This window comes from Cnephaeus nilssonii (assembly GCF_951640355.1).
Source record: "Cnephaeus nilssonii genome assembly, chromosome: 6".
Lineage (NCBI taxonomy): Eukaryota > Metazoa > Chordata > Mammalia > Chiroptera > Vespertilionidae > Cnephaeus > Cnephaeus nilssonii.
This window is the reverse complement of record NC_137077.1, coordinates 34142773-34286951: the sequence shown is the minus strand read 5'-3', so window position 1 is coordinate 34286951 and position 144179 is coordinate 34142773. Positions and strand designations below refer to the sequence as shown.

The 144179-nt window shown below is 40.4% G+C and overlaps 4 protein-coding genes across 9 annotated transcripts; 2 read left to right on the top strand and 2 right to left on the bottom strand.

Annotated features, from left to right (window-relative positions):
- Positions 1 to 20244: 20244 nt before the first annotated feature.
- On the bottom strand, positions 20245 to 27851 carry MED21 (mediator complex subunit 21). Of its 3 annotated transcripts, none has more exons than XM_079773831.1 (4): positions 27781 to 27851; positions 24941 to 25055; positions 24028 to 24128; positions 20245 to 23223 (listed from the first exon to the last, which is right to left on the bottom strand). In XM_079773831.1, exons 1-4 carry the CDS (start codon positions 27820 to 27822, stop codon positions 23047 to 23049), a joined length of 435 nt encoding a protein of 144 aa, XP_079629957.1. In that variant the 5' UTR covers positions 27823 to 27851; the 3' UTR covers positions 20245 to 23046. The 3 variants fall into 3 exon arrangements, with proteins under 3 accessions (XP_079629957.1, XP_079629958.1, XP_079629959.1); XM_079773832.1 differs by having other exon boundaries at positions 23085 to 23223; positions 24028 to 24144; XM_079773833.1 differs by having other exon boundaries at positions 23117 to 23248; positions 24028 to 24144.
- Positions 27852 to 33580: 5729 nt separating this feature from the next.
- TM7SF3 (transmembrane 7 superfamily member 3) lies at positions 33581 to 61387 on the top strand. The gene is made up of 12 exons (XM_079775882.1): positions 33581 to 33894; positions 40139 to 40293; positions 43371 to 43521; positions 45006 to 45126; positions 45657 to 45828; positions 50236 to 50413; positions 51941 to 52027; positions 53170 to 53250; positions 53903 to 54055; positions 56590 to 56687; positions 57502 to 57664; positions 59235 to 61387. Exons 1-12 carry the CDS (start codon positions 33804 to 33806, stop codon positions 59495 to 59497), a joined length of 1713 nt encoding a protein of 570 aa, XP_079632008.1. The 5' UTR covers positions 33581 to 33803; the 3' UTR covers positions 59498 to 61387.
- A 692-nt stretch (positions 61388 to 62079) lies between these two features.
- Positions 62080 to 83124, bottom strand: FGFR1OP2 (FGFR1 oncogene partner 2). 2 transcript variants are annotated; one of them, XM_079774459.1, is made up of 7 exons: positions 82893 to 83124; positions 76289 to 76437; positions 72426 to 72543; positions 70822 to 70964; positions 67993 to 68106; positions 65377 to 65490; positions 62080 to 64382 (listed from the first exon to the last, which is right to left on the bottom strand). In XM_079774459.1, the coding sequence occupies exons 2-7, from the start codon at positions 76421 to 76423 to the stop codon at positions 64245 to 64247; spliced, it is 762 nt and encodes a 253-aa protein (XP_079630585.1). In that variant the 5' UTR covers positions 76424 to 76437; positions 82893 to 83124; the 3' UTR covers positions 62080 to 64244. The 2 variants fall into 2 exon arrangements, with proteins under 2 accessions (XP_079630585.1, XP_079630586.1); XM_079774460.1 differs by lacking the exon at positions 67993 to 68106.
- INTS13 (integrator complex subunit 13) lies at positions 82130 to 109512 on the top strand. 3 transcript variants are annotated; one of them, XM_079774456.1, is made up of 17 exons: positions 82130 to 82537; positions 84808 to 85043; positions 86504 to 86578; positions 88324 to 88526; positions 88888 to 88968; positions 90733 to 90823; positions 93272 to 93400; positions 94944 to 95028; positions 101376 to 101465; positions 101637 to 101726; positions 103019 to 103197; positions 104111 to 104281; positions 104521 to 104675; positions 104965 to 105195; positions 106692 to 106831; positions 107886 to 108021; positions 108793 to 109512. In XM_079774456.1, the coding sequence occupies exons 1-17, from the start codon at positions 82525 to 82527 to the stop codon at positions 108830 to 108832; spliced, it is 2145 nt and encodes a 714-aa protein (XP_079630582.1). In that variant the 5' UTR covers positions 82130 to 82524; the 3' UTR covers positions 108833 to 109512. The 3 variants fall into 3 exon arrangements, with proteins under 3 accessions (XP_079630582.1, XP_079630584.1, XP_079630583.1); XM_079774458.1 differs by lacking the exon at positions 82130 to 82537 and adding an exon at positions 83317 to 83629; XM_079774457.1 differs by lacking the exon at positions 82130 to 82537 and adding an exon at positions 83317 to 83850 and having other exon boundaries at positions 108793 to 109419.
- The last annotated feature ends 34667 nt before the right edge of the window (positions 109513 to 144179 follow it).

Below are 144179 nucleotides of genomic sequence, written 5' to 3'. Positions count from 1 at the left end.
CAAAAGTAGGTTTATAGTTATGATATAAGTAAATAATACAAGAATAAACTCTGTTTCACATACAACTGCAAACCTATATTTAATAATGTAATAAGGAGATTTAATGAGATTTTTTAATGAGATTTTTTTCATCCCATTACCTTAGATATATCCTAAGGCACTGAAAGTTATTTTGAACAATCTTGTATTTACTAGCTTGGGTATTTTGATCATTTGTTCTCACTTTTACTTTACATTAGTTGTAAATATAACCAGTTTGATGTTGGTTTATTTTGTAGAAACAAACTTTGAAAACTCAACACTAAATTTGAGAACTGAAGTAGATATTCTGTGAATAAAATAAAGTTTCTTCAATCTATTAAACAACAGAAATGAAAAGTATTAAGGCATTATTTATGAGGTAAGATAGATGGCTACTTAATTGAAAACATTCCCAAGAGCCAGAGAGAAAACTTAAATATAACATCTTACCAGTACTATAATTAGCAAGATTTTACTAGATCACTTCTGATTTTGTTCTTCTTCAAGTGTGACTTTGTTTCTCCTCAAGCTCAGTTGTTGTTTTTTTCCAAACTCATCTGCGAGCCTTATGTTACTTTCTTCAATCTCCTTTTAAAATGTTCAATAGATGCCCAGCTGTCATGCTCAGTGGTTGAGCGTTGACCTATGAACCAGGAGGTCATGGTTTGATTCCCAATCAGGGCATATGCTTGGGTTGCAGGCTCCAGCCCCAATGTGTGGGGTGTGCAGGAGGCAGTCAATCGATGATTCTTTCTCATCATTGATATTTCTATCTCTCTCTCTCTTTCCCTTCCTCTCATATATATATGAGAGAGAGAGAAAGAGATTCCTAAGTGAAGTCCTATGAAAATGCCAACGACTAGCATTCCTTCCTTTTTTCAAACCATGAAGGGAATTATCCTTCTCTCTCATACTAAGAACCATAAACTTAAAAGCCACAATGAATCAGTACATTGGGGAACTGATAGATCAATACATTTAAATTTGAGGGAAGTCAGTACATTGTTGTTCTCTCACAAAACTGAGAACCTAATTTGTCTCTCATTGAATCAACTGTTAACCCAGTAATTCACATACTTTTAAAAAAAGTGATGAGAGAGAGAGAGAGAGAGAGAGAGATGGATCAGTCCACGTTTGCCCCAACTGGCGATCAATCCCAAAACCTATTGTATGTGCCCTGACTGGGAATTGAACCTGCCACCCTTTGGTGTACAGGATGATGCTCCAACCAACTGAGCCACACTGGCCAAGGCTCACACACTTTCTTTAACCACTAGAAATGTTTGTTTCAACCTTCCTAACTTGGTGTGACCATTCTCCCTTGCTATCAAACTTCTTTTATCCCTAAGAGGAATTCCCCACTGAACTGCGGAAAACTTTCCACCTTGCTTCCGTTAAAGAGGTTCTCAGGTTTAGGGGGAAGAAAAAAGTTCTGAAAAGAAGATGACCCAGTTTTCCACAGTGAAAAAAATTTTCCTCACCCACAGTGGCAATCTTACAGCATTTTCCCCCACAAAGCTAAAAGATGGTGGGGGAAAGGAGTATATATTTTTTCTCATTTAGTATTGAATAAAAGGCATAAAAGATGTCAAAAATGTTACTTAGAAAATCTACCAATCCAGAATCAGTAGAGAAAGCCCAGAAAACTACAAAGAGGTTTTTTTAAAAAGAAAAAAAAAATTAAGGCAAGGCCTCTTTTTCCTATAATCAAATTTCTCTATTTACTGAAAGGTTCAATGAGGCTTTCTTGTTGCAAATCTTAAGTACAAAGACAGTTTCTTAACCAGTGATACTAAGTTAGGAAAATATTTACTTAAGAAAACAGACAGCCCTTTAATGCCATTTAAAAAGACAATGAGCCCTAACCGGTTTGGCTCAGTGGATAGAGCATTGGCCTGCAGACTGAAAGGTCCCAGGTTCAATTCCGGTCAAGGGCATGTACCTTGGTTGCGGGCACATCCCCAGTAGGAGGTGTGCAGGAGGCAGCTGATCAATGTTTCTCTCTCATCGATGTTTCTAACTCTCTATCCCTCTCCCTTCCTCTCTGTAAAAAATCAATAAAATATATTAAAAAAATAAAAAGACAACGATATTTTAGAAAAACACTCAAATTGAGCTCAGAATAGAAAGTATTAAACTCTTTTTATCTATACAAGGAATTTATGAGATATTTCTGGAAAGCTGAGATTTTCTATTCTTTCTGATATGCTGTTTTCCTTTAACTTATTGGTGTTTTCTCTCCTGCTGCTAAATCTACAAGAAAGATTTTAAAGCTATTCTTTCATAGTACCTAAAAAGTTAACTCCAAATTTTTTCTACTGCCCCCTCCCTCTCACCACTCTTATGAATCTATTCTAATTACTTCCATGTAAAACTTTTCATTCACTATTTATTTATTCAACCAATACTTTGAGTGCTCACTATGTTTTAGTCAGTGGGTTAGGCTCTGGGGATGCTATGGAGAACATACACAGACATAAGCCCTGCATTTTTGGAGCTGATCATCAAAGGGGCATGCAGATATTAATCAAATAATGACACTGGTGGAGGTATAATTATGAACTGAGGTTCACATTCTGAAAAAGCACACAGTCCAAGAGATTGCAAACAACAGGATCCTTCCCTAGACAGAGGGACAGGTAGTACTTCTCTGAGGACAATAAGGACCAAAATTGGCTGCATCTATAGACAAGATTTAATCTCCTTCTACAATAACATTGTGGGTAAGTCAGACAAACAACCTATTTATTAATTCTAAAAGTGAGTAGAACAAAATTGCAACTCGATCCTTTCTCCACCAAAAGTGTTCTTTTTCATCTGATTGGCAATAGTTATTATCGCTCATCTAAACATTATACATTAGAGAGGTGTTTTGTTTTCTTGCTGTTTCCATAAATTATCTGAGTGGAGGGCGGGGGGAAATACCAGCATTTTTTTCACCATTTTGCTTCTCTGTCAAATGAATTATCCTTTGAAAATATTTTCTATATATAAAAGATGTTTCATGAATTCTTTTTGGCAAATGTATTTCATATATATCACTAGTATAGATTTATAACTTATTCTTTTTCTCTCCTTTGGAAATGTGTAACTCTATATAAAATTAATCCTCACTTATGTTTCATTGACTGCAGCACATTAAATTTTATTTCCAATTGGTCTTTATTATTCATTTTGAATCATTGTAAAGAAGGTAGTTTTATATCAAAACTTTCCTAAAACTCCAAATATATTTGTTCACTTTTCATTTGTTTTTATCTGTTGTTTTTATTTTATTTTATTTACTAGATAATTTTTAATTAAAAATTTTTAATGTTGAGATTATTGCAGGTGTCCCACTCTCCCCCCTTTGCCCACTTCCACCCTTGACACCCCCTCCCTTGACTTTCTCCAAACTATTGTTTGTATTGTTTTTATTTTTTGTTTACTTTTACTAAAAATTAAATACATATATAATAGAGAAAATAGGATTTTCCATAATAAAATAAAATGAAAATTTAGCAACCCTGAGCCAGAGATAATCACCATTAATACTTTGTTGTATACCTACATTATTTATATATATAAAAGCCTAATATGCAAAGTGTCCCCTCAGAAGTTAGACCGACTGGAAATTCAATCGCTCGCTATGATGCGCACTAACCACCAGGGGGTGGCGCAGAATGAAGGAAGGCCCCAGCCAGAGGCCAGCAGCTGCTAGGGACCCTACCCATGCATGAATTTCATGCACTGGGCCTCTGGTTCATAAATAATTTTCTGTATTTCCTCAGAATTTTCATAAGGTGGTTGAGTAAACAAAAATGGCAGCACTGTTCCCCTCAGCTATAATTAGTGATCCATTTCCATGATTTTTTTCAAATATTAACTTATGTAAACACTAGAGGCCTGGTGCACAAGATTCATGCACTCGGGGGGTGGGGGAAGTCCCTTAGCCCGGCCTGCACTCTCTTGCAGTCCAGGAGCCCTTGGGGGATGTCCGACTGACACGCAAGGAGCGGGCCTAAGGCAGCAGTCGGACATCCTTAGTGCTGCCCCGGAGGCAGGAGAGGTTCCCGCCACCACCGCTGCACTCACCAGCCATGAGCCCGGCTTCTGGCTGAGCAGCACTCCCCCTGTGGGAGTGCACTGACCACCAGGGGGCAGCTCCTGCATTGAGCGTCTGCCCCCTGGTGGTCAGTGCATGTCATAGCGACCGGTTGTTCCTTCGTTCAGCCTATTTGCATATTACCCTTTTATTATATAGGATTTATTGAGTCACTACTGTGTGCCTATTGCAAAAATAGTATGTTTTAAAGTTGACACATAAGTAACATTGCCACCGAGTTTTTTAAAAAAAAGAGATTTGTCTTCATTTCAGTTACTTTATTCTAATTTTCTCCCACCCTACCTTAAATTTGACCAGGCTTTCTTTTTTATCTCATTCATTTCATCATTTTGCTATCGACACAGCATTTCGGTCTACAGAAATCACTAAGAATCTTAATTTTATAACCTGTCATTTTAGCTAACCCTCCTATTTTTGTGTTATCAGCATATGTGTCATAATTTCTTCTAAGCCTTCATTTAAAACCTTAATAAAAATGTTAAACCATTTTTAGGACACAGTAAAGCTGGCTAAAGAGAAAGGACAAAAGCGAAGACCTGTTCTGGATGCACAGCTGGAAGTCCAGCATAAAAGAAAGGAGGTTACTGAGCCTACATTGCATATCAAAAGCAGTGCCCATGGTGAGAAAAGGTGGGAGAATGGGGAGTCAATTCAAACAAGGCGGCACAAATCTTTGATAGTTTACAAGGGAGAGCTATGTATAACTCAAAAAGTTGCATGCTGATGCCATGTACGTTTGCCTGGAACATTACAATAAAAATAGGTGCTTTTCACCGCTAATTAGAAGACAAAAGGAAGATTTGGTTGCTCATGTCTGAGTTGGTGTCTACTGGTATCTTTGTGCAAATTAGAAAGAGATGACTCTCCCCCTAGGCTGACGTAGCCTTGGCAAGAACAGCACAGGTTGGACTTCAGCTCTCACTCACACTTCAGCAGGTGACCCTGCGCACTGATCCCGTGTGGTTTGCTGGGACTTGACAAGCTACGTTTCAGCTTCTTGTTAGGCTCTGACAATAGGGGGCGCTAGAGGGAGGCTGAAGGGCTGGAGGAGGAAGACACTGGCTACTTCTTTATTTTAAAAAAAAATTTTATTGTTTAAAGTATTATATGAGTGTCCTTTTCCCCCATTGACCTCTCCCCAGCCGCCCCCAACCCCAGCACATGCCCTCACCCCCCTACTGTCTGTGTCCATTGCTTATGCTCAGATGCCTGCAAACAGGGACTGGCTACTACTTGTGAGCTTCGGTTCCGCTGTAGTGCTTGCCAGTGACAGCCCATTAACACTTCTACACCATAACTGCCGTTTGCAGTTTCCCCAGTTCTTGCAGTTTTCCTCAAACAGCACCAGTTCCCAGACCCTTCCTCCGAGGTGGGTCACCGCTCAACGAGGCACCAACTCCAAACTAGGAGACGCCAACTCTATCTGAACAACACGCGGCTCCTCAGACCGCTGAGTTTCAGCTCCGCAGGTCACCTCCTCCAAGGCTCTACCTTTTCATTATTCCAACCTCTTGACTTGGTTCCCTCAACCCTGGAGGTCATTAACAGTTTCCCACAATGGCTATCGCTGTGGTACATTAGATTTCTCTTTTTACCTTTATGGAGGGGGCGGGGGGGTAGAAATTGAGTAAACTGATAAAAATAAAGTTCTACATGTGGTAAGAACCATGGGTCCTTTGTCTTGAGGCTTTTTCTCTTTCAGGAGGGTTTCAGCACAATAGTCATCAGTTTTCTGTGCTCCTTCAGGGTCATAGGGTCAGGGCAGGGGGTCGTTAGTCATTGCAGCTGGTCCTGGTGTTCCCCACCTGGTTTTGCTGCTTTTCTGGGTCTGGAGCTGAAGTATAACTGAGGGCGAGATGTTATCTCTAGGGGGGGGTGACCTATATCTACTGTATATTGCTCTGCCAGCTTATCAGCTATCTGTCTCCGTTTCCCTATTCCACTTGTCCTGGCTTGCTGGCCTGTCTCAGTAGTGGCACAAATTGTAGCAACAGCAGCACAGGACAATTACCAGCTCCAACAATAGCAATCGCAGCAAATCTATCAGTGAAGATGGGATTGTGGCTTTGAGAATCTGGAACCATCACCAGGACTCTGTGCAGCTTCCTGCCAAGTAGCAGCTGCAGTGGTTCCAACAGCACCAGTGACAACAGTGGAGTTCGGAAGTCTCAGCAGCACGCTGGGCTGGGCAACACCCTTTTCCCTTTTGCTCCTCCAGGCTTAGGGGTTGGCAGCTTCCTATAACTACTGATATCTGGGTAGCGTCCTTTCACATCTTTGCCTGTTCAGGCCTTCTAACGCTTTTGCAAACAAGTCTCTGTATTAAAGGCCAAAGATTAGAAATACCTAGAGTTGTTGCTATTGTTCTGACTAGCCACCAGAAGATACAAACATGGCATTACCCTCCTCCCACAGAAAACATAAAATCTTTCATGGCTGCAGTATTCTGCATGAGATAGTTTAGGAAATGCAGACAGCCCAAAACCTATCTACCTTTCTTCTATTTTCTAATTGTTGTTTATTCTTCTAATGGGTACTTGACTAATTATAGTACTTATTAATTAAAATGTAATTATTCCTTACATTTTATTATATATTTTGACCCCTAAGTATTACTTAAAACCTAAGTATTATACCTATCAGATCAAATACAAAGCTAATTTTGTTTACCATCATTCTGTGTACTAATATAGAAATATAACTATCAACCAACTTATTTATTTATTTTGGAGATAACTTACATGTAGTAAAGTGTACAAATCTTAAGCATACAGCTTAATGAACTTTTCATATAAATGTAATATGGTTTACATATGCATGCATTATACCCATTGTATAAGCATCAGCTAAAGATATATAATACTAGAGGCCCAGTGCACCAAATTTGTGCATGGGTAGGGGCCCTAGGCCTGGCTGGCGATGGTGCAACTGGAGGAGCAATTGGGGGCCCCCTCTGGCATATGACTTGGCCAGCCTGGCACCGCCCACTCACCAGCCCCGCCCTCCCCTGGCCGCCACCACCGGTTGCCTCCCTCTGTGGGGCAACTGGCAGAGCGACCAGTGGGGTGATCAGGGGGGACCCCCGCTGGCACCCACCTTGGCTGGCCTGGGGCCTGCGGGCTGGGGGCAGCTCCTGTGTTGATCGTCTGCCCCCTGGTGGTCAGTACATGTCATAGCGACTGGTCGTTCCGCAGGTTGTTCCTCAATTGTGTCCAATCAATTTGCATAGTAGTCTTTTATTATATAGGATTTCCAGCATCCCAGAAAGTTTCCTCATGCCACTCTGCCAATACTCCATTAAAGTTAATGAGTATTTTTCTATGTTTCCTTGAGTAATCTTATTTGACCAAAGATTCAGGTCTTTGATATTCTCAAATGAATTAATTAGGTAGGGATGAGGGTTAATTTTTTTCATATGGGAACTCATTGGACTTGACACCATTTATTGAAACAAGCATCCTTTTTCCTGCTGAACTGCAGTGATCTCTTGTTTGTAAATCATGTGACTATATATACATAGATCTGTTCTAAGCTCAGCATCCTATTTGTCTATTCTTGCACTAATATTTACACTGTCTTAGTTATTGTAGCTTTCAAGTTTAGTTCTGACATATGACAATTTAAATTAGTGCCCAGTTTTTTCCTCTCCATGATTCCCTTCTTTATTCTTGGCCCTTTGCCTTTCCATATATACTTTTTCAAAAAGAGTCTTTAGCCCAATTTAATGTAATTATTGAAATGCTTGGGTTTCTAAGAAAAACTATATGCCAAAAAGCTGGACAACCTGGATGAAATGGATATTTTCCTAGAAATATATAATTTTCCAAAACTGAATCAGAAAATCTGAATAGGCCAATAACAACTGATGAAATTGAAGCAGTAATCAAAACACCCTCAGCAAACAAAAGCCCTGGTCTGATGGCTTCCCAAGGGAGTTTAACCAAACATTCAAAGAAGAACTAACACCTATCCTCCTCAAGCTATTTCAAAAAAAATCCAATAGGAAGGAACACTTCTAAGATATTTTACAAGGCTAGCATTATCCTAATTCCAAAACCAGATAAAGATACTACAAAGAAAATTATAGGCTGATATCACTAATCATCAGAGAGATGCAAATTAAAACGACAATGAGGTACCACCTCACACATGCCAGAATGGCTACCATCAATAAACCAACAAACAAGTGCTGGTGAGGATGTGAAGAAAAAAGAACCACAGTACATTGCTGTTGGGAATGCAGACTAGTGCAGCCAACTGTGGAAAACAGTGTGGAGTCATTTCCTGAAAAAGAAAACCCACACCCTTTAGCCATCACCTTCTAATCCCTCATATCCCCAGCCCTGGGCAACCACTAATCTACTTTCTGTTTCTATAGATTTGCCTATGTTGGACACTTCGTATAAATGTTTGAAAAAATGCACTCGGTATGAGTGTGGTAGTGTGTGTGTGTGTGTGTGTGTGTGTGTAAGAAAGCAAGAAGGAAAAGAGCAAGCTGTGAATAATACATTGAGTTAGAGAAAATGGGAAGAAATTAAAAGTAGAGATAGGATGGGATTTTATATTTTACTAGAGGCCTGGTGCACAAAATTCGTGCATGGGAGGGTGGTGTCCCTCAGCCCAGCCTGCACCCTCTCCAATCTGGGACCCCTCGAGGGATGTCCGACTGCCCGTTTAGACCAGGATCGGGTCTAAACAGGCAGTCGGACATCCCTCTCATGATTCAGGACTGCTGGCTCCCAACTGCTCGCTTGCCTGCCTTCCTGATTGCCCCTAACCGCTTCTGCCTGCCAGCCTGATCACCCCCTAACCACTCTCATGCCAGCCTGATTGATGTCTAACTGCTCCCCTGCCAGCCTGTTTGCCCCCAACTTCCCTCCTCTGCCGGCCTGGTACCTCCCAACTGCCCTCCCTTGCAGGCCTGTTCCCTCCCAACTGCTCTCCCCTGCTGGCCTGATTGCCACAACTGCTCTCCCCTGCAGGCTTGGGCCCCTCCCAACTGCCCTCCCCTGCTGGCCATCTTGTGGTGGCCATCTTGTGTCCACATGGGGGCAGGATCTTTGACCACATGGGGCAGCCATCTTGTGTGTAGGAGTGATGGTCAATCTGCATATTACTCTTTTATTAGATAGGATAGAGGCCTGGTGCATGGGTGGGGGCCAGCTGGTTTGCCCTGAAGGGTGTCCCAGATCAGGGTGGGGGTTCCCATGGGGCGTGGGGTGGCCTGGATGAGGGGCCTATGGTGGTTTTCAGACTGGCCACGCCCGCTGGTGACCCAAGCAGAGGCCCTGGTATCTGGGGTTTATTTATCTTCTACAATTGAAACTTTGTAGCCTGGAGCGGAGCCAAGCCTCCTGCTCGCTCCGTGGCAGCAGCCATTTCTTCTGGGATTTATTTATCTTCTATAATTGAAACTTTGTAGCCTGGAGTGGAGGCCTAGGCTGGCCAGGGCTGCAGAAACTTGGCTTCCTCCATTCCCCGGGGCAACCCTAGCCTCCTGCTCTTCCAGCTCCGTGGCTGCCGCCATTTCTGTTTGGATTTGTTTTCCTTCTATAATTGAAACTTTGTAGCTTTGAGTGGAGGCCTAGGCCGGCAAGGGCAGGCAGAAAGTTTGGCTTCCTCCATTGTCAGGGAAACCCAAGCCTCTCTCCTGCTCTCTGTGGCTGCAGCCATCTTGGTTGGGGTTAATTTGCATACTCGCTCTGATTGGCTGGTAGGTATGGCTGGTGGGCATGGCTTGTGGTGTGGCAGAGTGATGGTTAATTTGCATATTACTCTTTTATTAGATAGGATTGGGCATGGACAATCATGTATGCTTAAAGATCAGATTTACAAATAAGGACACTGAATTCTAGGTCCTCGGTAAAGTTTACTAAGAGAAACTAACATTTCACAGATGAACTAATGCTCCTAAGTATACAAGTTTTAGTTCTCAAATATCTGCTGCAGAAAGATTATGCATATTTTAGTACTGCAAAAAGGGTCAACAAGCTGAAACCAGTTTTTTCCTTCAAAGTACTTCAAAGGAAAGGTGTACCTCAGCCACTCCTATCCTTATTTCTAAAAGGTAAATAAAGGTGACTAATGCAATTGGTGATCCAAAGCTTGTATTTTTCTTAAATGGACAAAAAGGACCTTATGAGAATTTTGAGTTTCATTACTTATAATGAGTCCTTTTTATTCCTATAACATGCCAAGCTTGTTCCCCCCTTGAATTTTTTGAACTTGCTGTTTCCACTGCCTGAGCCTTGGCTCTTGGCTCTGCTGGTTCTCTCCAATGATCAAAGTCTCAGCTCAAATACCACAGACAGGTCTTCCCAGACAACTTACCTGAGATTTCCCGCCTCTCTTCACTGTCTCTCCCCGTCAGTCTGTATCCCACCACTCTTTTGTATTGTCTCCTCAGCTCTCACTTATGCTACCTAAAATTACATTTTTAATGTATTTATTTGTCAATTGCTCATCTCCTTCTCCATAATGTAATCTCTATAAGAGCAAAGACCTGGTCTGGCGTATTCATTGCTGTATCCCAGGGAAGTAAGTGCCTACAGTGGGGATGCAATAAATATTTGCTGGATGAATAAATAAATAAATGAACTCCTATAGTACGCTCAGTTCTTCAGGCCACTGTTAGACTCTCTGCAATGTAAAGCTAGTCTCTGCCCTCTAGAACTTTGGAAACTACCATGTCAAGCGTGAGCCAATGTTCCTAAGTGTAAAAAAAATGTGGTCCATAAATATGATATCTACTGAAGAAAAATATATTTTAATATTATATCAAGGAAATAAAATACAGTCAACAGAAAATTGAATAAACCCAATAATTAAATAATATAAGCTTTGTTCACAGTTCAAAGTTCAAGTTTATATACTTATCTGAACTATATAAATCCTTTGAACTTATTAAATGAGGCCTAAGACTATGTAAGTATGATTCCTATGCTTATAAAAAAATGAATATAATGTATATATTTAGGATGGAGTATTGGGAAATGCCCTGAGTTTGGTATCAAAGGGCCTTCCATAAGATGAACAATTAACTTCTGAGTCTCAGTTTACCCTCAGACCACAGGGATGTTGTGAGGCCCAAGAAGAAAAAGGAAACCAATTGTAGATAACATTTATTGGTCACTTTATATCAGACTAAATACTTTACATTTATTATTCATATCAACCACATAATCCTATTGGTAGGGCATTATTATTATCTTACAGATACAGTATCTGAGACATGGAGTGGTGATGTGACTTAAAGTCACATGGCTTGTAAGGGGGATAGCCAGGGTTCAAACCCAGAGCCTATGCTCTAAATCATTTTGTCATGTCTTTCAAATAGTAAAGAGTTGTTCAAAGTTGATGCATCAATACTCTTTCAACCAAGAAGTGCTTACAGCAATATTCAGGAGACTACATAATGAGTTCTGTGGCTATAGTCAGGAGACTATATACTAAGAGTCTGCCTTTCCTAAACTCAGCTTATGCCTCCTGAGCCTAAAGCCAATGCTCTTGGTATCTTCAGTGGCTGCATCTAATTTCCAGCAAAATCATGGGAGTCACATTCAATGCTGAGTCACCATATAAGTCCTGGATTCTGCCTAGTGTGCTTTAGTTGGCAACTATTCCTTTGTTTTCATTTAACCAAACTGAAAAAAAAAAAAAGGCTGACATTGAATTTGCATCTCAAAAATGAAAAAGCCTTTCTGAATTCCTACGTATCAACCATTGTTAGAAAGAATTAGTACAGATGAAGGGAATTAAGTTTAATCCCTCTGGTAAATAAAGAGAACCTCAGCCAGGGTGAGGGAGAAATCTCTTCCAGCACCTCTCTGCGCTTACAGGATGGGGATTTACTGTACTGCTTTGTGTTCTTTGCTGAAGCATTTAGAATAAGCTGCTGTCCGAGAGAGCATGGTATGCCAGGATGGAACTTAACCCTTTTAATATTACAGTCCATATTCAATCTTTATTGGATTTTTCCCTTTGGAAAAGACTTGTTTTTAATAAGCTATTTCTTTACTGTGAGTTGAGAACAATAATGTCAAGATCATAAATATGACCAGGATGTCTAAGGATTTTCTGAAATTTTAAACTCTGGCAGAAAAATATTTGTAATTTAAGGAAAAAATCTTCCAATAGTAGCCAATCCTGGGTCTGAAAAATAAATATGATCATTGTAAATAGTCTGGATAACTACAAGAAAATGCTTCACTTTAACTGTCAGCAGGGTTATGTGACTTATACGGGTCGTCTATATTGTCAAAATTTTTCTTGCCAAGATAAAATATGAGCCCTGGGCCACATGCTTGCTCAGTGGTTAGAGCATCAGCCTGCGCACCGAGGGTCATGTGCTCAATTCCAGCCAAGGACATGTGCCTGGGTTGCAGGTTCGATCCCTGTCCTGGGTCAGGATGTGTGTGGCAGGCAACCAATCCATGTTTCTCTCTCTTCCTCTCTGTCTCTCCCTCTCTCCTCCTCTTCCCCCACTCTTTTACTCTGTCTAAAAAATTCAATGGAAAAAATAGCCTCATTTCTCAGACGAGGATTGAAAAAAAAAAAAAATGAAACCATAGCTCTGGCCAGGAGGTTTAGTTGGTTGGAGTGTCATCCCATACACCAAAAGGTTGCAGGTTTGATTTACAGTCAGGGCACATACCTGTAGTACACTCAGTTCGGGTTCCATCCCTGGTCAGGGCAATTATGGGAGGCAACCAGCAGCCAGCCAATAGATGTCTGTCTGTCTCTCTCTCTCTCTCTCTCTCTCTCTCTCTCTCTCTCTCTCTCTCAAAATCAATAGACATATATCCTCAGGTGAGGATAGGAAACCATAACAGACCTTAACCACAAGAGGAAAGAATAAAGAGAAAAAATGGAACCACTAATTGTTATATCTGCTCTATCACTGTTTGATATCAACATCTTCTCCTTATACCTATCCCCTAAACAATCTTAGTAGGGTAAAGGTATCATGCTGTCTTATCTTTCTTTTTGAAATAGCAGTTATCAAACATTTTGGTCCCAAGACCCCTTATACTCTTAAAACTTACCAAAGAATTTTGTTCATGTGCATTATATCTATTAAAATCAAGATATTGTTAACACGTTAAGCGCCAAGTCTGCTTTGTCTCCCTTTCCGGAAAGTATAGTGTCAGTCACTGGTGACTGACATGGCTCTTAATGTGTTAAAGTATTAATTTATTTTAAAATAAAACCATTACATATAAGTATAAATAATACAGAATTTATGAAAATTTTGTTTTTCAGAACAAAAAACAGTGAGAACAGAAAGATTTTACAAATGCTGAATTGTCATATCTGCTTCTGTGTGCAATCTTTTTTTTGTGTGTATTTTATTTTTTTACAGAGAGGAAGGGAGAGGGAGAGAGTTAGAAACATCAATGAGAGAGAAACATCAATCAGCTGCCTCCTGCACACCCCCTACTGGGGATATGCCCACAACCAAGGTACATGCCCTTGACCGGAATTGAACCTGGGACCTTTCAGTCCCCTACAAAGTTCTGGGGAGGGGAGAACTCCCAAAGCAGCCTGCATCAGGAAAGCCAATTCTTCAGCAGGAGCACTGAGGAGAAGATTAAAGCTGTTGGGGAGGCCTGTGTCCTGGTAGCTTGAAGCCACATGGAGGGAAGTTCATCAAATGCTCACAAGTGCTTTTCAAAAAAAGAAAGAAGTGTGGATTTAATTGAAGAGTTAGCAGCACACAAAATCAGAGTACTAATTTTTCAGTACATCCACCAATTATTTAAAAATCTTTAAATTTAAGTAGCAAATGTCCTTTTTCCAAAATGTCAACAATTGTTCTTGCATTTTCATATTTTAAACAAATGGGTTCAAAAGTAACTTTTCAAAAGATTTAAAAGTGGGACAGATAGTTTTTAGAATTATAATAAGTGTTTTGATGGAAGATTTTTAAAGCTGACATACATAATTTTTGGCAACAAAATCCCACAAGGATGGAAATACTAGTATGTCCAAACATCTATTGTCAAAATGCCTTAAATTAGAGGTGTTTCTTTCAAAATACAGATACATATTTTCTCAGTCATTGTTAAGTGTTCATTTTCCCTTGAAATGACAGATGTGTTTGTTTTATTTTGTGTCTTATTTCCATACAATCTCTTAGAGAACAGCTTTGCAGATTCTTTAAAAAGTTAAATATACACCTATCATATGACCCAGCCATTCTACTCCTAGATAGTTACTCAAGAGAAATAAAAGTCTATGTTCATATAAACCCTTGTACATAAATGATCCTAGCAGTTTCATTTGTGTTGGACAAATATTTAAAACAACCTAAATATCCATACAATTAATAAGGGGTAGTCCTCAGGCAGGGTAGCACATGAGCCTACGCTATTCATCACTAACTACCCTGCCTGTCCATACAGGGCTGCCCTCCAGCTAGGAAGTAGTGGAGTTCTGTTGTGTGGACTATCCAGCACACACACACACAGACATGTATGAATGTGCACATAAGAGATAACTTACTATCCAGAGAAAGTACTCACTTCCTTGTGGCTTACCCAGTGCTTAACTTCTCTATGATGAACCTAAACATCTTATACCAATGGAGTTTCGTCACTGTGCTTCTGTTGTCAGACGAAAATAAACATTTGATCATCATACTCAAGTTATTGGCCCCAGGACGACACTAGTTCAAATCAGAATCATAATACTAGCTTTAAGTGGACTCCTGGGGAATCTTAACTCGTGGCTGCTGCTACCAAGCTAGCTAATCCCCAGGTACCCTTGCAGTCACAAAACATCCTATCCAACCACTTCTTTAAAAAAAAAAAAAGGAACGCTTCACCAATTTGCGTGTCACCCTTGCGCAGGGGCCATGCTAATCTTCTCTATATTGTTCCAATTTTAGTATACTGCCGAAGCGAGCACCCAACCACGTCTTAAATAGAACCAAAGTTCAGGGTCAAACTGCCCTCTTGTGGTAAAACACTAATATCTGTTTGAACTCAGAAGCCACAACCTGCAGCATCAGTGCCTTAAAGGAGTTTTCCCACCACTATCTGAGGCCTTCATTGGGCAACCAGGGCGGCGGGGGCGAAGATAACCCTAACTAGGCAGGGGCAAGGATGAGGAGCAGGGGCACAGGAGCAAGCAGATCATCTTTTGAAGTTCTAGTTACTGTTGAATTGTTCAGAAGGACTACAAGGGACAGAGTGTGGGTCAGTCCTGTGGAGGAAGATCTTCCAGCAATATCTACAACGGGTACTAGCAAGCCAGTTCTGCTGAATTCAAACAGATAAAACATTATATTATGCTGCTTAAAAATGTGCTGCCTTATAGAAACCATGATTTTAAATAAAGTTTGCATTAAATATTAAGTTTTATTAAATGCCTACCTTGCAGTTCAAGAAAAAGAATATTATTATACTACCTTAAAAGGCCCTCGGCGCTCTTCCTGATGGCATCCCCTTCTCCCCACCAGAGGAAATCACTACCCTGAAATTTGTCTTTGGAATATCCCTGCTTTTCTTGAAGTTATATAAACATGTATTTATAGGCCTGCCCTGAACACATGCAGCCCTGGTCAAGAATATATGGGAGCCCAGGGACCACATAGCCAAATGTATAAAATGTATCAATCAAGCTAGTATGTTAATGCTTTTTTAAAAAGTATGCTTTGTCCTCCTGTCTTTAAAAGTGAGCCTTCCTAAACATGTGGAAGGCCAGTCAAATATTCCTGATTACCAAAGAGGTTGAGCATTTTTGCATATTTATTGGCAATTCCTCTACTGTGGAATGATAAAGTATTTTGTGATTTTTCTTTTATTTTTTAAATTGCATAATTGTTTTTCTTTTTTATTGAGTTTATTAGGGTGCCACTGGTTAAAAAGTTAGTTTTCAGGTGCACAATCCCACAACACTGTACACTGTGTTGTGTGTTCACCACTCCAGTCAAGTCCCATCCATTACCATTTATCCCCACTATATCCTTCACCTCCACCCACCTGCCCCCCTCTCCACCACAATCACCTCACTGTTGTCCATGTCCATGAGTTTTTTTTTTTCTTTTTTGCTCAATCCCTCTGCCCTCTCCCAGCCACCCAACACCTCCCCTCATATGATTTTTCTAATGGATTATCTTTTTCTTATTGATTCATCGGAGGGTTTTACATTTCCAGATAGTAACCCTTTGTCCAATTACAAGTATTGCAAATACCTGCTCCCAGGTTGAGCTTGCATTTCCACTCTTTTGGAGTACTTTGATGAATAGAGATGTAAATTTTTAAAATATATATTTTTATTGATTTCAGAGAGGAAGGGAGAGAAACATCAATGATAAGAGGTAATCATTGATTGGTGGCCTCCTGCACACCCACTATGGGGGATCAAGCCCGAAACCCGAGCATGTGCCCTTGACGGGAATCAAACCCAGAACCCTTCAGTCTGCAGGCTGCCACTCTATCCACTGAGCTAAACCAGCCAGGGCTAAATTTTAATGCAGTTGAGTCTATTAACTTTTTCTAAATTAATATGTGTAAAAGTTTGAAACCATGTCTCACACATATTGTTTATTGTAACGTATTTTCCTTTATGATATGAACTTTTTGCATGTATTTAATGGACAGAGACTTGACTTGGAATAGTGAACACTCAATACAGTGTACAGATGATATGTTGTAGAATTGTGCACCTGAGACCTGTATAATTTTAACAAGTGTCACCCCAACAGATTTTAAAAATACATAAATAAAATTTAAAATTAAAAAATCTTTTCCTACCCCAGTCGTATTTTCCTGTCTTCAAAAACATTTTTGACATTTGCCCTTCACATATAAGTTTTTAATCTACTCGGCATGGATTTGTGTGTGTGTGTGTGTGTGTGTGTGTGTGTGTGTGTAATGGCTTTATTGAGATACAATTCACATACCATAAAATTCATACTTTTAAAGCACACAATTCAGTGTTTTAGTATATTCACAATTGTTCACCCTTATCTAATTCCAGAACATTTTCATCACCCCTCAAAAGAAACCCCACAGGCATTAACTTTAATAATGGCATGTATATAACCAATGTCCCAGCACCAATTCTATTCTATTCCATCCTCAATGATTTGCAACCGCATCTGTCACAAATCAAGTTTTTATATCACTATGATTTCTGTTCTCTTCCATTGGTTTGTTTATTCCTGCACTGATATGTGCTATCGTAATTACTATTAAAGGCAAGCTCTATCATTCTATCTTTCCTCAGGAGTATCTCGGTTTCTATTGAAACTTAGTACTTCTTTATAAATTTTAGAAATAACTTGCCAATTTCCATAGAAATCCTATTTGGAAATTTAGTTAAAATTATGTTAAATCTATGCACCTATTGAGGAAAATTAACACATTTAAAAATATTGACTCTTAACACATTTTAAAATATTGACTCTTCTTTCCATAAAATGGCTTTGCTAATAATTTTTGCATGTTCATGAGATTATAATCTTTATTTTTGCACTGTTAGATTTTGATAGTTTTATCTATTTTGTGTAAAATTGGAATTTTTTCTGAAAGTTTAGTAAAACTACTAAACTGATCTAGGCTTGGCACTTTATTTGGGGAGAAGAATTTTCACTATTGATTGAATTTCTTTAAAGGTTAAAGAAGGATCATGATTTACATATATTCTATTCTTGATCCTATTTGTTATTTCTAGAAATACCTATATCCTTTTGACCAAAATTTTCAAATATTGGCAAAAAGTTTATTTTAAAACCAATGCATATGACATTTTAATTCTTCATATTGTTTATTTATGCCATCTTTCTTTTATGCTTGATCAAGCTTGTCTAAGTGGTCAATTTTATTACTCATTTTGAATCCCCAACTTCGGGCTTTCCTAATTCTCTCACAGTAAGGTTTTCTTCTTAATTTCTTCTGTTAGCTTTATTATTTTCTTCCTTCCTTCTTTCAGTTGAAATTTTAGCTAAATTTTCAGCTTCATTTTTTCTAATATAAACAAGAGAATACTTGCATTTTCTGCTATGCTGTCTTAGCGCAATGCCAGTAGTTTCTATATAGTTTGTTTTCATTAAGTTCTGAATTATATCCATTATGATTTCCCTTTGATCCCTGAGTTGTTTCTAAAGTGTTGGGTTTGTAATATTCACTTTTATTAATTTTATATTGGATGTGCACACAAGATGTTCTGAATCAGAGATCGATTTCCTATTACTTCAAGTAAATTCCTCTGCCCTCTTTGGTCCAGCATTAACCCTGTGGCTATGTGAGGTGTCATGGGATTTTTTTCCTATACAAGTGAGGAAAGTATCAAATGAAAACAAATCCAGATGTAGGTATGAAAAGACTATTAGAGAAACTATTGCAATAGGGAGAAAGGAACTATTGAAATAGGGGCAGGAAGACTATAACAATAGAAAGAATGTTCTGATCATAGGATTTGCAAGCATCTCAAATCTCAATGAGGTGGAAAGAGACTTTTTTTTAAATCCTTACCCGAGGATATGTTTTTCATTAATTCCAGAGAGGGAGGGAGGGAGAGGGAGAACATTGCCAAGAGAGAGAAACATCAATTGGTTGTCTCCCATAAGCTCACCAACTGGAAACCAACCTGTGACCCTTTGGTGCACAAGACAACGCTCTCACCAATGGAACCATACCAGCTAGGGTGGGATATTTTAAATAGGAAGAAGTAAACAAGGCTAGAAAAATCTGGATGTGAAGATGAGCAGATGACATAATGGGACAACTGATCAGAGAATGTCTTTTTATTTGTAGTCAATTTTCAGGAGGGGTCATTGAGGGGTAACTATTCCACATTCCAGTATAAGGGTCTATGGGGAAGAAGCCTAAAGTTTGGTCAAGTTAGAGGACATTTTATCCAGACTGGTCTGTGGGACAGATAAATGATTTATGAGACAAAGAGTGGGACTTGGAGGGTCTGGGTCTGTAAACAAAGGAGTAATGCACAGATATTTTAGTCACAGAGGGAAAGGTAGTTGTTTGCCATACAGTAGGTTGGAGGGTTTGTTAGTTTTCCAGGAATACAGGGTTCAAGTAAGTTGTCAGTGGCCAGGTACTCCATAGGCAATGGACAGGGAGGTGGGTAGGGGATTGTTTTATGTCACACTACTACCTCTCAGCATTACGTTCTGAGTGGGAATGTCCTCGCTGGCATTTGTGTGGGGGAGAATTACAATTGTACAGGAGGTCTATCCCAATAATATAATCACAGAAGCCATGGCCACAGTGCATCAGATAAGCCTCAAGGGCCTGGCCATAATGTTATATTTATCTCCCTCCCTCACTAGTCACTTTGCCCAGATCTCGAGTTGAACTCAGGTGCCCCTTCTCCCCACTGGACCAAGTATAATAGGAACTTAGGTATCTACATCCAACAAAGCCATAAATAAAGGTTTGTACCCCAGTTTTCCCTGAGGGCTCCACAAAGTTCCAACAGGGCACAGGGTCTGTGGTCCTTTGGGAAGACAGAGACGATGGCCCCACCTCTAACATTTTCCTCCCTCAAACCCTTGCAGAACATTTGGTCCTGTCCAAAGGTCCACAGAGACATCTGGTCTACGCCAAAAGTTCTTTGAAATATGGTCGTATCCAAAATGTCCATGGCGATATTTGGTCCATGCCAATCCATCTACCTAATGCCATGTGCCATTACTAGCTCTGAAGCAAGAAAAGTTATTATTGGCAAAGCAGACACAACACAATTATTGGATCAATAAAACAATGGTATTTTTAATATGTCAATCCTGTAAACCAAAAGTACAAGTAACTGTTATGGGCCATTTAAACCCGGGGAACTTTTCTAAGGATGGATGTTTTGGACAGGACCAAATATTAAGGATCATTCAGCACAGACCAAATATGCTCATGGATGTTCTGAACAATACCAAACATCAAGGGACTGTTGGCATGGATCAAATGTCTCTGTGGATCTTTTGAGCAGGACCAAATGTCTATTAATTCTTTTTTTAAATCCTCACCCGAGGATATTTCCTACTGATTTTATTTATCTTTAAATATGTTTTTTAAAAAATATATTTTTATTGATTTCAGAGAGGAAGGGAGGGGAAGAGAGAAACATCAATGATGAGAATCATTGATGGGCTGCCTCCTGCACACCTCCCACTGGGGATCGAGCCCACAAACTGGACACTTGACCCTGCCTGGAATCGAACCTGGGACTCTTCAGTCTGCAGTCCAATGCTCTATCCACTGAGCCAGACAGGCTGGGGTTAAATATGTTTTTATTGATAGAGATAGATACATTGATGAGAAAGGAACATCAACATCAATTGGCTACCTCCCGCACACCCCCCATTGGGGATCAAGCCACAACCCCAGGCACATGCCCTGATTGGGAATCAAACCTGTGACCTCCTGGCACATAGGTCAACCCTCAACCACTGAGCCACACTGTCCAGGCTTTTCTACTGATTTTAGAGAGAAGAGGGAGACAGAGGGAGAAAAACATTGATATGAGAGAGAAACATCGATGGGTTGCCTCCCATGCACACCCCAACTGGGGATCGAACCCACAAACTAGGTATGTGCCCTGACTGGGAATCAAACCCCCAAACTTTTGGTGTATGTGACAACGCTCCAAACAACTGAGCTACCCAGCCTGTCTGCTAATTCTCAAAACAATTTAGATCTGGGTAAAAGGGAAGGGAGAGATAAATCAGGGCATGAAAGATAAGAACATTGTTTTTGGTCTTCCCAAAGCTGTTTCCTAGGCAGAAAGATCATCATTGCCTATACATGTTTTAGCTTTGAGAATCTCCTGATCCAATAAACATGTCCACAGAACTATGGCTACGAGAAGCTGTTGTATATAACCTTTATGGATTTTGTTCTATAATACCTGAAACTGGGGGGACAATCCTATATAATAAAGAGGTATTATGTAAATTGACCATTACTCCAACACACAAGATTGCTGCCCCCATGTGGACACAAGATGGCCACCACAAGATGGCTGACAGGGGAGGGCAGTTGGGAGAGACCAGACCTGCAAGAGAGGGCAGTTGGAGGCGATCAGGCCTGCAGGGGAGGGCAGTTAGGGGCGACCAGGCTGGCAAGGGAGGGCAGTTAGGGGTGATTGGGTCAGCAGGGGAGGGCAGTTGGGGGCAACCAAGCCTGCAGGGGAGGACAGTTAGGGGTGACCAGGCTGGCAGAGGAGGGCAGTTAGGGGCAATCGGGCTGGCAGGGGAGCAGTTAGGCATTGATCAGGCTGGCAGAGGAGGGGTTAAGGGGTGATGAGGCTGGCAGGCAGAAGTGGTTAGGGGCAATCAGGCAGGCGAATGGTTGGGAGCCAGCAGTCCTGGATTGTGAGAGGGATGTCCAACTGCCAGCAGTCAGACATCCCCTGAGGGGTCCCAGATTGGAGAGGATGCAGGCTGGGCTGAGGGACACCCCCCTCCCCCCTGTGCACGAATTTCATGCACTGGGCCTCTAGTATCAAATATAAAAAATTTCTTTCAGGTAGGGGTAATGTTTTAACAGTAGCCAACCTACCAGCTTAAGGCTACAACTTTTCCTGCTTGTCTCTTGGGGCTAATTGTATTGAGTAGGGTTCAGTATTTTGAAGATTACTTTCTTTTGTGGTTCTTTATCATCTAGAAATCTCATGCCAGTGTTTAAAAATAAAACGCATTTTAAGTGATGTCAGAGAGAATAAGCCATACATTTTAAATATTAGTATAGATAACATTTAATATAATTTTAAAAGTTAATGATTCTATAAATTACATTATAGAAAAGTTCCTCTAACCAGTATTTTTCAAGAACTGTGGCAGAGCTTGATTATGATAGGAATAACAGAGAGAATCTCTATTGTTCTTGCTCTTTCTTAAACTCTGGATAAGTAACAAATTATAGAAAATGTAGCTCAGGATATCCTAAAAAATGCAGCCTCAGGAGATAGAAGCTGTTAAATTTTATCTCGAGCTTTCTATGGAGAGAATCAGTAGATTCAAGGAGACCCAAGAGCTGGACGAGTAATCATACTTGATAATGCTGACACAAATGTTAGCAATAACAAACTAAGGTGCAATAGAGAAAGTCATATTGAAGTAACTGATGGAGTGGAAGTATGCTCTGGTTAGATTACAATGCAGCTATAAAGGTTGAGAATTTACCAAGATCAGAAGATAGAACCTTCAGATAAATAAAAAGAATAGGAATGAACCGATGACTCAGGAAACATACTTCACTACTGAAATTAAGGGGAAGAATGAAAAGAAGCAGATGAAAAGTTACAGGAAAAAAGTAGTTCAGAATGAAGAAAAATTTTCACAATAGCACAGGAATTCCATAGAGAAACAAGTACGATCAACTAGAGTGGGTATGAGGTTCTGGAAAAAGAGGAGTTTCCACAAAAGTGACCTAATCTCTTGTCCAGCCACACTAATTCTGTGTTTCTTAAAAGCTACAGGGTTTCACACGTTCCTTGCTCAAACTCCAAATTTCTACAATGTGGCCTCTAAAGGGGCAGGAGGACACGATTCTAAATTGAAGTGTGTCCCATGTTCTGCACTTACCACCTCTCCTTTGGCTTCAGGGATGTTTTTATTTATGAAAAGACTATAGAATGATAAAAATAAAGATAGACATTATGTCACAACAGAATTTGATAGGACAGTTGTTTAATTAAATTATAATCATCAATGCAATAGCTGCCTCAATTTCATTCAGATAATAAAAAATGATGATATGATGGTTTAAAGCTGATTCAATCACAATTTTACAAGCTAATTTATCAAGAGTGAAAATAGAAAACTATTAAAAATAGCGAAAAAGATAAGTTATAGTGCTTAATGTTTCTGTAACTGTTGGTAAGGCTTACATCTAAATCTGATACAGAATTCTTAATGGCACTGAAACAGTTCTTTCTCAGCCACATGGTATATATGGGCACTATGAGTCTGGAAGAGACTGGCTGTGGGTACCACTTCTTGTCTTCAGCTGTGACTGCGCAATGTCAGCAAGTGCACTTTGTATCTTTTCTAGAAGCATGTCCCCTCGATAAACAACATCCTCCAGACATGTAGCAGCCTCATGGTTTTCTTCTTCTAGCTTATACAAGCTTGCAGCCTTTATAAGACACAAATTTAAAAATCTTTTGAGAAATGAAAAAGTCAGAGATTAGTAAGAGCTAAGAAAGAAAGAAACTGCAGAAGTATTTACTTTTAAATCTGAATGACTATGCAGGCATTGTGATGGAGCTTTCAGTGGCAAAAAATCTAAAATCAGGGAACTATTAAAAGTTTTCCTTGTGTGAATTATTTAAAACAATAAATTTTAATTAGAGATCTCTGGATGTCTATATATGACTCCCTTCCACACTGTTTTTGGACACTACTATTCTACTCCACATCCAGAATGCCATCCTCCTCTGATTCTTTGCTAGGTAAAGAGCCAAACTGAGGAAAATAGGAAAAGTCCTTATAACTCAAAATTGGAAAACTATATATACACTAGAGGCCTGGTGCACGAAATTTGTGCACGGGTAGGGTCCCTAGGCCTGGCCAGCAATCAGGGCCCATCTGTGGGACGACTGGCAGGGCAATCAGGGGGGCCCCCGCTGGCACCCACCTTGGCTGGCCTGGGGCCTGCAGGCTTGGGGCTGCTCCTGCATTGAGCATCTGCCCCCCTGGTGGTCAGTGCATGTCATAGCGACAGGTCATTCCGCAGTTCGGTCGATTTGCATATTAGGCTTTTATTTATATAGGCTATTCAGTGCAGTCTTTAACAGACTACACTAATCCACAATGAATGAAACTCCCACTTTAAAATTCAATCTTAAACTTTAAATATTACAACAAACGGTATTAAATCTATCTCCTTTAATTCAAAATTCCTTATTAGCAAAGTACTCAAAGGAAAAGAGATTTTTACCTGTAAAGCAGCTGTAGATTCTTCACTTGGCAAGGAATCTATCAAAACATCAATGTCTTTTGCTGTTCGTGCAATCAGTGCAGCAAAAAGCTGGGCATATTCTAGAGAAAGACACTACTAATTTAGGATATTAGAGAAACGTAAGTTTTCAGAAACAGAAACTAAACATTAAGTTAATGAAACCAGAAAACTTAATATATTAACTTTTCTATACTGGGCTTCTAATGATTAAAGTGTAATTTTAACACATCAGTCCTATTACATGTTTAAGAATCACCCTTAATATTAACTCAAATTGGGAATTAATCGTAATATAGATCCCTTATTAGGGCAATACGGTGGTCACTTGAATAAAGAAATCTGTAAGTGGGATACCTTCCTTACTAAGATCCCAGAAGTGCCCTTGCCAGTTTGGCTCAATGGATAGAGCATCGGCATCCCCCTGGACTGAAGGGTTCAGGGTTCAATTCCGGGCAAGGGCACGTACCTTGGTTGCAAACTCGATCCCCGGCTCTGATTGGGGTGCATACAGGAGCAAACCAATTGATGTGTCTCTCCCCCTCCCTTCTACTCTCTCTAAATTCCTCAGGTGAGGATTAACAAAAATACAAACAAACAAAAATAAAGTTGATTTCTAAAAAATAACACCAAAAAACCCAGAAGTAAAATTCAGTTCAATTCATACAATTTTTCCTCTAAAGGAACAACAATGTTATTTGACATAAACAGAATTATGATGTGTTATGTCAAATTGATTACAACTAACTAATTTCCTTTATGACAAAGCTTACAATATTCTCACACAACAATATTTTTGAAAGCCACAAATAAGCCACATTTCTCAATAAATGTAATTTTAAAAGATTACAGTAATATGAGAATCAAACTAAGAGGAGACAAGAAAACGACTTACCTTCTGTAGGATTCGCAGGCTGATCTTTGTTAATCGCCGTCTGAATATTACTAAAAGAGGCCGGCGGACCACACTGCTGCAACACTCCGATGGCATTACAAAACTGATCTGCAAGCTTGAAGCCAAAGGATACACGTCCAAATTAGGAAGGACTGATCAAATTTAAGGATTTTATTGGTAATGCAACCACAATAAGTTTCTATAGTAATGATCTCCGAGCAAGGGGATAAAACGACAAAAGTAATTTTGGATAAAATTAGCCAGTTATTAACAGCGATTAAATGTTTTGGCCATTCAAAGAAATTACGTTTGGTAGCAATCTACTTGAAACAGTTAAAAAGAAATACAAAATAATTTTTCTTTTCTTCCCAAGGTAATAAAATGATAAAAGAGAAATACATGCCAATACTTGTTGCAAGCACAAGTAACGACTTTTTTGGGGGAGCAGTGGGAAAAAGCAAATTTGACTGGTAATATCTAAGTATAGCTCCAAGGTAAATAAAATAGTATGTGCAACTTGTAGTTCAACCAATTACCTCACATCAGAATTGTTACAATAGCCTTCTTACTGTTTTCTAGTTCACTATGTTATTTTGCCCTGCTTAAGCATTTTGAGCTCACCCAGCATGGGCTTCAAGATAAATCTCCAATTCTTCAGGCTGTTTCAAAGCTTTCAATAATCCAAGTCAACTCTACTTATTCATGTTCTACTGCTCCTTCATATAGACCTGACTAGTGATAAGTTAATTCCTGACTACACTGCTTTTGCTCACATTTTACAAATGTAACAGAGCAGTAGTAAGTGCTCAGAAACTGTACAAACATGGATTCTAATTCTGGTCCTAGTAACTTGGATAGGGTTTTTTTAAATTTTAAAATCTGGAACATTCTCACATTACAGCATTGTTATGAGGAATAGAGGAAACACAAATATTCAACACAGTGGCTATCTGCTCTGTGCTTCAAAAGCTCTCAAGATCTATTTATTCAACAAATGTTACCAAAAATCAATTTTATGACATGTACTGTATATGTATAACATGACCAAGATACAAAGAACTAGACAGTTTCTGCCCTTAAAGAGTTCTTAGAGTGTAAAACAAATGTTATCTTGGTGGGATTATGAATGAATTTTTGAAATAACAAGCTTACCATTTTTATAAAATTATATAGACATATAAAACTATTAAAAAACAAAAATATTTTAATAATTTTACAAATAATTACAATTCATATAAATGCTAAGACGATTCCCTCTATTTTAGGGAATTTACTCTATATTCCAATTTACTTCAGCCCTTACAGCTAAAACACTCCATTCATTATACCTCCCTAACCGAATACTGCTTTTGCATTATTTAAAATGTCTCTTGCGTATATGACATCTTTCTAACCAGACTATAAACCCCTTAAGGAGCATCTCTCTATAAATATGATAAGTGCTTATATATATATTGTAGGCACTCAATACTAGTAAACCTAGAGGTTTCTCTCCAAAATCCAATAACCAGCATGCCAACCCTGGAGTTAAGGCCGTATTAACTTTGTTTTCACTCTCCTTCTGGCTACAAGACAGGTATGAATATGGAACATTTCCCTAAATATCATTTCTATCCAACAGCATCTTTACGACTGGATTTTGTAAAACCTCAAAGGAGTATCTCCCTGAGGGAGGCTGTCTGGCAACCCAGGAAAGTCACCACTAGGAGAATTTATGTTGGTGAATTCATCAACCCTTAGGGGCTGGTCCTCTCCGCCTCAAAAGGTCTTCTTTTATACACACACGGAGTAGATCAGTTTCTCACAAGCAGATGCACAAAAACGGATGCAACAAGAATGTCAACTTTTTAGCAACCTGTGTGAAAACACTGGCAAGGGACCAGGTACTTAGGTTTTCCAATCAACACATTCTCTCTCTTTCCATAGGCATCTTACCTGGGACATCAAATTATAAACAGAATGACAATGAGAAATATAACTGTCAATAGAAAACTATTTAACGATTAATGGTAATAGGTACATGAGTCCCATGGTTTGCATAGATGTTCCACTTGGGCATAACAGGAACAATAATCAGAAGGATGAAAGTAGGAGGAAGGGGGGCAACTTACAAGATAAGATATGCCCTTCCATAGGAGGTAGACTTTTTGGGAGATACTAAAGAAGACTTAAATGAATGGAAATAGACGAGGAGTAGAAAAATTCATTACCATTAAGATGTCACTTTCCCCAAAAACTGTTTTATGCTGGGGAGTGGCCAAGACATGGGGCGAGATCCTTGGTCTAGACAGGTACCAACGAAGATGAGACAAAACTTCTCACCTCACCGTCACTGCCGCCCCAACATGAAAGTTTTGGCAAAGGATGAACTGGGCTAACAGCGATTGATCCAATCACAAAAGCACAGGTTCAAAAAAAAATTAAATTAAATTTAAAAAAGCACAGGTTCTCCTCCGCGGGTTAAAATGCATTAGCCGGGGGAAGAGCTGCGGCCACTGCTCCGCTCCTCCCCAACGAGAAGAGATCCTGTTAGCATCACTGACAAAATCAACTCTTCCCAGAGAACGGGACGGACCGGGAAGTCTGAGAGTCCGGGCACAGAGACCCTCCCTTCCCAGCGGAAAGAGGCCGCGCCGCGCCCTCCGCAGCCCTCCGCCCCGCGGGCAGCCGGCCCCAGCCTCCCCGCCGCGGCGACCGACGCCTTCCGCCTCCCGGCCGCTTTTTGCAGAAGCCGTTTCAGTCCGCCCTCCACTCCCGGGTGTCGGGTCTCGAGCCCCTTTTCCTCCCTCGCTTTACCTAGGAAAGGGGAAGACGGAGACTAATAGAGTGAAAATGCTCACCGAGTTCACGGCGTCCTGCAGCTGCGTGAGCCGGTCGGCCATGTTTCTCTCCTAAGCGAAAAGACGCTACGGCCGCTGCTACGTGATTGGGCAGCGCTAGGATGCGTCATGGCCAATCACAGGGCCGCGTTCTTGGAAGGGGCGGAGTCAAGCACAACTTCACAGGTAGGACTTGGCGGAGGCTGAGTTACATCACTCAGACCAGCTCCACCTGGGAAAGGCCTCCGCGGCGTCTATTTTCAATAACTTGGCGGCTGTCTGGGGCCCCCTGGCTTTGGGAGCTAACATACTGTTCTGTTTTCCAGGCTTCTAGGTAGTAAACACTTTACAGAGATTAAGTTCTGCGGTTTTTAAACGTTAATTTTCCCTACCCTCCCATGTATTCCCTAAAATAAATAAATATATATATATATATATATATATATATATATATATATATATATATATATATATATTATTGATTTCAGAGAGGAAAGGAGATGGAGAGAGAGACAGAAACATCAATGATAAGAGTGAATCATTGATCGGCTGCCTCCCACTGGGGAATGAGACCACAACCCCTGGTTCATAGGTCAGAGCTCAACCACTGAGCCATGCCAGCCCTGCCCATGTATTCCTTTTTAAACATCTACTTGAGTATTTATTTTACGTTGCTTTTGCTTTCCAGATGAGCCACAAAACATACACAGCAAGCAACTCAAGAATACTTGGGAGTCACAATACCGACTTAAACCTCAACAAATACAAATTAAAAACCACCAGAATATCCGGAATGGCTGGGTCAGGATGCCTCCTCCATTGCTTTTGAGAAAGGCCCTTATCCAAGTGGAGACTGGGTGTGTGCTTTAATTCTGAGTGTGTGCTGGGGAAACTGACTGAAACAATTAAGTACAAAGGGAGCTGTATTGCCTGTGTTGGAAGGGTACAGAGAAGGAAGGTCCCCATTCACAAAGGTGAGAAGAGCATTTGGAGTTAGGAGGTAAGATGTGAGTGTAGCAACGAATCCCCATCTCTTGTTTGCGTGATTGAGGGAAATTGGTGTGACGGTTAGTGGAGAGGAGAGTGGAGGTTTGCAGGGTGTTGTCGGAAGAGAGGTTCCTGGAAAATAAGCGACATGCATAGGAAGGGCAGGTTCAATTTTTTAAAAGATGAACTGTGCAATTTAGACTTAGAGTTGGTATCTATTGAGAGTTTACGTGGGAGGAGTGATAGTATAAACTTGTATTAAGGGAAGTTAGCCTGGGGATAGTGGGAAAGAAAATTGCCTGGAATCAGCCAATGACTGGTTTGTGGACTTGAAACAGACTCACTCTCTTTCTCAGGCTATCTCCGATTATCCTCCCGGGATAGGGGGAAAATGAGGGAAACTGTCCATGGAGAATTTAGCTTGTTGGATCTACCCCAAACTAGGAAGCTAACTGGGAAGCTCCACTTCTGCTTCACCTTCTCTCCCATTCCCAAATAATCCTACATAAAAAAGGCTAATATGCAAATAGACCGAACAGCAGAACAACCAGAACAACCGAAAACCTGATTGCTATGACATGCGCTGACCACCAGGGGGCGTGTGCGGAACATGGTGGAGCAGGTGAGTGGGGGCACCAGACCAAGGCTGGGTGCCGGTTGCTGTCATCAGGGTGAGCCTCTGGTGGTTACTGAAAATTCTTTGCTCCTGTGCACCATGGTCCCGCCCAGCACTCGCACCCACTGCCGGCACTGGAGCCTCTGCTTGCACCTGCTGCTGGTGCCCGGCGCCAGTCCCGATCGCTTGGCACCATCAGCAGGTGCGAGTGATGGCTGCTGGCCCTGATCACCCGTGAGGGCTTCTCCACCTCCCCCTGCTCCTGAGGGGCAGTCGGGGCAGCAGCCACCACTCACACCTGCTGATGGCGCCGGCCCCATTCACACCCACTGCTGGTGCGGACCCCAATCGCTCTGTGCCATCAGTGCATGGGAGTGGCGGCAGTGGAAGAGGGGCTGCCGGCAGACAGGGGACTGGGGGCTGCAGAGGGAGGGGCCGGGCGGGGGTGCAGAGGATGGGCTGAGACCTGCCCCTGTGCCTACCACAGCCTCACGGCCCACAGTTCCTTTCAAGGTGCACGAATTCGTGCACTGGGCCCCTAGTATTAATAATATTAGGTCCCTGTTGGGACCTAATTCTGAACCTTTGGTGAGGCACCAGCCCCCATACTGGGATTAATGAGAGATAACTAAAACCCACTAAAGGAGAATACTAAGTTTTGTAACCTGATTGAAAAGGACTGAGGTGCCTCGGGTAGAGCAGCCATTTCAAGACCACTCATGTTCTGACACAGCTTTTGTTCTGCCATTCATTATCTTCCTTGCAGGCTTTCAGTAGCTCCACAGAGACCTCAGGTTCATGTCCAGCCATCTCTGACTGGTTTTCCCGGTTCACTGTCTTCATGGCTGAAATACAAAAATAAGCATATGCTTGGTATTTGCTTATTTACTTAGACTCTTTGCAACCCCTGACTATACCCTACTGTTTCACACTTCTAAGCACACTGTACTAGTATAAGAAACATATAATTCTCTCTTCCTTGTATGAAATGCCCACACTTCCATCCTTACCTCCACTTTGTCCCTTTGTTAATTGGGTCACTCAACTTTCAAACTGTATTTTAAATATCTCCTTCTTTATAAAACTTTCCCTCAAACTCTAGTTAATTGTTCCCAATCTTTATCACAACTGTTCCTTATACATCTACTATTGCACTTAGCATACTGAGGTGTAAGTCATACATTACTCTGATTCACTCAGCACCATGAAATACTTGGGGTCAGGTAACATATTTTAATTGTTTCCATATTTCCAATACCTAGCACCAAACTTGTAGCCTGGCACACAGAAACCACTGAATAGTCTATTTACGGGCTGAATGAATGAACCGCCCAGCATAATGATTTCCATATAACAGTTACGAAATAAACATTTATTGAAATTAATAAAAACAGTCAAATTAATGTAAGTTGCTACCCACAAGAAGAACATGGATTTAAAAATACAGAGCGAATAGAGTGGGATAGGCTAAATGGGCAAGTTTCATAGCGGTCTTTTCCTGCCTTACCCCTGGATCCCTGCTGTCATCTCCTTCCAAGATGTCTTGAGTTCCCACTCCTTCCTTCCTTCCTTCCTTCCTTCCTTCCTTCCTTCCTTCCTTCCTTCCTTCCTTCCTTCCTTCCTTCCTTCCTTCCTTCCTCCCTCCCTCCCTCCCTCCCTCCCTCCCTCCCTCCCTCCCTCCCTCCCTTCCTTCCTCTCTTTTCTAGCCCTTAAGCAGATTTTAAGGCTCTAGTTATCTATATCTTGGATTAGGGAATCTTCTCAGTTTTCGAGTTCCCTTTAAATTCATAGAAATAACAAACTAATCTGCAAAGCTGCTGAGCCCATTTGCTCAGGTCTCCACTGGAACTGAGCAAGGGGCCCCAGCCAATCATCCTCCCAAGATGTCACAGTATTTCAGAGTCAAGATAATGAGACCCTCTTATTATTGTTGATATACATCTGTCTTCAGCTGTCCTCTGCAGGCATGGGGCACTGCAATGCAAAGGAATAGAGGAGAGAGAGTAGGGTTAGTTCAGGGAACTGAAATTAATTCAGTGTGGCCAGCATAGAAGAGTTTGCGTTTAGTTGCAGCAGAACCCGAACAGATAGACAGAGCTATATCGTGAAAGCATTGTGTAATACTCAGGAAAATGGACTGTTATCCTGCATGCTTTTATAAGAAAACTTTTAAAACGATACATATCTTCTCAGAAATAATATTTTCTTATTCAAAAGCAATACATGTTCAAAGTAAATTTTTTTTACAAAGAACAGACATGTTCAAAGAAAATCATCCTTAATCCAATCACCTTTATAATTTTTAACATTTTGACATATTTTTCAACCTTTCTTTAATGAATGTAAGCATGAATGCACATTTAAATGAAAAGTAAGGCTTATAGTATATATATTTATTACTTTGTAACTTGCCTTTTCATAAACACTTCACAATCAGTTGCCTTTAAAACATGATTTTTGAAGGGCTACACAGTATTTTATTATATGCATGTATCACAGGTTATTTAATTAATTCCTTAATGTTGGGCATTTAGGGTGTTCTTGTTTTTTTCTACTATAAATAACATCTTCTTGAACAGTTTTGTACACTAATTTTAAACATCTAATTTTTGGTACGTATTTATAGGCTTAAATCTAAAAGTGGAATTATCATACCAAAGCTATGAATATTTTAAAGATTTTTTATGCAGATTATGCTTTAAAAAGTTGTTTCAAGTTACACTCCTTCTAGTCCTATGGTAGAATGTCTACTTCTCAGCTCTTTCATCCTCACTGAATGTTCTCATTCTTTTAAAATACTTACAGCTTATTTTCTTAATTTTATTTTTTTTTACTAGTGAGTTTGAACTTTTCTCATGTTTTTATTAGCCACTTATATTTCTTTCTTTGTGTGTGAAATTTGCTATTCATGTCCTTTGCTAATTTTTATCTTTTTTCGTCAGCTTGACTTTACATATTGTTTAGGGTTTTTTAAACTTTCATGAAATTTAAGTTTTTGAAAAGCCAGACCTACCAATCATTCTCTTATGGTTTCCTTCGCTATTTTGTTTACAAAGTTCCTCCCCTGAACCCTCCCAGATTCCAAATGATTTTGCTCAAATAAATTCTTAAAGTTAAAAAAAAAAGAGAGAAACCATTCTGAGATCAGTTTTCTTAAAAAAACAAACCACCAAACATATTTCTTGTAGCTGTTACGATTTTATTTATCACTTTGGGATTGAATTTTGACAGTGTGAGAGTTTTAAGCCTCTCTTCCCACTATCAGAACACAGTTTATTGTGTAATCCATCGCTGATTCAAATGCTACCTTTATCATAATAGCTCCGGTCATCTTCCTGGGATTCATCTCCTGACAGGTACAGGAATGAGGGGCATGTGGGAGAGTGAACACAAATATCCTAGGGAATAGACGGTGCTACCAAGGTGTGAAAATTTAGATCAGGCAGACAGAGAACATATGGAGTTTGCTATAGATTTTTAGCTTAGTAGTGGATTAAGTACATACGTATGTAATTTTCAAGATAGTTGCTCATTAAAATATATAAGTGAAATTTTTTAGCGGCAGGAAAAGGACAGCAGGGCCATCTTCCCCAAATAACTTCGTCTGTAAATCCAGTTCCACACGCGAGCCACCTGTCACATGGGCTACTGCCCTTTAGACAGCAACACTCAGGTATGAGACCTGAGAGGGGAAGTTCAGATGAAGGTCTTGAGTCTTCCAGGATATTTTGCTTAGAGAAAACGAAACTTTGTTTTAAAATACGGTGCTCTTCATCAGCGCAGTGACCACTACAGCAGCAGCGTGACCCTCTCATTTTTATACTGACGCTAAGGCGATCTCAAGGGGGGAAGGGGCTGGGCAAGGGGGAATTATTTTTGCGTTTTGAGCACCAGATTCCCCCTTTTTATTTTCTTTTTGCAAAAGACCGTTAAGGTCGGGAACAGGAGCCTAGAAACGTTAGGCCGCAACACAGTTGTTTTTACTGTAACGGTGGTTTTCGTAAATGGGAAAGATAAAAAAGGGAGAAGTGCAGGTTACACCACATAACTTCCTGGGGTCTCCCCTGGCCCCCGGGGCGGAGATCCTGGGAACGCCGGCGGCTGCGAGGCCGCCTCGCGCCACTGGGGGGCGCGCGCCCCCCTGGAAACCTCCCTCCGTCGCCCCCGCCCGGGGCTACGGAGAGGTGACGTAAAGGGGCGGGGCGGAGGCGCGGTGCCCGGCGGCGGAGGCCCAGCGCCTAAAGAGAGAACCGCTGGCTGCGGCGGGGGAGTGCGGCCGTGGTTGCCGGCCAGCCCCGCGGCCCTGGCTGGTGTGCAGCGCGAGCACCTGGCGGGCGATGGCGCCGAGCGCGAGCGCCCCGGGGTAGCGAGGGCGAGGCCCCGGGGCCCCGAGCGCGCCGCTCCCCGACCTTGGCGCTGGCTCCGCCGGGCCCGGGCAGCTATGGGGCTCCTTCGGCTGATGGCGCTGGCGGCGCTGGCATCGCAGCCCGGGGTGGCTGGTGGCGCCGAGACCGTCGGGAACTCCAGCGTGGGTAAGGTCGGGGCGCCTCCCTTCTGCACCCCAAGGGGCTTTTGCATTATTTCTTGCAAGGTCGAGGTCCCCCCCAGGGTCTGTGCGCCCAGCAGCCGAGGCGGCGAGTTCAGAGCCGGCAGGAAGGGGTCAGGGTCCTTCGTGCAGAAGGAAATTCCCTTTGCTAAGGAGGCGTCCTCCTCACTCAGGCTGTGGACCTGGGAAGAGATGCGTGACTCTCTGGTTCACACCCATTCCTGTTGCCCTCGGGGAGCAGCCATGTTTGTGGGTTCGATTTGACACTTGAAAGCATCTCGTGCCTCCCGAGTGGCGTGGCTGAGCCGTGGGGCCGCCAGGCGTGCAGACCCGAGGGCTCTGCGAGCGACGGCCCCGCGGAGCGCGCAGGTTTTTTACTTCGCAGTCGAGATGCTTTTCTCATTGGCGAGCTCGACGGAGTTGGAGAGGAAAAGCGAGCCCAGATCGGGCTTTAGATAGTAGGTCATGTGCTTGGTTGAATGGGTTTTATAAGTAATTCGTGGTTTGTTAACGTATACACTGTGAATAGCACTAATTGTGCCAGGCTGGTAATCACGTGCTTTTCCCGTGAGGTTGGGCACATTCTTAGTTTTGTTTGGGGCGTTAAGAGACTACTTACAGTTCTGAAACATAATATTTCCTGAATAATGTGATTGTGCTTCTAAATACTTATCTCTGAAAAGCTCTTGTGCAAACTGAGTTCTAGAGTCTTTGCCTAGGACTTAAGGCCAAAGATGAAAAGGGCAAGTTCTATTTTTGCAGAAAAAAAAAAAGCCTTTTTTTTATTATGGGGCAATGACATTCACTGTAATGCAGACTGTGCCAGGTGCTTTTCATGGCAGTGTGGGTGTGTTTTTTTAAAATATATTTTTATTGGTTTCAGAGAGGAAGGAAGAGGGAGAGATGGAAACATCAATGACGAGAGAGAATCATTGATCAGCTGCCTCCTGCATGCCCCCTACTGGGGATCAAGCCGGCAACCCCAGCATATGCCCTTGACCGGAAATTGAACCGGGGACCCTTCAGTCCACAGGCCAAAGCTCTATCCACTGAGCCAAATCGGCCAGGGCAGTGTTGTTTTTGTTTGTTTGTTTGTTTTTAATCCTCACCTGAGGATATTTTTCCATGGATTTTTAGAGAGCATGGAAGAGAGAGGGAAAAACAGAGAGAAATATCAATGTGAGAGAAACACAGTTATGGGTCCGAGCACCATGCCCTTGACTGGAATCGGACCCGGGACCCTTCAGTAGGCAGGCGGACGAGGCTCTATCCACTGAGCCAAACCGGCTAGGGCATGGCAGTGTTTTTTAATCCTCACCACCCTGTAATCACAGTCCTCACTTGGCAGAGGAGGGAGCTGAGGCCCAGATGACTGATGATGCCCACCACACAAGCATACAGCTCTAGGGGCACAGGCAGCATCTGGACCCAAGTATGCCTTGGGGCAAATTTCCTCGTCCTTCCACTTCTACACAGCTGCCCCGGATAAGAATATTTTGCTCAGTGTGGTGCTTTGCCCTTAGTTCTTCCGGGAATCCTCATTTCTCAAAATAGCTTTCTGACGCAGGTGGAGGAGATGCTGCTCCATTTCAACAGGTGAAGAATTTGAGAGATTGAGTTTGCAGTTGATCTGGGAGGGCTGCGATCCAGAACGTTTCATTTCTAGTTCTGTGCTTTAGTATTTAATAACATCTAGACATTTTTACACAGAAGGTGAGAAACCTGAGTAATCGAGAGATGACTATTCTTCAGGCGCTATTTCTTGCCTCTTCCGTGACGTCAGCACTGGTATTTCCTCTACCATGATACTCTTTGCCTTGCAGCAGTACTGTTGCTCCGTGCGGTAGGACAACATGTGGGAACTTAACTGCTGAGTGATAATAAAAGCTGATGTGCCCAAGCCGGTTTGGTTCATGGATAGAGCCTCTGCCGATGGACTGAAGGGTCCCGGGTTCGATTCTGGTCAAGGGCGTGTACTAAGGTTGCAGGCTCAATCCCAGGCTCTGGTTGGGGCACCTGTGGGAGGCAGTCGATCAATGTGTCTCTCTTACATTGATGTTTCTCTCTCTGTCTCTCCCCCTCCCTTCCAGGGCTCTCTAAAATTCAATGGAAAAAATATCTATGGGTGAAGATTAACAAAACTAAAACAAGCTGATGTTCTCCACATCTGTCAGATAGAAACTAACAAAGACTTAGTTAAGACTTGCAGTCTCCTCATGTGTTTCTATTTGAGGACTCTGATAACTAGACAAACTGAAGGAATTAAGCAACTGGCTATAATTTAAGAGGACTTACCCATCTTTCCCAGGAAAAGCTAACTTGCACCACATGAGTAGTGGCTCGAAAGCCAAATAAATCTTTGAAGGTGGCAGATGAAGTTTTTAGAATGAGGAAGGTGCTTTCTGTGACTAGCAGGGCACAGGAGGTGGCAGCACACGTTTGAACAGTGTTCCCTTGTCTTGAAGTTCCAGTTCTCTGCTGCCTTTAATGTCTATTGTTATTGTTTGTTTCACATGCATTAACTTACATAGTATTACATAGTAATTGGAGGTGAGCACAATGTCATTTGAACTTCCTAATATTTGTGCTAATGATAATGCCGAAAGTAAGGTAGCAGGCCATTTTTGTAGTTAAGTTGCAAGTGGTCTCTTTCTCTTGAAAGTGTGTGGAAGATGCCCTGGCTGGTGTGGCTCAGTTGGTTAAGCATATCCCATGCATCGAGAGGTCGCAGGGTTGCAGGCTCGATCCCCAGTAGGGTGCATGCAGGAGGCAACCGATCAATGTTCCTCCCTCTCCCTTCCTCTCTTTCTAAAAATATCAGTAAAAACATATTTCTTTAAAAAAGAATGTGAAGAGTAGTATGCACATTTTGTGTTTCCTTTCAGCTTTTAGTGCTAATGAAAATTCATAAGATATACATGAGAAATTGGGCCCAGCCGGCAGGGCTCAGTGGTTGAGCTTTGACCTATATGAACTAGGTAGAGGGGTCCTCAAACTTTTTAAACAGGGGGCCAGTTCACTGTCCCTCAGACCGTTGGAGGGCCGGACTATAGTTAAAAAAAAAACTATGAACAAATTCCTATGCACACTGCACATATCTTTATTTTGAAGTAAAAAAACAAAACGGCAAAAACACCCATATGTGGCCTGCGGGCCGTAGTTTGAGGACGCCTGAACTAGGAGGTCATGGTTTGATTTCCGGTCAGGGTACATGCCTGGGTTGTGGGCTTGATCCCCAGTGTGGGGCATGCAGGAGGCAGCGCATCAATGATTCTTTCTTATCATTGATGTTTCTATCTCCCTCTCCCTCTCTAAAAATCAATAAATATATTTAAAAAATAAAAAAATAAATAAATGAGAAATTGGGAGGGGCTGTTGCATGTTGACCAGTTGAAGTAGCTAAATTAACTGCTTTTGCTTTTAATATTTAATCTGAAGAGAATTATGAAGACAGCTTTCACAAATCTCTCCTAGAATTTGGTTGTTGTATGCAAGCACAAACAATGCTTTCATTTTAGTAAAATAGAGGTCAATTTTAGTAAAATAGTAAAAAGGAAGTGTTGAACAATTTTAAGTTTGCAAGTTTAGGATTGATTGGGTAGCTCTTGGTAGAATAGAATTCTTGGAAAGAAAAAGTGTCTGTGTAGGAATGAGGAGTATGAAAAAAAGAAAAGAGTCCCCTGTTACGGGTCAGATGGCAAAATAAATATTTTTGGCAGAAAAAACAGAGGCACTTCTTTTTAGAGGAGAGCTACAGCATAAGTGCTCTGTCTCCGTGTTGGCTATGTGCTCTGTAATATCATTTGATGTACTGTTTCCCTCCCACGCCCAAAGTCATAAGATCTAATGATGCCTCGTAAAATGTTTCTCACGAATCCCTTTCCAGATGGCTTGGAGGTGAATTAAGTTCCTGTTAACTTCTTCGGGACTTATTTTGGTTATATGCCTTTATTTGCCATGTGTGCTTTTATGAGTAGAAGTTAAATGCAGATTCTGCTAGACTGTACTCTTCACGTTGTCTTGGTTTTCAGTATTTTTCCTTGTCACTTTAAGGAAGTCTCCTTCTCTCCTTGATGTTTTTGATGGGTGTGCCAAGCATTTATACCTGTTAGTCCTCTTCTTCCCACTCATGTATTTGTAGGACCACACTGAATGCCTGACTTAAAAAAATAAACAAGAGGAGCCTCTGAAACACTGGAAAGCTCATGGAAGTTAATCACGACACTTTGTTATTGTTTGTTTCACATCCATTAACTTACATAGAATTACATAGTAATTTGTTGTGTAGTATTGGACTGTTTACAAAAATTTCCCCGTTTATTTGATAATTTCAGCAGCCAAGTGATTTATGTAGCACAGTTTCCTCCATTCTACCATGAGGGAACTGAGGCCCTGAAGAAAGAAATTACTTCCCTGAGGTTACAAATTGAACTGTCATTTACTAAACAGTTACTATGTGCCAACGAGGTGACCAGTACTGTACTAGGCTTTGGCATGTCAAACATGACAAAGCCCTGTATAGCCAGGAGTCATACCATAACTGATTTTGTTCATACGCAATCTTCTGTAAAAATTGTGAAATGGCTATCCGACTGCAGGGGTAACACATCCCAAAGGATTTTCACACAGAAGTTAGGTTAAAGATAAGTAGGAATAGGAAAAATATACTTATCCTTTCCTAACTCATCAAACATTGAGTTAGGCGTTCTTCAAACCTGGCTGACATTAGAAATCAGCTGGAAAACTTTATTTAAAAAGGCATATTGGTGAAGAGTCAACTAGAAATTGAAATTTAAAAGAAAAAGTAAATTAACAAGGGTATCAAGAAACATTAACTATTTAGGTATAATTATAATGGGATATGGGAAGACCACTACAGAGAAAACTATACAACAATCTTTTTTTTTTTAAAGTATGTTTTTATTGATTTTAGGGAGAGAGGAAGGGAGAGGGATAGAGAAATAGAAGCATCATCAATGAGAGAGAAATATCCATTGGCTGCCTCCTGCACAACCTCGACTAGGGATGGAGCCTGCAACCTGAGCATGTGCCCTGACCGGGACTCCTTATGGTGCCCCTGTTTTATAACTTTCAGATGAAGAGTTGAGGTAGAACCTGTGTTTTGAGTGCCATTAAGGTTTCTTTCTGAAAAGAATACCTCACTATCACTGTAGAATTTTATAAACAATGAAATGTGTAAAGAAAAGAGAAATCACTTAAAATGTATTCCCAGGGATACCTATGTTTAATGCCCCTACTTATTTTGTCAGGTTACTAGTTGTTTAATAATGTATTTTAATTTCTTTGGTTCTATCTTTCCTTACTCTCTTTGAAAGCAATGGACATTTCAGTTCTCCAAGTATTTCTTGTGATTTATCTGCACCCTGGTTTACCTATTTAGTGGATTATTTGAGAATTAGCTTGGACAAAGAAAGAACTGGTGTGCGGCTAGGAGAAAGATACACAGAAAACCATGGGTAGAGTGAGTGAGTTAATAAAGACAACCAGAAATGGATGGGAAAGGCCTAGATGAGGTGTTGGGAAACTGTTGTTACAACCTGTCTTTTATGTGGACTCCGAACTTGGTCCTAAACAAAAAGCTCATTTTTCCAGAATACCCGCGGTTCATAATTGTAGATGAAGTATCTGAGGTGGGCGTTCAATTGACATTTTTGCCAGTGTTGATGGCACCTTCTTTTGCAAGCTAGGTAATACAGTCCCATTTGACAGATGAAGAAAATGAGGTTTAAGAGAATTGAGACACTTGCCTAAGATCACAAAGCTAGTACATGGTGGGATAAAATTGTAGCCACCTCGGGTCTCCAGGGTGACTTCAGAGTTCTTAGTTCCTACTGTTCTTTAATACCAGTGCATTCACAGTTGTCAGTAGCTCCTTAGGGTTGTTAAATCTTAAATTCAGGGGCTCTGTTCAGAATAGAATTGTTATGGTTGCTACCAGATGGGGAGTTTTTCTGGGCCCTGGGAGCCAGGCCCCTTGAGCATCCTCAGCCACTTTAAGAATTTTTCTCATCTTTGGAAATACCTTTTCCCCACTTTAGTTCTTAGTTCTGCCTCTCACTAGCCAAGACACCCTGGTGAGCTAGGGGCAGTAATATAACAACCAGTTTTTCTTTCTGAGGATTAAATTAGTGTCTGTGTTTATATATGTGATTTCTACAAACTGATATTAGAGGTTCATATATTACAATGAAACGTTTCTCTTGTTGTAGGTCTTATTGAATTTTCTGTGGGGAAATTTAGATACTTCAAGCTCAACAGACCCTTTCCAGAGGAAGCTATTTTGCGTAATATTTCCAGCAATGCGACTTTTCTTATTTTCCAAATACACTCACAGTATCAGAATACAACCATTTCTTTTTCTAAGGTAAGTACAAAGGATTATTTCTGTAAAAACTGTTTCTGCAGTTTGTGTCCTTATATTTAGCAAAAGCATTAGAATTATTGGATGCCTCTTTATGTTTAGCTTTATGTCTTAAACTTTTTAAAAAATTAAAGTTGGTTTCTGTCAAATAAGTGGTTTAGACCAGCTAAGAGGTGAATATCTCAGGCCTTTCTTGAATGTGGTGACTTCTGACTTAATGAGGAGGTGATACGGTGTTGAGTCTGAGGGAAGGGTGAGCTATGCCATTGTTTGCTGTCTGAATGTAGTTAAAGCTTTCCTCATGATTTCCCACTTTTTTTTTCCTTACTCTCCTGATCCTTAATGATTTTTACCTGTGAATACATTTTAATGGGTTTCCATTTCTGTTTAGCCATTTAGTGTGGTGTTGAAATTGACTAAGATCTATCCTATATAATAAAAGGCTAATATGCAAATCGACCGAATGGCGGAACAACCGGTTGCTATGATGCGCACTGACCACCAGGGGGCAGACGTTCAATGCTGGAGCTGCCCCCTGGTGGTCAGTGCGCTCCCACAGCGGGAGAATCGCTCAGTCAAAAGCCAGACTCACGGCTGGAGAGTACAGTGGCGGTGGTGGGAGCCTCTCTTGCCTCCGCAGCAGCACTAAGGATGTCCGACTGATGGCTTAGGCCTGCTCCCCGTGGGCTCCCAGACTGCGAGAGGGTGCAAGCCGGGCTGCGGGACATCCCCCCCCCCACCCCGCCCGAGTGCACGAATTTCGTGCAACAGGCCTCTAGTATGTTTAATAAGCCCCTATAGGATCAACTTGATTCTTCGATGCCTCTTGGAAACAAAAATATCCTAACACTGAGTTCATCTTCTAGCAGCATTCAGAAATCTTGCAGAAATCATCATTAGACCCCTTAACCTCAGTCTCAGCTTTGGGAAGTTTTTCAAATGCCCTGGCTCAGCCTAAGCTATTAAGGACCTGCCATTATGTTAACCTTTTACAAATCTATTTCTATTTAGACAAATAAATTCCACTATGTATGTTGTGTTTTTTATTTGTTCTAAGCCTATATTCTAATATCCTAGATTTTGTTAAACAAAGCTCTTTTAGTCCGATTCATATATGTTTTGTAGGCATTTGTCATATAATCTCTCAAACTAAGTATTTTATATATTTTTACCCTGATATCCTGCTTCTGTCATGAAGGTTTTGAAGTTACATGCCTGTGTGTGATAGTTTTATCGACTAGAAATGAAAGAGTTTGATCATGGAAAACAAGAAGGAATAAATTGTTAACTGCAAGAGACGACAGTGCCTGTGACCCATTTACGCTGACTTTGCTTTAGTTCATGGCAGCCAGAGAAAAAATCAAATCATGTTAAATTTCCTAACTTTCTTAGAAGGAAGAACATGCCAATTACTCAGAAGAAGCCACATTTTTTTCTGGCACTATATTCAAAAGGAATCTCCCTATGTAGGCCCTTTCATAGGAGACATAGTAAAATGGCATGTGCATAATTTGCTTCTTAATAACATCACAACACAGACAACATTTGAAGGAAGGGAAAGGGCAGAGAAAAAGGCATTTATATTTATTGCATGCCTACTGTGTGCTAGGCTGGTAGTCTTAGCTCCTGGGGCCATAGATTTAGAATCTGCTGAGATTTATGGACTCTCTACCTGGCAGAATGTATAGGTACATATGCGTGATTTCATGGGGACCTCTGGAAACTCTCCGGGCCTCTGGGGCTCCTAGTTAGGAACCCCTGTGCCTGGTTTTCCATATAATTAGTTTAGTTCTCACAACAGCTCAACCAAGTAGTTACAGTGCCTGTTTTTACCTCTGAGGAACAGAGCTCGGATAAAATGGTGTCGACGGAACTAATGTGACAGAAGTGGCCTGGATGAACAACATATGCCAGTCACAGCCCCCCAACTCAGTTTCCTGCAGGAAGGATCTTGTTATCTTTAATTATAACAATGTTCCTTCACTGTGCTGCCTCTAGTTCTCACTGTGTCTGTACTATCGGGAGGCTAACCAGACTGCATGTGATCTGGAAGTGAGCAGTCTGTGGGAAGAGAATTGTTTCTGTGTCCTCTGCCCTTCCCGATGAAGTGTAGCACGTAAGGTTTTTAGGCTCATCATGGCAGCTGGTTCTTTGAAACTGTCGACTATCGTTCGTCAATTAGTATTTGGGTCATTCTCCCTTTTGATTGACAAATTGAAGCCCACCAATCACTTATGGAAAAATCAACCTGCAAGTCAGTCTGCAGTTATGGGAAAACCTGTCAAGGAATCCTCACATATGCCAATCACAGTCCTTCCATTCAGTTTCAGCCAGCTTACCTTACCCTGCAAATAGGACCTGCTGGTATCCTAAGAACTTCCCGACCTCCTAGCCCCGTGGTCGGCAAACTGCGGCTTGCGAGCCACATGCGGCTCTTTGGCCCCTTGAGTGTGGCTCTTCCACAAAATACCACGGCCTGGGCGAGTCTATTTTGAAGAAGTGGCATTAGAAGAAGTTTAAGTTTAAAAATTTGGCTCTCAAAAGAAATTCCAATCGTTGTACTGTTGATATTTGGCTCTGTGGACCAAGGAGTTTGCCGACCACTGTCCTAGCCCATCCTGCCCTGTTTCTGCATGGCTGTTTCTAATGCTCTATGGAGCTCGCCCTCGCCCCACATCCCTCAGAAACAACATTCCACAGCATGTGAGGCATTGCACTCCCCCGGCCGATGGGTTGCTTTCCCCTGAATAAAGGATATCAAACTTGTGATGAAATTAGTTTCATCATTCAACAGTAGTGTTAGTACCTGACCTAGTACATCTTAATTTGGGGGATAGAAAAGCTTGGGAATTTCATTGCATCTGATCAAAGATCATGTATTTTAAATAGTTCTGCCGTGTGTGTGTGGGCAAATGCACCTAGGGGTGACAAGAGCCCTTTAGTTTTCTAAGGAAGGTCTGTTTTTATTCCTTTCTGTTTGGGGAAGATTTGGAATAGGACATGCATAGTAGATCATCTCTGGAATTTTAATATTTTGCTCAACTCCGTGTTCATGCTGACTCTTTTCTTCCTTATTGCAGACGCTCCTTCCCAGTACCTCGGGAACAGGCACTGACAAAGGACTGGTTTTCCTTCTTAGACCAGAGCAAAGTATGTGCTCTTGGTATTTGGAGACTGTAGACGCTGAGCCTGTCCAAAACATGGCCATTCCACTCTCCTACTCAGAAAGAGGTGGTGCCCTTTCTGTCTTCAACTTCTACTGTCTAGAATATGGGACTTGTTCCTGAATATTTAGGGAACACTGTAATCTTATTAAAAGTGTTTATTGTAAGTACAAGATATTTAATCAGAAAGGTTTTAATAGCAAGGGAGCCAGAGAAGTATCATGATGTTGAAAGGCTAGGTAGGAACTAGGAGAATACCTTTATTCTTTGGAAAAACATTTAAGGAGCCCTTGGAAAAGCAGTAACAGAAGGGCAAGACACACTCCTTAACACTTCAGTGGGTTATTCTAGGCAGAGGAGGGCATTAAGAAAAATGGAATGTTAGAAGAATGGCATATAGTGGGTGGGGCTGGAGGCAGAGTGTGAGGGCCTTGCATATAATTTGAGGTTTGCATTCTATTCTGAGACCGGTTCTGGGGAAGCATAGAGAGTGTTTAAGCAGAGGAATGATGTGATGCACTTCATCTCTTAGCAAGTTAACTCTAGAAGCAGTGTGGGGAGTGGGTTGGAGAGGTCCGCGGCAGCACTAAGGATGTCCGCTCCCCTATGGCCTAAGCCATCAATCAGACATCCCCTGAGGGCTCCTGGACTGTGAAAGGGTACAGGACGGGCTGAGGGACCCCCCTGAGTGCAGGAATTTCGTGCACCAGGCCTCTAGTTATTAATAAAATGGAATGCCACAAATTTGTGTTTAATTAAATATTCAAATACTATTCTGATACATGGTCTTGGGGGTCTTTTGAGGTCTTTTAATCTCTCTCTCTCTATATACACACACACACACACACACACACACACACACACACACACACACACAAAGACTCTTGCAGAATTGATATGACACTGTCTTTCTTCCTATTACTCATGGAGTTCCTTTTCTCTTTGGCAGTGTTTTTCCCCCTCCATCTCTGGGTTCTTATGTTCTTTAGGTTCATAGTCCCCAAAATCTAATAAAGACCTCTTTCCCTAGGAAATGAACACTTTCAACATACAATTTCAGGGTGTTCATAGAGCCCCTAAGACCCATTCTTGGATCTCAGCTTAAGAATCTCTTGTCTCTCCTGACCATTTCAACTCTAGAGCAGAGTTTGACAAACTACAGACTGAGCAAAATCTAGCTCGCTTCCCATTTTGTACATAAAGTCTTATTGGAATGCAGCCATGTTTATTCACTTATGTGTTGTCTGTGTCTGCTCTCGTGCCATGAGGGCAGGGTTGCGTAATTGTCGTCACAGAGACCATTCGGCCCTTGAAGCTTAAAATCGGCACTATCTGATCCTTTACAGAAGAGATTTGCTGACCCTTGTTCTAGGGCCCTTAACCTCAGTTAATTTTACCCTCTTAACCTCAGTTCATGAGGTGGTACAAAACTAGAAGCTCTGTATTTAACTTATATATGGAAAGTTCTTGAAAGAGTAGAGTTCTGTTTTCTGAGTGTTATTCGAGTATATAAAAATTCTGTGTTGAGTGACTTCCTTATTTTTCATCCAGATCCTATTCCTGGAGGCTGTAATTTAGAGTTTGATTTAGATGTTGACCCCAACATTTACTTGGAGTATGATTTCTTTGAAACAACTATCAAATTTGCCCCAGCAAACCTAGGCTATGCAAGGTATGTCTGCCTCTTATAATTACTTTTAGAACACGCATGAATAGATTCAATGAACTCTCTCAAAAGCCATCATTCTCTTTAGCAAAATGGAATCGTTTAATTTTTTAATTAAAACTCTGCATTAGTTTCTAGTTTAACAATAAGGATAGCTAATGTTTGAGTAACATTTGAATGCTCTCTGTGTATCCACAGTGCTGAGTGCCCTATGTTCTTTGTCATTTAATTCTAGCACTTTTATTAAGAAGGGTCAATTGTCCTTATTTTATAAAAAGGTTCCCTAAGGGTCTTTGAGAGCAAGTGACTTGCCTACGTACAGCTAACAATTGGCAAAGCTAGCATTTGACTCTAGGCCTGATTGACATTAACGTCTGGTTACATAACCATATTACTTGTCAGTGTGTTATTTTTCTTCATAATGCCAAAATTGGCATCATTGTTTCAGAAGTTTGAAATTTGAGCTTTTGGTTCCTTTTTATAGATGGGATTTGCCCCACAAGAGATTGATGTTCAGTTTTGTTGGTTGACTTTAGAGGCACAGATTCTCCGCCATGTGACACCAAGACGGGGAAGGATTCTAGGTGGAGGTTGCAGTATGACGTCTATCAGTATTTTCTGCCCGAGAATGACCTCACTGAGGAGGGGTTGCTGAAGCATCTGCAGAGGATGGCCGAAGTGCCTCAGGTGACGGCCAGTGCTATTAAGGTAAATCTGATTCTTGTGCTTTGAGTGGCCAGATTGCGACACCTTTGTAAGAGTTGAGTAGCAGAGAAGCTACCAGGAGCTTATTTCTTTACTGTTCCCTTGATCTTTCTGGGATTTGCACTTTATTCTCTTTTATTTATTTATTATCTTGGGAGTCTTTGCTAGTGATATCTCAAAATAATGTTGTCCTTTAAAGAGATGCGTGTAAATTATGTTACATTTTAGTTGCAGCCACACATATGACCTGGTAATCTTGAGGTGTAGATGGAAGTGGGTGGTGATTTTTTATGTATTCCTATACCTATTAGATTAAAACTTTTGGCAAATACAAAGGTTATAGTGTTGTGAGGAACTGTTTAAGGATATACTCACTGGCATTAATATTTAAACCCAAACTCCAAATCTCTTACTTGGAGAAAAATTTTCTCTGAGCTGTTGCCAGAAGGTTGAGAGATTACCAGATTATATAGAAAGAGGTGATTGAAATAGGGCATATATGGTTAGTCTAGAGGCTCAGTGTGTTATAGAGCAAGATCTCAATGTGTTACTCTGTCACCTAGGATGTCATTGCCCCATGCTAAGAGGGAGCCTTATACAAGAACACTTATTGTGCTTATTCACAAATTAGGAAGCTCTTTGGGAAAAGTTTATTCTTTAATAAAATAGGAAATTTTGAAGACCATGTTTATGTATTTATTTATTTGTTAATCCTCACTTGATTGATTTTTAGAGAGAGTGGAAGGGATGGGGGAGGGGAGAGAGAGAAAAAGAAAGAAAGAAAGAAAGAAAGAAAGAAAGGAAGGAAGGAAGGAAGGAAGGAAGGAAGGAAGGAAGGAAGGAAGGAAGAAAGAAAGAAAGAAAGAAAGAAAGAAAGAAAGAAAGAAAGAAAGAAAGAAAGAAAGAAAGGTGTGAGAGAGACACATTGATTGGTTGCCTCCCGCACATACCCCAACCAGGGCTGGGGATCGAGTCTGCAACCGAGGTACATGCCCTTCACTGGAATCGAACCCAAGACTCTATAGTCTGCAGGCCAACACTCTTATCTACTGAGCCAAACTGGCTAGGGCTATTCTTATGAAGAATATAAGAACTCACAGAACAGGGCCTTTTAAAGCTACTTTTAACTTTCAGTTAAGAGTTAGAATATTGTATGCCGAAATTCAAGGAAACCCTCAGTGACTAATGAGGACATGTTAAAAAGACTCTGGAACCTGTTTGAAGAGGCTCACACTGGCCAACTTTGGGACAATTCAGTGATCAAAAAATAAAATGATTGATTATAAGTCTTGAATAAGTAAAAACAAGATCTATACTGATACAAAAAAAAAAAAAAAAGAAAAGAAAAGAAAGAAAAGAAAAGAAAGAAATCTCCCTAGTTGCTACCATTGGAAAAGGCTCTTACACCAAATTACCCTGAAAATTTGTTAAAAGGGAAGGAATTTGTCCTGCCTTTTTAAAGGGAGGAGCGGTTATTCATTCTCAATTGATGAGAGAAACAGTGCCAACTAATAAATGTTGAAGGAATAATTTAAATTAGAAAATCACCATTTTGTGATCCTCAATGAAGTAATTCAGGCAAGGATCATTAGGTGAAAGATTGTTAGAGGACAGGATATTTCCAGGATGCCTAAATAGCATGCCCAGATTCTAATTGTAAAGGGTCAACTGCTTTTAGAATGGAGTAACCTGATTGTCTCCTTCTTACCCTGTGGTCAGCACAGCATCAATGATTGTGGGTTCACCTGCATTAGGTGTTCACATGAAGGCAGTCTGACATTGTCACCATTATCATCACCTGGGAAGGATACTAGCAAAGCATAGCCTGAATTCAGTCCTTGGAGTTCCTGTTTATAGGAAACATAGGGGGTGAAAGTACAAATTGGACACCTTGAGCATAATCTAAAAAATGCAGATTGTGGAATCCTATCTAATAAAAGAGTAAATGCAAATTAACCATCACCCCGCTACACCCACAAGCCACGCCCACAAGCCACGCTCACAAACCAATCAGGAGCGAATATGCAAATAAACCCAACCAAGATGGCTACAGCCACAGAGAGCAGGAGGGAGGCTTGGGTTTCCCAGGCAATGGAGGAAGCCAAGCTTTCCACCTGCCCTGGCCGGCCTAGGCCTCCACTCAAGGCTACAAAGTTTCAATTATAGAAGGTAAACAAATCCAAACAGAAATGGCTGCTGCCACAGAGCAAGCAGAAGGCTTGGCTCCACTCCAGGCTACAAAGTTTCAATTGTAGAAGATAAATAAACCCCAGATACCAGGGCCTCCACTTGGGTTGCCAGGGGGCGTGGCCGGCCTGCAAACCACCACAGGCCTTTCGCCCAGGCTGCCCCACGCCCCAAGGGAACCCCCACCCTGATCCGGGACATCCTTCAGGGCAAACCAGCCGGCCCCCACCCGTGCACCAGGCCTCTATCCTATCTAATAAAAGAGTAATATGAAGATTGACCATCACTCCAACACACAAGATGGCTGCCCCCATGTGGTCAAAGATCCTGCCCCCATGTGGACACAAGATGGCCACCACAAGATGGCCAGCAGGGGAGGGCAGTTGGGAGGGACCAGGCCAGCAGAGGAGGGAAGTTGGGGGTGACCGGGCATGCAGGGAAGGGCAGTTCGGGGGGACCCAGGCCTGCAGTGGAGAGCAGTTGGGGGGGACCAGGCCTGCAGGGGAGGGCAGTTATGGGTGACCAGGCCTACAGGGAACGGCAGTTAAGGGCAAACAGGCTGGCAGGGGAGCAGTTAGGCATCAATCAGGCTGGCAGGGGAGTAGTTAGGGGGTAATCAGGCTGGCAGGCAGAAACGGTTAGGGGCAATCAGGAAGGCAGGCAGGCGAGCACTTGGGAGCCAGCAGTCCTGGATTGTGAGAGAGATGTCCCAGATTGGAGAGGGTGCAGGCTGGGCTGAGGGATAACACTCCTCCCCCCCGTGCACGAATTTCGTGCACCAGGCCTCTAGTATTCTATCAAGTGACTGCCCTTAATCTCTTCAGAAGTTATTGGGTGAGTGGGAGTATGGTGGTGGGAAGGACTGTTCTAGATTACAGAGGCTAGCGATAAGTACTGTGCATGCAACTTGGTTGGATCTTGGTTAAAGGGGAGAAAAGCTATAAAAGATGTTTAGAAAAACCTGAATATGGAATTTGTAATAGGTAAGAATTTATTAAACTTCTTAGGTGAGCTAAGGTATTGTGGGTATTTAGGAGATCCTTTATACATCAGACCTTGCTACTCAGAGTGCGGTAGATGGACCCATAGCATTGATGTCACCAGAGAGATTGTTAGAAAAGCAGAATGTCAGATACCCCCTCTGACCAACAGAATCCGAATCCGAATTTTAAAAAACTATCCAGTGATTCATAGACACATTAAGTTTGAGAAACACTGTTTTAGGACATGCATATTGAGTTATTTAGAAGTGAAATGTCATGATATCTGTAACTTACTTTAAAATGGTTCCACTGAAGAAAATAGAAGGACGAAGAGAAGGAGGAAGGGATAGATAAGCAAATATGGTAAAATATTAACAGTGGTTAAATCTAATTGGTGCGATGTAGTTTATTAATTGTAGTATTCTTTCCGTATTTCTGTAAAGAAGGTTTCATAATAAAAATGTGGGTGACTAGGAAGTACTTATTGTTGAACTTGACCAAATACGTTGCCCAGGAAACATATTTGTGAAGGTTAAGCAATATTTTTGAGCAGTGGAAGTCCTCTAAGAGACTAAAAATTATTCCTGAAACTCTAATTTTCTCACTTACCAATATTAATAAGAACATAGCTGTATAGGGTTTTTGTTTCTTCTATGACATGTATTACCTATTTTAAAAACAACCTTTAAAAGGGAATTTTTGAAGTTAAGGAGTATTGCATAACACAACTACATGTAATGTCTTCTTATTTCAGAGCCTGTTAAACAAAAATAAGTGGGTGCTCTATGAGGTGTTAACAAACATTGTTAGCTCTGTAACTAGTAGTAATAGCTAACACTTGTTGAACACTCACTCTGGTGCCATGCATTGTGCTAAGTATTGAAGAAAGAATAGTGAGGAAAATAAATATGGTTCCTGCCCTATGTTGTTTACAGTCTAGTAGGTGAAAAAAATTTTTTTTTGCTTTGTCCTAATTAGTCTTTACATGTTACTTATATCTTATTTTATTTAATTATTAACATTTAACACTATACAAAAACTTTAAAAACATGTTGTGTAAGAGCTTGCTTATATTAGTACATACAAACTGTGTATGATAATCTTTTGATTAAACAGATTGGTGTATTTTTTTTAAAAAAATATATTTTAATATTATAATTTGATATCACATGTAGGTGGATTATAACAGAATAGCCTTTAAAAAATCTAAACACTAATCATGCATTATGTTTGGCTTCAGGTGGTTACTCTAACAGCTAATGATAAGACAAGTGTTTCCTTCTCCTCCCTCCGGGGACAAGGCGTCATTTATAATGTCATTGTTTGGGACCCGATTCTCAATACATCTGCTGCTTATGTTCCTGCTCACACATATGCTTGCAGCTTTGATGCAATGGAGGGTAATTGTTCTTCTCTTGGTGAGTATATGGATTTAAATTTTGCAAACTCTTTTTTGACTTTGAAGATCTATATCAACTAATATAGAACTTAAGAATATTGAAAATGCTTTTGTGTAGTACTTATTCATTCATTGTACAGATGCCTCTTAAGCCCCTACACCAGTGGTCAGCAAACTCATTAGTCAACAGAGCCAAATATGAACAGTACAACGATTGAAATTTCTTTTGAGAGCCAAATTTTTTAAACTTAAACTTCTTCTAACACCACTTCTTCAAAATAGACTCGCCCAGGCCGTGGTATTTTGTGGAAGAGCCACATTCAAGGGGCCAAAGAGCCGAATGTGGCTTGAGAGCCGCAGTTTGCCGACCACAGCCCTACACTATTCCACTCTCTGCTCTCTGTTCCCAGAACTGGAAGACAGCAGTGTGTGCATGTACTTAATATTTTATTTTGAAATAGTTTCATGGAAAAGATGAAAAAATAGTAACAATGTCTGTATAATCTTCACCCAGATTCTTCAAATGCTAGTTAATATATTTTGCTATTTATTCTATTTATAGCTCTATTTAGCATTCTTCTATTAAGAGCTTTCAGTCATCAACTGCGGATGAATTATAGTTCCTCCTTTAAAAGAGCAGGTTAAATTCCTTCCCTTGATCAGTTTCCAACCACAGGTCTTAAAATAAGCAGAATGTGGCATTGTTTTTCATTTCATGTTTCATTTGGGTTCTTCATTCTCAGTAAAGCTGCTGTGTAGGTATATATTGTGCCCTACAAATTCTGGTCTTCTATCTTGCGTTTCTCATTTAAATGTAGGTCTTTGTGGTATTTCCATCTGAGTCTTAAGTGTTTTATGTGTTTTGATTGGTAGTAGGTTTTTTCACATGAGTTTATATAGGTGTATTTTATTTTGGTTTTAGTTTAGGGATTATTTTCTTGTGTTTATCTCAAAGGAGTCATGATGGTGATGAATTTATTGAGCGTATTTTTTGTAGTTTATTTATTATATATTCTTAAAATATGTTCTTATTGATTTCAGAGAGAGAAAGGGAGAGGGAGAGATAGAAACATCAATGATGAGAGAAAATCATCCATCGGCTGCCTCCTGCACGCCCCCTACTGGGGATCGAGCACACAACCCAGGCATATGCCCTGACTGGGGAATCGAACCATGATCTCCTGGTTCATAGGTTGACACTCAACTGCTAAGCCACACCTGCCGGGCTGTAGTTTATTTTTGAAGAAACAGAATTATTTGTTTTAGGTACAATCTCTCCTCTTCCTTTCCCACTTTCCCCCTCCCCTTCCCCCAAGAATATGTTGCATACTTCTATCAGGAAGCATATATTTTTTTTATTTCTTTTTTTGTTATACCAGCAGCCATTGCCTACATACAATAATTTATTTAGGGGTGAGAAGGATATGTTTAAAATAAATTATACATGAATGGAATAAATTATTGTCAGTTGACTTTGCTTTTTTCATGTCTCTTTGTTCTATTGATTAAATGCATGTATTATTCACTAAATTTTCATTATTTTTAGGAAGAGTATCTACCAAAGTGTTTTTCACTCTTTTTGCCCTGCTTGGTCTCTTCATTTGTTTCTTCGGACACAGATTCTGGAAAACAGGTCTGATGTAGTTGCTATTGCATGCCTCGTGGTCTTTTTTCTTAAATGCTGTGGGGACTTTATGACCTGTAAGGAGAGTAAGCAACTGTTTACCTCCACTGTCTTCATAAACTTGTGGTTGGGTTGTTTTAGTAAAGATTCTACCGAGTTGCTCTGCATTTTTATTTTTTCTCTTTTCCCAATAATGGAGCTTACCACCTCCTCTTGTTAGTGGAATAAAATTCGATTTGTGCAGCAAACTTCTTCACTTGCTAAATTTGCTAGTTGGTTAAAGATAACAGGTTAGGAATCAGGATGTCAATGTAAAAAAATATATGTATGTGTGTGGATTTCAGTGTTGGTGGTCCACACGGTTTCATATAAGTCAGGCTGTAGGACTCCATGTATAATTCATTAACAAGGAGCATAAATGGAGCATCAGGGGGAGAGGTAATCCTGACCTCCTAAAACTCTTTAAACTTGCTTAAACAAATGGTTTGAAATAGCAATTCCTCTCCCTCCATCACTATGCCTTTTTTTCTTGATTGAGAAGAGATGATTGTGAAGAATATTTAATTCCACAAAGTGTAGAATGATGCTGTAACAAAGAACTTAATTCCTAAGCTGCATGTAAGGTCCCAAAGATATTACTAGGTATTTTAACGGATGAAGATAATGGTTGGATTGTTCATTCTAAAAAGGAAAGGATGAATTAAAAGGAGACATAAAAGTCACATTTTGCTTTGGAATATTTTGTGTGGCTTTTTTTTTTTTACCTTTTAAATTTTATTTTCTCTTAAGTTGAAATTTAGTGTGCAATTTCAGATCAGACACAATGACAGACGTACTATTCTTATTTTAAGAAGGAAGTATAACTGTATTAAAATGAGCTCTGAAATTAACAACTTATCAATTGAAATTGACCTAAATACAAGAAGGTATAACCTCTGGTTAATACTTCAATATTGTACCCATTTGATAGTAATATTTACTCCCCATGAGTTCTACATTTCTCCTGCCTTTTAGATAATTATTTCTCTCCTCCAAATGCCCTAATGTGGAAGCATGAATTTGTACATTAAATACTTAATTGCATTGTAAAAAGAATACCTAACCATAGCTTGTGTTTTGTTTTTTTTTCTTTCCTGATGGTTTGCTACTAGAATTATTCTTCATAGGCTTTATCTTCATGGGATTCTTCTTTTATATACTGATTACCAGACTGACACCCATTAAGTATGATGGTAAGTAAAAATAATATAGTTTAATTAGGTGTTCAAAAAGGAGATGCTGTGTTTACACTCCACCTTTGCTTCTACAGTTTGTCCAGTATTGTGTATGATGTGCTATTTTGTGTGTAAAATAATGTAAAACCTGTATTCTAAACATTTTTTCTAAACTGCTTGTTCAGACCTTCTCTTCCAAGTTTTTGGTACTTGGTAAATTACTTGCTATTTAGGGAAATGAAAGGTCCCTGTGGATTATAAACCTGTGTTTCAGCTATGTGGTACACTGAAATACGAGATTTACAACAGTCAAAATGTTAAGATTTTCTTCACCTTAAAACAAACACAACCCCTCTGACCTTGTCATGTTTAGCTAGAATGCTTGTCATTCCATCTTCCTCAGCTCTAATGTATAGGTTGGGCCAAGTCATGCCTGTCACCAGTCCTGGGAGGTTTAGCCCTCCGGCTAGGGTTCATGTCTCAGACTGGCGCCTCCCGAGAGAGAGAGCCCATGCTGGTCTGAGGGCACCACTGAAGAGCCCACCAACCTCTGTTGGTGCTTGACCAACAGAAAGGCTAAGGGCTGACCTGGCAGGGGTCTGTTGCGTCTAAAGCATGCAGTCAGAGAAGCCACCTCTGATCACACAGTTCCTCTTCTGTCTATGTGCAGTTCGTCTGGTTCTGACAGCCATCGCCGGAAGTCTTGGTGGGATTTTCTTGGTTGCTGCTTGGTGGCGATTTGGCATCCTCACGCTCTGCATGCTGTGTGTTGGACTAGTGCTGGGCTTCCTCGTCTCTTCAGTGACTTTCTTCACTCCGTTAGGTAAGAGATGCGTAACTCAATGTTGCGTGTGTTCAGTTTATTGTTTGGAAGGTCTTATTTGGGCTCTCTAGGTACAAGTACTGCCTCATCAGGGATGTGGGATCTTCTATAGAGTTCTGGAAATTGGCACTTGATGATGTGGCACATTAGGGAGGGCCAGTACAAATAAGAATCCCACTTTCCTCAAAAATACCTGTACTAGATGACTTATGGAAGGCCTTTAGAGATAGCTTTGTTCCTATTTGTGTGATAAGGTGTGTGTCTAAGTGTGTTTCTGTTAGAATTAATGGAGGTAAAAAGCATTCTAAATATAGAGCAAAACAGTGGGGTTTTTTATTTCATTTTATTTTTTTAAACCCTGGAACTCTTTCTTCAGATGAATCTTAAGTAGAAGCCCAATCTAGCCCGCAGGTAAATTTGGTGCTGCTTTGATGGCAGCTGACTTGGGGAACTTAGTGCTTTTTCTCAGTCTTCTCTTTTACCCGTAACTTCCACTCCCACCCTTTGCCAAACTTTGTGTTCCTAAGGTACCTACTTGTTGTCATCTTAGGGCCGCATCACAGGGATGGTTCTGTGTGTGTGTGTGTGTGTGTGTGTGTGTGTGTGTTTGATGGTTCACAGGGATGGTTCTGTTTTGTGTGTGTGTGTTTACGTAATTCAGTTTCGATCCATGTAAAAAGTCTGGTTAACTTGTAAGTTAACTTTCTTCGCAGTTGTGCAATAACTTACATTTCCTGATTGTTGTCAAACATGGAAAAAGAGTATCTACATTCCAAGGTACTCTATTAGGCTATTTTTTTCATGTTAGTTTTTGTATTGCAATCTCAGATTAAAGTTGATGGAAATGTTAGAAATAAGTGTAGTTGTCTTTTGAGGCTGTCAACTTTTGAGAACACAGGGTATAACAGAATGTACTTGGTGCTCTATAAAGATTTTTTTTTTTTAAGACCAGAGAGAATTGACAACCTTTACTGACCATTAAGAGGCCCTTTTGTTCTAATTTTAGGATACCTAAAGCCAAGTTCATTCCTACAACCCCCTTCTCTCCCCCGCTTTGCAGGTAGCTTTTTTTAATTTTAATTTTTCAATTAGTGTCAATGGGAATGCAGATTGGTGCAGCCATGATGGAAAACAGAATGGAGGTTCCTCAAAAAATTAAAAATGGAACTGCCTTATGACCCAATGATTCCACTTCTGGGAATATATCAGAAGGAACTCAAAGCACTAATTCAAAAGAATATATGCATCCCTATGTTCATTGCAGTGTTATTTACAGTAGCCAAGATATGGAAGCAACCTAAGTGCCCATCAATAGATGAGTGGATAAAAAAGCTGTGGTACTCATATTCAATGGAATATTACTCAACCATAAAAAAAATGAAATCTTACCATTTGCTACAGCATGGGTGAACCTAGAGGGTATTGTGTTGAGTGAAATAAGTCAGACAGAGAATGACAAATACCATATGATTTTACTTATATGTGGGATTTATAGAACTCCTACTCTTCCAGGATACATGGGTCTCAAGATGTGGGACCACTTCCAGGTGGACTGAGTGATGGTGACACTGTCAGTACTAAATAATTCTCAGGCCCTACCTGGTTTGGCTCAGTGGATAGAGCGTTGGCCTGCGGACCAAAGGTCCCGGGTTCGATTCCGGTCAAGGGCATGCACCTAGATTGCAGGCTCCTCCCCGGCCCAGGCCCTGGTCAGGGCATATGCAGGAAGCAGTCAATCCATGTGTTTCTCTAACATCAGCATTTCTCTCTGTCTTTCCCTCTCTCTCCCACTCTCTCTAAAAAAATCAATGGAAAAATGTCCTTGGGTGACATAATTGTCAGGCTTAAATTCTCACTGTTTAAATTTATTTATAAATAGGAGTTCTAATATGTTCATCTTGGGTCACCCAAGGTGTGCCACATTTTGGAAAAATTTAATAGGAACAGATAAGTGGTTAGCTCCTATCTTTCCTGATGCATTAGGAGATCACATCTTCCAGCATGCAGTGGCTGGGCAGGACATGATTGATGGTAAAAATCTACTAGAGGGATTTTGCTGCTTCAATTGGGTGGGAGTTCATATTGTTAGCTCTAAATCCCATTTCCTTGTATTTTTCACTTTGCAGTACAAAATCATGGAATCATAAAAATTTAGAGCTAGAATGGATGGCTTGGAGTTTGGAGATGAAGTGGTTCAATCTTCTCATTTTATGGGTTAGGGAACTGAGGCCTAGCTTCACAGCCTGTGATGGAAGAGCATGGATTAGTCAGGCCTCTAGTAAATCATCCTGGGAATAAATGCAGAGCATTTACCTGCTTGATTTTACTCCCACCCTTCTATCTGCTGGGACACAGCTTTCAAAGGTGATTGTATTGACAGCTAACTGAAGAAAATGAGAATTCATTTCTAAGCACCCACACATTCCCTGGTTGTTATACATTAAACTTTCTACGTATGTCCATGTTCAGATGTTGAGAAAATGAAATTTAACGTAGTGAACATGTCTACTCTTTATTTCTTTTTGCTTTTTCAGGAAACCTAACAGTATTTAGTAATGATGCTGTGTTCTGGGTGACCTTCTCTTGTATAGTTGTTCTCATTCCAGTAATTTTCATGGGCTGCCAAAGAATAGTAAGTGTTTCATCAGAAGTTAGATTTATTTATTATATTGTCCTGGGCCTTCAGTTGTTCACTTATTGCATCAGTGTGCATGTTTTATTCACAAGTACCATATGATTTCACTTATATGTGGACTCCAATGAACAAAATAAACTTAACAAAGTAGAGACAGACTCATGGATACAGAGAACAGACTGACAGCTGTCAGAGGGGAGGGGGTTGGGGGCTGGGTGAGAAGGGTAAAGGGATTAAGCAAAGACTCATGGACACAGGCAACAATATGGTGATTGCCAGAGAGGAGTGGGGGGAGGTAGAAGAGAGTCAAGGCAGGGGGGTAAATGGTGATGAAAGGAGACTTGGGTAGTAAACACACAGTACAATATATACAGATGATATATTGTAGAATTGTGTACCTGAAACCTATATAATTTATCAACCAATGTCAGCCCAATAAATTCAATAAAAAATAAAATTTAAAAATATGCTTTTAACAGTGGGAGCAGAGAAGGTTGGACTCGCTGTAATGCAACAACCTGGTGGATTATTAGCCATCTCTGCAAAAGAGGGGTTCTTTGTTTAATTAAACTTTATTGTTGAAGTTCTTTCACAGGGAACATACCTTTTATATAAGGTAAACTGTGTTTTAAGAACTCACTATGGGTGTCAAAGATTGTTCTTAGTTTATAGGTAACCTTTATTCGGTTCTAAGACTTGGTCCTTTTCATGTGAGCAGAAGTGATTCCCTGTGTTTGAGGCCAGTGATAAGAATTAGCAACTATTCTTGTTCTGCCAGAGGTAAAGCCTAAAATTTCCCTCTCTTCCACAGCTGAACATCCTGACTTGTGGATTCATTGGCTCCTATTCGGTGGTCTTGGCCGTTGACAGTTACATGTATACAAGTCTTTCTTACATCGCTTTGAATGTACTCAAGAGAGCACTCAACCCTCATTTCCGCAGAGCTTTCACAAATGTGCCTTTTCAAACTAATGGTAAGACCCTAAATCCAAGAATCGGAGTGATAGTTAAGAATATTGGCTCACCTGTGCTAACAGAAGCACTTGGAAATAGAATGAAAGAAGGTTAGCTGGAGGAAAGAAAGTTAACTGGACACAAGGAAGAAACAAACACCATTCAAATGCTGTTAATAACTTATGATCATAGAAGCAAATAAATTTGTTAGGTGGCTAAAGTTCATACTTCTAAAAACCTACTAAACGAACTTTGTTAAAAAATTTCTAAGACAGGATTACTTAGGCTTACCTGGTCAATTCCCAGTTGTGAAGAAAATCCTGAGAATAAAAATGGCACCCTATGGGTTGGCGTGGGATGAGGGATGAGAATGGCAACCTTTTTTTTTAGGTTATTCCGTTTTCCTCCTTTAAAAAGCATGTAATTTGCTAATAGAAAGTGAAAGTGATTTTTAGTCAGTAAGTATATTATTTCCTTAGTTGTGGGATTTCTACCCATTACAGATTTTCCATTAATTTTTTGAAGGAAAAAAGACCACTAAATTAAATGGTCACAAAGATTGTAAGATATGTTGGTTTCAGAAATGTTAAAACATGGTGGATGGAAAAGCATGTCTTCGAACTAAAGATGTAAAAGCACAAATCTTTCCTTCTACTGTCCTGTGCCTGCCCCCTCATTGGATAAGAGGTTGATGGTAGAGACCTTGAAATCCACATGTCTTGGAAGTTTTACATACAAGACACTATTTTGCCACGCCTTTTACTAGTACAACTTGTTGCATCTCTTCATGCATTTCTACTTGCACTCTATGTGAGTGGGTGACGAATGGGGAAAAAAGAGAGCAAGCATGGTGGCGTCCAGTGTTCCAGGATGTACGTTTGTGAGGTATACCTAGAATGCTGCCTTCTTCCCCCGCCCCTTTGTGGAAAATACAACAAACAACTGTGCCTGTGGCCACTGATCATAAAATATTGGAATGTGAAGGACCCAAACTACTGTTTCCTTTATAAGCTGTCTGGACTTTCATATGACTGTAATAGAAAATTCCCATTTTCAAATATAAGATTACTAGAGGCCTGTTGCACAAAGATTCGTGCAATAGGCCTTCCTTCCCCTGGCTGCTGGCACCGGTTTTCCTCCGGCACCCGGGACCCAGGCCTTCACTCTGGCTGCTGCCTTCCATCTTAGCTCCTGCCAGAGCCTTCAGTGTTCGCTCCAGCCAGAGCCTTTAGTCTTCTCTGCTCCAGCTGGAGCACCACTCCTGTAGCTCCCTCAGCCCCCCGCCCTCCTCCTCATAGCAGGTGTCCCGCCCTGCCATCTTTGTTGGGTTAATTTGCATAGTCACTCCTGATTGGCTGGTGGGCATCGGGGAGGTACAGTCAATTTGCATATTTCCCTTTTATTAGTGTAGATAGTTTCTTCACTCATTCCTTGGTTTGTAAGTAAGGAAATAACATATGTTTGGACAAACTCACCACAAAGACTAATATTACTAAGAAAAGATGACATAGATTTAGGCTATGAAAGGTTACATGTTAGATCTGCTTGGTTTTGAAATACAAGTTCCAACTGTGCTCTACTGTTTTTTAGACTTTATTATCCTGGCAGTATGGGGCATGCTGGCTGTAAGTGGAATTACGTTGCAGATTCGGAGAGAAAGAGGGCGACCGTGTTTTCCTCCCCACCCGTACAAGTTATGGAAACGAGAGAGGGAACGCAGAGTGACCAACATTCTGGATCCCAGCTACCACATCCCTCCATTGCGAGAGAGGCTCTATGGCCGATTAACCCAGATCAGAGAGCTCTTCCAGAAGGAGCAGCCAGCTGGAGAGAGAACACCCCTGCTGCTGTAGATGCCAAAGGGCTTGGTCAGTGTGATCCTGAAGAATACAGGCACTGCCTCAGCTTTGGAGTTTGTGCCCAGCCTGCTTCAGCAATCTCCAGTGCAAGTCTAGTAAGAAAACAGGCTTGTGTATCTATGTGCGATGTCCTTACCGATGCATGGTAAGGACGTGCCAAGGAGATTATGATAATTCTAAGTGATGAAAAAGATGACCAAAAAATTGGTGATAGGGCAGCTTTTTCTTATTCCAAAATACTTGAGAAATTACCTCTTTGTTTACATGATCAACTTGTTCCATTAAATAGATACACACACATATACACAAATTAAAAAACCGATTCTCCTGTAAAGCCCTGGTGTTTTCTTTTCACAAGTCCTTGAAAATTTCTCACACTTTAGTCTGTCTAAACCTGGGGGGGCAGGGGCACAGTGGGTGGTTTAAGTGTTAGACTGTTTTGTTTTTGCTACTGTTTAGATTTAGGGATTTGATACTGGGTCTTTGAACTTCTGAGTACAAAAGGAGAACTAACTTAAAAGTAGTCTGATTACTTAATTGCATCTTTCGTAGTATCATATAGTAACAAAAGGTGTCTGTCATTCTTTTGCTTATTATTGTGATAAAAAACACATTTACCATATCATTTTAAATGTATAGTTTAGTAGATACCATTGTTTTTGCTTTTTTGTTTAAAATGGTCATTTAAATAGCTAAATTATTTCAATTTAAAAATAGATCAAATTTATATAAATAACAGAACTTTTATATGGGTGATTAATTTATATTCCAAATAATGGCCTATTTTTTTTCTGGCCCTTTAAAAGAGTATTGATAGCTGATCTCTAATTTAAACCATATTAAGTGACATGAATTTTTGTTTGTTTCGTTAATCTTTACCTGCATTTTGTAGTTCTGCTAAATAAGTTATTAGCATTGATGTAAAATACAATTTCAAAAAATCTCTATATGAAGCCCTTTGTACCATCTGTGTTTTAAAGTGATGAGGAAGTCAAAGCACTCAGTATTTAATGGAGCTACTTTTGAAGTAGAGGCCTGGCATTTGTAAGGGAAGTCCCTTCAGTTTTAACCTTTTTTTATTTATTTTTTTTTCATCATGAGACTGTAACCTGGGTGCCCTGGGCTGCATACCTGTGCCTCATGGCCTTTTAATTGTCAGAGCCTCTGCCACCAGCTCTGCCTGGGACTCCTGACATGCCTGAGTGACAGGGTGGTTGTATGCACATTTGTGAGTTAACCACCATTTGAAATGCTGCTTTAAAGAGATTTTTCAAAGCACAATAGATTTTTGAAATTTTGGATAGCTGGAAAATTTTCAACTTTTACTTTTTAAAGTGTCTTGGAAATGATTTATTCTGTAATCCACACTATTTATATAACTGCAGTAACACTTAAACTTGAAGGATATATTTTTTTTTATATAATTCACCGGAGGGATTCTGACTTCTGCCATATCTTGGTACATTCTACGAAATGTTTTTGAGCTATTTTCTATACCATTGGTCGGCAAACCATGGCTCGCGAGCCACATGTGGCTCTTTGGCCCCTTGAGTGTTCCAACGCCACTTCTTCAAAATAGACCCGCCCAGGCCGAAAACCGACTTCTGCGCATGGGCCACGAAGTGTCAATCGCACTGTATGTGTGCGCCCGCACATGGTATTTTGTGGAAGAGCCACACTCAAGGGGCCAAAGAGCCGCATGTGGCTCGCGAGCCGCGGTTTGCCGACCACTGTTCTATACCATCAAAACGCACTGCCAGTGAAGATTGTAAAGACACAATACACTTTTTTGGAGGGGGATACAAATTGTTAAAATTTATGTTAATTTGTGAGTAATAAAAAGCTCGTTTGTACAATTTTTTTAATAATAAATTCCTATTTTGAAAAAATGCTAAAGTTTCATTATTATAAAACGTTTTTGCCAACTATCTTTGTACCATAGTAACAAGACATAGGAGGACAGTTTCATAGCTATAAAAACAACTATTTAATTAAAAATATTTAAAGAATCGGTTTAAGCACAAATGAAATCATAAGAAATGAAGGAAATCTGGGGCAAGCTAATGTCTTTGGTGGATTAGTTCATTAGAACTTCAGGTATGTCAAACTGAAGTGACAACATTGGGAAAGTACACTGTCCTTTAAATGCTTTGTTTCCGAGAACCTGTTACAGGCTACCTGCCATGTTTCCAAGCCACAGTAGCTCACCAGTGCTACAGACCAGGTGAGTTCCATAGATGATAGTCAACTGATTCTAACAAAGAAATTGCTGAATGTTAGACCACAAATGGATTTTATTTTTTTTAAAGTGTATTTTTATTTCAGAGAGGTAGGAGAAGAAACATCGATGAGAAAGAATCATTGATCGGCTGTCTCCTGCACGCCCCCTACTGGGGATCAAGCCGGCAATTAGGAAATCCTTGACGAAGGAGCCAATTATATGAAGTCAGTTATAAAATAGTGTCCAGACCAAAATTTGGGATGCCTAACTCCCTTTCCAAAATTATTGATTACGGTACTTCCCATTTTTCTCTGGTGAACTGGTAGGAGGCTTCTAATATCAATATTGCAATGATCTCTTTTTTGGGGGGAGGGGGGTTATAATTTTATGCAGTGAAAACATGTTTTTTTTTCCAAGTTAATTCTCTGAGGTCCTAGGTTGTTATTCATTTCAAAGAACGTAATACTAAAAAACAAAATTCAATATCCATACTTATCTCCACAGCAGCATTTGTATAGAATGTTTTAGTATAAAGTTCACTCTTTGATGATGTATTTGATACCTGTTATTAAATATCATTAAAACCCCAAGAAGAGATAATAAGCCCTAAAAATAAATGTAAGCATTATTTTCAAATTAACTTGGACAGCACACCAATTTTAATCACTCATCTTTATTGATAAAATAGGCTCCTATGCACTACATACCTTCAGAATAAATGTAAGCTTCTGCTTAACAAAAAAGTATGGGGTGGAAAACTGTTTCTATATAACAAAGTAAATGTCTTTAAACAGCAAGGTCTTAGAATTATATCCAAGTAAGAAGACTAAGAATAAATTAATTCAACTTATTGGTTTACAAAAATAATTATCAAGTAATGTTTTATAATAGAGCTGCCTCAATAAACTGCCTCTGACAATCTGAACTGTGTAGCTTATTTTCTTTAATTCTAACTTGGGATAAAAACTATATGAATGAATGTGCCATCAAATTAAGGAATACTTTCCCCAAAACGAATAGAAAAGTTAAAAAATAAAAACTGTCATTTATTTATAAAACATTAAGGCCTCTGAATGAGAACAAAAATCAATTTAATGTTTGGGTCAATAGCCCTTTTCTATTCAACCAGCCCCATCAACCCCACTTACCCCAAACTTAAGATAGAAAAATTCTGAAAAGTAGTTTTAATTTTACCAATATATGAAATTATACATAAAAATTACCATGTAAATATTTAACAAATTTATACTCAAAAGTAAATTGCCTATTTTGCTAATTTTAATATGTATTTAATATAAATGAGCATAATATATTTATATCTGACACTTCTTTGATCCTTTTAATCACCAAAAATAAGAAAAAAATTACATTTCAATTGATAATGCACATTTCTATTTTTGGTGGCTTTTAAAAATTTACATACTGGATATATATTTTATTAAAAAAATAAAATACTCCTAACTCCATCGATTTTTTTTGTCCCTCTTTCATTGGAAAGTTATAAGAAAAATCTCATAGGTTATGAGGACCACATGGGTGCTTTAAGAACAGATCCAGAAATTATTTTTTAAATTTTAATTTACTTTTTCTATCTCTTAACAGTTACTTTTAAAAAAGGACTCAATGAGGCAGAGGATGTCCCAACTTACTTTGAAATAACCATACCTAGCTTGCTTTATCAAACATTTCAACTTTTAGCTAAATGAGCTACATAGTATCCTTAAATATCAATCACATAAGAGAAAAATCTCATTAATGATTTAAAACCAAAACTTATTCTTTCAGAGTAGTTTAACCTACTAAATATGTCTAAGATCTTCTTTCTTAGAAAGTAATATTTCTTCTCTTTCATTCCTGAAATGCTATCTCATATGCTTAGCAATTATGGACAATTGTTTGCTGAATATTATGGTAAGTTAGCTAAAATTAAATTACCTCTTTTGTTTATGGTGTATATAAGACATTCCTACAGCCTTTCAAACTGATTTTTTTTTTGGACAAGAATTTAAATTAATGGGAAGGTAGATAGGCAATCATTAAAGCTGAAGTCTCATGGTACATAAGCTATTTGTTAACTTTGACACCAAACAGGGAGGATAAAACTTAGTATGATGATCTTCTATTCACCAAACTGTGGCAAAATGTGTATTTTAAAATTGGGATAACTTCATGAATTCCCACACATTTACTGGGAATATTCCTGTTTTTCCAAGTATCATCCGGAAAGCTAACCGCACTACTGGAAGCTCTTGATATGTTCAGCAGTCACCGTAAAAATCTTCCATTTGTTCAGCAATTAACAAACTCTTAAGTTTCTACTTTTCAATTGTATTTTGGAATAAAGTCTATAACCATGAACTATGCAATTTTGTTGCTACCTCTTAAAAATGTCATTTACAGTGCACTGTACATATTAAAGGGGAAAAAAGAGTAGCGCGAGATTGATTTTCCTGTTAATTCATTAACGTCAGTAGACCAGTCCCAAGGATCATGTGGAGCCTTGTAAGAAACTCAGACTCTTCAGTTCTTCCTCAGACTCAGGTCGCTATTGGTCACTAATGCTGACAAAGAAGTATTTTCTGATACATCCTCTTTTCTAAGGTTCAGAAACGACTCTCGGGTTATTTGAAGGATCTCTCTCAAGCCTTTGTTTTCTTGCTATAAGAAAACAAATAAAGACAAAGATGCAGCCACCAAGTTAGCTAGCTACAAGAGCACAAACATATAACAAATACGAAGCAAGTTCTGTAATGGACAGAAATGCACTAAATGATATATATGCAGTTGAAGTTGACAATCTGAATCCAGAGAACACTTTTTTAAAAAGGTAGGAATCATGTGTTCAATGGCTTCTACCTCTGCAAAGTCTTCTTCTTTATTCAGCTATAACTGTAGACAGAACCTCAGAAGTTGCCTTATTTTAACATCTAGATTTGTATTTATATACACTCAGAAAGTTTGTGAGTAATACCCTGGGACTAGAACCTCTTAATATTTTACTACTTTTATTACCTTCCATGATAGCAAGGGATACAAGACAAGCCATCTGGTTTCTTACCTTACAGGAATTTGACAACAGGGATGGTTGAGTAAATCATGATGTTTTTCAAAAAGGAAAGTGACCAAATCTAGCACTGGTGAACAACTTTGCCTTTTTATTTGTAGTTACTATAAGAAAGGTGCACACATTTAAAAATAATTTTCATAATTTATTCCCTATCACTCTGTCTTTGGTTTTACTTTCTAAGTTCAATGGTAAAAGGCAGGGATCAGCAAACTACAGCCTGGCTTGGGGCCTGTTATTGTAAATTAAATTTTACTGTAAATTTTGCATTACAATAGCAGAGTTGAGTAGTTGCAACCGACTGTCTGGTTTGTAAAACCTAAAAAATTTACTATCTGGTCCTTTACTGGAAAAGTTTGAATCTTGTATGCTTAGAGAGAGAAATAATTTTGGCCCTGTTTAACCAATTTCTCCACCACAATTTTAAAATGAAGCTTTTAAAGTACAAAAGTCTATTCTACTGATTTCGGATTATTCAACAATGGTTTATGCTTTCACTACACAAAATAAAGGACAATAATTTATGGGATATATTTTCTGGCAAAGATCTTTGAGCAGTTTTATCTACTTTTACAACTTAAAACTTACTTCAAGCTGAAATATTCTTTCCTGTTCCTTACAACCTTGTTGCTCATCAATTTCAATGGCTTTCTTCATTACTGCTGCCATTTCAGTTATCTGGTCAATATGTGCTTGTAATTCCTGAAAAAGATGGGAGTTGCAAATTAGTAAAATACTATCTTATTGTTATTTTTGGATTCTCTCCTTTTCATAAAATCTGTACTGCCATTTAATATGAATGTAATATTCACATACTGCCATTTAACATGAATGTAATTAATATAACAGATATTTACAAGAAAGCTGACAGACCATGATTGTGCTTTTGAAATCAGATTTTAGGACTAGAATTAAGACTAAGCAGCATAATTTAAGTAAACCCACTCATAAGAAGAGGACTCATATTTCACATTCCTTTCACCACTACAAATGATCAGCAACTTTTCTTTTTAGCACCTACCTATATTACTGGTCAAAGTAATGGGAAAGATAAAACTTTCTGACATATTCCATCTCTTTTCCCTGAAGTTTTCATGATCTGTAAATCTTTTCTGTACTACCCATACCTAAAAATCAATCTCAATCCAATCTAGAAACTTTCTAGATTATAATCCTCTTTGACAGCAGAAACTGTATCTTGTTTATATTTGCCTATTAGTGTTCAGTACATAATAGATAATACATACTGAGTAAAATGAACATAGTTCTGCTTTTAAGTATTAAAATATTAAATGGCTTCTTTGCAAACTGTTCAAAATATATAATTTGAGTATAAAATAGACATCCACATTTTTGGTATAACAAGTAATACAAATTTCTTCCAATCACATTCATTTTTCTTTTTTTGCACACCTGTACTAGGCAACAGAAATATGAATTGTTAAGACATGTTCCCTGATGTCAAGGAGCTTACAGTCAAGTGAAAGATACAGACAAAACATTTAAAATCAACATAAACTGAAGAATAATCATTTTTTAAATGAAAACCTTCTTCTACAAACCATTGTTCACTGGCAATTGAGGGTTCTTTTACTATATTAAGGCCAAAAGTTAAATATAAAAGTTAATAGCTCCCCAAATAAACATTAAGTCTCTTAAGTAGTTGTATATTCTCTAACTGTAGAAAGGATTTGAGTAGGACCCCCCTCCCACCCCCCGCAAAACTAGTAAACTATGGAGGAAATAAGATGAAGAACAAATAGGAATATCTTTAGCACACACATTTAATACTTTCTTAACCAATAAAAATGTAGGTCCTTATATTAATGGGGAAATCTATACAATTCTAGTACACAGAAAAGGCAAAATATAGATCTGACACTGTCCAATATGGTGCTATTTAAATTTACATGAATTAAAATCAAATACATTTAAAGAAATTAGCAATTCAGTTCCTCGGTTGCAGTAGTGACACTTTAAGTAGTCAAAAGCCACATGTGGCTAGTAGCTTCCCTATTGAACAATGCAGATAAAGAACATTTCCATCATTTCAGAAAGTTCTATTGGATGTCCCCAAATTGGATTATGGTAGCAAGAATGCAAACATCTGTCATATTCTTAAAAATGATTAAAATCCCTCCCAAAATAAAGGAAGCATGTAATGTTTAAAAGTAAGTTAAATACAGATAACTGCAGGGACAAATTGAATAAGGGTAATGAGTAAAAATTTTGAATACAAACAGCTATCTCACTTTATGATTTGATATCCTATGGGACTGACCTAGGTTAAATGGCTACACAGGAAGCAAATAATTCCTTGCCTTTAAACTGGAAGAAAACAAGATACCACCATTTTTTTTTTTCTTCAGGACAGTCTATTCTAATAAAATAATCATGAAAAAACACACACCCCAATTCTTCAATCAGAGCAGTATTTTTATAGGCCAAGTTCATGGATGATTCACTTATTACAATAAAATCTTTGGAGAACTATCATAGATCTTTTATTGGGCACAAGAGGCCAGACCTGTGCTTCAAAACTGAAGGCAAGAAGTGTCAGCAAAATAATTCTTGAACTGTCTTGACATGCCTTTCACTTGTAACTTTTTGCTTAGGTTTATTTCAACTTGGCTCAATAAAGACCAGCTACAAGTAAGGTAAAAAACAAACAAACAAACAAAAAACAGTTAAAACACAATGGAGAAGATACTATACTACACTTAATAAATAACACCTAAACAAAGACATTTTAATTTTATTATAAACTCAAACTAAAGGACAACAAACTGTCAAAAATCTAAGTTAAAACAGTTCATTTAATAATTTAAACAATTTTTTGTGTGAAATCAGATTAAAATGACTGCCAAGAACGTATCTTTGATGTCCAGAAAGAGAATAATTGTTTAAAGTTTACTAAAATTTGCAGCAGCAGTGAATAAGAGCAACAAAATGAAAAGCTGGCCTGAACAACCTTTAAGGCCTGCCCTTATCTAACAGGATGTGTATGATACAATACACAGAGAATCAATGACAGATTTAAAGTTTCTACACTGAATATTTTTGCATGGCTAGCACAGCATTTTAAAACTTAATTTCATTTATGTACTGATTTAATCTGGTAGAAAAATTCAATGTAAAGAAACTCTTTAAATGGAGCCCCCCTTCCATCCGCACCCCCAAAATTGACTGTTTTATATAGTGTACATTCTGATTTGCTTCCAAGTGCCTCCTCTCCAGTCCGTGTTGAGGTGCTTCAAGGATGTGTCGAGATGCATCAAGGAAGAATCCTTCGGAGCTGTTACGATGTACCATGTCAATCTGTAGTACAGAGTCATTATAATGTTAATACGGATATTATCCGTAATTTAAAAACTGAATGAGTGTTAGTTCATGCGTGTTAGCCAACTGTTTGAAATGTTTGCTTTTTTAAGATTTCCAAAAAGGCATCTGTTCAAAAATAATGAATAAAATGAATATTTGGATGAAAATGAGTTCTCATTTTGATTTTTAAATGTGTGCTCAAAAACTTTTAGGTTAAGGGCAAAATTCTATATTACAGTAGTCCCAAAAGGGTCTCTTACTTCAAAATGCTGTTATGTGTGACTCTGTTAGTCCTAAATGTGTTATAAAATTATTTTTGTGTTTAAGTATGTCAGAGCACTAGTACCTAAACATGTCCTAGAATCTCCTATTTCTGCACCTTAATCACACCAGTTTCTCTGCTCACCCACCTCTGCTTGTTGACGCCCAACCCCCACTAATTAATTCAAAACTGAATTTAGTTGTATTTCTTCCTTTCCTTACTCCTTCCCAGATGCTCTTCATGAGAACTAATCTTGCTTCCTCTAGTATTCCCGTAATAATTCATATCTCTATTTTAGGATTCATCACATCTGACCTTATATCAGATAGTTATGTTTGTATCTGTATCTCCCATTATACTGTAAGCTCCTATGATAGAATAATGGAACTTATTCATTCATTCATCCTATTATTAATAATAACTAAGCCAGTGCAAGTGTTAATAGATGTTTGTTTAATTGAGTCAAAGTGTCTCCTTTTTGGGGAAAATCAAAATCACAAACATTAATAGGTATTAGTTAGAATTAATAACAAGTAACTGAATAGTCATTTTATGGAAGGTAAGGATCAGCACATATGATGACGAACTTAATTTATATAATAAAAAAAGATGGTTTACAACTATCTTAAGAAATATTTCACTTCGCTAATAAAACAGCTCTCTGGTGAATGGTAAAATCTCATGTATTTCAGAAAACATTCACTTCTGTCATAGCTACTACCAGATGGGAAAAGCAAGCTGCAGTATCTTACTCTAAGCACTTTTTTTGGTCAAAGTATTCTCTTTAGATCTTAAAAAATTTATTTCTTAGATTATTTTAATTTTTAATAATGTATTTTTATTGATTTCAGAGAGGAAGGGAGAAGGGGATAGAAACATCAATGATGAGAGACAATTGTTGGTCACCTGCCTCCTGCACACCCCCGACTGGGGATCGAGCCTGCAACCTGGGCATGTGCCCTTGACAGGAATCAGACCCGGGACCCTTCAGTCCGCAGGCTGACGCTCTATCCAGTGTGCAAAACCAGCTAGGGCTATTTCTTAGATTAATAAACAGAAGGACTTCTGAAATTTCTCAAGATTACATTTTTTTAACCAATAATTTTAAGTCAATTCATCTTTGTGCCTTTAAAAAACCTCTTAAGTTATACATTGAAATATAAATACTTTTATAATAATCTCATTAACAATAGATACATTTTACACTCAAAAGATTGCTACTTAAATATCCAACATTTTCCTATTGGTTAGGACCGTGGTCGGCAAACTGCGGCTCGCGAGCCACATGCGGCTCTTTGGCCCCTTGAGTGTGGCTCTTCCACAAAATACCACGGCCTGGGCGAGTCTATTTTGAAGAAGTGGCGTTAGAAGAAGTTTAAGTTTTAAAAATTTGGCTCTCAAAAGAAATTTCAATCGCTGTACTGTTGATATTTGGCTCTGTTGACTAATGAGTTTGCCGACCACTGGGTTAGGAGATGAATACAGCATAATTAACTAACATTCAACTCATATTTATTAATTTACTACTTTACTATTTGACACAAGACTACTAACTTCCTCAAATATGCAAAGTTGTCACACAAAGATCTACTTACTAGGTATTTAATTTTAATAGAATCAATAATTTAAAAATATCTACAAGCCCCAAGATGGAAGAAACATTTCAAAGAATCTAAAATGTGTTTCAATAGTTGAGAAAGATAAAAATGTCTTATAACAATCAATATTTTTTAAATAATATTAGTTATAACTACTAATAGTTAGCTCACCATTAACCATTATAGAAATGGCCTCATAATTACAATCTATCCTAATATTTTTATTCCATATCAGCAGTTAAAATTCAGTTTAAAATAAAAGGTAAATGGTAAAGATTATTCAGCTTGTCTTCTTCATAGCAGTTGTTAGCAAACACAAGGGACATTCACAAAAGGAACAGACACAGGAATGACAAATGAACAGAAGGAAAAACACTAAATTTAAACCAGTTCAGCTATCTCTAAAAATTATGTCCCTGATATGTGATTTGGGGAGAGGAGAGCAAATTTTTAATATGTTAGTTCTTTTCCTCTCCCTGACCCCATGTTCTTTCCATTATAATCAAGATGATAGTTTGGATGAATCAGCCTTATTCAGAAAATAGTTTTAAGAAAAACAAATCTATCTTTATCTGTGTTCAATTCCAATTTTTGTTTTTGCAACAGATGTCAATACAGAAATCTATTTAAAGAAATATTTCTTAAAAGCAGATAACCTTATAAAAATAAATTTAAATTAGATACTTACCTTTATTTCCCAAATAAAGTTTACTTTTTAATATATATTAAAGCTATTAGGAACAATGGTAGAAGAGTAAATTAAATAAAATGATCTATAACAAGAAATGAAAAAAATAAGTTAACCAATTTTCCTCCTATTCCATTTCTAATTATATTTATAGAATGGATTACCTTTGAGTGCTGCTCTTTTAACTTCATTATTATACCCGGGTCATCTTTTTTGCTAGCCATTAGCAATCTAAACATTTGTTCACGATACTTGCTCATTATAAGTTCCAAGGCAGATTGATGTTCTTCCAAGGATGTACGTAATTCTATCAAGAATAACAGTATATTTTATTGAAACTTGAGTTAAAGATGTATAAAATATTCTTTTCCATATTACTTTATTAAAAAAGCAACTTATAAAGAAGGTATTTTAAAAAGAAAACCTGATGAATAAAAATCTAGCTATATAGGGTAGTATAGAAATAAAAGATACCAAATGGAGTCCTTTATTAGTTTTTAAATTACCATTTAAAACTCGTTTTTTGAGCATCATTTCAATACCCACTCACTGAATAGCAATTAGGTATCAGATGATGCTCTATATTAGGAATACCAAAAGGCCATGGAGCTGAGTGTAGTTGAGAAAACAAATACATAAATAATTGTAATACAATGTGGTGAGTGCAGAGAGGCACTCTACTCAAATATTTATGAGAAGTCTGTGAGGAGAAATTGGTGAAAGCTTCACAGACAGAAGTGTGGTATTGAGGTGAACCTGCATTCCTTGAGCTAAAAAATAAAAAACATTCTAAGTAGGGAGGCATGAAAGTGACAGTACATTTAGGAACTAGTTTGGGATGGCAAAAGCAAAGGTTTCATGGAGAAGAGAGGTATGCAAAGAAGAAGAAAGAAAAGAAGGCTTGGAGTTGACTTTGAAGGCCATTGGATAAGGAAATAACTAAACAAGGAAACTGATAGGTTCTGTGACTTTAAGCAAAATGACATATAACAAAATCAATTTTACCAAAGTCTAAATGACATAAAAAAGAATTAACTTCCTACATCATTTCATCAACATTATAATGAAATTATGAACAAATTGACATTATTTGAAGACCTGATGTTGTACAAGGAGGGTTCTTAAGCAAAATAATATGATCAGATAATTTTTTAAAAAATTAATCTGATGCCAGAGTTAAAGATGGATTGCACGGGATGGAATCAGGGAGACCAATTAGGATAGTTCAGGAAGAGAATATGAACACCTAAGCTGGGAAACAAAGTGGTGGGATTGCAGAGAATAAAATTGAGTTATTTCATAGGTAACAATAATGGCACAAACTGAATATTTATAGTCAGAATCTAAGATGACTCCAAGCAAGGCAGATATTCAAATGTATGATTTAGACCTATGAAGTTGAGATTAGATTAACACCAAAAAGTAAATTTAGTTGATTATTTCCCCATGTTTGACAATATTAATTGATCCCAAGTTGACAGTACAATTGTAAAGTTCTCTCTCTTTTAAAAAAAATATTTTTATTGATTTCAGAGAAGGAAGGAGGAGAGAGAGACAGAAATATCAATGATGAGAGAGAATCATTGATAGGCTACCCCCTGCATGACCCGCACTGGGGAGGGAGCCTGCAATCCATCTGGGCATGTGTCCTGACTAGGAATTGAACCGTGACTTCCTGGTTCATAGGTCGATGCTCAACCATTGAGTCATGCCAGCCAGGAGTAAAGTTCTCTTTTGATTTGCTATATGTAGTAATAATATATCTTGCCTTTGTTTTCTTGTTGCAATTCTCTGATTTGTCTGTTTTCTTGCTGGATTCCCATAACTAATGTAGACCGTGGCCGATGTCTTGCAACTTCGTTAAGTTCTTGAATTTCTTCCTGATACTAATGAAAATATTAAAAAAGAATATGTGGGAAGAAAATATTTGAAAATGTATATCTGAGTCATATATCTGTTAAGGGTCTAGTATCCAGAATATATAAAGAACTCTCACAACTAAATGAATGGTAAGAAAACCCAATTAAAAAATTGGCAAATAAGGTAAGTTCTGTGGATTTAATGTACAGCATGGTGACTATAGTTAACAATACTGTATTGCGTATTTGAAAGTTGCTAATAGGGTACATCTTAAATGTTCTCACCGACACATGAAAAAGGTAATTATGTCAGGTGAGGGAAATGCTAACTAATCTTATTATGGCAATCACTTCACAATATATGTGTATCAAATCATCACACTGTATACTTTAAACGTATACAATGTTTTATGTCAATTATCGTATATAATAAAGAGGTAATATGCAAATTGACCATCACTCCAACACTCAAGATGGCTGCCCCCATGTGGACACAAGATGGACAGCAGGGGAGGGCAGTTGGTAGGGACCAGGCCTGCAAGGAAGGGCAGTTGCGGGGAACCAGGCCTTCAGGGGAGGGCAGTTGCGGGGACCAGGCCTACAGGGGAGGGCAGTTGGGAGAAACCAGGCCAGCAGGGGAGAGCAGTTGTGGGCGATCAGGCTGGCAGGGGAGCAGTTAGGGGGCAATCAAGCTGGCAGGCAGAAGCAGTTAGGGGCAATCAGGCAGGCAGGCAGGCAGGCAGGCAAGCGGTTAGGAGTCAGCGGTCCCGGATTGTGAGAGGGATGTGCGACTGCCGGTTTAGGCCCGATCCTACAAGGATCGGGCCTAAACCGGCAGTCGGATATCCCCCGAGGGGTCCCAGATTGGAGAGGGTGCAGGCTGGGCTGAGGGACACACCCCCCATGCACAAATTTCGTGCACCGGGCCTGTAGTATGATAATGAAAGGCTATTATGCAAATCGACCGAACGGCAGAATGACTGGTCACTGTGATGCACACTGACCACCAGGGGGCAGACGCTCAACGCAGGAGCTGCCCCGTGGAGGTCAGTGCGCTCCCACAGGGGGAGCGCCACTCAGCCAGAAGCCGGGCTCACCGCTGGCAAGTGCAGCGGTGGTGGTGGGAGCCTCTCCCGCCTCTGGCAGCGCTAAGGATGTCCAACTAAGCCTTCAGTCGGACATCCCCCGAGGGCTCCCGGACTGCGAGAGGGCGCAGGCTGGGCTGAGGGACCCCCAGACTGCACGAATTTCATGCACCGGGCCTCTAGTTTGGTAATAAAAAGGAATGAAGCACTGATACCTGCTACAAATGGATGAACCTTGAAAACATTGTTAAATCAGTCAAAAAGCCCCACACTGCAAGATTCTGTTCATATGAAATGCCTAAAATAGGCAAATCCATTGAGATAGAAAAATCAGTGATGGCTTGGGGAAGGGAGAATGGGGATTTGGGGTGATGAGAATATTCTGGAATTAGTGATTATAGTTACACAACCTGTGAATATTCTAAAATCCAATAAACTGTGCCCTTCAAAAGGATACACTTTATGGTATGCAAGTTATATCTCAATAATATGTGCAAAATTATTATCTTTTTTTAATAACTAGAAATCTAATTTTATTTTCAAGGCATTTTTATGAGCCACTTAGTAACACAGTCATCATAACATTCCTAGTTCTAAATTTAGCTGTCATATTCTTTTCACAGCTCAATATCAGATATATGTTCACTGGAATGCATAAGACAAGCTACACAGTTAAGGAGGTATGTAATCTTTTTAGGGTAACAGAGTTGCAAAACAAACTAAGTAAACTTGTTCCAATATTTTCAGTAGTTTTGATAAAAGCTGAACCCAGGATTGCTTCCTTTTAAAAAATGAATGAATTTCATGAGAGTACGCTATGAATATACATTTCCCCCTACTGACTTCATCATAATATCAGAACTTTTACAATTCTCTTAGAGTTAAAAATTTTTATCAGAAGAGGGCTTTAAATGGTAGCTAAACTCCATGGCCATTGGAAAGTCCTTACACACAACACTAAGGATAACAAGAAGTGAAGCCCTTTTCATTTCTTCTTTAACTGGCAGAATTAATGAAAAATAAGGTAGCAAATATAAATGCAATAACTGCAAAAGGTATAAACTAGATATTACTCTGCATTATTTAAAGAATATTGTTAAATAACATCATCTAGCTATTTTCATAAAGAAAAACAAACACTTCCACATTAAAAAACTATGACAGCAAAATGTGTCTATACTGGTAAATGACATTATCTGGTCTTTGCCAAATGTATCTGGACTGAATAAATTCATGTATTTTATAAACTCAAATGTGTGTCTGTCAGAAAAATTGTGATCAAGTCTACAGATTTTAGAATATATATATACTAGAGGCCCGGTGCACGAAATTCGTGCACGGAGTGGGGTTGTCCCTCAGCCCAGTCTGTACCCTCTCCAATATGGGACCCCTCAAGGGATGTCCGACTGCCCATTTAGGCCCGATCCCGGTGGGACATCCCCCGGTGGGATCGGGCCTAAACGGGCAGTCGGACATCCCTCTCACAATCCAGGACTGCTGGCTCCCAACTGCTTGCCTGCCTGCCTTCCTGATTGCCCCTAACCGCTTCTGCCTGCCAGCCTGATCACCCCCTAACCACTCTGCTGCCAGCCTGTTTGCCCCCAACTTCTCTCCTCTGCCGGCCTGGTCACCCCGAACTACCCTCTCCTGCAGGGTTGATCACCTCCAACTGCCCTCCCTTGCAGGCCTGGTCCTTCTCAACTGCCCTCCCTTGCAGGCTGGGTGCCTCCCAACTGCCCTCTCCTGCTGGCCATCTTGTGGTGGCCATCTTGTGTCCACATGGGGGCAGGATCTTTGACCACATGGGGGCAGCTATATTGTGTGTTGGAGTGGTGGTCAATCTGCATATTACTCTTTTATTAGATAGGATAGAGGCCTGGTACAGGGTGGGGGCCAGCTGGTTTGCCCTGAAGGGTGTCCCGGATCAGGGTGGGGTTCCCTTGGGGCGTGGGGCGGCCTGAACGAGGGGCCTGTGGTGGTTTGCAGGCCGGCCACGCCCCCTGGCAACCCAAGCGGAGGCCCTGGTAGCTGGAATTTATTTTCCTTCTACAATTGAAACTTTGTAGCCTGGAGCGGAGCCAAGCCTTCTGCTTGCTCTGTGGCAGCAGCCATTTCTGTTGGGGTTATAATTGAAACTTTGTTGCCTTAAGCGGGTGGGCCCGGCCAGGGTGTGTGGAAAGCTTTGCTTCCCCTGTTGCCGGCGGCAACCCTGGCCTGGTCTCTCAAGCTCCATTCTGCCACCATTTGTTTGAATTTGTTTACCTTCTATAATTGAAACTTTGTAGCTTGAGTGGAGGCTTAGGCCTGGCAAGGGCAGGCGGAAAGCTTGGCTTCCTCTGTTACCTAGGAAACCTTGCTCTCTGTGGCTGTAGCCATCTTGGTTTGGGTTAATTTGCATACTCGCTCTGATTGGATGGTGGGCGTGGCTTGTGGGTGTGCTGGAGGTATGGTCAATTTGCATATTCGTCTATTATTAGGTAGGATAATACATATTTCACCTGAACAAAACAAAAAATTATTAAATAAAATTGAAACATACATGTCAAAGCTACCTTTAAATTTTAAAAAGAACATTAAAAAATAATAATTAAATACTAATTAAGCAGAAGTTAGTGATTCAAATACATAAATGTCAATGACTGCTTTTATTTTAAAAATGAAATCAACAAAAAAGAAAAAACCCAAACCTGCTTCATTGCTTCTACTCGCTTGTTGAGAGCCGTGGTCTGCTCAATCAGAGATTCTGCTGCATCATCATGATCTCTCAGTCTCTCAACAAGAGCTTTGGCATCAGCAAGTGCCTTCTCAATTGTGCAACTCATTTCTAAAAGAGTACCTATAATAAAAATTAAAATCAAGACTCAAAACAAAGGTGGCATATCATCCTATTTTAGTTTCATGTTCACACATATGCTTCTGCAGCTACATTTGTTACAGGTTTGTTCATTGTATGGGCAGAGAAAAACATTTAAGAACACCTGTAGCTTTGCTTTATTAGGATGGCACAAGACTGAAAGTGAATTTATAATATTTGAAGAAATTAGAATATATATAAACAATTTGCAGACATAATAAAAATGCATGTAAAATACCATGAATTTATGATGGGGAAAAAAGTAAACATACAATGGATACATTTTAGAATATATATAAACAATTTGCAGACATAATAAAAATGCATGTAAAATACCATGAATTTATGATGGGGAAAAAAGTAAACATACAATGGATACATTTTATATCGTACAGATACAGTGTTCTTTTATGAGGCCATTCCCTATCTTGTCATTTGTGAAAGATGTCATTTTATTATCTGTATTCTGTGGTCAATCTGACTATAAGATCCTTCCTAGCTTTTGCTTGGTCAGATGACCTGAGATAATGTTCACACACACTACTGACCAGCCAAAGTGGCCTCTATGTGTCATGCTACATCAAAGTGTCAACCTTCTTCTGGAGAAATTCTGCTTCTTATATGAAGTTGCATTATAGTCCTAACTCTTTCACTTTCCTAAGTAAGTGGCAAAAAAAAAAAAAGTTTGTTTATTTTATAATGTGAAACTTCCTCTGACTGACTTGTTTCACTTAGCATACTACTCTCTAGGTCCATCCATGTTGTCTCAAATGGCAAGATTTCATTATTTCTTTATTGCTAATACATCATCCTATATAATAAAAGGCTAATATGCACATCGACTGAATGCACTGACCCCCAGGGGGCAGACGCTCAATGCAGGAGCTGCCCCCTGGTGGTCAGTGCGCTCCCACAGGGGGAGCACCGCTCAGCCAGAAGCCAGGCTCAGGGCTGGCGAGCGCAGCGGGGGTGGCGGGAACCTCTCCAACCTCCACAGCAGTACTAAGGATGTCTGACTGACGGCTTAGTGGGCCTAAGCCGTCAGTCAGACATCCCCCGAGGGCTCCCAGACTACAAGAGGGTGCAGGCCAGGCTGAGAGACCCCCCTGAGTGCATGAATTTTATGCACCAGGCCTCTAGTTATACTAATATATATACTAGGACCCGTTGCAGAGATTCGTGCACATTGAAAGGAAATTAATTAGAAGGTGGCCGGTGGGGCGGGACTGGGTGAGAAGGGCTGGACACTCCCTGGAGCCAACCTCCCACAGTGCCTCCCCACTGGCCGCACCTGGGGCACTGTGGCTCAAAGGGCGTCTGTGGAGTGAGCGGGGTCCCTCGGCAGGTGGGGGTCCCTTGGCCTGGCCTGGGGGGATCGGGCCAAAACCGGCTCTCTGACATCCCCTGAGGGGTCCCAGATTGCGAGAGGGCGGTTCTCGGGTGATGTATCCGGGAATCAGGCTCCCTCCTCTCTGGTTCTGGGGTGTATACCCGAGAACTGCCACTGCCAAGTCACTGCAGCTCGGCAGCTCCTGCGTTACGTGTCTGCCCCCTGGTGGTCATTGCACATCATAGCTACTGGTTGGATGGTCACTTAGCCTTACACACACACACACACACACACACACACACACACACCATGAGATATATTATATCCATTAATCTATCGTTAGACGTCTAGGTTGCTTCCTTATTTTGGCTCTTACTAGTAATGCTGCAATGAACATACAATGAATATATCTTTCTAGTCAGTGTTTTGTTTTGTTTTTGGATAAATTCCCCAGAGGTATAATTGCTGGATTGTATAGCAGCTCTACTTTTAATTTTTTTAAGAACCTCCAGTTTTTCCTAGGGGCTGTATTAGTTTACAATCCCAGCAACAGTGTATGAGGGTTTCCTTTTCTTCAAATCCTTGTTATTTGTTGATTTATTGATTGTCATTCCGACAAGCGTGAGGTGATATTTCATTTTGGTTTACCTAGTCTTAGCCTTCTCTCTAACCTAAGTCAATCCAAATGGACCTCTAGAGCACTGTAGAATAAAATAAAACTGCTAAATAATCATTTAAATTAATTCAAACTGTTAGTAGCTTTCTGAACCTGAGGACTACTACCTAATAATGTCTTTTGGTCAACAGGACAAGTGTTATTCCCATTTATCAACGAGAAAATATGTAGACTCAGGGATTCCAAATGAAAGGAAATGAATGACAGCACCATGCAGCAAGGAAGGAGTAAAGCTAGTACCAGAAATAGAATTTCCAATCCCCAGGCTAGTGCTCTACTCAGGAGCCAAGGTGGCTCCCAGGACCCTATTTGCTTTTAGCTAAATAAAAACTCTTAGTCTTCCTGGCTGGAAAAACAGAGAAAATTCTCTGACTCTATTTCACCAACAGGTCTTCCAAAATATTATAAAAATTGCATTTCAAGCCAGCACTAGAAAGTAAATGGGAGTGTAAATGAAGAATGAAATAACAAAACTTCAAATATTTTTTCTTATAACTAGTAAAAGCCTAGTATCCATTTTTATTAGACATTATAGTTAATTATAAGACCAATGGATCTGTACTGATAGGCTTTCTCAATTACAATTAACATTAACTTTAAAAAATATTCTCTAGACTGCTAAAAAATACTACTATCTAAATAAAATATATTTAAAGTTTGCTTTGTAACTATAAAAATAATGCTATTCAGAGAAATGAATTTTAAACATCAGGTAATTCAAAGCATAATTTTATTAGCATTTCAGAAAAACAGTGACATGGAGTTCCTAAGAATCTGCATGTTCATTTCCTGTATGTGAAACCACAGAAAAGTTTAGAATGTTTTATAATATGCATTAACTTTGCCACCTTTTTGGAAAAACATTGTGTTTCCCCTCTCCCCTCTCTTTTTGGGTCGGTAAGTGGAGTGGGAGGAAGATTGTTTCCAAACTCTCTAACAAGTTTTAAAAATATATTCCAGTTAAATAAAAATTAAAAAGGGGTATTCCCAATTTATCTACCTATTTTTATCATGCTTAATTATTACTTACATTATCTCCTATAGGTGGGCCCAAAGTACCAGGGAAATTTTTCTAAAGCAGGTTTTCCCCCTGCATTAGCTATATACTCGCCTACTTTACCACCCAAAGACACTGACAGTCAGACTCCTGGCAGTGGGTTCAGAACATTCTGCTGCTGATAAAAGAGAAACTACCACCCACCTATGACAGCAACTGACAGCTGTTAACTTTAGATTTTGGTTAACAAAATTTTAAAGAAACTCAAGTCACTCTTCTTTCTCTTTTACCAAAAAATTCAGTATCCTATAGTTGGACATATAGAAATACTGTGACTACTGATATGCCTTCAAATGTCAACAATCTAGTTTAATTAAAATTTTTTATTGGGTTGCTCAGGCAGGTACCTCTAATGTCAATTCGTAGATGACAGACGGAATAGAAAAATAAAAAGGCATAGTATGGCTTTCTCATAAACTTATACTCTAAAAAAAAAAATCAAGAAAAAATGCATGTAAATTACATATAAAAATAATCACCTTATACAGACACATCAGGGTATTTGAAAGCACAGAAAATTTTCAGTTCTTGAAAATGATGAAATGAACATGTCTGAGGGTTTATGAAGCACCTTTATGAAGGTGAATTTTTAAAGTTGGAAGGAACAGAATAATTTCTTAAAATCACGTTACCTTAGAATTGTGGCTAAATATAAGTTGCATATACATATACGTTCAAAAAGATATGACAAATCGAGTAGGAAATAACCTAATCTAAACCAATGGGCCAAGGAGCCATTGGAAGAGTTGCATGGATGTACATACACCAAACACAGTCTGTAGTCTAAAATATTTCACACATATAGCCCACTATTTTTCAAATATAGACACATACTAGAATAATAAAATACAAAATTATTTAAAAGCATAGTTTTTTGCCATTATGCATAATCTCAATCAACAAATACAACTACTTGTGTGTTAGCAGTCCACTGTTCCTCATATTCAAACAGGTCAGTTGCCTGGCCAGCATGGCTTAATAGTTGAGCATCAACCTATGAACCAGGAGGTCATGGTTCGATTCCAGGTTAAGAGGATATGCCTGGGTTGCACGCTTGATCCCCAGTGTGGGGCATGCAAGAGACAGTCAATCAATGATTCTCTCTCATCATTGATTTTTCTATATTTCTCTCCCTCTCCTCTGAAATCAGTAAAAATAAAAATTTAAAATAACTCCCCCAAAACAGGCCAGTGGCCATTTAGCTTATGTGCAAGTTTCCTTCTGGCTCTAAAAATTCTATGATTTTTAAGAGCACTAAGGACTCCTATTACATTATCCTAGGTAATAAAAGGCTAATATGCAAATCGACTGAACGGTGGAACGACCAGTCGCTATGACGCGCACTGACCATCAAGGGGCAGACACTCAATGCAGGAGCTGGCCCCTGGTGGTCAGTGCACTCCCACAGGGAGAGCATCGCTCAGCCAGAAGCCGGGCTCACGGCTGGCGAGCGCAGTGGTGGTGGAGGGTGCCATCAGTCGGACATTCCCCGACGGCTCCTGGACTGCGAAAGGGCGCAGGCCGGGCTTAGGGACCCCCCACCCCAGTGCATGAATTTCGTGCACCGGGCCTCTAGTTTTTATATATGTATACATAAATATTGCCTGCTAGGCACCAAGTATTAGACTAGCGTTGGCTACAAAGATGACTTAGACATGATTCTAGACTCAAGCTCACATATATGAGCAAGTAAAACAACCTAATAAATACTCCAGAATTGTTTCAAGTGCTTTGGGAGCACAGTGGTATTATCAATGGCACCTGGGGAAGTCTGAGGTGACAATGATCTAAGACTTGGGTTTTGATAGGTGGCATAAAAATAAAAAAGGAAGAGTAAGCATTCTAGATAGATGATACAGCACATACAAAGGCACAGAGCTGCCCAGCTGGTGTGGCTCAGTGGTTGAGTGTGGACCTATGAACCAGGAGGTCTCAGTTTGATTTCCAGTCAAGGCACATGCCTGGGTTGCGGGCTTGATCCCCAGTGTGGGGCATGCAGGAGGCAGCCGATCAGTGATTCTCTCTCATCATTGATGTTTCTCTCTCTCTCTCTCTTCCTCTTTGAAATCAATCCTATATCATAAAAGGCTAATATGCAAATCGACTGAATGGCGGAATGACCAGCAGAACAACGTGCACTAACCACCAGGGAGAAGACACAATGCAGGAGCTTCCCCCTGGTGGTCAGTGCACTCCCACAGGGAGAGCACCGCTCAGCCAGAAGCTGGGCTCATGCTGGCGAGCACAGCAGCGGTGGCCGGAGCTTCTCCCACCTCTGCAGCAGCGCTAGGGATGTCCGACTGTGGCTTAGGCCTAAGCCTCAGTTGGACATCTCCCCAGGGCTCCCGGACTGCGAGAAGGCACAGGCGAGGCTAAGTGACCCCCCCTCACCGAGTGCACGAATTTCGTGCATTGGGCCTCTAGTGTGTGTGTGTGTGTGTGTGTGTGTGTGTGTATTAAATATATATATATATTAAATATATATTAAATATATATATATTTAATATATATATTAAATGTCAAAGGCACACAGCTGTGAAAGTGCACAACATGTTTGGGGAAGCAGCCAGCTGTCTGGTATGGTTGGATAGTAAGGTATCTGGAGAAGCAAGACTAGATTGGGACTGATAGTACAAGGTCCTGAATGGTACTGCTTAACCATTAGGAAATAGTTCTGTCAGCAAACACGGTGACTGACAAAGTTTAGGGAGCGATATAAACAGACTTGTATTTCAGAACGGTAACTCAATGGGAAGGATGATGGCGGGGAAGCTCAGCTGGGGGAGGGCAACTGCACCATTCTGGGGAAAGAAGAAATAATAGAGTGCAGTGCGAGTGGACATGCAGAATCAAGGACGAAGGTTTCCAGCCTGGCCAGCAGGACTGGATACAGGTACCACTATCAAACACGGGATGCAGAAGAAGGGGGCAGGAAGAAAACCAGGAAAAGAGTAAGCAATCCTTGGAGGGCAGTTTCAAGAAGGAGAAAAGAGTCCTCCATGTCCTATGCTGCAAAGAGGTAAACTGAAAACAGAAAGGGTCCCCGTTCCCTCCCCTCAACGGTGAGCTCCCAGGTGGGTTAGGCAGCAAGAAAACGGACGGAAGGTGTGTCCCGAGGGCCAGGGCCACAGCTTTTCATGAAACTTTCCGCACCTCAGTCCCGGAAAGAGGAGCTCAGAACTGAGGCCGGGGAGAGGAAGTTCGGCTCCCAGGAGGGGCTAACGGCGGGGCGGGGGGGGAAACGCCGAGGGCCGAGGGCCGAGGGCCGCGGGCGACCGGTAGCTCAGGAGCAGCAAAGCACCAGAGCGGCCCGGGGAAAGGAAGCTAACGCTCCCTCCTCCGCCTGTTCTAGCCCCTGGGTTTATTCCACTTACTCTGGTCGCAGTCCCTCGCAGCCGTCAGGCGATTAGGACTCAGAGCCTCTGCCAACGGGGACCTATGCACCCACTGGAAGAGAGTCCTTTCGCCTGTTCAGCTTCTTCAGCGAGCAGTGGCAGAACGAGGCTGAGGTAGTCGGCGGGCAACCGGGGGATCGGCAGGGCTCGGCCCCATCACTGGACCGGGAACCGCGTCCCACTAGCGCTCCCAACAGCACTCCAACCTCGCGAGACTTCCTTCCTTGCGTCACCGTGGGGGCAGACCCAAGAGATTTAACTTGCAGCTTCTCCCTGACATGCGCGAGAGGTGGGGGCGGGTCCAGTCTAAGCCCCGCCCCATTAACATACTCAGGTTTTTTTTTTTTTTTTGCTTGGTTTATCACAAAGTCTCGCGAGTTTTGCCAGGGAAAGCGGCCTCGGTGAAGAGACCGAGAAGGGGAGACCGGGTGGGAGGGCCTTTTGCGCTTAAGGGCCCGTGGCTGGTTTAGCCGGTGTTGTGGTTGGTACTTCGCTGATGGGGAGGCTCTCAGGTGGCCCGGAACATACTTCCCAATGGGTGATTGGGAAAATTAGCGGGTAGAAAATCTTGAGGGTCGGAGGCATTTTTTTTTTTTCTTCTTCTTGGCTCCGCCCTCTTCCCCGTTCAGCGACCTGGGCGTCTGGCCCACCGAGGGGGAAGGGCAGCTTTGGCCGGGCCGTCGGAGAGTGCTGTGCGCACGCGCGCACCCCAGTGTGTGAGTGTCTGTGTTCGCGCGCACGCGCGCGCGCTCCCGCACTTAGGAAGCTGGGGGAGAGCCGGTGTGCTGAGAGATGAGCGGGGAAAGCGCAGCCCCCGCTCTGGGGTACCAGACCCTCCCGACTGTGCGCTGACCCTCCCCACCCAACCAGCAGCCTTTGCCTGGGAGGCCGTGGTCCGTAGCCTCGGTTCGTTTCCACTTCAGGACCAGGCACGAAAGTAAGCTAACCTCAATCCTGAGGTCTTCCTTACCCACTCACCTTGTACTTTCCACCCCGCACCCTCCAGCAGAAGCGAGTCTAGATTTCTCAAAGAAGAGTTTGGCATGAAGGGGAAATGCGTTGGAAAGCAGGAGAAGAAGAGAGAGCTGGATCGTAAAAAGTCAGTTCGTTTTAATGAACACTTCTGCTTACCATGTGCTGTTTGGATGTGGATTGTCTATGAAGCAGAAGATGTTATTAGCGAAGCGAGGGAGTTTTTGTAAGGAAAAGTTTCAAGAGTTCCTCCTCCCCACCAAGGCGATGGGAGCACCTGAGTTTGACTGTTCTACATGGTAGATGACTGTGGTGGCTCGCAAGCTAAGGGGGGGACATTGTGAATTTGGGGGTCCTTTTCCTAATGCGAAGACCCGATACGCAGTTACGTTAGATGTCTGTTATGTTTTGGTCTTTCCTATTGCTGTCACTTTTGTTTCCTGTTCATTCTACCCCCTTCCCTTTTCAGAAGTCTCGAGACTTTTTGGAGGGAGGCTCAAAACGGCTGACTTGGGTTAGTTTGGGGATTTATATGGGATTGCTGTCAGTTAGCGAGGATCATCAAAAGTGTGTTTGAAAAAGTATTTGTCGTTTATTATGTTTGGTATTATGTAAGGGGATCAAGTACAATGATTTGTGAAAGTCTTTTGCCCATTTTAAATTCATTCAACAAGCAAAGAGAATATGTAATTTTTGCCTGTGACTGATAGAGTGACAGCTTAATATGATGTTGCTCATCCCTTGAATTGATACTTTGTGGTCAGGACCTCATTAAATCTTGTCCTTGGTTGAATACATTTCTTTGGATACTGATTGTTCATGTTTCCTACCAAATCTTCTTGAAGAAAAGACACATTAGAAATAATGTAAGATTTAAATGTTATGTATAAGATCTTTGGCTAATACATTTTATCCCTTACAGGTGAAAACAAAATGAAGATTTTTTCTGAATCTCATAAAACAGTATTTGTTGTGGATCACTGCCCTTACATGGCAGAATCATGCAGACAACATGTTGAGTTTGATATGCTGGTGAAGAATAGGACCCAAGGAATCATCCCATTAGCCCCTATATCTAAATCATTGTGGACTTGCTCAGTAGAATCTTCCATGGAATATTGTAGAATAATGTATGATATATTTCCTTTCAAAAAACTGGTGAGTGTGAAGTACAAGCAAAATGATGATTTGGGGAATGTACTTACTGCCTATAACATTTTTTATATATGAATTTGCTGTAAATTTAGAACTGTTTGTTTACCACTTTAAAAATGTGATATGTAGAACTCCCCTTTGGGATTAAATGCCATGTGTATTTAGTTGGGACCAACAGTAACACCTAATAATTATGAAGCACTACGGGTGCCAGGCATATTCCAAAGCGCTTCATGTATATTAACTCTAACTCTCACAACAATCCTATAAGGTAGCTGCTGCAATTACTAGGATAATATTCAAAGTATATAGTCACCAAAGTGGAACAGGCACTGACCATTGATTGTTGCTAGCCTAAGCAGCAGGGATGTTGTCTGTAAGCAATTTGTCAGACTGTGCTGGTATGTACCATCTGAATATCAGCCTTTTTTATTACTGCCATGTTGGAGATGAAGCTGAGGTGGTGATATATTAGAAAATATATCAAATGATGACTATGTTTCTTTTTGGGAGAAGGGTGCGATCATTTCATTTCATCTTACTTGATACTATTTTTTAAAAAAGGTATTTTTATTCATTTCAGAGAGGGAGAGAGAGATAGAAACATCAGTGATGAGAAAGAATCATTGATCCGCTGCCTCCTGCACGCCCCTCACTGGGGATTGAGCCCTCAACCTGGGCATGTGTCCTGACCGGGAATTGAACCATGACCTCCTGGTTCATAGGCCAATACTTCACCACTTAGCCATGCTGGCCCAGTGATACTATTTTTGTTTTGCTGAATTTTAATTAAAAATTTAGAATAAAGTCCAAATTAATTATTTTGACTTTCAGTGCCCTATGTGATATGGCCACTGCCTATGTTTTTTTTTTTGTTTGTTTTTTTTTTGAGAGTTTATCTCCTGCCCTTCTGTCTGCTCTGACCTTCATTCTTTTGGGGGTACTCACTTAAAGGCCTTTGCGTTTTCTGTTCACTATACCTGGAATTCTCTATCCCCAGCTCTTCCCATGGCTCATTTCTTTTGGTCATTTTGAATTTCCTTCAGTTGCCACTTGTGTAGAGAGCCCTTCTCTGTCCAACCAACCTAAAGTAACTAACCATCTTTTTCTTCACATTTATCACTCTGAAATGATCTTGTTTGTTTATTTGTTGGTTCCCTGCACTTCTTTCTTATCATACCACAACTGCCAAACCTCTGGTTTTCCCCACAATTTGACAGAACTGTTTTATTCCTCACTATATTCCCATACTCCAGCGCTGAGAATAGCACCTGACATGTACTAGGCATTGTATACCTATAAAATGGATGAATGACTCAACCAACAAATCAGTGCTAGAGACCTCATATTATTTTATTTTTAATTCTTTTTACTATTAACTAGTGGCAAACTTTACATTTTAAATATGATGTGACCAGATGGAATTGGAGTTGAATACTAATTATTTCTTTGAAATCTATTAGGTGAATTTCATTGTGAGTGACTCCGGAGCACATGTTTTAAATTCCTGGACTCAAGAAGACCAAAATTTGCAAGAGGTATGATTCAGGTTTTGAACTGTGGCCTTTTTGAAAATTTCTCATCATGTTTCAGTAATACTTTCATAAAAAATAAATTTAAAATTTTTGATCAATATAGGATAACTAGAGGCCCGGTGCACGAAATTCGTGCACGGAGGGGGGGTGTCCCTCAGCCCAGCCTGTACCCTCTTCAATCTGGGACCCCTCGAGGGATGTTGGTTATCCCTCTCACAATCCAGGATTGCTGGCTCCCAACTGCTTGCCTGCCTGCCTTCCTGATTGCCCCTAACCGCTTCTGCCTGCTAGCCTGATCACCCCCTAACCACTCCGCTGCCAGCCTGATTGATGCCTAACTGCTCCCCTGCCAGCCTGTTTGCCCCCAACTTCCCTCCTCTGCCGGCTTGGTCACCCCTAACTGCCCTCCCCTGCAGGGTTGATCGCCTCCAACTTCCCTCCCTTGCAGGCCGGGTGCCTCCCAACTGCCCTCCCCTGCTGGCCATCTTGTGGTGGCCATCTTGTGTCCACATGGTGGCAGGATCTTTGACCACTTGGGGGCAGACATATTGTGTGTTGGAGTGGTGGTCAATCTGCATATTACTCTTTTATTAGATAGCATAGAGGCCTGGTACAGGAGTGGGGGCCAGCTGGTTTGCCCTGAAGGGTGTCCCAGATAAGGGTGGGGGTTCTCTTGGGGCATGTGGCAGCCTGAGCAAGGGGCCTGTGGTGGTTTGCAGGCCAGCCACGCCCCCTGGCGACCCAAGCGGAGGCACTGATATCTGGAATTTATTTACCTTCTACAATTGAAACTTTGTAGCCTGGAGCAGAGCCAAGCCTCCTGCATGCTCCACCGGCAGCCATTTCTGTTTGAGTTAATTCACCTTCTATAATTGAAACATTGTAGCCTTAAGCAGAGGCCTGAGCCCGGCCAGGGTGTGCGGAAAGCTTTGCTTTCTCCGTTACCGCGGGCAACCCTGGCCTGATCTCTCCAGCTCCGTGGCTGCCGCCATTCTGTTTGAATTTGTTTACCTTCTATAATTGAAACTTTGTAGCTTGAGTGGAGGCTTAGGCCTGTCAAGGGCAGGCGGAAAGCTTGTTTCCGTCTGTTGCCTGGGAAACCTTGCTCTCGGTGGCTATAGCCATCTTGGTTTGGTTTATTTGCATACTCGCCCTGATTGGCTGGTGGGCGTGGCTTGGGCTGGTGGGCGTGGCTTGGGTGTAGCGGGAGGTATGGTCAATTTGCATATTTGTCTATTATTAGGTAGGATATATGCACATTGTTTAAAAACATCTCCTAATACTAAAAGTAAAACAGCTATCTTTAGTTCAATCTTTCCCCACTTGAAAGCAAACTTACAACTCTTGCTCATTTAGTATATACTTCCATATTCAAAAAAATTTTTTTTTGCTGCCATTTATTTACTTAAAGAAGTTTCCTTTTATTTCTAGTTTGTTGAAAAGCTCTTAGATTTTGTCAAATGCGTATTTTTGGAGATAATGTAATTTAAAATTTTTTCTGTTAATATGATAGGCACATTAATTAATTTTTGGATTTTTAAATCAACTTTGCATTCTAGGGATAGTCCCCTTGGTCATGATTTATAATTATTTTTATATGTTGCTCAATTTGGTTTGCTAGTAGTAATTTGTTGAGGATATTTGTGTCCATATTTATAAGATATACTGGTTTATAGTTTACTTTTCTTGTGATGTCTTTGTCTGACTTGTGCATACTCTTGTCATCATATTGTTTTCCCATTATTTAGCTAATGGCAGCATTAGCTGCTGTTGGGCCCCCTAATCCACGGGCAGATCCAGAATGCTGCAGTATTCTACATGGCCTTGTTGCAGCAGTGGAAACCCTCTGTAAAATTACGGAATACCAACATGAGGCCCGTACTCTACTAATGGAGAATGCAGAACGTGTTGGAAATAGAGGGAGAATAATTTGCATTACTAATGCAAAAAGGTGAGATAATAACAGTAAATCTTTCACAGGGGGAATTTTACTCTCTCACAGCTTTTATTTTAAAAAGTAGAGACAATATGTTAGCATTTAAACATATCACAAATGGCCTTTCTAATATTGAAGCTTTGTTTATCCAATTCTAAAATAAAGACTCATCTCAGTGAAAACTTTAGATTGTCATCATGTAGGTTAATTTGACTTCTCACTAGTTTTTCAGTTGGTTATTTGGTGTTGTGAATGAGCACCTAAAAACAATCCTTACTGAAGTAATTTTAAATGCCTGTAGCTGAATAGAGTCTGTTTAATTTTTTCTCTTACTGTTTATTCCTTTAAGTTTGTTGTATCTTTTTTATGCCACTAGTGATAGTCATGTGCGAATGCTTGAGGACTGTGTTCAGGAAACGATTCATGAGCATAACAAGCTTGCTGCAAATTCAGATCAGTGAGTATAATCCACATATGAAATATATATTCAATTTTATAGTTATATATTTCATTCTAATTATTTCAATAATTTTAATAGAAACTGGTAAAATTTTCTTGAATTCTCTTCTGACTCTATAAATTAGTCAAAAGATGTGTTTGATCAGAAATTTTATTCCCTATTTCCCTTTAACTTTAAGATTTTACTTTTTTCCCAAAGGAAAGGTGATCAGAACTATAACATAATGTATAAATTTATAATGCATATTTGTTTTGATAGCTTGCTCTCATATTCTTTCAAATTTATAAAATGAATAAATTGTCAGTGGCATTATTCATTATGGACCAATTAAAACATAACAAATTTCAGTATATAAATGTTTTTAAAAGCAAAAAGCTATTAAAAATATGTTTTGAGCTGTTGCAATGTGAAGTCTAAATTAGATTGAGCTATTATTAATCTCCTTAAGTGGAGTACTGGTATTATTGTTAATAAGTAAGATTATTCTCACGAGGTATTTAGGAATGAAGTATTTCCTTTGCAATTTACTATCTAATGGCATAATAAAAAAAAGTGTATGTCTATTTAGGTACATAGAACAAATATAGCTATCACTTAGTGAATCTAGTTTAAGGATATATCAGTATTCATTGAATAGTATCGTTATTTCAATAACTTTTCTATAGGTTTGGAAATTTTAAAATAAAAAGTTGGAAACTTTTTAGCATTACAAGTTCTGTTATCTTCGAATAACTAATTATAGGTCAAGGTTAATATTGCCTGGTTTTGTCCTTAAACAACGTTAGTAAAAAGGAAACTAATGCACAATATATTAATTTTCTCTGTGATGGTTATATATTGAAAATTATACCTGATTATAAGAATTTTCTTTTTTTTATTCTTTAAACACAAAAATTATTTTTGCATTTGAATTTAATTCATTTAGTGTTCATACAAGTACAACAGTTACACAGTTTTTCTAAATATGTAGCTTTTGGGTTAACAGTAGTATCTGATTATAGAGTTACGCTGTTTTGGTAAATTAAACTCTCAATAGTTTACCTGCCTAGAATCTTTACATTGAATGCACATAGTTTAAAAACATCACCTAATACTAAAAGCAAAACAGCTATCTCCATTCCAGTCTTTCCCCACTTCCTAGAAGCAAACTTTCAACTCTTGCTCATTTAGTATATACTTCCACATTTTTTAAAAAATATATATATTATTGATTTTTTACAGAGAGGACGGGAGAGGAATAGAGAGCTAGAAACATCGATGAGAGAGAAACATCGACCAGCTGCCTCCTGCACACCCCCTACTGGGGATGTGCCCGCAACCAATGTACATGCCCTTGACCGGAATCGAACCTGGGACCTTTCAGTCCGCAGACCGATGCTCTATCCACTGAGCCAAACCGGTTTCGGCTCTACTTCCACATTTTTAAAAAACATTTTTTTACTGCCATTTATCTACTTAAAGAACTTTCCTTCTATTTCTAGTTTGTTGAAAAGGTCTTAGATTTTGTCAAATGTGTTTTCTTGTATTTTTGGAGATTATGAAATTTAAAATTTTTTCTATGGATATGATATGCACATTAATTAATTTTTGGATTTTAAATTAACTTTGCATTCTTGGGATAATCCACTTGGTCATGATGTATAATTATTTTTATATGTTGCTCAATTTGGTTTACTAGTAGTAACTTGTTGAGGATATTTGTGTCCATACTTATAAGAATAGTATGTATTCTTATATTCTAAGTGAAAGTTTTTCTTTAAGTCTCATGCAGATTCAGAAGTGTGAGCTAGTCTTGATCCATACCTACCCTGTTGGTGAAGACAGCCTTGTATCTGATCGTTCTAAAAAAGAGGTAAGTGCAGAAGTAATAGAGAAAAGATCATTTTTAGTTATTAATAATAAATGCTGACAAGGGTTAGCATTATAATGATCACATTGCCAACATTTTCTGCTAAGAAAATTCAAGGTGGGGCAAAGCAGGTTTATAGTTGTAAGTACATGAAACACTTAGTTTATTTATTATTTCGCATTATTATTAATTATTGTATTATTATTATTTATTAGTTAATTGTATTATTTTTTCATCAGAACAACTGTAAACCTACTTTTGCCCCACTCCGTATTTACAGTTTTCAAAGAACCTGTATAGCAAAACACCTAGGTTGGTTCTTTGTGTTATAATTGTACATTTTAAAAGTGTTTCCTGTTTAGCCTTGTCTGAGTGGCTCAGTTGTTTGGAGCGTCATCCTGTACCAAAAGACTCTGGGTTTAATTCCTGGTCAGGGCACATACCTAGGTTGCTGGTTCAATCCCCAGTCTAGGTGTGTACAGGAAGCAACGGATCAGTGTTTCTCGCTCTTCCTCTCTCTCCTTTCCTTTCTCTAAAATATATAAAAACCTATCCTCAGGTGAAGATTTAAAAAAAACACTGTTTTCTGTTTTGCTTGCCTTTTGACATTTAATTAAATGTGTTGTAAAACCATACATAGTTTGCATTGTTCCTAAAATTTCAATTATTGGAATTGGTTTCAGTTGCTTTAATGATGTTTTATTCCTTAAAAATCTTCTTTTTCCTCATTAGAAAAGCAATATACTCTGACAAAAATACACTCTAGTAACATAGAAATTAATTTTACCCAATCAGATGGGGGAAAAACTAATTTCCAACCTTGGTTTTCCTTTTTAAATAGATTTGAACATTTTTGAAGGAAAAGATAAATCTGTTGATTGTTAAAAGGATTTGCATCACGTAATATTCTCTGTCAGTGGTCTATGTACTATTTACATAATTGTATTAAATGTGTATGTTCTTACATTCAGGTTTTTCTCTTAGCCTTATTTAATACTAGAGGCCCAGCGCACGATTCAATCGTGCGGGTAGGGTCCCTAGGCCTAGCCTCCTGCGATCAGGGCCATCTTCTGCCTGTTCGCCAGTCCCCAGGCCCAATGCTGCCTCCGCCGCCGCCACTGAGCTGCCAGGCTGTTGGGATCACCAGCTCATCCCCAGCCGCTGCCGCTGCCGCTGCTGCTGGGGCTTGAGGTGCTGACGAAGGGGAGCACGGCAGGGGATCCGGGTGCGGACAACCGGCTCCCCGCCTCCGATGGCAGCGGAGCTGGGTGTCCAGGGTGTCCGAGGCAGCCCCCCTCAGCTGCCGCCAATCCAGCCGTTGAGAGGCAGGACGGGGGGGGGCGGGGGGGGGGGGGGCGGGAGTCCCGCGCCTCTCAATGGCCGGATATGCCACCCCGAGTCCCGCCCCCCAGCCTCCCACCGCCCAATCGTGGGCGTAGCGGAGTGATGGTTATTTGCATATTGCCTTTTTATTATGAAGGATAAACATGTGAAGTATTACCTTAGTCTATGAATGCTTGGTAGTTATGTGGTATTTTTAGGTCATTAGCTTTATTGTTGTGTTTTTAGATGATTTCCAGTATAAGCTCCCTTTTTACTAACTTTTATCTGCATCTTTTGATAATGTGGCATTATGTTTGCTTTACTTTGTGATAGCTAAAAAGCTTATTTACAATAAATATTGTTACCCTGGAATGAGTAAACTTTTGTGTTACCTTGTTATAAGTAAAGTTTGGCTGCCTTGTCATATTTATTGGTGATAAAATATGATGTTTGTAGTGATTTCCACATTCCTTATAAGTAGTTCTATTTTTCGGGCATTGTCCTCTCCTCAAAATGAATTATTTTTCTACAGTATTTCTGTGGGCCACTTCAGATCCATTTTGCATATAGATAAATAGAAGTAAAATTATAAATGAAAATATATATTTAAATCAACAACTCTAAGTTTCAAGAGGACAGGGAATTTGCCTGTTCACTACTGTATCCTCCAATAGTTCACACAGTTTCTGGCATATAATGTAGTAAGTTCTGCTTGGTACCTATTTATTAAATAAATGAATGAATGAATGAATGAACATTTATTGCTAAAATAATGATCATTAGTGCCTAGTCAGTTTGGCTCAGTAGATAGAGCATTGGCTTGCGGACTGAAGGGTCCTGGGTTCGATTCCAGTCCAGGGCACATTCCTGGGTTGCAGTCTCGATCCCCATTAGGGGGCAGCTGATCAATGATTCTCATCACCGATGTTTCTATCTTTCCCTCTCCCTTCCTCTCTGAAATAAATAAAAAAATATATTTTAAAAAATAATGACCATAGTTATGGACCTTTGTATTTTTCCAAATTCTATAAAATGAAAACACTCACTTTTTATGGGTTGAAATAAACTATTTAACACTCGGTTACAGTGTATTAATGTTTTATGATGTTTTTTTCATACTTTCTGTAGTTGTCCCCTGTTTTAACCAGCGAAGTTCATAGTGTTCGTGCAGGACGGCATCTTGCTACCAAATTAAATATTTTAGTACAGCAACATTTTGACTTGGCTTCAACTACTATTACCAATATTCCAATGAAGGTAGGCAGCTCTTTTTCCTGCTATTTCAAAAGCTCTGTTTTGCTTTTTAAACATTTGTTTGACATATATTATTTATTTCAATTGAACCTTAATTTTTTTCTCCCCATATCATATTTTCTGTTTTGCTAGCCCACATTCAGTGTCTTTGACCAGGTCAGTAAGTACTGAAAAGCAACAAGAAAGGATCACAGAACAAAATGCTATATTTTTCTCTTTAATAAGAACACTCTATATCAGCTTTTTTGTTTTTAATTATGTTCTCATTATTTTCATCAAAGTATAATCTCTATCTTAAATGACCATTTTTTTCTGTGATTCTTTTTCTGACAGTTGTGTTATTAGATTTTCCTTACATCGTGTATTCTAGTTGGTCTTTTATTTTCTGTATTTTTGTTTTTGCCCAACAAGTATACAGGTGTTGTAACTAATAAATCTGACTAGGGAAAAATAGCTCATAGTTTTAAATAAGTTTATAACCTTACCTGAAAAAACCAAAGATGTGAGTCTTACGATTTTATTAATGGATATTTTTAGGAACCTGTTGCCACCTGTTCCTTTTCATCATATTATCATCAGCTTGTCTAGAACGAGCACAATGCCTGGCCCATATTAAATGAATTTTTACTAAGTGGAGTTATTTTTAATTTTATTGATTATGTTTACAAGTAAAGTAACCATCATATCTAAAAATGCAAAGAGACTTTCTTATAAGTCCCAATTACATTTTTTTGCCACCAAATGATGAACACTAAATTGCATAGAAATTTCTTTGATTATTAATTTTCTCCTTATACCACGGGCCAGCTCTTTAATAGAAATTGTAACTTTAACCCATAGAATGGTTTGGGTGCAGAAGCAATTAACAAATAAAGTAGCATAATAGGTGTACTTTATTATATATAATTTCTTGAGTTATAAGAAAAAATACTCTGAGGGTGACAGATACCTTGCTCTTAGAATTTGATTACATTTGTGTGCTGCTGGTGTGATTCGTTCTTCAATCTTTTTTTTCCTTGTAAATAGATAATATCAAAATTCCTGTTGACTATTAGTGAAAACTAATAAACTTGTTTATTAGTCAGTATTTGCTATTTTGTATAATTGACATTTGTTAATTTATTGTAGGTATTTAAAGATGCTGCTTCCTCCTTTAAATGATGATTTCACTTTCAATATATATAAACTATTTCAATTACATTATATTTGTTTACAGACAATTTGTGTATATTTGCGCAAGACAGTGCATTCAAAGTAAATTTGTAAAATGTCTGGATTAATCTTGTGTTAATTCATGACATAACATAAGAAAAATAATTAGGTACAGTATTACTAATATATAGCAAGTAGTTTTTTAATAGTTTATATTTCAGTGGAAAACTTGCATCTTTAAATAGATTAATTACTGAGCAAACTATACCATTATTGTAGATAATTTTTGTCCAGTGTATTTCATTTAATTCTAAGCAAAGAGCAAAATTAATAGTTAATAAATAACTTCATTATTTGGAAAACAAAACCAAGATATTTTAAATTTTGCTTTAAGGAAGAACAACATGCTAACACATCTGCCAATTATGATGTGGAGTTACTTCATCACAAAGATGCACATGTAGATTTCCTGAAAAGTGGTGAGTAAGAGACATTGGAAAGTTAATTTGTGAGATCTAACATATGGAAGCTTATGAACAGCTTTGAGATGCTCTTCATTAAACAAACCTGATTGACTTTAGTTCATTCCTTTCCAAACTTATTTGACAATGTCACCTATTAATGGTCATGGAACTAGTGTTCATTCTTACTTTGGGAAAGTAAAGCTATTGTGAAAGAGAGCCATTGAAGTCATGTCATAGTTTTTCTTTTCTAGGCAAACTGCCTTGGGAAAGGGAAAAGAATAGGAGCCAACTTGAAAGAGTGATGGACTTACAGCTTATAAGCCCGGATATAAATCAGTTGTTTTGAAATTTAGTGATATTTTTTTCCTCTAAAAGGTATTTGACTTAGTAGGTTTTTTTCTCCAAAACTGTGATTTCTGCAGCTGTATCAGCATGGTTTAGGACTCTGGAGTTAGGAGATAACAGTTTTAGCCAAAGCTTTGCCAAGAGCTAGCAAATCCTATGTGTTTCTACACTTCAGTTTATGTACTATATTAAAGACTGGAGGCCCGGTGCATGAAATTCATGCACGGTGGGGGCAGGGGCCCCTCAGCCCAGCCTGCACCTTCTCATAATCTGGGACCCCTCGGGGGATGTCTGACTGCCGGGTTAGGCCCGATCCCATCGGACATCCCTCTCACAATCTGGGACCACTGGCTCCTAATTGCTCACCTGCCTGCTGGATCACCCCTAACCACTCTGCCTGCCTGCCTGATCGCCCCTAACTGCTTGCCTGCCTGCCTGATTGACCCTAACCACTCTGCCTGCCTGCCTGATCACCCCTAACTGCTCGCCTGCCTGCCTGTTCCCCCCTAACCACCTCTGCCTCGGCTCCTGCTGTGGCGGCTTCATCCGGAAGGACATCCGGAATGACATCCAGAAGGTCGTTCGGCTGTCCGGTCTAATTAGCATATTATGCTTTTATTATTATAGACTAGAGGCCTGGTGCACGAAAATTCGTGCACTTGGGCGGGGGAGGGGGGTTCCTCAGCCCGGCCTGCACCCTCTCACAGTATGGGACCCCTTGGGGGATTTCCGACTGATGGCTTAGGCCCGCTCCCCGGGGGATCAGGCCTAAGCTGGCAGTCAGATATCCCTCTGGCAGCCCAGGAGCCCTTGGGGGATGTCCGACTAATGGCTTAGGCCTGCAGGGAGCAGACCTAAGCCGTTAGTTGGACATCCCTAGCGCTGCCGCGGAGGCAGGAGAGGCTCTCACCACCATCGCTGCACTGGCCAGCCATGAGCCAGCTTCTGGCTGAGCAATGCTCCCCCTGTGGAAGCGCACTGACCACCAGGGGGCAGCTCCTGCATTGAGTATTTTCCCCCTGGTGGTCAGTGCGTGTCATAGTGACCGATCGTTCCTGGTCATTCTGCCATTAGGGTCAATTTGCGTATTACCCTTTTATTACATAGGATGTTAGCCCTAGCCAGTTTAGCTTAGTGAATAGAGCGTTGGCCTGAGGCCTGAAGGGTTCCAGGTTTGATTCCGGTCAAGGGCATGTACCTCAGTTGCAGGCTCAATCCCTGCCTCTGGTCAGGGCGTGTGCTGGTGGCAACCAATTGATGTGTCTCTCTCACATCAAAGTGTGTTTTTTTTCTCTCTCTTTCTCTCCTCCCTTTCACTCTCTCTAAAAGTCAGTAGAAAAATATCCATGTGTGAGGATTAACAAAAAAATAAGTAAATAAATAAAGCTAGATTAGATGAACTATAATATTCCACCCATTTCTAAACAAGAATTTCTAACAGGTGAAAAACTATTAAGGTAAATGGATATATTCATGTTTAACAAAGGAATGTAAATAACTTGTTTTTGAAAATACAATATATGGAAATTACTAAGAACCTATGAGGTAATATCAATTTTTAATATGTTTATTTTTGAAACTTAGAAAAATGATAAAAATATTCTTTGTATCCCAACCTTTTCCTCTAAAATAGTTGTTGATTGACATGGACAACATAAGTAAATGCTATAGTAGCAATAGGGACACAGTTCTGTGGGAACACAGGGGTTGCATGTAATTATATTTCTGAGTTGGGCAAACTTTACAGAGGAAGTGACATTAGAGCTGGATTTTGATGAGTAGGCCTATACTTTAGCCCTGATATCTTCTCTAAGCTTCAGGTCTATACAGAGGGTCCACAACTTACAATGGTTTGACTTAGGATTTTTATGTAATCTAACTTTATGGTGAGAAAGTCATACTCATTCACTTTGAACTTTGATCTTCTGGCCTCGAGATGTGTAGTATGAAACTCTTGTGATGTTGGGCAGCGGCAGCAAGTTGCACCTCCCAGTTGGCCTCTTGATCTCGAGGTTAAACAACAGATATTGTACAGTGTACCGTGTTGCCAGCATTTTTTGGATATTGCATTCTGAGCACATGTAGGCTAGGCTAAGCTATGATGCTCAGTAAGTTAGGTGTATTAAAATATGTCTCTTAGGCACCTATTACTCAATATACCCCAAAACAACTTACGAACTTTGCCCTCTGAACTGGTTTTCTAATTTTCCCACTTTCAGTGAATGACCCTATTGGCTATTCAGTTATATAAGGCAGAAACATCAGAGTCATCTTTAAGACATCTCTCTGTCATTTTTCATATCTAATCTATCACCACATTCTCTCTTTTTTCTTTTGGCTCAAACAACAAATTTTATTTTCTGTTCTGGAGGCTAGAAATGCAAGATCAAGGTGACTATGCAGTTCATTTCTTCTGAAGCCTCTCTCATTGGCTTGTAGATGGCTGTTTTGTCTTCACCCGGTTCTTTATATTCACATATGATCACATTTACTTGATTTTATCTACCAAAGTATCTCTCATACATTTACATCTGCATCTCCACTACTATTACATCTCCCTATTAATAGCCCAGCCTAATATTTTCTTACCTAGTATCCTATAATAGCCTCCTTAATGGTGTGTCTAGCTACTGGACCTGCTAACTAGAATATCTTTCACAGTGATACTCAGGACATATTCTCCTTATATTAAAACCCTCTAATGCTTTTCTGTTGCCCTTAAGATAAAAACAGAATTTTAAATGTCTTAAAAGGACCTGGAACTCTTCATGCTCTCATCTGTCACTGTATTTGGGTATTTGCTGTTTTCCTTGCCTGAATACTCTTTCCTTCATTTCTTTAGTTATTTTCACTTCACCCTTTTAGAACTGAAATTAGTTTTTACTTACCAAAGAAGCCTTCCCTGTTGTCTCAACAGAGGTCAAATCTCTCTGGAAAGTCCCTCAAAGCACTGAATATATCTCCTTCAGAGCTTTGTCAATTTTATGGTTTGCATTTATTCATTATTATCCTAATATATAAAAACGCTGGGTCCGTCACAACCGGAGGCTCAACCAACCAGAAGTCAGTCCTCCAGTCAGAGCTGGGTTGCTGTGGTGACTCAGCACTGACTGCTGCAGCTGCAGGCACAGTGACCCAACACTGACTGCTGAGGGGGCTGTGAATCAGGCCCAGAGAGAGGCCTGAAGAGAGAAGCAGGGTCTGATCCGTAGCCTGTGTGGCAGCTGTTGATCAGCACTTGCCTCTCTCTTTCTCTCAGGGCTTGGCCAGCAGCTGCACCTCCATTTCTTTCCAGGTCTCTACCGGGGTTGCTGATCAGCCCTGCCTTTCTGATCAGGCCCCGTTGATAGGCCCAGAGACACTGACTAGCATAGAAACCAACCAATCAGAACCAAATCTGGGTGAAGTGTGAGGAGCCAATGGCTTCCTAGGAGGTGGAGCTTTTGACACTGACTGGTATAGAAACTGACCAATCAGAACCAAATCTGGGTCAACTGTGAGAAGCCAGTGGCTGCCTAGGAGGCGGAGCTTTTGATGCTGACTGGCATAGAAACCGACCAATCAGAACCAAATTGGCCGGCAGAGGAGGGCAGTTGGGGGCAAGATCAGACCTGCAGGGGAGGACAGTTGGGGTGAGTTCAGGTCGGCAGGGGAGGGCAGTTGGGGGTGATCAGGCTGGCAGGGGAGAGCAGTTGGGGGGAGATCAGGCCAACAGGGGAGGGCCGTTGGGGGCGAGATCAGGCCGGCAGGGGAGGGCAGTTGGAGGCGAGATCAGGCCGGCAGGGAAGGGCAGTTGGGGGCAATCAGGCCAGCAGGGGAGGGCATTTGGGGGCAACCAGGCTGGCAGGGGAGGGTAGTTGGGGGTTATCAGGCAGGCAGAGGCAGTTGGGGGCGATATCAGGCCGGCAGGGGAGGGCAGTAGGGGTGATTAGGCAGGCAGAGGCAGTTAGGGGCGAGATCAGGCTGGCAGGGGAGGGCATTTAGGGGCGATCAGGCATGCAGGCAGAGGCAATTAGGGGCGATCAGGCAGGCAGGCAGAGGGGTTAGGGGGAATCAGGCAGGTAAGAATAGGCAGTTAGGGGTGATTAGGCAGGCAGGCAGTGAGTGGTTAGGAGCCAGCGGTCCCAGATTGCGAGAGGGATGTCCAACTGCCGGTAGTGGGATCGGGCCTAAACCGGCAGTCAGACATCCCCCAAGGGGTTCCCGATTGGAGAGGGTGCAGGCTGGGCTGAGGGAATCCTGCTCCGTGTATGAATTTCATGCACCGGGCCACTAGTCTATAATAATAAAAGCATAATATGCTAATTAGACTGGACGACCTTTCGGATGAAGCAGGGTCTGGGAGGGAAACCTGGGTCCCGGGTGCCAGAGGGAAGCTGGTGCCGGCACCTGGGGTAAGGAAGGACTACTCTTGCACGAATTTTGTGCATCAGGCCTCTAGTTTTATTTATATCTGTTTACTGTAGACTGCATTGGCAAAAAATGCTTACTGTTAAATGTTACATATTTGTAACTTTCTGAGTTTCTTATTTTATGTTTCTTCTTATAAATTCATTAGGATTCAGTATAACTAGTGCATTTTAGATTGCTGAAGCTTTTTTCAAGTACTTATTTTATTTAACTAGAGGCCCAGTGCATGAAATTCGTGCACTCTGGGGGTCCCTCAGCCCAGCCTGCACCCTCTTGTAGTCCGGGAGCCCTTGTGGGATGTCTGACTGACAGCTCTATGAGGAGCGGGCCTAAGCTGTCAGTCGGACATCCTTAGCGCTGCCACAGAGGTGAGAGAGGCTCCCACCACGGCCGCTGCGCTCGCCAGCCATGAGCCCGGCTTCTGGCTGAGCAGCGCTTCCCCTGTGGGAGTGCACTGACCACCAGGGGCAGCTCCTGCATTGAGCGTCTGCCTCCTGCTAGTCAATACATGTCATAGCGACCGGTTTTTCCTCTGTTCGGTCTATTTGAATATTAGCCTTTTGTTATATAGAACTAGAGGCCCAGTTCACGAATTCATGCACGGGTGGGGTCCAGCCGGCCTACCCCGAGGGGGGCCGATAGGGCCGGGCCGGTGACGGGGAGGGGACATGGAAGGTTGGCCAGCCATGCCCCCGATTGGGTTGGGGGTGCAGTCTGGTGCGGGGGTGGCTGGGGGAGGGGCTGCAGGTGGTTGGGGGCGCCGATCAGGGCTCTGATCAGGCAGCTTGGCTGCCGCAGTGCACATTATAGCAACCGGTCGTTTGGTGGTTCTGGTTGTTCCAGCATTCTGGTCACTTGGCTTTTATATATATATAGACTAGAGGCCCGGTGCATGAAATTTGTGCACTGGCGGGGGGGGGGTGTCCCTCAGCCCAGCCTGCACCCTCTCCAATCTGGGACCCCTCGGGGGATGTCCGACTGCTGGTTTAGGCCCGATCCCTCTCACAATCCGGGACCGCTGGCTCATAACCACTCGCCTATCTGCCAGCCTGATAGTCCCCTAACTGCTCCCCTGACGGCCTGATTGACACCTAACCGCTCCCCTGTCAGCCCAGTCACCTCCAGCTGCCCTCTCCTGCAGGCCTGATCCCCCCAACTGCCTTCCCCTGCAGGCCTGTTCTCCCCCAACTGCCCTCCCCTGCCAGCCATCTTGTGACGACGTGGGGGCGGCCATCTTGTGACAACATGGGGGTGGCCATCTTGTGATGCGAGGGCATGAGAGTCAATTTTCATATTACCTCTTTATTATATAGGATGGTGACAGAAGGGAGCAATTGTAGAGTCTTGAAATTTCAAAAAGTTTTGCTATTGGCTTTCAGTGCAGTGATTGGGATGATTAAATTAATGAGAAATTTGGAGGGAAATCAAATATTTATTTTAATCATAGCTAATATCCAAACTCTATTTGGTATTTTTCTAGGAGACCTCATAAAAAAGGTTCTCCCAGAGGTATTTTATAAAATTTACTCTTTCAGAAATCTTGGGTAAACAATTTGTAGTTTGTGGTCTTAATGTAATGTTATTGTTTCTCTGATTTATTTTTAAAGGTGATACCCACTTAGGTGGTAGCAGTAGAGAAGGCTCGTTTAAAGAAACAATAACATTAAAATGGTGCACACCAAGGACCAATAACATTGGTAGGTATTTTAAAAATTTCTTAAAATGTTATAAAGGGCTCATTAATTTGCTTTTTTTGGAGTTTTTGTTTTTCATTGTTTTATGGCTTTAAGAAACAAGTGGTTTTTTTTTTCTCTTTTGTGGAAATATTCCTTTATATTCTTTCAAATCAGTATTTTCTTCTATTTCAGAATTACACTATTGCACTGGCGCTTATCGAATTTCACCTGTAGATGTAAATAGTAGACCTTCTTCCTGCCTTACTAATTTTCTTCTAAATGGTAACTTTCATCATTTAATTGTTTTGACTGAGATTATTACAAGTGAAATCATGAACTCTGGAAAAGCCATTTTTTCAAATTGTTTAACCATTTTATTTCCCAGAACTGCTTTAAAGTTATATAATTATAGTACCCTTAACTAGTTTACTAATGTTTAAAATTAAGATGACTTTATGTCTTTCAGACTGTTGTATCCAAGTAAGTTTCATTTAATATATTTTTTTTGGTATTTTTAGTTTAAAAATTTGACCATTAAAGTCTGCATGTTTTGTTTTGTTTTTAAGATAGTATAGTCCAGACCATTTATCTTGGCCTATTGAATTTTAAATTATACAGTATTTATGGACTTATTTCTCTTTAAACACTATACCTTTATCATAAACATTTTAAATATTTTACTATATTACTCTTAAACCCATGGCCTTAAATCTCTGGTTTCCTTGTGTGAAAACATTTATTTTTAAAATATTTATTTATTGATTTTAGAGAGAGAGGAATGGAGAGAAAGAGAGAGACATCGATTTGTTGTTCCACTCATTTATGCATTCATTGGTTGATTGCTGTATGTTCCCTGACCGAGGATCAAACCCGCAACCTTGGCGTATCAGAACAATACTCTAACTAACTGTGCTACCCAACCAGGGCCTGAAAAATTTCTTTAGAAAACCAAATTATTGGATTTCATTTACTAAATCTAAACTCTAATAGCTTCTCTTAATAGACTCTTATGATCAACTTGGTTTTTGAATCACTGATAAGACGAGTTGGCCAGCCTTTATCATAAGATTAATTTCATAGTTATATTAAGCACAATTTGATTATCAGACTATGTAAAGTCTAGATTAAATAACATTTGGTCATGTGAAATAGAAAATAGTTACAATAATAATGCTGATAAGTAGGTATTGTGGAAGTGAATTTAGACTTCGTTTTCTCCTCCAAATGTTTTATAGCTTTGACAACTTGAGGGTTATCCAACACTTGTCTTACTTTTCTTCTTAATGTCCAAGAGAAAAATTTTATATGAACTTGTAATTGAATGAAGAATATAACCAAACATTATACTAGAGACCACTATATTTATGTTGGAAAATCACCTGTATAACTATGTAAGCTTGGAGTGACCAAGAGAAAGCTAAGGCTAGAATTCAGACTTTTTGGACTTGAAACACAGAAAAACTGAATTAGCAGTGCTGGTTAAAATAGGAGGTTAATAAATAAAATGAAAAAATCTAGACATAAACCTTAAGGGGAAAAATAAGAGCCCATTTGAATTTCATTACTTTTGACAGGTCGTTCTGTTTTATTGGAACAACCACGAAAGTCAGGTTCCAAAGTCATCAGTCATATGCTTAGTAGCCATGGAGGAGAGATATTTTTGCACGTCCTTAGTAGTTCTCGATCCATTCTAGAAGATCCGCCTTCAATTAGTGAAGGATGTGGAGGAAGAGTTACAGACTACCGGATCACAGTAAGACTCTAATATCTATAAATTTTATGATTTGAGTGTATTCTCATTCAGCAAGTAGTTATTGAATGCCTATTATATGCTAAGATCTGGGACAAAAAGGAGTTTGGGAAGTTGATTATTTTAATTAGCAGTACTTGCTTGAAAGAGCTATTTATCAATATGTAGTCTTCTTTATGTATTCATTGTATACTTAGAAGTATCTGAATAGCATTGACATATTGGAATTATAGAAAAGAATAGAAATTGATTTGAGCTAATATTTTAAGTGGAACTTAATTTCTAGTAACTTAAATGTCAAACAAAACATTTCAATAGTTAGATTCCTGCTAATTTGAAATAAAACTAAATCTTTGTGTTACTTAAAGGTGCCTACAAAAAAATGTGTTTCTATTTTTGGTAGAAATTCCATTGTTCTGATTTTAATTTTTCACTCCCCCTCCCCTAATTTATTATATTCGGTACTTTATTGCTGTCTTCTTTTTGAGGTGGTTATGAAAATTAAATGTGATTGATGTGTATGAATGCATACTTTGTAAACCAAAGTGTTATATGCTGTAAGTAATTGTTTTTGATTAGGCTTTTCTTTATTATTTAAGATTTTTTAATAAGGAGAAAACTAATAAATATTTATTGTAGAAAATTTAGAGATATAGATATCTTTAAAAGAAAGACTATAAATTACTTATAATTCCATCATTCAAAGAATGTGATTCACTAATTCTTTTTTCTGTATATGATCCAAAAGAGTTAAATTATAGAAGTGAAGAAAAGTAAGTGGGTGGTAGGGGGAGTTGGAGAAAATGCTTTGTTGCATATCACAGGACAGAAGACATCAGGGAAACAGTGTTACATGTAATCCATACTGAAACATTAGAAAATAGTTTCTAATTTTATCTTATTTGGTTATCATTAGGATTTTGGTGAATTTATGAGGGAAAACAGATTAACTCCTTTTCTAGACCCCAGATATAAAATCGATGGAAGTCTTGAGATCCCTTTGGAACGAGCAAAAGATCAGTTAGAAAAACACACCCGTTACTGGCCTATGATTATTTCACAAACCACCATTTTTAACATGCAAGCGGTAAGTGTTAAATAGTTTCAACTTTTCTTCTAGATTATTTATATATTCTTTTCAGAGACCATTTCTGAAGCAAAGAATAAAATATCTGAGTTTGCTACAGTTAAATAGTAACAGAAAATTGAAGTGAAAGTTATATATGATCTCACCACAGTGATGTTTAAAATCAATGGAAGTTCTGCCTACATGCTTTGATATTTGTTTTTCAAGATAGATTTTTTTTGTTTTTTTAAATGTGACAGGTAGTTCCATTAGCCAGTGTTATTGTGAAAGAATCTTTGACAGAAGAAGATGTGTTAAACTGTCAAAAAACAATATACAACTTAGTTGATATGGAAAGAAAAAATGATCCTCTACCTATTTCCACAGTTGGTACAAGAGGAAAAGGCCCTAAAAGGTAATTTTTTTCTTTATATATCATATTGACTTGATATATAGTATATTTTAAGTTAACTTATTCTATATGTAAATTATGTTTGCGGGTGTGTATATACACATATAATTGAGATGAAATGCTATAGAATAGCAGAATTGGATACATTATAACTGAAAATTCTACCCTTATGTTTAGGAAGAGAAAATAAGTCTATGTTTAATGATTTCCTTTTACTTTACTAGTAGAAAGTGACACTTTAATATTATTTAAAGAGTATTTCTAAGATTGTTATTTTAAATCTTTACTTCAGAGATGAACAATACCGTATCATGTGGAATGAATTAGAAACCCTTGTGAGAGCCCATATCAATAACTCGGAGAAACATCAAAGGGTATTGGAATGTCTGATGGCCTGTAGGAGCAAACCCCCAGAAGAAGAAGAACGAAAGAAACGAGGAAGAAAGAGGGAGGACAAAGAGGACAAGTCAGAGAAAGCAGTAAAAGATTATGAACAGGAGAAGTCTTGGCAAGATTCAGAGAGGTCATTGTTGATATTAATATTAGCACCATGGTGCCTTTTGGCATATCACATTCTGCATATAGATCAACCCTCATTTAATAGAAGTTCATTTAATGTATATTTCATTTATAACTAAGATTTTGTCATTCTTAAAATCAAAAAGATCTTAGACTTAATGATTTTATTTTACTATTAGGGGCAAAGATAGTGTTTAATTTTTATCCTAATTAACTTCTGAAAATTATAATTTAGGACATTTTGGTGTCAGTATTTATATTATTTATATTTTATGAATATCAAAGACATAGTTTTATTTCTTTGTCAGTAAATATTATTGAATACCTGTGATATGCCACGCATTTAGCATAAGATTCCTGCCTTGGAAGAACATACATTGTTGCGCTAGAGATAGGCAAGTAAGTCAGTGATGACAACAAAATGTGGAAGATGCTGTTACAAAAATAGGCAAAGATGCCCTTGATAGCACAGTGAAAGAGCATAGTCCTAATTCTGAAAACCTTCCTCAATAGTACATCTTTTTCCTTAGTTTGTGATTTGTAAATAAAAGTAGCATAACATATTAACTGGCTTTGTCTTCTAACTTCTTGCCAGAAATCAGGCAAAGAACCAGGTAAATATTATAATGGCAATATGGTATGTCCCTTAAAAACAAATCAGAATTTATTATGAAAAACTTCAAACATTTATTCTACTGTGGAATACACATTTATCCATCATCTACTTTGAACAATTATCAATTCATGGCACATTTCACATCCACTCCCCTCACCACCACCACTGTCCAACTCCCACATGGAATATTTTGAAGTTAATTCTAGAAATTATATTATTTCATCCAAAAATAAGTAGAATGTAGAACATTTTTATTCTCTTGACCTTAGAAATTCACTTCTTCCTTAGAGCCACCAAGCTTCTGAAACAGAATTGGCTCGCTTTAAGAAGAGGAGGGTGGAAAAAGAAGAGTGGGGAGAGAGTGTTCTCATTCAGAGACCCCTGTTATTCAAGTGTATGTCTATATATATTGAAAGTGTTTTTGTTCCTTTGGGAAATTCAAAATAAGCTTGGAATCAAGTTTCTAACTTGTGGAATGTAAATGCATATCCACAGTACATAAATTAGGGAACAAATAATAGTAAATTACTCTTTATAATTTAGAAGTACTATTTGGCCAATATCTTTAAATATTAAATTGTGATATTTCTTCCAAATATCACTTCTCTTTTTAATATTAGCTTCTTAAATTTTTCTCCATTTTTTTCATATTTTGCAGCAAACTACATTAGTGAATTATTACACTGTTATGATGAAGAAAAGGGAATACTTGTGTTTAATTCATTAAGTTCTCTTACCTGATTTTAGATTGGCATTTAGCTTCTAGGTTTACTTTGTAAGAGCAGCTTTTATTAAGACTGATATGCAAAGTCTAGTTTAATTATTGAACCATTTTGATTTCTAAATATTTAAACTTTAAATTTTATTATTTGTCCCTCTAAAAGATTAAAAGGCATCTTAGAACGTGGAAAAGAAGAATTGGCTGAAGCTGAAATTATAAAAGATTCTCCTGATTCCCCAGAACCTCCAAACAAAAAGCCCCTTATTGAGATGGATGAAACTCCACCAGTAGAAAAATCGAAAGGTAAGGTAGAACTGTGGTAGCTATGTTTGTAAAAAGCTTAGTTCTGTTTTGTACAGTGTTACTTAATACTAGAGGCCCTTGTGCACCGGTGGGGTCCCTCGGCATAGCCTATGGGGTTTGGGCTAAAACTGGCAGTCCAATGCTGCCTGCCGCTCCTGCTCATCCTGGCCCCGCTGCGCCTGCCGCCACTGCCGCTCGGTAGGCTTGGTGCCGCTCCACTGCGGTCTCCAGGCTGCCGCGGCCAGCCATGAGCCCTGCATCTGGTGCCCATCTGTCAGCTGAGTGGTGCTCCTGCTGTGGGAGTGCACTGACCACCAGGGGCAGCTCCTGCATTGAGCGTCTGCCCCCTGGTGGTCAGTGCGCATCATAGCGAGCAGTTGAGCAGCCTTAGCATATCATTATCATATTATGCTTTGATTGGTTGACCTGACGAACGGACACTTGGCATATTAGGCTTTTATTATAGAGGATTTGGGGTAGTGGAAAGGCTTGGCTTTTAAAACATTCCCTAAATGATGAACTTATTTTGTCTTTCATGTGAATTGAACACCTGCTTTCCTTCTGGGATCTGGAATTTTGGTAGTTGTAGTTTGGCAGAGAATGACTTTGTGAGCAGCAGCCAATAAAAACCTTCGACTCTAAGTCCCAAATGGGCTTTTCTGGCAATAGTATTGTACACACGTGACTGCATTTTTGCTACTGGTGTGAGTAGGCACTTTGTGTGAACCCTCACTGGAGGGAGAGAGCAGAGAAAGCCTGCAGATAGATTCCTCTCATCTTTGCCTTCTGATCTGCTATGTATCCTTACTATGTTGCTCTAATGATTCTTAGCTGTGGCTTTAACTTTATGTTTAGTCATTTGAGACCTTCCAGCAAATCACCAAACTAGTAGGTGATCTTGGGACCCCCTAAACACATACATTTTTTAATAAGGTGAAGATGATATTGCTTTAATTGTATAAAACAATAGAATTAAAGGTAAATTTTAAAAATTTATAAATTTCAAAGTAATGAACTATTCTACCTTTCCCTCTTCTTTCCAATATAACACCAGGACCAGTGTCTTTATTAACCTTGTGGAGTAATAGGATCAATACTGCCAATTCCAGAAAACATCAGGAATTTGCTGGACGTTTGAATTCTGTTAATAATAGAGCTGAGTTATATCAACATCTTAAAGAAGAAAATGGGTTAGTATTATTTATTGTAGAAATTAGTTTTGTTAATTGCCTTTTAAGTTAAAATATAATGAATACTGCTTGTTTGTTATGTTCAGCAATTTTTGTTAGTAATATTATGAACCAATACATATTACCTATAAAGAGAAAAAAATTAACATCTTTGATTCTTAGTACTTGTAAAAGGCATGATTACTAGTATATTGACTGTAACTCTGAAAGTTTTTACTTCTTAGAGCATTTCTTTCATTGCTCAATAAACATCATAAAGGGAAAAAAATCATAGAGAAAACAATCTGTAACACTGACTCTTTAAAATAATAGAGGAAAGTATTTTTTGATTAAGTAATGCAATATTAGGAATATTTGTTTCAATTGAATAAATCTCAGGTTTGATCATTTTAATCTCCTTTTTAGAAGAACTTTTCCATAATGTGTGGCAAAGGAACCTCTTTAGTGAAAAAAGAAATACATCTTTTACTAAATATCAGAAGTATTTTTTTTTTAATTTTGTTTGCTGAAGTATAGTGAAAAAAGTGGCCTTTGAAAGGAAACTGGGAAGGTCACTTAATCTCTCTGGGCCTCAATTTTCACTATTCTGCAAAATGAGGCCGTGAGACCAACTAGAGGAACCCTAACCTTTGTTCTTTCCTAAGGTGCTAATATTCTGCTTGATGAATATATAAGAGTTTAATTTCATATGAAAGGTATGTAAGGAGAAAAAAATATATGGATGGTTAATGTTTTATTTTACCTATTTATTTTCCCCCTTCTGTTTTTCAGAATGGAGACAACAGAAAATGGAAAAGCCAGCCGGCAGTGAAGGGTGACTTGAGGAATTAAATTTACTATATTGCATAAATATTTTGGGCAGAATTTGATATAAGTACTTTTACATCAAGATTGTATAGTTATGTTGCCTGGACTGGTTTTTACATTTTTAAGATATTTCAACTAACTTTATCTTTTTTGTATTAATTGTAAGATTGGCACATATGTCAAAAAAATACATTTGAGATTTGTCCTCCCAAATCACACAAATTTATTTTATGGTAAAAGGTCTTCCCTCTGGAAATGTTTTTTAAAAAATTCTTAGGATTCTCTTTGCCAAATAAAACTATTAAAAATATCTGAAATGCAAAATATTGGAGTATTCCTTTAGAAAAATATATTTAATGACTGACAACTTTTAGAAATTAAAATTTATCAGAATTTAGGAGACATTTACAATATTTAGTATAAAATTTTGCTGGTTAGTCTATAACATATATAGTGCTTTTCAAAAAAAGAATGTTGTTTTTTATTTTAAATTATTTTTGTTTATGTTGCCCATTTAAAAGCAAAATTTTCAGGTAGTTGGTGTAAATTTATATTTTCCCATATTGGACAATGTTACTTTTTTTTCTGCTAAAAATTTACTGTCCATTGACTTTTCATATTGAAAGAGAAGCATAAAGGAGATTACAGACTTAGAAGAAAGGAAAGTCGCTAGGTTATTTGGTTTTAAACTTGAATAGAACCTTGGTCTGCTCATCTCTCAGAAATGTCATGGTTATACTGTGAATGCTTGGTGACTTGTCTTCTTGTGCTTCTTCATCTGGAAGCTCATAACATGTTGCGAGAAACATGTTATTTAAATGTTGCATGCTAATTCTAGGCTTGTCATTTTTTCTTGAGTGTTTAGTAGAGGAGGATAAAACTCTTTGTTTAAATATAGATTTATTATTTTCTATGAAAAAACAACTGGTGTTTATTTTTTTTAAATTTGAATTTCTAGGTTAACATTGGTTAGTAATATAATATAGGTTTCAAGTATACATTTCTATAATACATCGTCTGTATATTGTGTGTTCACCACTCAAAGTCAAGTCTCCTTCCGTCACCATTTATATTCCCTTTACCCTATTCTATCTCCCCCCATCTACCTTTCTCTTTGGTAATCACCATACTGTTGTCTGTGACCGTGAATTTTATTTTTTTGTTCATTTTTAAATTTTTTTGCTTAACACATTAAGTGCCCAGTCAGTCACCAGTGACTGACATTATACTTTCCGTCCGGAAGACAAAACAGGCTGGGCGCTTAACATGTTAATCCCTTTACCTTTTTCACCCAGTCCCTCTACCCCCTCCCACTGACAGTTATCAGTTAGTTCTCTGTATCTGTGAGTCTGCTTCTATTTTGTTTGGTAGTTTATTTTGTTCATTAGATTCCACATATAAGTGAAATCATATGGCACTTGTCTTTCTCTGACTGGCTTATTTCACTTAGCATAATACTCTCCAGATCCATCCATACACAAGGTAAGATTTCCTTCTTTATTAAAAGTTGAGTATTATTTCATTGTGTAAATGTACCACAGCTTTTTTACCCACTCATCTACTGATGGGCATTTGGGCTGCTTCCAAATTTTGGCTATTATAAACAAAGCTGCAGTGAACATAGGGGTGAACTCAAGGGGAAAATGGGAGGCTACTAATGTCTCCTTTGCTGACGCTGAAGGTATCAAGAGACTGTTAGATGACAAATCTTTCCAGGTAGATGGAACAGAGCCACTCCATTTGCTGAGAAATGTTGTCATTGAAGATAATCTTTCTGAAGGTGTGGCTATATCCTCTATTACTTCCTCAGAGATTGAGGATCCAAGAAAATGAGAGTACTTGGTAGGCGAGAAGGGCTTTGTGAATACTAAGCTTGGCTAATTGATTCTGAGACAAGGTCAGATACAACAGGATGCTTTTGTATTTTTGTTCTGTGGGTTAGGGATTTATTTCCCACTCTGTAGAGTCCAATTTTTCTAGTAACATTGATACTGTAGAAGTTCTCTGAAAGTCAAAATCTGTCAATGAAGTAGCTGTTAATAGCAAAGAAGGAATAACCTCGGGGAAAACAAAAGAATATTCAAGGTTTGTTGTCAAGGACATTTCCTTTAATGAATTCTGTGATACTACTGTATGCAGTGGCCTTGTAATCTTCATGCACCTTACTGTTTTTGGAGTAAAGTCAGGATCAGGAATAGGAGTGATATGTCTTAAGGTAGCAAATAAGCTGGGGATCGATGGTGCCTCATCTTTAGAGATCCAATGAGTCATGAAGGTGGTTAATGAAACAGAATGGCTTGCATAGTTTTGTTGACTAATTCATTTCAATGACTTCATTGTTGTGACTGGGATATCCCTTAACTGTCTAAGTCGTCTTTGAGATTTTTGAAGTAATCTCCAACCTTCAATCTGATATCCTAAAATTTGAGCAGGAAACTTAGAGGGAGCATGCTGTTGAAAAACTTGAATTAGCTCTGGGAGTAATGTAGAAACCTCATATTCCATAGGCTAGTGGAATTGTACAGCCAACACTGGAAGATCCCACAGTTGCTTATCTTGCTTCTGAATGGCTCATAGTCACCAAAGAAGCATCCAAGTGGAAATAGTCTGCCAGAGTGTATGGCACAAAGAGACGCTCTTGACCACTAAGAGCTTCAGCAGCTGATTTAAGAGTAATTTCAGCTACAATGGTGGAAAACTCCTTTGAGCCTCCTTGGGCCCTAGCACTTAAGATTTAAAAGAAGAACACAGCATGGATTATTGCTGTATTAGTGATCCCTTATTTTTATGTAGTCCTTCATAATGTATATAGTATTCTCACGTACATCATCTCACTGCCACCTCCAATAAATAGGAGGGAAAGGAGGACAATTATCCTAATCCCTAATATATAGTTGCCAAAACGGATTCAAAATGGCTTGCCCTAGCTGGTTTGGCTCAGTGGATAGAGCGTCAGCCTGTGGACTGAAGGGTTACAGGTTCGATTTTGGTCAAGGATGTATGCCCAGGTTATGGGCTCAATCTCCAGTGGTGGGGGCGTGCAGGAGACAGCCGATCAATGATTCTCTCTCATCATTGATGTTTCTATCTCTCTTTCCCTTCCTCTCTGAAATAATAAAAAAAAAAGGTATATAAAAAACCAAAAAAACCCAAAGTGGCTAAGTAAAATGCCCAAGGGCACAGAAGTATATGATCCAAATCCAGGTGTTCTGACTTCAAATTGGAAGGTAGAGATTTCAGTGGAAAAGTTGTGGGTTTTGGAGTTAGAAAGTTTAAATCCAGTTTGTCACTTAGATTAGTTATATGGTTTTGAGTTATTTAGCTGATCTAAGCCTCAGTTTCTTAAAATAGAAAGCAGGAACATTTACCTTTTAGAGAGAGATATTTTGAATATTAATTGATATGAGGCACTTTGGAAGTTACCTGGCACACAAATAAATCTTTCATTCTACTGCACCTTTCCTGTTTCTTTGTTTTTCCTTCCTGTTTTCTTCCCTGTGTCCTTCTCTTCATCTTTTGTCTTTTCTTTCCTTGTCTCCTTACTGTCCTTTCATTCCTTCCTTTGCTCTGCTTTGTTATACTTCTCTATCTAACACCTTTTGCATCTAGACCAACAGGGGATCTCCTAGTTAGTGGTCCCTGCAGTTACTAAGAGTGCTCCTTTAAGTAACAGCCCATACCTGGCCTTCAGTTTAGAGTTGGAGTCATGAGGCCAGTGTTGAGAAGAGCATGGTTTGCTGAATGGAAATTCAAGTAATAACTCTCACAGGTCCAGAAAGGCTCTGAGGGTGGGATAACCCAAGTTTACTGTTGAAATGAGCAGGCATGCTCTACTAAAAAATAAAATATAAAAAAGTATACAAATAATTCTAGGTCTTTCAAGAAGAGAAAAATGGGATTTATTTTTAGGGTAAAATAAATTCTACTTTTTTAAAAAAGTATTTTGATTGATTTTAGAGGACGGGAGAGGGAGAAAGATATAGAAACATCGATGATGAGAGAGTCATTGATTGGCTGTCTCCTGCATGCCCATACTGGGGATGGAGCCTGCAACCTGGCCATGTGCCCTGACCGGGAATCGAACCATGACCTCCTGGTTCATAGGTTGATGCTCAACCACTGAGCCACATCGCTGGCTGGGCAAATTCTATGTATTCAAATTTAATGTATTCGTAAGGCTTCCATTTCTACCCTCCATCACCAAGACTTTATTTATTTATTTTTAATATTTTTATTGATTTCAAAGAAGAAAGGAGAGGGAGAAAGAGATAGAAACATCAATGATGAGAGAGAATCATTGATCCGCTGCCTCCTGCACTCCCCACACTGGGGAGCCCCCAACCTGGCCTTGACCGAGAATCAAACCATGATCTCCTGGTTCATAGGTTGATGCTCAACCATTGAGCAACACTGGCTGGGCATCCCCCAAACTTTAAAATGCAATAGCTGCCATGGAGTCTATAAGGCTTTTCAAGATCTAGGCTCTGCTAACCTCTGTCTGCAGCTTCATCTGCTGTTCCCCAACTTGCACTATGTTTAGTAGGGCTAAACTTCATGTGGATTCCCAAACATACCATGCCCCTTTAATGTTTTTGTGACCATTAAAAAGGTCCTTTTTAAATCCTATAATGCCCTTTCTCCTTTCCTGGCTGGCTAACTTCAACTTTAAAAACCTATCGTGACATGACCTTATCCAAAAAGATCTTGCCAACATCCTCCCCCAAATTTTGTTAAGGTACTGATTTTGTCTTACATGTGGTTTTTTTATTGCATTTACTTCACTATATTATAATTTTTATTTTTTACCTTTCTGTATACCCTACTGAACTAATAGACTGAGTTCCTTGGCAGCAGTTTATTCATATTATCTTCTACTTCTAGCTCAGGAATCTGGAAAATAGTAGGCATTCACCAAATCCTTGTTGAATGAATAAGTGAATAAGTGAGTGAAAGAATGGAAAAAGATGCAATATGTGAAAACACTTTGTATCACAGTGTAGGACTTAGTTATTATTGACCTTACTATAATTTTCATAATTTTTTGAAAGTTAAAAGTAACTTACTAAAGAAAAACTTCAAAATTTTAGATTAAGAGGGATAGTTAACAACATAATTATGTCCATAATGGGAAATTATTGAGGAAAATAAAAAATACTAAAAATGTGAATTGTTAAAATACGTAGAACTACCTTTTATTTTAATAGATTGTGCATGTATACAATATAAAATTCATAAGGTACTAAGAAGAACATATAAAATACACAACGTTCATTTTTCATTTCCTCACCCTGGTTGCCCAATTTCCCAGTTTCTCACCCTTATTGTTACCATACTATCTAGATGCCTTCTATGCTTATAAGGCATAGGTATACATGTATAAGGATGCTGCCTTTTGAAAGAGAAAAGAAAAAAGGGCTGTTTTCAAGTAGTTCATGGTAAAAATAAAATGGTATGAGAGATAAAAAACATAGTTCTCAAGTTTTTATTTTGAGAGGTTGTTTTCTAGTTTGAGGAAATTACCATACTGAACTTTGTTTTCAGATCCTGTTGATTAGCAGCATTGTGAACTGTCTCTACTTGTCCCCTTGGATTTGGTCTTCTGCTCCTCATTCCTTCTCTAATACAGGGGTCCTCAAACTTTTTAAACAGGGGGCCAGTTCACTGTCTTTCAGACCGTTGGAGGGCCGGACTATAGTTAAAAAAAAACTATGAACAAATTCCTATGCACATATCTTATTTTGAAGTAAAAAAACAAAACGGCAAAAACACCCGCATGTGGCCCGTGGGCCGTAGTTTGAGGACGCCTGCTCTAATACAGTGTTTTACCTCTTCAAATCCTGCCCTTGATTCACACGCAGCTGCGCTGGCACTTTGAATAAGGATACTTATCCACTTGGAGAAGGAATCAGGCTTGCTCCCCTCACTTCATTCCTCGCCAGCATATGAAGAGTACAGATGATGGAGGCTGTTTGTGTTTGCTGGAAACAAAAATCCCCAGATACTAGCACCATGATTTGGTAATTGCTTCCCTCACCTCCTCTAAGTGCAGTCCTTGCAAAGTCTTCATAGGAGAATTCTATTCCTGCTATCTTGGCAGTTTGACATTATGAACCAGTGTAACCTGTTCAATGACACATGAAATAAAGTCTGAACTTGCCTTCAGGAAGGGGTTTTAAATTTGTTTACTCTGTCCCTGTGGCAGAGCATTGATACCAAGAGTTAAAGAGCTCTATTAATTTTAATCATAAGCCAGTTTTTTTTTAAACCCTAAAAACAGACATTCGTTCATTTCAGGCTTATAAAGGTGTTATGGAAAATATAAACTTCGAGTAGAAATCACAACAGTAATCATTAAATTCATTAAAATATTTGGCTAAGTATTTCACTAAAAAATGTTTACCAAAACCTAGCCACAACTTAATATGACTGGACAATATTCTATTAAATTCATATATCGTATTGTTTTTCTGAGTCTTTAAAAATGTTTTCTTTTTTCGGTTACTGCTTTGAGACACCTATATTGACAGGAAGCAACTTGGGAAATTTGAGCCCTATTTATTTTTAACATCTATAAGAACACAATGCTGAACAGATAGGTTAGAGATACTTAGGTGTTTACCTGAAACAGACTTGTTTTCCCTTGGAAGGTATGTGGTGAAATTGGATAATAGAATAATTTTCCAATCACAGCAGCTGTGTCTGGCATGCCACAAAGAACTCGGGTCTTTTCACATGAACAGTGAGTAGTCACAGCCAGCATATTCACAGAGACACACGTGAGCACCAGCAGATTTGGAATTGCTGAAACTCTTCTGATCCAGTTCAGGGGCAAATGGATGCCGGTGATGCCCACTCCTCTGCATTTCTTACTGGTATCCATTGCCTCAGTATAGATAGTTCCACTCAGGTAACTGAATATCACTTTTCTGAACCGAAAATGGCTTAAAAACAAAACAAAACATTTGAGCTCAACTCATGAGTACTTCTTGGGCAGGGGAAATAGATTTTATCTATCTTCAGAGCAATATGTAAGGTTTAGAATACTTTTGTTTTCTTATATTATTCACATCAACTAATGGAGAATTAAAGTAATAATTCCTACTCTCTGAAAACATTGTTACTGCTCTGTAGTAACAATAAATTGAGTAAGAGGGAAACCACAGATAGATTTTTAATAGTATCTGCCTTGTGTTGCTTCCTTTAGTGATCTCCATCCAGCTCCACCTAGAGATGAATATGGGACTCTTAAAAGAATGAATTAATATAATACAGTGAAGAAAAACACAAAACAACAACAAAAAGCCTCCTCCTGAGACAGCCTTATTCTCATTTGTATCTTTGTCCCTATATTAGACATCAAGGGGTCTACCTTCTCTGCATCCCTGTTCTTGGTTGTAGCAATCTCTCTTTGGGAAAACCTCCCTCCTGTCCCTCAGTGAGCTGCTGTACTTGCCAATCACAGTCACCCTTCTCTCTGGTCACAAGGGTGAGCAAATGGCTTAGGTCTGGTCATTCATAATACTCCGTGCCTCTTGCTGTGGGGAAAGATCAGGTTTGGGTAGGAGACCCAGGCTCGGCTTACTAGAATCCCTTTCTGTGTTCTGGGATTTTCATATGGAAATGCGCCACCTTCCCACTCCACTTCTTCCCCACTCTACCTCAGTCCTCTCCCAGCACCCCCAGTCCACCTTGTCTGGCTTTCCTGACTTGTTATGGGAACAGCTCAGTCATATACAGGCACTCTTGAAAATGTTGAATAACCAACCCACTATGTTACCCATTTATTCCTTTTTCAGCTCCTGGGTCTACTCTGTGTAATAGCATTTCTGTATTACGGGGAGCACAGTGCCTGAAGAGGGCACAGGGGAGACTGCAGGAAGAAGGCTTCTGATTGCGGTGCACTGTTTTCCTTTTGCCAGCTCCTGCTGTAAGGCTCATCAGTGTTGTATGTGGAGAGGGGCATCCAGTGGCACTGCACCGGCTGCATACTGTCCCTTGGTGACCTCCCAACCTGGCCCAGGCCCAGCTGACCACTTCACCATCACTCTGCAGACATGGACACTGGCATGTGTCCCCCTCATGTCAGCAGTAGCACCTGGACTCTCTGTGCTACTCTCTGGACTCAGTAGCGCCTGCCCACCAGCCTTGGCTTGTCTGTGCCCTGGAGGGTTGTCTCCTGTTGCCTGGTGACTGTAGACCAGCTTTGGCTCAGGCAACCCAGCAAACTTCCCTGCATCCTGGCAGTGGCAACCATTCTCTCTTTAATGCGGTCTGAACCCCACCTTTGGGGAGTGGGCCCACCTCCAAGTTTTCCCTTCCTTGGGCACTCTCCAACAGCCCTGGGTACCCTGTAGAGTTCTCTCTACATCTTTTTCAGTGACTCTCCTATTGTAGTTTAATAATTGTTTGTATGCAACCTCCCCTGTTCAAATTACAGTGTGTTTTCTGTTTTCTAATTGGACCCAGACTAATTCACCCTTTATTCTTAACATTACTTTCACTTTCTGTGATTTGCTTGGCTCTTTTCTCACCTCGATGTGATTAATATTTTTATTATTGTCCCACCTCTGAAGTCTATGTAAATTGGAGAAGCAATCATTATCTTAGCTTTTTTCATGCATATATGAGTTTGTAAATTGTAAAATGATATTTTATGTTTGTTGATTTATTATCTAACAATGCTTCTTTATATCTTTAGCCTCATCCTCTCTCTGAACATTTCCAGGAGGTTGGTTCTTGACTTTTGCCTTCTCTCTATACTTTAAGTTCCCTTATCTTTAGCTTCATCCTGATTTCTTTTGGAACTCTGGGCTCATGCCTCCATTGCTATCTTTAGTTTTTCTCTACCGTTTAGATGCTGGAAGATAATGTCCAAAATTTTTAATTTGACAGACAAGCTTTCATTAATTCAACATACATGAGAGCCTATATTATGCAAGGCACTGTTCTAGGTGCTGAGCATACAGAAGTGAACAACATAGGCAAAATCTTTGCTTTTATAGAGTTTATATTCCACAATTTAACCCTAATTTATCCTTCCAGACTTATCTCCCTGCATTAACTTATGCTCCAGGGGAAAATGAACATTTCATTGTTATTTTCCTGCCTCTTTACCAATTATCATACCTCAAATGATCTTCATCCTCTCTATCTAAATCCTATGGTTTCTCTAAGACTCAGTTGAAATCCATCCATGAATCCTCAGTAGACAAGTCCCAAAGCACTTCTTGTAGCAGCGATTCACAACATTTTCTATAGCAACTTATCTGAGAGGTAAAATATGCCGTTTTATAACAGTGACTCGATGTGCATATATTTTCAATGGGTAAAAGGTAAATTTTTGCCAGAATCTCAAAATGTAGATGTGGAGGCATGTAGAACTTGAAAATCTCCCTCACTGGTCTATACCTTGTGTTTATTTTTCTTTTCTAAAATTGATTTTGGAGAGAGAAGAAGGCGGGGTGAGAGAAAGAGGAACATCAATCTATTGTTTCACCCATTTATACATTCATTGGTTGATTCTTGTATGTGCCCTGACTGGGGATCAAACCCACAGCCTTGGTGTGTTGGGATGATGCCCTAACCAACTTAGCTACCGGCCAGGACCTATATCTTGTGTTTCTTAATTAAATGTGTACTGCTTTTAAGGTATTTTCTATTAAATTCTCATGCCTTATCTCTTTAAATAAAAGGGAATGCATTAGAAAAAAGTCAGTAGGTCTATCACTTTTTGACAGTCTTCCCTGCCAACAATTCCTGGTTGTATATGTTACACATAGAATGTTAAGGAATAATGAAATGATTATTGGTTTTATTCCAACTGTTGCCCAATGCATTCCTATTTTTAAAAAAATTTTCTCACCTGAGGCTATGCTTTCTGTTGATTTTAGAGAGAGGAAGGGAGAGGAGAAAAACATCTATGTGAAAGAGAGACATCAATGAAACATGGCTTGGTTGCCTCCTATATGTGCCCCAACCTGCGATCAAACCCACAACCTAGATATATGCCCCAACCAGAAATCAAATCCACCATCTTTCAGTGTATGGGATGATGCTCCAACTAACTGAGCCACACTGACCAGGGATAGGCAAGGAATTCTTAGATAATATATAAAAATCACATAATTACTATAACGATTAATTTTTTCAAGTTGACAATACCAAATGAGAAAACTGGAATTCTCATACATTGCTAATGGAGTTGCAAAATGGCACAGCCACTTTGAAAAACATAGGCAGCTTCTTGCAAAGCTAATCACATACTTAATCATAGAATTTTTCAAATAGTTTATTCTTATTTTTAGTGTCAATATATTACAGAACCCAAAATTTAAAACTACTTTTTTTTTTTTAAATTTCTTTATTGATTAAGGTGTCACATATTTGTCCTCATCCTCCCATTCCCATCCCACACCCCTCCCCATGGATGCCCCAACCCCCTGTTGAACTTACCCATTGGTTAGGCTCTTATGCATGCACACAAGACCTTTGGTTGATCTCTCCCCCCTCCCCCCACCCTCCCCTATCCTCCCTCTGAGGCCCGATAGTCCGATCGATGCCTCCTTGTTTCTGGTTCTGTTCTTGTTCATCAGTCCATGTTGTTCATCATTTCCCCTAGATGAGCGAAATCATGTGTCACTAGAGATGTACTTATAAGAATTGAATGTGCGACGAGCAATAATAGTTATGCTGACAGGCAAATGAGTCAGTCAGTAGTGAGTTTCTTTCTGGACCAACAGTTCTTTTGAGACCCAATATCAATGTCCACCAGTTCCTTATGAGTATATGTCGGCACTGACCCCTCAGGTCTGGATGGTGGACAAATGGTGGTATTGCAGGTTCGACTCCCTCTGGTTTGGTCTCGGCCGGACCCGGGGCCAGGCTCACCCGGATCCAGGGGCCTGCGGCCTCACCCGTACCCGGGGCCAGGCTCACCCGGATCCAGGGGCCTGCGGCCTTACCCGGACCCGGGGCCAGGCTCACCCGGATCCAGGGGTCCACGACCCGGGGCCAGGCTCACCCGGATCCAGGGGCCCACGGCCTCACCCAGACCCGGGGCCAGGCTCACCCGGATCCACGGGCCCACAGCCTCACCCGGACCCGGGGTCAGGCCCACCCGTATCCGGGGGCCCACGGCCTCACCTGGACCCGGGGCCAGGCTCTCCCGGATCCAGGGGCCCACGGCCTCACCCGGACCCGGGGCCAGGCTCACCCGGATCCAGGGGCCCAGGGCCTCACCCGGACCCGGGGCCAGGCTCACCCGGATCCAGGGGCCCACATCCTCACCCGGACCCGGGGCCAGGCTCACCCGGATCCAGGGGCCCACGGCCTCACCCGGACCCGGGGCCAGGCTCACCCGGTTCCAGGGGCCCAGGGCCTCACCCGGACCCGGGGCCAGGCTCACCCGGATCCTGGGGCCCACGGCCTCACCCGGGCCCGGGGCCAGGCTCACCCGGATCCAGGGGCCCAGGGCCTCATCCAGACCCGGGGCCAGGCTCACCCGGATCCTGGGGCCCGCGGCCTCACCCGGACCCGGGGCCAGGCTCACCCGGATCCTGGGGCCCACGGCCTCACCCGGACCCGGGGCCAGGCTCACCCGGATCCTGGGGCCCACGGCCTCACCCGGACCCGGGGCCAGGCTCACCCGGATCCAGGGGCCCAGGGCCTCACCCGGACCTGGGGCCAGGCTCACCTGGATCCAGGGGCCCACGGCCTCACCCGGACCCGGGGCCAGGCTCACCCGGATCCAGGGGCCCAGGGCCTCACCCGGACCCGGGGCCAGGCTCACCCGGATCCTGGGGCCCACGGCCTCACCCGGACCCTGGACCCAGACTCACCCTGACCCAGTTCCCAGCCTCACCTGGACCCAGAGGTGCGTAGCTTCACCCGGATCCGGGACCCAGCGGGGTTTCGTCTTCTTGATCCCATTTCCTGTTGGTCCATTCCATCTCAGTAATTCCTTCGGCCATTTTCTCAGAGCTCCAGGGCAGCCGCCGCAGAACTCGTTGGGCGGCGGGCTCGGCGAAGCTCCGGTGTGCCCGGTGCACGGCGGCGGGTTGGTCCAGGGTGGCTGCGTCGCCCCTTGGGTCTGCAGCGGTGGCCAGTCACCGAGCGTGCGCACCTGGCCGCTTCCAGGGCGTTGAGATTCTTGAAGGACTCGGAGGTCAGCATGCGCGGAGTCTCCCACCCCTTGTTTCCCAGTGGCTCGTCTGTCCGCGCTCGGCAGCGAGTGGGGCCTTCCCCTCAGCCGGAGACCGCCGGGGGGACTGCGCCGAGCACGTTCCAGGCCGCCACTGTGTCGCCTGAGCCGTAGTTCTTAAAGTGTGATCTTTGGGTCACCGGCATCAGCATCGTTCCGAGTACCCCTCTCTTTTATTCTAGTATTAGAGCATCTGCTCAGTCAGCCCTCCGGTGGTTCTGGATGGTGTCTGCTCTGCTCTCCCGTCGTAGACTCAAAATTGTTGTGGTAGGCAACAATCAGGCTTCTGCCCTATGCCTCCATCTTGGTCTTCCTTTGTGTAGTTAAGTCTTGATTGTTGTTGGTGTCGCTGGGAGGAATTGTCCTCCAGGCCAATTGGCTGTGCGGATCCTCTGTGACTATAAAGGAAGAGTTGCTGTGTAGGAGACAGATTTATGGGCCGGGGCTTGGTGCAGCAAGGCTTTGGCGCTCACTGAGTCTGCCTCTAGAATGTGTCCTTTATGTGAGTGGTTGAAATCTGGTGTCATCTCATACCGACCACTAGATGCCCTCGTTTCTGGGTCTCCAATGGTGTGTAGGTCATCTACTACCTGAGACCACTCAGTAGGATTTGCGGCAAAAACTGCAGTTTCCTCCTCCTGTCTGAGCGTCCCTAGAGCAGTCCGACTAGAACCGCAGTTTATCTGGTCAAGCTGCCACAGGGCAGGCCACCCACATGCAAAAGCTGTTGCTTGGAGCCCAGGTGTGCCTGCAAGACGTGCGGGGCGGACCTGCAAAACGAGCTGGGCGGGTCCCAGGGCGGGGCGAGTCTCAGGGCGGGGCGGGGCCTCTGGGCGCCACCAGACCATGGCGTGGCGAACCGCACTGGTTGCAAGTCCGCTCCTTCTGCCCTCCACGCTTCCAAGCCCCCTCGCTCCGCACTCCAATGCAGCAAACACTGATTGCTGGGCGCGCCTCCGCAAGGAAGTCACTCCCACTCTCCGATCCGAAGGCCGAGAGTCCCGCCTCTCCCCGCAGGCGTCTGGGGCGCTAATCTCCCCTAGGTTTGGAACAAAAGCCACAATTCCCTTCCCCCGACCCACGCGCCTCCGCACCTCAGCTCCTCCAGAGTTCGCTCTTTCCTCTTCTCTCTTAGCTGTAAATCCATCATTCAGCCTGCTCTCCTGTGGTTCTGGGTGGCAGACGCTCTGTGCGCGCGAAGTTCCTTTGTTTAACCTTGAAATTGTTGTGCGCGAAGTTCCCTTGCTCGACTCTGCTGCCCTCTTGGTTCTCCTCTCCCAAAATGGCCAGAGGACCCGAGTGTAATACAGGAAGTCCTAAGAATCCTCCAAGTCGGTGTTGGCGGTCTCCGGGGCCCCGAGGATCTCAGTGGGGAGCTCGGTCGGGTCGGTGACGCGGGTGAGCCCGTCTCGCAGAAAGATGGTCTCTTCCTTCACCGAGAGCCGCTGCGCCGAGTCCGCGGCCGCCGCTACAGCAGCTGCTGCGGCGCCCACGAGCCCATGGCCCCGGCTGCGGTGCTGGCTGAGAGGAGCAGCCGCCCGGCCTGGGGAGACGCGAGCAGGAGTCGCCGCGCTTGCCAGTCCATCTTTTAGTTTTTTTTTTCGGAACTGCCATGCGAGGCAACAGATCAGCCGTTCACCTCCGCCGCCATCTTTTTCTTGGAGACAAAACTACTTTAATTTTAAAATTTTCAAGTACAATTGACATACAATACTATAGTCGTTTCAGGTGTACATCCCAGTGATTAGACATTATATAACTTACTAAGTGATTATCCCAATGAATCTAGTACCCATCTGGCACCATGCATAGTTACTACATTACTAGAGGCCTGGTGCATGAAATTTGTGCACGGGGTGGGGGGTGTCCCTCAACCCGGCCTGCACCCTCTCCAATCTGGGACCCCTCGGGGGATGTCTGACTGCCGGTTTAGGCCCGATCCCTGTGGGCAGTCGGACATTCCTCTCACAATCTGGGACTGCTGGCTCCTAACCGCTCGCCTGCCTGCCTGCCTGCCTGAATGGCCCCTAACTGCTTCTGCCTGCCAGCCTGATCACCCACTAACTGCTCCCCTGCTGGCCCGATCGCCCGCAACTGCCCTCCCCTGCCGGCCTGATCGCCCGCAACTGCCCTCCCCTGCCGGCTTGATAGCCCCCAACTGCCCTCCCCTGCCGGCTCGATAGCCCCCAACTGCCCTCCCCTGCCGGCTCGATAGCCCCCAACTGCCCTCCCCTGCCGGCTCGATAGCCCCCAACTGCCCTCCCCTGCTGTGACCCGCCTTCTCCGCCGGGACCTGCCTCCTCTGCGCGAGGAGGCGGAGACACTGGTACCGGCCTCCTCCATGCTGTGCAGAGCCATGGGACCCTCAGGCCTCACCGTGCGGAGTGGCTGCCGGGCTCCACCTCCGCTGTGCATGTGGTCATCTTGTGGTGGCCATCTTGTGATGATGTCACACGCAAGGGCCACCTAGGCTTTTATTAGTACAGATTATTGACTCTATTCCCTATGCTGTACTTTACATGCCTGTGACTATTCTATACCACACAATTTGAAGCTACTTTAAAGATTATCATCTTGCTTTTCAATGAGTCAGTCCCTCCTTAGAATATCTCTTAATGTGTATTTTCTGCACTTAAATCACCACTTGTCTGTCCTTTAGGTTAATATCCCCATCTCATTAGACTCCTATGGAGAAACCACTTCCATCCTTTAGGCTTTTTAGTTGCTTTTTCATTTCTACAACCTTGTTTCACTTGAGAGTAGAAGTAGATACTTCTAAGAAAGGATTTCATCTTGTCTAAATATAAAATAATATTTCACTAAAATGATTTTTGGGGGTGGGAGCAATGTATCAAAGCACTGGCAACATGTGTGAAGCTGCCTTTGGGAAATCAGTATTTTGTATCATAAATGGCTACCACTCTGCAGGTTGCCCACATCTACAGAGGTTCAGTCTTTGAGCTCCCTTTGAGTAGAATGATGGTGCCAGGAAGCAATGCATGTGTGTCTCTGAGCGGGCATGTGGATCTGGACAAACTGCCATCTGTTTTGCTGTAGCATCTTGGAGTTAATGACCCAAGAAAGTTAGAATCCATCATTCTGATGAGTCCTGAAATAGGAAGCTCCCTCCAGTCAACAGTTTGTACTCTTACTAGGCATTTGAGGCTGTAACAGATTGATCAGTGGAAAGTGGTAGAATAAATAAGAAGCTCTCTAAATTTAAGGGAGTTAAGGGGCCTAGTTCCTTGTTCATTTTTGTAATTAACTAGCTGGGACACATCAGGAAAATTACTAATGTGAATCACTCTCCCTCGTGGCAGACAATTAACAGAAGTAACTGCCCTCGTTACTTGGCTCTTGAGAGGGAAGCAACACTTCAGTGACTCCAGAGGGTTGAAGAGACTGCACATGCCACATTCTATTTCATAATACACACTGCTAAAGAAATCCTAAAACGGAGTTACTGGATACGTGGGAATATATGATTTAGTCCTTTAGAAAGCTATATTGTCCATTTAAATATGTAGGAATTTAGGGTTTTGTTCTATTCCCTGCAACAAATGATAGCAATTCGAAGTTAAGACACGCCTTGTCATAGTATTAGATTCTGTATCCCTTTTGGTGAACAGGATGATAGAAGTAAACAATAGAGGATGATCCCATGGTTTCAAAATCTAGATTTTAGGGTACTTGTCCCAAAGAAAAGAACATTTCACATACAAGATCTAAAAGCCATGCCAATAAAAAACAAACAAAAAACTATGGCTAGAAAATTAATTCAAGTTGTGAGCTTATAAGGGTTAGAGGTTGTTTCTTTTTCTTCCTTCAGAACTCCTACAGCACATAGATATCTTGCATGCAGTGGTTGCCTAGTAACTGCTTATTCACAGTGACTATGGAGGCCACTCTTCTTTAGCCTAATTCCAAAACTAGAAAGTTCAGGAAAAACACAAACACTGAATGATTTATATTATTGATTATCAGGTTGGTTTTTGTTGATTTTTAAAAAATCTTTCTGTATTCTTGTGTTTTAGGAGTACCAGCTTTAAACAGATGGATTTTTTTTTTAAATCCAGTCTGACACTTGCTTCTTTTAAATGGGAAAATTTAATACATTTCCATTTATTGTGGTTATTGAAATATTAGGACTGTAGAAATAAATATTATCATGTCTTTTCTATTTGTGCTACCTTTTCTGCATCTCTTCCTCATTTTTGCTGTCTTTCAAATAAGAAGAGGAAGTTTTCCCTTCCTCTTCCTATTTTTTTCACATGCCCTAACTTGGAATTAATATGCACTGTCTTTTTGTTGTTGTTGTTGTTAATCCTCAAAGGATATTATTTCCTTTGATTCTTTAGAAATAGTGGAAGGGAGGCGAAGAGACAGAGAGAGAGAAAAACATCGATGTGAGAGAGACACATCGATTGGTTGCCTCCCACATGCTCCCCAACCCGAGGCTAGGGATTGAGCCTGCAACCGAGGTATGTGCCCTTGACCAGAATAAGAATTCTCGACCCCTCAGTTCATGGGCCATTGCTCAACCACTGAGCAAAAGTGGCTAGGGAATGCACTGTGTCTTTTATTTTTATTCGAATTATTTTAATGGGAATACTTGTCAGAGTTTGTAGCATTTTTAATTGATTTTTCATAGAGATGAAGGAGGGGGAAGAGAGAGAGAGAGAGAGGAGAGAGAGAGAGAGAGAGAGAGAGAGAGAGAGAGAGAGATTTGTTGTTCCACTTATTTATGCATTCATTGGTTGATTCTTGTGTGTGCCCTGACGGGATTGAACCCACAACCTTGGCATATCAGAATGATGCTCTAACCAACTGAACTATGCAATCAGAGCCAGTTATTCAATATCTGTACCTTCCAAAAAATGCGAAGACCTTAGAATGTTTTTAATTCTGACTACCCCCTCACTATTTATAAGCTACTCTAATCATGTTTTAGGCCAATTATTACCATTATTTTTTATTACATTGCAATCAGTGTAATCAATTATTACAAACAATCAATGTTGTATTTTGCCCACATTATTACCAATGTCTTTGTGTATCATTGCTTTTGCAACCAAGTCCTTCCTTTTAAAGTTTCTTTAGTGAGCTCTTTTGGTAGTAAAGACTGAGTTTTCATTTGTCTGAAAATTAATTTATTAATTTAAATTATTACTTATTAGTTCTTGAAGTATAGACTAATAGATTGATAGTTGTTCTATCTCAGCCTATTGAAAACATTATTTTGTTACCTTCTGGTTCCCATTATTGCTGTTATAAAGTCAGTTGACTGTCTAATTGCTATACTGTTGTGGATAATGTGTGTTCTCTCTGCACACTGTTGGAATCTTCTTGTCTTTTGGTGTTTTGTAGTTGTGACTAGGTTTTATTTTTTCAATTTTCTCTTTTTGTTTGTTTTGGTTTCCCTGCATCTGTGTCTTTTAACACTTCTGGGAAATCCCCAGCCATTATCTTGACAAATACTACTTATTCCCTATTATGTCATTCTGGACTGATAGTTAGACCTCATGCTACATTCCATGTCTTTAACTCCTATTTCAAATTTTTATCTCTCTGGGATATATTCTGCATTTCTTTGCATCTTCCAGTTCTCAAGTTCTTTGTTTAGGTATAGCTCACCTGCTATTACTTCAGTTTTTGATTTTTAGAAATTCTATTTGGTTCTTTTCAAAATCTGTTTTTTAGAGTCTCTTGTTCTGTACTTATATTGGAGTTTTCACTTTTATTTCTTTAAACATTATATATAATTCTAACATCAGAAGTTCTTTGGGATCGTTGCCCTCTGTTGTTTCTATCTCTTATTCATGGTGCCTTGTTTCCTTGTGTGTTTTGTGATATCCAATTGTGAGTTACTCCTTTTCCTTGTATCTTTTTGAGAATTTTTGAGATCTGGGTTTTATTTTCTTCTGCCAAACATCTAGGGGACAATATCACCACTTTGAATAAAAATGTCAGCCCAGCCGGTGTGACTCAGTGGTTGAGCCAAGAGATCACCGGTTCATTTCCGGTCAGAGCACATGCCCAATTGCAGACTCGATCCCCAGCAGGGGGCTTGCAGGAGGCAGCCAATCGATGCTGATGTTTCCCTCTCATCGATGTTTCTGTTTCTCTCTCCCTCTGCCTCCCTCTCTCTCTAAAAATCAATAAAAACATATTTAAAAAAAAAAATCAGCCTAAGTTTTTTGAATCACAGTGGCAGTATAAATTCAGACTGTAAATATATGTCAGAGTGCTGCTTTGACTTGGTTTGAAGATCTGAATATTTCTTGCATTTCTGCTATTGTTATCCAATATTGTATTTGTTTCTATTGGGAGAATCATGTAGGGCCTCTTACCTGCCATCCTGCTGGTAAGTTGGATGCAATTTTTGTTTTGACACAAAGAGTGCAGTGACTACAAAACCACATAATTTGGATTAAGTTTAACAAAAAGAAGAAGTGAGAATTTATTGCAAGGTAAGTGGGCCTGTAGCTCTAACTCGTTCCTTTGTGACATCCATGGCACCTGGAACCTGACACTTGCCACTTCACATCATTTGACTTTGAAATGTGAAATGTGAGTTTTAAGAGAGACTTGGGTAAAATCCTTCCTAGTAAGTTCATGTTAATAAACAAGTAGTACTGATTTAAGTGGGACCATTCTGGGACGTATTCATACCAGATGCTTGAAAGGCAGTTGTAAACTCCCACTGCGGAGACAGCCAGATGTGCAGGTGCTGTCCCCAGAGAAAACATCCCTCCTTGCCTTCCCTTTTTTCCTTTTACTTGCTCAGGTGCCCTGGGGTCAGAAACAGGTACTGTTTCCTAAGAACATTTCTGAAAAAATAGGTTGCTTTGGAAATTCACGTGAACAAACTACTCAATGCAAAGAGTGAGATGGTAAACATTGTGTTCCTAGGAAAAGGCAAATGACTCTCCCTGCTTCTCCCTCTGTGGGATCCAATAAAACCTGAGATGGTCTACTTCAACCAAACCAACAAAAAGAGGGAAGCTCCACACTCGCTGCTGCTGCTTGTAGCCACACAGACTCAAGATTCCTCCCAGCTTAAAAATGCTGTCATTTCTTTGGTTTATTTCCGGCTGCCAATAGAAACTTCCATTATCTCTGGGAAAGCAATAGCTCAATGTGGCCCATCTTTATAGGGACAGCAACTCATGCTGAGACCATCTCCTTTCTCCCAAGTTCTGGTCAAGCAGGCAATCTGGAATGCCGGTCAAAAAGAGACAGTTAAGCAGTTCAGACTCTGAATAAAAGATCTCACAACAGCTTATTCAATAATTAAAAAATATATATTTGAGTGCCCACTGTGGCTGGCATTTTTCTAAGTGCTTGGGATAGAACAGTGAGCAAAACAACCCCTTCCCTACAGCACACGACCACGGGCAGAGGACAGACAAGATACAGACAATTCCATTACAGGCATACCTTCTTCCATGTACTTAGCTTTACTGCATTTCACAGATGTTGCAGGGTGTTGTTGTTTTTTTGTTTTTTTACAAATCAAAGGCAAGACCCCCTCCACCAGTGAAAAGATTATGACTGACTTTATTGCAATACTCATTTTACTGAGGCGGTCTGGAACTGAACCTGAATTATCTCCTAGGTATGCCTGTATCAGTGTGTTGAGAGCCTGGATGAGAAATGATAGAAGCTGCTGCCTAAACCATCTCTCTCCACTTTACTGGTTCCACATTGAGCTTTTAGTTAATTGTAATGCATATAACCACACAACATATAAAACAACATGCTAGGAATGATCTCCCTAACACAAAAGAGAGATGAAGGGTCGAGGAGGGTGGGGTGGGAAAGAGAGCAAGGACTGATGATGAAAATATTATAATTATTTGACCCTTTTTGACCTTTCAGAGGAGTTTTAAAATGTATTATATCAAGACAGGCTGTTTAATAAGTGAATATTGGTACATTCGCCTGGCATATGTAACTCTTTGATAAGAGTGGGGAAAAGAAGTGGACACAGTTTTTAGTTTGGAACTAATCAAACTTCAGTATTTTTCCATGTTTACAAAAACAATCTTATTTTTAAAATTAGATCCTTATGTATAGAACATTTTTTAGGGCAGTGAAAATACTCTGTATGATATGACAATGATGAGCACATATCATCATACATCTGTCCAAACATGTAGAAGGTACACCTCCAAGAGTGAAGCCTGATGTAAACCATGGACGCCGGTGATAAGGACGTGTCAGTATAGGCTCACCATTTGTAACAGATTACCACTCTGATGGCGGGTGTTGATAATGGGGGTGGCTATGCATGTGTAGGGCAGGGAGTATATGGGAAATCTCTGTAAATTCTACTCACTTTTGCTGTGAACCCAAAACTTCTCAAAAAAATAAAGTTTCGATTGACAAAAGAGATTATTTCACATTTTGGTTGTGAGCTCTGAGCATACCCCTCAAGTAAATGAATCAGATATCACCGACTAAAGGGCCCTTTGATACACAGGCTCTTAACAGGAGTGGCTCTAGCTCTGACATGTGTTGGGGTTTTCTTCAGGAATAACAGTTAAATAAACCTTAACACTCTCACTGGAGCATGAAGACCATTTCATTTACTTCTCAGGAGCCAAGCCTGAGCGCTCCCTTCCTAACGCACTGGTTGCTGCTTGGCAGCACCTGGGCCCCTGTGTCCTCTCTGCCGGAGTCTGGGCACAAAGGCGGAGTTTGATAGTTGGGTATTTTAGCGACTGTCTCCATGGTGACAGAAAGTAAACTTTGCCCTATCTGCTATTGTTTGTAGAAGCCCATCCAGGCCTGCAAGCTGTCTCCTGCACCTTGCCTGGAGAAGCCCAAGGCTGCCTCAGTGCCCTTGGGTCCTGGCCACCCCGCCCACCCACCCCACCCACCATGCTTTGTTTTCTTTAGATCCAGAGGTCAGGCCACCACCCTTCTCCCTGAGGGGAGCAGGCGAAGGTGGGTTGTGGGGTGGAAAAGCCTAGTTTTAAACGGAATGTTGTGGGCACCAGGCTTACCAGGACTGCCTGACACGATTAGAAATCTAGATCTTTTTCATATCGTCAGCGGTGCTCTTCTGCTCAGTGTGCCCTTCTCATCTCTAGTCCCATCTGAAATTTTCACTTATTCTCTCTTATTGAGAAAAACATGTATTTAGGCAAAAGCACTACATTATTTACAGAGCTAAGACTTAAGTATCTGACCCTTTGCCACATATTTTCCAGTTACAAAGAGAAGTTGTGAGTTAGCAAGTGAGACAGCATAAAGAATGTTTTCATGAGTCCCAGAAAAACGAAATGCTATTTATTGGGATATAGATCGTAGGCAGCATGCTGTGTGGGAGCGCCGGGTGCCAGTGAGTCTTGGTGGAAATGAATTAGGCATCAGAAGAAAGGGGGGACAGAACATGCAAGAAGGTAACGAGGCCTACTTCATTCATTTTGCTTAAGGGCAGAATTAGTAACCACTGCGCTAGCCCAGAGGTAATTTTTCTAATCACCAGCAGGGGGACCTAATTGACTGTAGTGATATGATTGCATTTTGAACTCCACACGGAGAAAAACCTACTGGCTTTGTTTTGCAACCTTCTGTTTTGCATGTTGCTTTTAAATCAGATGCAACTTTGTGCTGTATGTGATCTTTATTGGTAGGTTAAATATCTTGATTAAACTGATGTTTTTGTTATTGTTCTTGATTTCATGACAAGTCCAAGTTTTAAAAATTAAGATATTTCCTCCTTTTTTGTTTTTGTTTTTGTTTTGTATAGGTTTCTAGTTAGCCAACTTCAGTGTTTAAATGCACTCTTTGGCACATTTTATCCATGCATGGGAAATTCCAGGTAACTGTGGCCTGCACAGGAATCAAACCTTACCCTTTTCTTTACTTCATACCCTATGTCCAAATCCTGTTGGCTCTACTTTCAAAATAGAAACACTATGTTAAGGTTTCATGCTAGTATTTCTGAGTTCGTAGATTTATGTGATTATCACTTTTTATCCATTTTAAGGAACTGGAAATATTTATATTCACCTAAACTGCTTAGCTGATTTAAAACACGTATTTTTATAATTTCGTAAGTGAAAAAAGAATAAGGGAAATACATTATATTCCTAAATTAAGTGTGTCTCAACGTTACTACCTTAGTCCAAAACACAGTTGTCTATTTCCTGGAACACTGAAATAGCCTTGTAAATAGTTTCTTCACTTCCACTACCCCCTCCCTTCCCACCCACTCAGCTGTCCAGTTGGGTCACTAAATCTCCAAAGGTTCAAATGTCCAAATGTTTTCAGACATCTGGTTGGTGGTCCCCTCCTCTCCCCTGGTTTTCTTGGCCTTGGCTGGATGAGCACCCGGGGTTAGTCCCTGACAGGTGATGCATGGGAAACTAGAGATTGCATGAGTAAGGGGAGGAGCTGTGGTGAGGTGAGAGGCACGCAGAGAAGAGCCATGAAAGAAAGGTCCTAGTTCATGTTGCACAGGAGGATTCTTGCAAAGGATTCCATGACTCACCTTAAAAACGTTCGCTTCAAAAATAAACAAGTCCCAGGACAAAGTTTAACATGATCAGAGACTCCGAAGGTACAAGCCAAAGGTCACATACCTCAAGAGGAATAAGGTCTAGGAATTTTCAATCAAAGCTAAACATGGAGCTAAACAAACAAATAGGACCGACTTCCGTGAATGTAAGAGCATCAAATGCAGGGGTCAACTTGAAAGGGATGTTTCGTCTTTAGTCAATTTCCTTTTTTTCTAGATTCCTATTTGTAAGCTTCAAATACTATTCCCTTCTTGATTCTATCTGAAGTATAACTATCTGCTATAGATATAACTAGCAAAATGAACAGTCAGGAAACTTAATTGTGCAAGAACTTTGTTTTCTATAACCTAATTTCTGTTTTGAGCTCCCATTCCTCTAATGCAGCAGAAATTAATCTCTATTACCTTGGGGATTTCCTCCCACTCTTCCCACAGTTGCATCTAATTTCTGGAGGATGTTCTGAGTGACAAAGTTGGGATAATGGGGTATATGGTTTGAGTCTAGTCTCTGGTCATCATGTGTCTATGCTGGCATCCCCTGTGATGACCAACACTGGGAATAGAAAAACCTCCCACCACTCCAGCTCCCACAGGGCCCACGCCCTCAGTATCTATCTACATCACACAGCCATTTCTCTTCTAGGCTATTTTTGATCTGGATCTTTCTGGAGCTTCAGTAATCCTCCTTTCCATCTGACATTTGAATGGATGAAAGAGAAGGAGAGGGGGTAGGGCCCTCTTACAGGGACATTATCATCTATGTTCTTTTTTTGTTTTTTTATTGATTTCAGAGAGGAAGAGAGAGGAAGAGAGAGGGAGAGAGAGATAGAAACATCCATGATGAGAGAGAATCATTGATTGGCTGCCTCCGGCACACCCCACACTAGGGACTGAGCCCGAAACCCAGGTATATGCCTTGATCGGAAATCAAACCATGACCTCCTGGTTCTTAAGTTGACGCTCAACCACTGAGCCATGCTGGCCGGGCAGCATCTATGTCCTGACTTCCTTTCTAACGTCTCCTTCCCCACACCTGGGAAATCTTTGTGCAATATTGGGTGGGAGCGCTTTCTCTAAATTACTGAGTAGACTTCTAAATCTCACTTGTGCCCTACATGTTTCCCATTCCCTTGGAGGCTGGATTTTGGAGACTCAAATGCCAAAAGAAGCTCATTTTTTTTTGTTGTTGTTTTGTTTGCTTTCTATTTACCTATTCTGTCTGGGGGTAATAGCTCAGAATAACCTATCTGCTATGTGAAAGATGGTAAGAATGAAGAAGTAGGGGTAATATTAAAGAAAAACATTGACTGATACTTCAAAAGTGTATCCTACCTCATATCTCTCTGTTGATTAATTCCCTAACAGAGGTAGCTGGAATGACACAAAGACTAAACCTCTTAATGCATGCTAAAGTGATGCATACAAGCTCTAATAAAATGCCTAGGAGCTCTTAAGAATATCATTTGTTACAATTAAAAATATATATTATTTGTAACAAGTGGAAATTATTTTGGATGTAACAGGTTATAAGGAGTTCACCTCTGCTATGATCTGGCTGTAGAACCCTATGATGATCACTTCACTATTAAAGCATAGATTTTTTCTCATTTTTAAAATGGTGTTAATAACCTCTGCTTCACAAGATTTTGAGAGAATTAAATTACATTAAGTAATCCAAGTGATGCATGCTAGTCGTTCAGTAAATGCTTGTTTGTTCATCATTCATCCATCATTCATGTGTTCACCCTTTCTTCTAACAGGCATGCATTCCTTACTCCTATATCATAAGGCTATAGCCACTGTTAATAAACCTTTTGCAATATGTGAAATAGGTTGTTTGGTGGGTGTGACTGCCCTCACCGTATTGTAGATATAAGCCCCAAGTACGATCAGTGAAGAGAAGCCCTAGCTTCATTAATCCCATGGATCTGAGGAGCTCAGGGCTAGGGCCTCCCCATTGCCCTTACTGGTTTCTAGTGAATGAGTTTTTGAGCAGAAACAGTACCTTAAATGGTAGAGAGCCTTTAATTGTGCACAATATGGACAACAGCACCCTCCTCACTTCTCTACCAGTAAATGAATGTTATCAATAGTATTTTCCAGGCTTAAGATAGAGAGTTGAATGGGATACAAATCTTAGCTACAGAGCAGAATTTATAACTATTCTTTTTCCTTTAACTGAAGTATAATTTTCATACAATAAAATGAACAGATCTTAAGTGTTCATGAGTTTTGACAATTCTATACAGCTATTTACCCACCCCCAAACAAGAATTTAACATTTTTATTACCTCCCAAATTACCCTCATGGCCCTTTCTAATCAATCTTCTCCCATTATGGCAGAATTTTTTATTCTGAAAGTTCCCAAATGTACTTAGGGATGTCTTTTATTTTATTTAACACTAGAGGCCCAATGCATGAAATGCGTGCAAGAGTAGGCCTTCCTTCCCCCATCTGCCAGCACCGGCTTCCCTCTGGCACCTGGGACCCTGGCTTCCCTTGAAGAGGGAGGTCCCGCCCACCCAAAGTAGCAGCTGTGGTTGGCCTCCGCCCTCACAGCCCCAGCTTTATCCAGAAGGTCATCTGGAAGGACGTTCGGTCTAATTAGCATATTATGCTTTTATTATTATAGATTTTACTTGGAACTTCCTTCTGTCAGAGGTAAACTAACGGGAGCCGATGTTGGCATGCATCTCAATATTCATGACTGTTCTATAAGGTAGGAGCTATTGCTTATTCCGTTTTACAGATGAAAATGCTGAAGCTCAAAGAGACAAAGTAAGTCACTCAAAGGTCACACAGCTCTCAAGTGGCAGAGCTGCGTTTTGAATTCAGATTGACACGATTCTAGAACTCGACTTTTACATCACCGTTAAAGAGCAGACACGCCCTGAGGATTAGCTAATGAATGCAATTTTCCTGGGTCTTGATTTTGTGCACCTGCTGTTATGACAAAAGGAGAAAGAGTAAGTTGGTTAATATACCGTCTTATAGGGTGACTTCTATTTCCTTTGGAATAGCCTCCCGAGCCTTGCTACCCTCTCACTAACTTGTGCCTGCAAGGTGTTCACCCGCTGACTGTGAAGACCATATGGAGATGATAATCATGATGACGGTTAGGAGAGCAAACATTCTGAGCACTTCCTATGTGTCCGGTGCTATCGGAAGCACTGCACCTGAATGTCCTTGTTTGGTTGTCATAACCACTTTCAGGAGAGGATTTGCTATTCACATTTTTACAGACGAGAACTTTGAGGGGAGAGAGCCTGCGTGGCTTGCCCAGTGCCGCACAGTGAGAGCGCGGCGGAGCTGACCTTGAATCCTGCCAGGCTGTCCTGAGAGCCTGTATTTAACCACGGCTCTAGGCAGCCTCTTGATCTGTTTATGTCCTCAGTCCTGTTCATCAAGAACGGTCTTGGTTCCTGCCTAAACTAGACCTCACGAGTATAAATATGTGTGTGAACGCTGCCAGCTGGCACTCCTTTAGATAAGCTCCTGTTAGTCCCAAACACTGAAGTCCACCTGGTCTTCAGAAACCTGGAAACCGGCCAGCTGGCTCGTGGCCGCGCTGGGAGGTGGATGACGTTTGTTTGGAGCATTTTATCCTTCTCTGCACTCTGCCAGACCCTCTAAGTATCGTGTCAACCGAAGACTCCTCGAACTTTCAATTCCTGGAGCCCAAATCCTGCCAGGATGACAAGTCCCTCAGCTTAGGCCTGTTTACTTGTTGAGACCCCGGATGCTCCTGTGGCCCCAGCCTGTTGATTTTCTCACCTGTGGCTGTGTCAGTTTCACTAGCTTCCCCCCAGCTAAGCCTGTGCTAATGTGCTGTGCATAGAATTTGGTGGAAGCGCTCCAGACACCTGAGGCTTTCTTACGATAGGCACCCTATCTATTTTGGCAACCTCAGTGGTGTGTCTCCCAGGACTGATAGGAAAGGAACAGGGCAGCCTTGGTGATAACAGTTAATCACATGACATTTACTGCACCTTGTACAGTCTTAACTATATGTATACGTTCATTTAATCCTTACAGCAGTCCTGTGAGGTGTGTTAGTCAGGGCTTCAGCAAGAAATAGGCAGCACACACAGATGGAATTCTGAAGAGAATTTTAAAAAGGACTATTTGCATACGTGTAGCAGATTTAAGGGAGTCACTCAGGGATATGGAGGCACCCAGGAAACTATCAGCAGAAGGAAATTGTTCCCACTCCTAGGACAAAAGGAAATGATGTAACCAGAGCAGATGAGGAGCTGTTCTAAGAAGCCATCTGCAGTCTTGAGGAATGTGGCCAGAGCCCCCGTGGTGTAGGGGTGGGGACAGCAGGTGAAGTGAACAATGAGGTGTTTGAGAACAAATATTTTAACACACCCTTCCTCCTTCCCAGTTCCCATTGGCTGGAGCAACCGGAAGCCTGAGGTCAAGGGAGTGTGGGTGATGTGGGTGTCAAGGATGGCCCACCAAGGATGGCTCAGAACAGGGCTTGAGGACCAACGGACAGTAACAGCCCACGAAGACACCAAGGCACAGAAATGGGAAGCAACACACTCAAAGGCACGCAATCGGAAGTGGCAGAACCTGGATCTGACGGAGGCTGCCCAAATCTAGTGTTGAGGAAGGACTTCTCTTACAATTACATAGTATCTTACAGTTTTAAAAAATGCCTTCTCCAGAGAGATTTTGGAAGACTCCTGAGGGATGTATTTTGAGCAGATGCTCAAAATACTCGTAGAATTGGGACAGATCCTAGGATTAGGCACTTGGCGCCCACTAATGGATGGCACCATTGGGATTAATCTGGTCCAATGCATGGAGAGCCATATATGTCAAAATGGTTCCCACTGGTGGCAGAGAGAAGCCCCTACTACAGTTAAAAGGGCTCCATTCACCTGCTTAAAATGTTCCTGTACGCAGTAGACCCCTAGCAGGAAAGACTTCATGACAGACACAGGTAACTGCAGGCCGTGGCCAAGTCCATGTGCTAATGATGACTAACACGGTCAAGTTAATGAAACAAATTATGAAATAGTAGGTTTGTCAATAAACTGCTGATAAGATGGAGAGAATCATTTTGCCTCAACTTAAGAGAAACTAAGACCTATGGTTTCTGTGTGAGAGAAGTCAGTACTCAATTTGAACAACTTCTGCAAAAAAAGGAAAGAAATGCCACTCACCTGAGTTGAACCCGATTGAGCCAGACCAACAACTAGAAAATACAATCCCGGTGTGGAGATATTTCCTGTGAAACGAGAAGAGGAGGTACAGAAAAGCACTCATGTGTAAAAAAGAGAAAATTCAGGAGAAATGAAAGGATGTATGTTTTCTTATATTAAAGATGTAAAGCTCTAATGATAGCCTTTTATAGTTCATATTTTATTTCTAATTAGGTTTTTAGTTTTCTCCTAGCCAAAATTCTGCAACAAGCTGACTGAAGTACACTTTTTGTAAACCCGACAAAGGGTGGGTCTGGGAGAGAAAGAAGCCCAAGAGGACGCAGTAAGAGGTACACGATTATAAGAAAAATACCAACATTTCTATGTAACGTTGAACCCTGCCTCAATCGGGTTCAATATTTCTTATGTGTAGCATGTACTAGGGTCCTGTGGCTTGGCGTTGTCCCTACAATTTGAGAAAGGAAAGCAATCCTATAGACCCCACAGTGCTATGACAGAACACTGTGAGGAGTAAAGGATATGACTCAGCGGGTAACCAATTGTTATCTAGAGAATACTTTCCTACTAGACATTTTTCTCTCCCACCATTTGTTCAAACAGTGTCCTTTAAAAATTCTATCTTTTGAAATGATTTGAAATGTGGAAGTTGGCTTTGGGATACAACATTCATTATTTATCATAAAGATGGAATATAATTGCCCGAATTGTTATTCTTTCCAGAAGTTAGCTATTTCTAGGAGTTGGTTATTCATATTGTTTATTATATAGTAGGGTTTCAAATGGCTGCTTTGCTTCAAGCCATAAATACTGTAGGCATGTTATATAAATAGTCATACATGCATGAAAAATGCACTCCCGTCTTCCTTCCCTCTGGACTCCAGGTTTCTTAAGATGCTGTGGGACTGGTCATGGGGGAGTAGGGGCTCCATGTGAGCAATGAGCTCAGGAAAGGAGAGTAAAAAAGATAAACAGACTAATGTATATGCATTCAACCCTCCCAGGTGCTGGGGTCTTCTACCTGCATTTAAAGTAAAAATTAAGAAATAATATAAATACCATTGTCCAATCCATAAAATAGGAGATTGGGTTGAGAAATATCCTTAGGAATCCTAGAAATTGTTTATATTTAAAATACTATTTGAAGCACATTTGTATATCATTGATACATATTTTAAGTGACCATGATTATAATCTGTAGCCAATTAAAAATAAAGTGTGATCAACATTGTTTTCCAATCAGACTTTTATAGTGATTTGGCTATTGGGGTAGAGAACATCGATGAAAAGTATGCTTTGTGTCTACTCTGTCATACTTTGGGAGGTAGGGAAAGGAAAATGGGTTTGAGCTATGACAACACATCATCACTATCTACCTGTTAACTATACTTGAGTTAGGGTGGAAAGGGAAAGTTATCCTTAATATTGGGGCAGGGGGAGAGCTAATTTCACCCTTTCCATTCACCCAAGTGCACTTAGCTGGAATCTGGGACCCACCTTGGGGAACCACATATCTGCCAGCACCAACCCATCCTCACCAGAGAGCTGCCTCCTATCCCTGCAGTCCCCAGCCTTCCTGGATTCTTGCCCTAACTGCCCTGGATAACCTGTGTCTCTGAGATGGCACCCAGCATTGGGGGGGTGGGGAGCGGACGGGGAGGGGTGAATGTTTCCAAATGTAAGAGACACACCTAAGTAGGCAATTTTAAAGTAGAGGTAGTTTTAGATTAGCTAAAAGACACCAATATTAGGAAATAAGTTGAGTTAAAATAATTCTTTATTGTGGTGTTTCAATCAGCCAGTTGTGACCTATTGGTGAAACCAATTTACTAGAACTGGACCAGCATCTTTTAAAAAAAATACATATTTTTATTGATTTCAGAGAGGAAGGGAAGGGGAGAGAGAGTAAAAAACATCAATGATGAGAGAGGATCATTGATTGGCTGCCTCCTGCACGCCCCACACCAGGGATTGATCCTGCAACCTGGACACATGCCCTTGGCTGGAATTGAACCCGGGACCCCCCTCCAGTCTGCAGGCCGACACACGATCCACTGAGCCAAACCAGGTAGGCCTGGACCAACATCTTTATAAATATATGTAAATAGACTAGACACCTTCAGAGCACATCCCATATAGTGAAGTTAGGTGTTGTGTTATGACATTTTGTTTCAGTGTTCTGTATGTAAGTATGTGTTGTGAGTTACAATAGAAATATATTTCTTATGGTAAGTTGTGGTCAAGAATTTTGAGAGACATTTTGATCAGTGATTTGATTAATGATACTGGAAGCAATGTTTATTAAAAATATCAGAAGATTCCACGAAGATAAAAGGATAATGCATGCACACATTTAGATATTAGAAACAGGGTTTAATAAATTCTTGATAGTTACAGGGATGAGATAAAGCAAGCAAAATCAAATCGATGTAGGTAACATTTAAGGTTTTGTTCTTACATCCAGAAAATCAACCATATAAATTGATACAATATTTATGAACAAGACCTATAGCAACTTAAGAATGAAATATTATGTTGATAATATGTAATATAGCAAACAATAAAAATAACATATAATACTTCAAATGAAAGAGGTTATAGTTTCCCTCTATTCTTCCTTATCAGAGAATACCTAGAAAATGGTGTTCAGCTCTGGACAGCACACTTTAAACAGAATCCAATAGGGGCACAACCCAAGAAATATTGTGAAAGGACGTAAGAAGGAGAAAATAGAACAAAAAGTTGGAGATGTCAACTGAAGAAAGAAAGTTGGGGAAGAGTATGATAGCTGTCTTCCCACTTTAAAAGGTTAGCATATGGAATAAGCATTAGAGTTGTGGAAAACCCTAATGGGACAAACTCGGAAAAGAGCTGGAAACATCAGGGAAATGATGTCAGTCCAATGGAAGAAATTGCTATCCAATCTGGAACGGGTTCCCTTGAGAGCTATTGAGTTCTCTTGCACCGAAGACTCTCATGCACAGACTGCCTGGGATTTATATTAAAGTAATGCAAACATATGGAGAGTCCTGAGCCAGTTTGAATGTCAATGCCCCATCTCACATTTCAAGTTGTGTGACTGCAGTGACTACATGTCTGTCTCTTCTTGAGGGGAGGAAAGAGAAACAGCTGGAACAGGAGAGCCAGAGATGAGATAAGGCCTTTGCAAAGGTCTGTATGGGCTGTTTTGATGATAGGCAGATTTATGATGGAATAATTTCCTTTGTTTGTCCTGTAATGAGTGTTTGTACCTTGGGTTTGCAGCAACTCCTTGCCCTGTGGACATTTCCAGCTGGGTTTCAAAGAAAGGAAATGGTTTTGCTTAAGTGACTATTAACAGAATTCCTGCTGAATAATTTTTTCCTTATTGTTTTCATCACAGAAAATAGGTACTATTTGTCTCAGAGTAATAAACAAAAAATATTATAATTTCAAAATAAAAGTTTAAAATTGCACAGCATATTATTTTTAATGCATATACTTTATATGAATTCTTTTATTCAAAACACAGAAATATGAACTGTATTTGTACCTAGCAGCATTCTAACACCCCCTTATAGCAAATGTTAACTTTCTATCAATCTATTCATCTTTCATACTAAAAATAAGAATTTTCCTAAGTTCCTCTCTTTCTCTCTCTGATTATTTCATGTTTCCTTTCTCTTTTAAACTTCCCACTTTTCCCATTTCTCTTTCCTTCATCCCAGTTCATTGAGAAAAAAAGAATCAGGTGGGCCTTTCATCTTCCCATGAACAATTCTATGAACATACCAATTTCTGCACACATCATCTTCCTCTTTCCTTCTGTTTCAATGAAAGGAGCGTGCCTCCCTTTTTTTCAAAATTTGAAAATAACTTTTTGATGAAGATAAAAGGAGAGCTAAGTTCTGTGTTTGTGAAGAATTAGAAGATGTCACGGTAGAGAGTAACAGGCTACATCTGAGCAATAAATGTGAGCTAGGCTTACTTTTGTTCCCATACAAAAATAAAAATAAAATTATTTTAGAATTCCTACTGTGCCATTTAAAATTTGGTTGCATTCAACTTGTGACATTGAGACAATCAGTCCACAAGTATTTATTGCCCTTTTAGCTCATACACAGTAAGCAGTTTTCCGTTTGGAGGCACATGTATTAGAATTCAGGTATAGTGATCACATCTTGATTCTGCCTTCACTACAAGCATGAGCTTATCTATCTCCTGAGTCTCTTCAGAATTCTTCCCACTCTTTATCAGATTTTCACATATTTGTAAGTCAATTTTTCTCCTGAGACAAAGTTTTGCTTCTGCTATAGTCCAATAAACAATTGCTGGACATTGCATGAAAAATAGAACTTTGTCACACCCTTTAAGAGATTGTTAAGACATAATTGGTCTTAGAAAGTTAATGCCATTCTACTACCCTTAGGACACAGGTTCCCACAGGACATTTTGGTACATTTTTTCTGAGAGTTTGCGATGACTCTGAACATTAGGAGATACTGTCTTTAAAATGTTTTCTTTCTCTTTATTGCTATCCTGTCAATCGTCAAGTCATTTGATTCCACCTTTCAGATAATGTTAAATGAGTCCACTTCTCTTTAACTCTACCATCCCCACTAGAGTTCACACCAATATAATTTTTTACCTGGATGACAACTTTATTTAGCCTTCTCACCAGTGCCCCTATAGCATTTCTTGTTCTTCTTGAATTCTTTCTCCACACAGCAGCCGAACAATCTTGTGTCAAATGCTGCTGACCAGTAAAACTGAAAGTTCTCTATTAGACAAACAAGTGTAGATGTCTAGGAAGTTGGATATTGGCTTTGGAATTGAAGTTGGAGTGGAAAACTTGTGAGTGAAGGTAGACTGATAAGATGCAACGTTTGAGCCCTAGAGCTCCATTGTGTATTGGGGATCTAACAGAGAAGACTGAGAAGTAGTCAGTGAAGGACCAGGAACGCCGGAGGAGTGTAGTGTCCTGGAAGCCACGTGAAGAAAATGTGTCAGAGAGGAGGAAGTTGTCAGCTGTGTAAAGCGCTGCTGATGGGGCAAGAAAATGAAGACAGGACCATAGCTCAGTCACAGGTGACCTGACAACAGTAGTTTCAGTGGTCTAATGGGGGCAAAGCGAAATGATTCAAAAGAAAATAAGACAAATATTAGATATAGCCAATGTGCACAAGTCGGTTCATGGGATTTTCTGTAAGAGGACTAGCTGGAGTGGAGGTGAGGCCATAACAACAGGAACTATCAAGGGTTCACTGGCAGGTGCTTGTGGAAGTTCTGTTACAATTGCTTCTATTTTCTCAGTGAAATAGGAAGCAAGGCTATCAGCAGGGTGCGAGTAGGATTGGGGAGGAGCTGTTGGCCTTTGAGGAGGGAGGAGAAGGTCTGAAGTAGTCATCTAGAGGACTGGGAGGGGGAATAGATTAAGAGAATGTTTTATGACTGTCACACTCCCTAGAGGTCCAATAGTAATACATTTAGAATAAGGCTGGTCAGCGTGATTTTACATTTTTCTCTATTAATATCGGTTGGCAGTGCAGGTGTAGAGGAAGCTGAACACTGGCTTTAACCAGTGTTGGAGTTTACTAGGTGAATAACACAAAAAGGAAGAAGAGGAAGAGAGTTGAAGATAATGCATGGGAGTGATTATAATGATCGACTCTAATCCAACTGAGTAAGAAAGAGAGACAGGACATGTGAGAGGCAGGTTGCTTTGTAATAGTGGTGGATTTGGTGGGTTAGTGAGATGATGGGGATTAAAAGTTGTTGGAGTTAGGGTAGTTAGAAAGATAGGAGGTAGATAGTAGTAAGGGAGTACGCTGCTTGAGACTGATTCTATGGGTTGTAATTATTGGCAATGATAAGATCATTGGCATGCTCATAGAGAGAGCAGTTGAAGCAGAAAGAAGGCAATGGGGTTAAGTCAGAGGCCAGAATGTGAGAAAGATCATTCATATGGATATTGAAAGCAATATGAGTTATGAACAGAGAAGTGTTGGCAAGAGGAACCTTGAGCCAGGAGGTAAACCTGCAAGGAGTTGAGAAGGATGACTCAGGAGTCTACAGAGGTCTGTGATAAGTATGATTAAGGTATATTTAGTCTGAAGACATGGAATATTCACACCTGGGCACCACAGGACAGTAGAACTAAAACCCATAATGCTGAAGTGTAATAGATCTCATAAAAGCAGGCACTAAGTCCTATGACAATGGTTCTCAAATTTCAGCAATGATCAGAATATTTGTTAAATGATTTGCTAAAACACAGAGTGCTGGGCCTCACCCCTGAGAATTTCTGATACAGTAAGGGATGGGGCCCAATAATTTTCATTTCTAACAAGTTCCCAGATGGTGCTGATGCTGATGGTCCAGGGGCTATATTTTGAGAATTGATGTGCTATATAAATTCAGAATAGGGAGCCATTGCTTCTGGCTCCAGAAATCAAGAAAGGCTCATGGGTAATATTTCTTTATTTTTTTAAAAATATTTTATTGATTTCAGAGAAGAAGGAAGAGGGAGAAAGAGATAGAAACATCAATGATGAGAGAGAATCATTGATTGACTGTCTTCTGTCCACCCTACACTGGGAATCGAGCCTGCAACCCAGGCAAGTGCCCTAACTGGGAATTGAACCATGACCTCCTGGTTCATAGGTCGACACTGAACCACTGAGACACACTTGCCAGACATGGAGAATATTCTTTATTTCTCTGCATGTGCTCAGAAATGACAGTTTGACATAATAAAAAACTATATGTTGAATAATAAGAAGAGAAGTAATACTTTTTGGGTCACATATTTACTTATTCTGCAAATTAGAGGTGCAGAGAAAATGTAGTTTCTTCACTTGTCTGAGACTTCATTGTATGAAATAAACATGTTGTATACCTTAAACTTATGCAATGCTCTATGTCCATAAAGCTAGAAAGATAAATAACACTTTACTGTCTACAAGGGATCTAACCTCATCAAGGCCCCACCAGCTGGATGACCAGGAAAAAGCTGACTTCAGTCCATTCCGTTTAAAATTTGATCCAGTTACAAAAATTTAAACAACCTCTTTAGGTAAATATGTAAGGTAAGAAAGATGCTTGGTCTTTTAGATTTCATGTGGAGGGATGTGGTTTTGTGACCTTGTGGCTTTGGGGGGATGGTGTCCTTATTCTGTGCTCTGGCTTCTCTGTTTTCTGTGGCAATGTCTCTTGTCTGCCAGGTGGCCAGTCACTCTGCTGGCATTGGTGGCTGAGGTCTGCACTGTGTAACTGCTGGCCCTGGCACTTAGCTTGATCCAGCCCAGTGGCTCTCCTTGACTGACTTGGCATTACCTTGCACACGATGGTCCCCTCTGAGTTTCTGCCCTGTTCTCTAGATGGCCACTGGCCTAGTGAGTGGATTATGAATCATCTCACCCTTCACCGGAGTGGGGAAAGATTTGCTACAGTGGCCCTTTGACAAACTCA

Bases quoted from the DNA above. Each gene is read 5' to 3' on its own strand.
- MED21 (XM_079773831.1), bottom strand. From the start codon at position 27,822: ATGGCCGACCGGCTCACGCAGCTGCAGGACGCCGTGAACTCG. The intron at 25,056-27,780 runs GTGAGCATTTTC...TTTGGCTTCAAG, and splicing joins TGCAGGACGCCGTGAACTCG to CTTGCAGATCAGTTTTGTAA. The intron at 24,129-24,940 runs GTAAGTCGTTTT...GTCTTTCTCTAG, and splicing joins GCCTGCGAATCCTACAGAAG to AATATGCCCAGCTTTTTGCT.
- INTS13 (XM_079774456.1), top strand. The intron at 90,824-93,271 runs GTAAGTGCAGAA...TACTTTCTGTAG, and splicing joins CTGATCGTTCTAAAAAAGAG to TTGTCCCCTGTTTTAACCAG. The intron at 104,676-104,964 runs GTAATTTTTTTC...TCTTTACTTCAG, and splicing joins AGAGGAAAAGGCCCTAAAAG to AGATGAACAATACCGTATCA.
- TM7SF3 (XM_079775882.1), top strand. From the start codon at position 33,804: ATGGGGCTCCTTCGGCTGATGGCGCTGGCGGCGCTGGCATCGCAGCCC. The intron at 45,829-50,235 runs GTAAATCTGATT...GTTTGGCTTCAG, and splicing joins TGACGGCCAGTGCTATTAAG to GTGGTTACTCTAACAGCTAA. The intron at 54,056-56,589 runs GTAAGAGATGCG...TTGCTTTTTCAG, and splicing joins GACTTTCTTCACTCCGTTAG to GAAACCTAACAGTATTTAGT.
- FGFR1OP2 (XM_079774459.1), bottom strand. From the start codon at position 76,423: ATGAGTTGCACAATTGAGAAGGCACTTGCTGATGCCAAAGCTCTTGTT. The intron at 70,965-72,425 runs GCAAGATATATT...TATTCTTGATAG, and splicing joins ATTGCAACAAGAAAACAAAG to AATTACGTACATCCTTGGAA. The intron at 68,107-70,821 runs GTAATCCATTCT...TCTGTACTACAG, and splicing joins TAAAAGAGCAGCACTCAAAG to ATTGACATGGTACATCGTAA.